The sequence below is a fragment of the Cynocephalus volans genome, chromosome 14, assembly GCF_027409185.1.
Source record: "Cynocephalus volans isolate mCynVol1 chromosome 14, mCynVol1.pri, whole genome shotgun sequence".
NCBI lineage: Eukaryota > Metazoa > Chordata > Mammalia > Dermoptera > Cynocephalidae > Cynocephalus > Cynocephalus volans.
The window spans coordinates 64,163,014-64,307,192 of record NC_084473.1 but is presented as its reverse complement, the minus strand read 5'-3'; the positions used below and the strand labels follow the sequence as shown (position 1 = coordinate 64,307,192).

Sequence of the window (144,179 nt, the reverse complement as noted above, 5' to 3'; positions counted from 1 at the left end):
GGCTCCTGTGAACGCGGTCAAGCATCCTAAGAGCGAACCTGAGAATGGTGCCTCTAGCAGGATGAGCAAAACTAAGAGCCACGGGCAGGAAAAAAACAAAAGATCAAGAGAAAATCAGTCCAGGAAAGCTGAAGAGAGTAAGCAGCCAGGGAACAAAGTCCAGGCAGAAGGGAAGCCAACTATTCCCAGGATGATGCAGAAGAAAAATCAACCTGACCTTAGCCAAGAGGTCTTCAAAAAGCCTCGAAGCAGCCTAGGCATGCACATGCTGGAGACTGTGCAGGTTTTTCATGCACTGGGGAGGAAGAATGACAAGAAAGCTGGGCTCTCTTCCTCTCAGGCCCTAGGAAACTCTAGCAACACCAGAGAACCCCAGCCAGCCCGAGCTATCAAACGACAGCCGGATACCCCATGGAAGGGTAAAAGTCCTGAGAAAACTCAAGTCAAGGCCCAGAAACGAGATGGCAGTGCTGAAGAGGAGTCTCCATCTCCATCCCAGTTTGAGCTGCCACCTCCTGGGAAGGTCAGGCTGATACCTTTGCCTTTTCTGACCCTGGACAGGACTCCACCTCGACCTGCTCCTCAGAGGCCACAGTCTCTGGCCTCACATAGGCCTGGTATGGCTTACTCTGCCCAGCCTGGTGCTACTAACTCAGCCAATCCATCCCAACCAGCTCCTGCCAATGCATCCTTGACAGGTCCTGCCAGGCCAGCTCAGCCAATTCCAATCAACACAACCCAACCAGGTTTGACCAACCCTAGGTCGCCCAGTGTCCCTCAGATGGCTGCTTCTGGGCCCGCACCCGACAAAACATCATCCTGCACTTCTCTGCGGCAGGGGCCCGTTTCCACTGCTGTGACCAAACTCCAGCCACCACCCAAGCCTCAAACCCAATATCCACTCCAAGACTTGCGCTACCAACGAATTCCATGGAGGAATCCAAATGTTCCTGAGCCAGAAATGTCAACGCCCATTACAAAAGAGCAGAGGCCAGAGCGCGAGGCCATGAAGAAGCTGGCTGAGCACGAGCGTGAGAATGCTGCCAAATGTACATCTTTGGGGAAAGTGCAGTATTTCATCGAGAGGGAAAAAGAGATGGAAATGGGTAGATACTATGGCTATGCAAAATAAGAGCTTCTAAGATTGTTGGTGCCACTTTGGGTACCAGCTGGTTTTCCGCATATATATGTAGATAGACACAAGATAGATATAGATAGATAGATAGGAATATAGATAGATATAATATGCACATAGATAGATAGATACAAATTTCCCTCTTCTGATATATTTTTAAACCTTAATGAAACTGAATAAACACATGTCCTAGAATTAATAGCTGAGTAATAAAAAAGCCTGTTGAGTTTTCCGATGCTCTTTACTGTGGTTTTTCCTTGGTGGTCGTGGTGGGGATCAAAGGCTGCTTTAGAGAGAAGGAAAGGAAACTTGGGTGGAAGAACAGGAAATAAAGGGATAAGACCTGAGGAGAGAGGAAGCAGCCCAGTTCAGGACTAGGAAGGCCATAAGGGGAGAGGTTTTATGGGCTCATACAAAGAATCAGAAATAGGAGAAATGGCAAAAGTGAGATGCAGAGTCTGAGGTTAGGTGAAAAGAGTAAAATTTGGATAAAGTTGAAGAAGGCTGAAGAGCAGTCTGGGCTGAACAGAAGAAATGTAAAAAATCTCTGACACAGGATGGCTTTATGTCTCATGACCTACCAGATAGCTTTTGAGAAAATACGATCAGGACATATCTCCAACGGGTTTGGGTTACCTTATGCATGTGTGAGTAGAGCTGGGAAAGGTGAATACTAAACACAGGGGAATCTCCCAGGGGAGTGGCAAGAGCTCACAGATTTCCTGCAGGCAGGTGATAACCTGGGGCCTAGCAAAGTGAATCGCAGCAGCATGAGGCTCACCCAAAACAGGGCTTGGAATATAAATCTCTATGCACTCAACACCTATGAACCGGGCCGGAAAGATGTATTACTTCAGTTAACCTTGGCAACGTGCAAGGCCAATATTATTTATCACCCTGCCACTTCAGTAGCAGGTTCAGCTGGGGCTGGGGTCGCATTGCACGCAAAGGAGCAAGGCCTCCATTGGAAGCCTACGAGCCCCCCAAGTCCTCAGTGTTTGCAAGCGCCCACAGGCGGTCAACCTGGCTTTCAGAGCACAGCATCTGGAGGTTTCGGGTGGACGAGATCAGCTTCTGGAGGGGCCTGAATATTAAGGTGAAAAGCCCAGCAAGTTCTCCACCGACCCGGGCGCGTACTGCCTTCCCGGACCATCCCCATCAACCGAAACGCTGGAGAAAACTCGTCCCGGAGCGTCCATTTCTAGGTGAGAGCGGGGGTGCGCGTGCGCACTTGGCGGCCCTCCGAGGGCCCGGGACGCGGGCGCCCAAAGGTCCAGAGCGCTCGTCGGGCGTCCTGGTGGCGCGCGCGGGAGGGAGACCGGGTGGGAGACGGCGGGGGGAGCGCAGGAAAGGCAGGGAGGGGGGCAAGGGAGAAATGCAGCAGCCGATCGTCACCACGGGAGAGTTAGTACTTTACAGCAGTAAAACTGGTCTTTGAGGTATGATTCGCTCAACGTAAAATCGACCGTTTAAAAGCGCACAGTTCGGTGGCACTTCGTACATTCCCAAGGTTGTGCACCCGTCACCACTGCCTCATCCATACCATTTTCATCATCCTAAAAAGAGTCCTCTCTACCCTCTCCCTCCTTCTCCTGCTCCAGGCGACCGGTAATTTCTACTGATTTTCCTTTTGGGGACATTTCATATACATGCTGTAAATGGAATCACATAGTGTAACCTTTGCTATCTGGCTCCTTTCACTCAGCATAATGTTTGCAAGTTCATCCATGTTGTAGACTGTCACTATGTCATTCCTTTTCACGACTGCAGAATATTCTATTTTCTGGACATACCACCTCAGTTCATCTGTTCAAGAGCTGCTGGACACTGGGTTGTTTCTTTAGTCCTTTACACGTAGAGAGAGTTTATTCTGTGCCAGGCAGCACCTGGCTAAGGTACTCACCCCATTTCACAGATAAAGCGATAGTGTCAAGCATTTGCCCAAAATTAAGTGCTAGCAATTGGGGGAGCAATTTGAACCCAGGCATTCAGACTTGGGAGGTAATAGATTGACATGACAGAACATTAGAAAGATGCAAAAGGCTATTCAGTAGAAATTCACCATTTTCCCCATTTCTCAGCCAAGCACTTCGCCCCTCCCTCAGAGACATCTACTTTTGCCACTTTTTGGATCCTTCCAGAGAACTTTTTTATATGTAGCCCAACATGATGTACGCATCCCAATTTATTGAGTAATCCGTCCGACTGACTTGAAATATCATTTTTGTGTTATTCTAAATGCTTCTGTTTATTTGCACTACCCTTTTCAGAACTGTCCTGGCTTTTTTTGCTTACTGTTTATATTTGCCATTTCTCTAGAATCATTTCTATCATCTTCTTTTTCATTTTAAAGTATTTCTTGTGTTTTCATTTACCCTTGTGTTGCGTTTAGTTTGGTGTTTAGTTCTTAGAATATTTAAAATTTTTAATTGTGTACTGAGTTCTCTCAGCTCTTTTCGTTCTGATTTATGTCATTTAGGTCTGGGGATGTTACACTGAGACAAGCCCAGTTATCCTGATGGGTACGAAATGCAGGGAATGGGTCTCTGGAACAAGATAACACCCTGACTATGAAAACGGAGGCTTTAGTCAGGGTAGGGCTTAACCAAGTTCCAGAGTGTTAGACTGAAGCTCTTTAGGTTCTTCCTCCTACATTTGAGATTCATTTTAGAGGTTAAGATGATGCTGAGACTGGGAGCTAGAGTTAAGTGGCTAGAAACTGTGGAGAGAAAATCGTTACAGAGGCAAGGAACCAGGAGAGACCAAACTATGAGAAGCATTTGCCTAAATAGAATTCAATGTTGCAACTGAGCATTTTCATATGTAAACACGTTGTTGTTCTTACCACGCTCCTCCCTATCCATATCACCCACCCAAACATGTAGTAGCTATGGATGCCCTTGATTTCTGTGGGACCACAGAGAAAATCGACACTGCTTGGCTTGCAGACACTTCGTATACATTGTTAGCCTCACATTCCATGTTAGTATTATGGAAGTAAGCTATGTGAGAGGGGAAGCTAAGCTCAAAGGGAAAAACACTTGGAAACTTAAACCATATGTCTACCCTGCCACACCTTTCACAATTTCTTCTCAGATAAGCATCACCCCCACAGACGCACACATACAATCACTGAAATTGCGTAAGAAGCAGTAGGAGCATGACAGGAAGAGATGGGAAAAATACGTCTATAAAAGCAATACTGATCGTCACAGGTCCCACCTATCAATGTATCTTCTTCTGGGCTCTTAGCATCTTGTATCGAATGCTACCTTCTCACTGCCACTAGAAAAGTCCCCAGAAAGATGGTTCTAGGCGTGCCTGAAAGCTTGCCACCAAGAAAAATGATTCTAGCCACGCATTTCCTCCCCCAAACCAGCTTAATCCACATATCAACCGTTAGCAACTCAGCCTTAACTCCCTTTATCACGTTCACAAGAGAAGTTGGTGAGAAAAGCACTAAACAGGGGAACAAAAGCAAAGGCAACCAGGCCAATTGGGCTGACAGCAACATCTGTTCCTTATGCTCAGGCACATAAGTTACACCACACTTAATGTGGTATAGCTCACCACAATGCCTTTTTCACGGACCCCTCTTTAATTTTCTCCACAAAATCCATCAGGTCAAGTTAGTTTGTGATGTTTCAATATAAGCTAATCAAGAGAAAAGAACATGCAATATGTCTTCCAGGTTGGATTTTTGAAACATAGGACTAGGGGTGGAAAAAAAACATGTAGAAAAACCAAAGCATTTAGAAACAATCCCTATTCTACAAACATAATAATGAATGGCATACATTAGGTAATATGACATAAAACAAAAAAAGCAAATCCATTTATGACTATTCTCTTCAGTGTACAAATCCATGGCAGCTTCTGGATTCTCTAGCTACATAAAACCTATACACGTCAAAAACATTTATCTACACACACACACACACACACACACACACACACACACACACATTGAATTGTCTGTTCTGCTAGTAAAAAATGAGGCCAAAGAATGTCAACTTGTTTTTTACAGAAACCAAAAAGTACACGAGTCTCTTTTTTCCTGTGCCCTTGCCTTACCCGTTCCCTATTTTCCATCGATGTCTTCTTTCTCTAAGTATTCTTCTCTTCATTTTGCCTGGCATTGCACTCAAGCATGGCATAGGAAAAATCCTAGATGCCCAAGATTCTCCAGTGGCTGTTTTCAAGGGAGAGGAAGCTACAGTATCTGCCACACTGGATTCTCTCGAGTGAGAAAATAGAAAACATCCCAAATGCTTCCCACGTATAAAAGAGCAGGATGGCAGAATGTCTATGAAGAAGGGCAAGGAGCCAGAGGTAGCAACTTATGGGCAAAAGAATTGTGACCACAGACCAGAAGAAGGAACGTCTGCAATTACCTGTATCTTCTACCACTCTGGTGTTGGCTTTGACTAGGCAGAGTCCATTATTCAAAGCATCGGGGCATTGAAGGGAAGACCGCTGCTTCTTGAAGTTTGCAGGAAGTAACATCCACGAGTATAAGAAGGCAACATCAAGGCTCATCTCAGAAACAATGCCTAAAATGAAGGGGAAGAAAGGAGAGCAGAAGAGAGTTGCAAGTCCGATCTGGCGCCACCTGGCCCGGCCCAGCACAGCCCAGCCCAAGGAAGGTAGGATTCAAGGAGAAGAAACTAAGAGAAGAGCCGTGGATTACATCATTCCCTACAAGGCACACTCACCCTAGTCTTCAACCAAGGCACAGAAAGAGCCCTTTAATCCCTTCCTTTGCTCCCTGAAAGTTGCAGTAATTTCACTAAGCAAAATAACTGAAATAGTTTCAGAACAACTGCTATTGCTTACACTATGTGTCCCTTTCCTTCCTCCCCAAGGATATTAATTAATTGAATATGTAATATCTACTTAGAAATGTATAAGATTATATATTCCATTAAAAATAACATACAAAATATAAATGACTCTTAGTTAATTATATTAATGAACATCTATAAGAAGCACTGAGATGATCCAGGGGAACGTGGAACTATCATGTCTGCCTTGCAGTATTGAACCTCCCCAGAGTTCAGACATTTAGATGCTGCTCCTGCCACTCTCTCCGTCCAATCTCAACTTCCTGTTGGAAATTTGACCTCCCTATTGGCTACTGGATACCTTTAAACTGCCTGTTTTGTGACATCATTTGCCCACCAACCTACTGCCACGTGGTAGAATCTTGGGGTTTCCATGGAGTTGTGTGTCAATAAACTCGAATCATCGCCAGTGGCCAGTGGCCAGTGATCAGTAACCTCTGTACTGGACACATGCGCCCTTTGGCTTCTGCCACCCAGACATCCTCCAGTATCGTCTCCTCATCCTGTGTGTCCTCAGTTGACGTTTCCTCGTCTCTCTCCATGTCAGGAAAGGACAGGAACTTTCTAGGGTTTCATTGGATTTCTTAACCCTAAAGGTAGTAGTACCGTCAAGACACTTTAGAATAATGGGGTAAAGTATTGAACCAGAAATCTGGAAACCTCATTTCAGTTTTGGCTCTGACATGTACTAGCTGTGTAACTTCGGACAAACCATTTACTCTCTCACAAAATCTGTTTCGTCATATGTTTTATTAGGATAATAGATTGGTTATTCTTTCTGAACCCTTTCCTTTCTAATGTTAGATCTTAAAGAGCTTGTGCACAGAAAATGAAATCAGACACTTCTTGAGACTGTTTGCTTCAAGAGAAACAGACAAATAGCCTCGGTGGTTCAGAAAACTAACAACATCTACCAAGAGGTTTCATCTGTAATTGTCTCCCTGTAGTAATATATTAACTCCAGTATTTCAAATTCAGTGCTGTTCAAAAAGTAACATTCACTTGTTGTGGCGTTTTCTGTGTAAACTAGGTGAAGACATATAGGGAGAGGGGATGGAGAGTAGCGGGCCAGAAGGAGACAGATGTTCTTAGGGCAAGGAAGTTTGGCAACTGTTTTCATCCAGCACAGGCCAACAGGAACTGACAGGGGCAAGTGAATGTAAAAATGAGGAAGGGGAAACTAGATGAAAGAGGTGGAGAGCACGCAGGAGTTCTCAGGAAAAAAGAAGGCAGTTTGTGATGGAATGCTGAAGGGGACTCGAGATTTTATATGAAAGGGGCACGAGCATAGAGGGAAATCTCCTCAGAGCAGGGCAAAATGAAGTCAGCAAGTGCTTAGATGACCGGACTAAGAAGGAAACTAAGGCTACAGCAGGGTGTCACTAGGAAAAGCAGCTCACCAGGAAAGTCATATTTAGTTGCCTGGTTTTTTTCTGTTTCTTCTTTGAACTCAGATGACACTTGACAGTTTTATAAATGAACAGTGAAGAAATGGTTTAGAAATGATGTTTCGCATAAACAAAAAATTAAGAAAAGTGGTTATCTAGGGAGCTGGAGGGAACAGAATTTTAAGTGTTTTTTTTCCTGAGTTTTAAACCGTATGGATTTTTCTCATATTGAAAATAAAATTGTGTTTTTCAAAAATGATGTATCCTAACTTGCATCAGAAGGACAAATTCCTTTGCGTGCTAGGTAGGTGTCAAGTAAAGGCTGCTTTTCATCTTTACAATTATTTTCTTCCTGAATCAGAGTGCGTACTGATGAACAGTCATTAACCATTTTTAGACTTAAGAATATAAAGAACGACCTACCTCAGAAGAAAAAGAAAACGTCAAGCACCACATCTGTAATTTCGCTTTTATCCAAACAAATTCGTGGAGTCCTTGGGCTGTTTTTAAAACTGGATTCTGTTTAGGTGATCTTTTTAGGCTTTGGGGAGACATTTTCTTAGATGTTGACGATGATTATAATCTGTTTGCAGGATAAATATAAAAACCTTCATGATACTTTTCTTTCTCCTTATGTGGCTCTATCAATTGAACTATCTATTTCAACTAGGATTAATATCTGCTACTTGCTGGGTAATATTCAGAGAAATAGGAATGAGCACAATAAAGGAATTCCTTTATGGTTATTGTTTTGCCCTCTACTTTTACCAGTTTTTATTAAAATATTTGCCGGCAGACATTATGGCTCCCTATACATTCGCATTTGCTGCATTTTCCTGCTAATTACACCTTTATATTAATATGGCTGCTCTGTCTATGTGTATTGGTTCATTCAAAGTCACCTTCTTTCGTGGTCTGTTCTTGGTTAGCAGTATTGTCTGAAGTAGAGGAGCCAATATTCACTTTCATAATATTACATCTATGGTAACAGAACTTCATTTTTGATTAAAATTACTAAGCTTTGATTCCTGCTGTAGTCATTATAGCTCAACTTTCATTAATACCTATGTGTTCCTTTTCGTAGTGGGATGTTATGCGTTTTTCATGATTTTTGTCGTATTGTCTTTCCAGAACTTCGTGATCTCCCTTTCTACAAGTCATATGTATTACTTTCATACATATATGAATGATACCCGGTATTATTATGATGATCACTTTTTAGATGAGTAACCTAAAGTTCAAAGAGTTTCAATAACGTTTTTTTTTTCCCAAAAGCATTTCTTGAGAAACACTCAGGTAGTCATTTTGACTTTGGATCAGAAGCTAGGTTTGAAGAGGGTAAAGAATGGTCCTTTACATTTACCAACTGGACGGGCTTACATGTGAACTCTAGGAAATGGCATGTGACCTACCCAAGCAAAATGAGACCGAAGATTACAATAGTAGTAGCTGTACAGTTTTCTAATGGACAAAATAAAATTGCCTGTATTTAACGTTGTATTTCTCCCTGTTTCTGGCCTTTGCTCAGAGCAAGACTACTAGCAATGGAGTCAGGGTCTGTAACCTGGTAATGATACTAACAAAATGAGAGAACCTGACTAAGTCAATCTGACCTCTGTGAGCCTCAGTTTCCTCACTTGTAATATGAGAATGTTCAAACTGAAGTTTGCTAAGGGCCTCCTACTTCTGAAATGCCTCGATTCTAGGAGATAATTACGAGACCATGCTAGTACCCGCTGAAGGGAAAGACAGGGCAGGGAGAAGTTTGCTTCTAACCTGGGAACAACATATGTAGCAGACCACTTGGGTCTTCTGCACATCTGTGCCCAGCTTGGAGCAGAGGCAGTTCCTCAGAAGAGTACCAAAGTGTTCCAGCACTTACGGACATCATCAGCTTTGATTTTTGGTATCTCAGTGAGCATTGGTATTAGAGACTTCCTGATTGCAACAAGCTTAACATAATGCTGTTCCTTAAAGAAAGTGAAAGTTTATCAATCTCATCGATCTTTCATCGCCCTTTTGTTTCCTGCAGAAAATTTCCAAAATCCATCTGTACTTGGAGCTTCAAATTCTCTTCAGCTCTCTCTTCCTGTGGTGAACAATGCAGTTTCCATAAAAGGAAGTGTCTGCAACTTTTCCAGCACCCGTGCACCAGCTGTCAATTCGGCATGGCTACTGCCATCAGCCTCTGGCACCTCTTTCCAGCCACTCATAGGTAGTGCCTACCCTTACCCACATTCTAGCACAGCTATGTTGTCTGGGGTGACTGGCCTGAGCCAGATCTCCACTTCAGCTGCCTCCTATCCAGGTATTCTTAAGTGGGATACCATAGGAAGCACTGAAAAGAAGTCATCATCACTTGAAGACTACACTGTGATTGTCATTGACCTAGACACAGCTGTTTCTGCCACGTCTATGGCAGCCCAGTATGATAAAACTTCAGTTGCCAATACTGTGGTCCCTGTGTATCCATCACTGTCTGCCAGCGTTGTTCAGGGGACACCATCTCAGATTCCAAATCAGGGACATAGCCTGTCACTTCCCTACCAGGAAGGAAGCCAGATGTTTTACTATAATCAAGGAAAATTGGGGCCTCTACTGTGTGGAGAGCTTGGCCCCTGCCTGCAGTCCTATGGCTCTGTGTCATACACGGGAAGCAGGGCCTCTGCCCCTCAACCAGAGATAGTGATGGTGCTGGAGGAGTTTCAGGCCACAAATGTCCTAACACCAGTCTCCACGTCTGGAACCTACAACTCGGTGTCCGCTCAATCCATGGCAGAAATTCCATTTCAAGGTGAGTCCAAACAGCAAGAAGGGAGAGGACTTAAGTCAGCATTGCAAAGGAGGGTCACGTCTGCAGCTGAGAAGTGGTGAGTCCACAGATAGGTAGAGTTTAGGTCCTGAGAGTTTAACCACCACCATTGCTCAGTGCTCTCCACTTTCAGACTCTATATAGGTGGGAAGGTGGGATACTACAATGCCATCTATGCTACACACAAGAGAACATCAAGAACACACCAAGGGATGCCTCCCTGTTTGCTGCCATGCTCCTCAGTCTCCCTACACCACCACACTGTAATTAAGGGCCTTCCCTGATCTACTGCTTTAGTCTCTTTGGAAGGCACTTCAGAATTCTTATGTGGTAGTGACAGTTTAATTTCCCTTAATGTACACCAGGATTTCAGACCTTGTGTTCAGAGATCCTGCCCATAGCAAGCCGGCTCAGAATGCGTCCTTGCTTGTGTATTTCATGAGCAAGGGCTCCACTCTCTGTCCTGGTCCTTGACATGAAGTTTTCTTATTCCCTCAGAAGAGTGGAGAGAATTGAAAGGACTGCATATGAGAATACTAGGCTGTATAAAACATTTCATAGTTCAAAAATCACGTTCACTTTTTAGTCACTTACCACAACCCTATGAAATACCAAGAAAACCAACAAACCATGAGATCAAATGATCACAAGCAAAGTAGACCGGTCCCTGCCTATCTTTTAACACAAGGTCCTGTCCATGGTCCTTAAGAAGTGCTAGTGGAAATGCCTTGCCCACTGTTGGAAGGTGCCTGATTGCTGTATATGTATGTAGGGGGAGTATCTCACTTACCCAGGGACTGAGTTTTTCCTTGATTCCTTTGTAGTGATGGAATCTTCCTTTGGGATGGAGACTTCCCTGGGATTGCAACCTTCAAGCAAGGAACAAGCAGAGCATAAGAATTCGGATGAGATGAAAACCAAGGTTTCGAAGCCTCTGGATGACGACCACATCCCAATAGAAAACCAAGATCTTCCACTACTCCCTTTAGAAATCCCTGACATTCAGCAGATTCTGGCGTGCATTGATCCTCCTGGACAAAAGGAGCCTCCTGGTCCTGACAATGCCAGTCTCGGAAAGAACAGCCTTAGTCTTGAGTACCAAGGGACACTTGAAAATGGGATTGAGCCCAGCAGTGGTTTTCCGAACACCCCTAAACTGGTGGAAGATATTCACCTTCCCCAGATCTCGAATTCCTTGAAATATCTTGACCAATCCAAAGATCTCACAGCCATCAAAGCCAGAGACACCAGAGCCATCAAGATGAATCAGGTGCAGGACAAGACGAGTACCATAACGGGTCCCTTCAATCAGGTCAGGAAGAACAGGCGTAAAGCCTCTGAGCATATGAGTGGTGCTCCCAGAGCCAAAAGCCAGCCAAAGAACCCAGAGTGCCTGTTAGGGGAAGAAGTGGTTGTTTGCAGTGCTGCAGCCAGTGACAGGGCTCCTGTGAATGCGGTCAAGCATCCTAAGAGCGAACCTGAGAATGGTGCCTCTAGCAGGGTGAGTAAAACTAAGAGCCACAGGCAGGAAAAAAACGAAAGATCAAGAGAAAATCAGTCCAGGAAAGCTGAAGAGAGTAAGCAGCCAGGGAACAAAGTCCAGGCAGAAGGGAAGCCAACTATTCCCAGGATGAAGCGGAAGAAAAATCAACCTGACCTTAGCCAAGAGGTCTTCAAAAAGCCTCGAAGCAGCCTAGGCATGCACATGCTGGAGACTGTGCAGGTTTTTCATGCACTGGGGAGGAAGAATGACAAGAAAGCTGGGCTCTCTTCCTCTCGGGCCCTAGGAAACTCTAGCAACACCAGAGAACCCCAGCCAGCCCGAGCTATCAAACGACAGCCGGATACCCCATGGAAGGGTAAAAGTCCTGAGAAAACTCAACTCAAGGCCCAGAAACGAGATGGCAGTGCTGAAGAGGAGTCTCCATCTCCATCCCAGTTTGAGCTGCCACCTCCTGGGAAGGTCAGGCTGATACCTTTGCCTTTTCTGACCCTGGACAGGCCTCGACCTCGACCTGCTCCTCGGAGGCCACAGTCTCTGGCCTCACATAGGCCTGCTATGGCTTACTCTGCCCAGCCTGGTGCTACTAACTCAGCCAATCCATCCCAACCAGCTCCTGCCAATGCATCCTTGACAGGTCCTGCCAGGCCAGCTCAGCCAATTCCAATCAACACAACCCAACCAGGTTTGACCAACCCTAGGTCGCCCAGTGTCCCTCAGATGGCTGCTTCTGGGCCCGCACCCGACAAAACATCATCCTGCACTTCTCTGCGGCAGGGGCCCGTTTCCACTGCTGTGACCAAACTCCAGCCACCACACAAGCCTCAAACCCAATATCCACTCCAAGACTTGCGCTACCAACGAATTCCATGGAGGAATCCAAATGTTCCTGAGCCAGAAATGTCAACGCCCATTACAAAAGAGCAGAGGCCAGAGCGCGAGGCCATGAAGAAGCTGGCTGAGCACGAGCGTGAGAATGCTGCCAAATGTACATCTTTGGGGAAAGTGCAGTATTTCATCGAGAGGGAAAAAGAGATGGAAATGGGTAGATACTATGGCTATGCAAAATAAGAGCTTCTAAGATTGTTGGTGCCACTTTGGGTACCAGCTGGTTTTCTGCATATATATGTAGATAGACACAAGATAGATATAGATAGATAGATAGGAATATAGATAGATATAATATGCACATAGATAGATAGATACAAATTTCCCTCTTCTGATATATTTTTAAACCTTAATGAAACTGAATAAACACATGTCCTAGAATTAATAGCTGAGTAATAAAAAAGCCTGTTGAGTTTTCCGATGCTCTTTACTGTGGTTTTTCCTTGGTGGTCGTGGTGGGGATCAAAGGCTGCTTTAGAGAGAAGGAAAGGAAACTTGGGTGGAAGAACAGGAAATAAAGGGATAAGACCTGAGGAGAGAGGAAGCAGCCCAGTTCAGGACTAGGAAGGCCATAAGTGGAGAGATTTTATGGGCTCATAGAAAGAATCAGAAATAGGAGAAATGGCAAAAGTGAGATGCAGAGTCTGAGGTTAGGTGAAAAGAGTAAAATTTGGATAAAGTTGAAGAAGGCTGAAGAGCAGTCTGGGCTGAACAGAAGAAATGTAAAAAATCTCTGACACAGGATGGCTTTATGTCTCATGACCTACCAGATAGCTTTTGAGAAAATACGATCAGGACATATCTCCAACGGGTTTGGGTTACCTTATGCATGTGTGAATAGAGCTGGGAAAGGTGAATACTAAACACAGGGGAATCTACCAGGGGAGTGGCAAGAGCTCACAGATTTCCTGCAGGCAGGTGATAACCTGGGGCCTAGCAAAGTGAATCGCAGCAGCATGAGGCTCACCCAAAACAGGGCTTGGAATATAAATCTCTATGCACTCAACACCTATGAACCGGGCCGGAAAGATGTATTACTTCAGTTAACCTTGGCAACGTGCAAGGCCAATATTATTTATCACCCTGCCACTTCAGTAGCAGGTTCAGCTGGGGCTGGGGTCGCATTGCACGCAAAGGAGCAAGGCCTCCATTGGAAGCCTACGAGCCCCCCAAGTCCTCAGTGTTTGCAAGCGCCCACAGGCGGTCAACCTGGCTTTCAGAGCACAGCATCTGGAGGTTTTGGGTGGACGAGATCAGTTTCTGGAGGGGCCTGAATATTAAGGTGAAAAGCCCAGCAAGTTCTCCACCGACACGGGCGCCTGCTGTCTTCCCGGACCATCCCCATCAACCGAAACGCTGGAGAAAACTCGTCCCGGAGCTTCCATTTCTAGGTGAGAGCGGGGGTGCGCGTGCCCACTTGGTGGCCCTCCGATGGCTCTGAACGCGGGCGCCCAAAGGTCCAGAGCGCTCATCGGGCGTCCTGGTGGCGCGCGCGGGAGGGAGACCGGGTGGGAGACGGCGGGGGGAGCGCAGGGACGGCGGGGAGGGGGCAAGGGAGAAATGCGGCAGCCGATGGTCACCACGGGAGAGTTAGTACTTTACAGCAGTAAAACTGGTCTTTGAGGTATAATTCGCTCAACGTAAAATCGACCGCTTAGAAGCGCACAGTTCGGTGGCACTTCGTACATTCACAAGGTTGTGCACCCATCACCACTGCCTCATCCATACCATTTTCATCATCCTAAAAGAGTCCTCTCTACCCCCTCCCTCCTACTCCTGCTCCAGGCAACCGGCAATTTCTACTGATTTGCCTTTTGGAGACATTTCATATACATGCTGTAAATGGAATCACATAGTGTAACCTTTGGTATCTGGCTCCTTTCACTCAGCATAATGTTTGCAAGTTAATCCATGTTGTAGACTGTCACTATGTCATTCCTTTTCACGACTGCAGAATATTCTATTTTCTGGACATACCACCTCAGTTCATCTGTTCAAGAGCTGCTGGACACTGGGTTGTTTCTTTAGTCCTTTACATGTAGAGAGAGTTTATTCTGTGCCAGGCAGCACCTGGCTAAGGTACTCACCCCATTTCACAGATAAAGCGATAGTGTCAAGCATTTGCCCAAAATTAAGTGCTAGCAATTGGGGGAGCAATTTGAACCCAGGCATTCAGACTTGAGAGGTAATAGATTGACATGACAGAACATTAGAAAGATGCAAAAGGCTATTCAGTGGAAATTCACCATTTTCCCCATTTCTCAGCCAAGCACTTCACCCCTCCCTCAGAGACATCTACTTTTGCCACTTTTTGGATCCTTCCAGGGAACTTATTTATATGTAGCCCAACATGATGTACGCATCCCAATTTATTGAGTAATCCGTCCGACTGACTTGAAATATCATTTTTGTGTTATTCTAAATGCTTCTGTTTATTTGCACTACCCTTTTCAGAACTGTCCTGGCTTTTTTTGCTTACCTTTTATACTTGCCATTTCTCTAGAATCATTTCTATCATCTTCTTTTTCATTTTAAAGTATTTCTTGTGTTTTCATTTACCCTTGTGTTGCGTTTAGTTTGGTGTTTAGTTCTTAGAATATTTAAAATTTTTAATTGTGTACTGAGTTCTCTCAGCTCTTTTCGTTCTGATTCATGTCATTTAGGTCTGGGGATGTTGCACTGAGACAATCCCAGCTATCCTGATGGGTACGAAATGCAGGGAATGGGTCTCTGGAACAAGATAACACCCTGACTATGAAAACGGAGGCTTTAGTCAGGGTAGGACGTAAGGAAGTTCCAGAGTGTTAGACTGAAGCTCTTTAGGTTCTTCCTCCTAAACTTGAGATTCATTTTGGAGGTTAAGATGATGCTGAGACTGGGAGCTAGAGTTAAGTGGCTAGAAACTGTGGAGAGAAAATCGTGACAGAGGCAAGGAACCAGGGGAGACCAAACTATGATAAGCATTTGCCTAAATAGAATTGAATGTTGCAACTGAGCATTTTCATATGTAAACACGTTGTTGTTCTTACCACGCTCCTCCCTATCCATATCACCCAGCCAAACATGTAGTAGCTATGGATGCCATTGATTTCTGTGTGACCATAGAGAAAATAGACACTGCTTGGCTTGCAGACACTTCGTATACATTGTTAGCCTCACATTCCATGTTAGTATTATGGAAGTAAGCTATGTGAGAGGGGAAGCTAAGCTCAAAGTGAAAAACACTTGGAAACTTAAACCATATGTCTACCCTGCCACACCTTTCACAATTTCTTCTCAGATAAGCATCACCCCCACAGATGCACACATACAATCACTGAAATTGCGTAAGAAGCAGTAGGAGCATGACGGGAAGAGATGGGAAAAATAAGTCTATAAAAGCAATACTGATCGTTACAGGTCCCACCTATCAATGTATCTTCTTCTGGGCTCTTAGCATCTTGTATCGAATGCTACCTTCTCACTGCCACTAGAAAAGTCCCCAGAAAGATATTTCTAGGCGTGCCTGAAAGCTTGCCACCATGAAAAATGATTCTAGCCACGCATTTCCTCCCCCAAACCAGCTTAATCCACATATCAACCGTTAGCAACTCAGTCTTAACTCACTTTATCATTGTCACAAGAGAAGGTGGTGAGAAAAGCACTAAACAGGGGAACAAAAACAAAGGCAACCAGGCCAAGTGGGCTGACAGCAACATCTGTTCTTTATGCTCAGGCACATAAGTTACACCACACTTAATGTGGTATAGCTCACCAAAATGCCTTTTTCACAGACCCCTCTTTAATTTTCTCCACAAAATCCATCAGGTCAAGTTAGTTTGTGATGTTTCAATATAAGCTAATCAAGAGAAAAGAACATGCAATATGTCTTCCAGGTTGGATTTTTGAAACATAGGACTAGGGGTGGAAAAAAAACATGTAGAAAAACCAAAGCATTTAGAAACAATCCCTATTCTACAAACATAATAATGAATGGCATACATTAGGTAATATGACATAAAACAAAAAAAGCAAATCCATTTATGACTATTCTCTTCAGTGTACAAATCCATGGCAGCTTCTGGATTCTCTAGCTACATAAAACCTATACACGTCAAAAACATTTATCTACACACACACACACACACACACACACACACACATTGAATTGTCTGTTCTGCTAGTACAAAATGAGGCCAAAGAATGTCAACTTGTTTTTTACAGAAACCAAAAAGTACACGAGTCTCTTTTTTCCTGTGCCCTTGCCTTACCCGTTCCCTATTTTCCATCGATGTCTTCTTTCTCTAACTATTCTTCTCTTCATTTTGCCTGGCATTGCACTCAAGCATGGCATAGGAAAAATCCTAGATGCCCAAGATTCTCCAGTGGCTGTTTTCAAGGGAGAGGAAGCTACAGTATCTGCCACACTGGATTCTCTCGAGTGAGAAAATAGAAAACATCCCAAATGCTTCCCACGTATAAAAGAGCAGGATGGCAGAATGTCTATGAAGAAGGGCAAGGAGCCAGAGGTAGCAACTTATGGGCAAAAGAATTGTGACCACAGACCAGAAGAAGGAACGTCTGCAATTACCTGTATCTTCTACCACTCTGGTGTTGGCTTTGACTAGGCAGAGTCCATTATTCAAAGCATCGGGGCATTGAAGGGAAGACCGCTGCTTCTTGAAGTTTGCAGGAAGTAACATCCACGAGTATAAGAAGGCAACATCAAGGCTCATCTCAGAAACAATGCCTAAAATGAAGGGGAAGAAAGGAGAGCAGAAGAGAGTTGCAAGTCTGATCTGGCGCCACCTGGCCCGGCCCAGCACAGCCCAGCCCAAGGAAGGTAGGATTCAAGGAGAAGAAACTAAGAGAAGAGCCGTGGATTACATCATTCCCTACAAGGCACACTCACCCTAGTCTTCAACCAAGGCACAGAAAGAGCCCTTTAATCCCTTCCTTTGCTCCCTGAAAGTTGCAGTAATTTCACTAAGCAAAATAACTGAAATAGTTTCAGAACAACTGCTATTGCTTACACTATGTGTCCCTTTCCTTCCTCCCCAAGGATATTAATTAACTGAATATGTAATATCTACTTAGAAATGTATAAGATTATATATTCCATTAAAAATAACATACAAAATATAAATGACTCTTAGTTAATTATATTAATGAACATCTATAAGAAGCACTGAGATGATCCAGGGGAACGTGGAACTATCATGTCTGCCTTGCAGTATTGAACCTCCCCAGAGTTCAGACATTTAGATGCTGCTCCTGCCACTCTCTCCGTCCAATCTCAACTTCCTGTTGGAAATTTGACCTCCCTATTGGCTACTGGATACCTTTAAACTGCCTGTTTTGTGACATCGTTTGCCCACCAACCTACTGCCACGTGGTAGAATCTTGGGGTTTCCATGGAGTTGTGTGTCAATAAACTCGAATCATCGCCAGTGGCCAGTGGCCAGTGATCAGTAACCTCTGTACTGGACACATGCGCCCTTTGGCTTCTGCCACCCAGACATCCTCCAGTATCGTCTCCTCATCCTGTGTGTCCTCAGTTGACGTTTCCTCGTCTCTCTCCATGTCAGGTAAGGACAGGAACTTTCTAGGGTTTCATTGGATTTCTTAACCCTAAAGGTAGTAGTACCGTCAAGACACTTTAGAATAATGGGGTAAAGTATTGAACCAGAAATCTGGAAACCTCATTTCAGTTTTGGCTCTGACATGTACTAGCTGTGTAACTTCGGACAAACCATTTACTCTCTCACAAAATCTGTTTCGTCATATGTTTTATTAGGATAATAGATTGGTTATTCTTTCTGAACCCTTTCCTTTCTAATGTTAGATCTTAAAGAGCTTGTGCACAGAAAATGAAATCAGACACTTCTTGAGACTGTTTGCTTCAAGAGAAACAGACAAATAGCCTCGGTGGTTCAGAAAACTAACAACATCTACCAAGAGGTTTCATCTGTAATTGTCTCCCTGTACTAATATATTAACTTCAGTATTTCAAATTCAGTGCTGTTCAAAAAGTAACATTCACTTGTTGTGGCGTTTTCTGTGTAAACTAGGTGAAGACATATAGGGAGAGGGGATGGAGAGTAGCGGGCCAGAAGGAGACAGATGTTCTTGGGGCAAGGAAGTTTGGCAACTGTTTTCATCCAGCACAGGCCAACAGGAACTGACAGGGGCAAGTGAATGTAAAAATGAGGAAGGAGAAACTAGATGAAAGAGGTGGAGAGCACGCAGGAGTTCTCAGGAAAAAAGAAGGCAGTTTGTGATGGAATGCTGAAGGGGACTCGAGATTTTATATGAAAGGGGCACGAGCATAGAGGGAAATCTCCTCAGAGCAGGGCAAAATGAAGTCAGCAAGTGCTTAGATGACCGGACTAAGAAGGAAACTAAGGCTACAGCAGGGTGTCACTAGGAAAAGCAGCTCACCAGGAAAGTCATATTTAGTTGCCTGGTTTTTTTCTGTTTCTTCTTTGAACTCAGATGACACTTGACAGTTTTATAAATGAACAGTGAAGAAATGGTTTAGAAATGATGTTTCGCATAAACAAAAAATTAAGAAAAGTGGTTATCTAGGGGGCTGGAGGGAACAGAATTTTAAGTGTTTTTTTTCCTGAGTTTTAAACCGTATGGATTTTTCTCATATTGAAAATAAAATTGTGTTTTTCAAAAATGATGTATCCTAACTTGCATCAGAAGGACAAATTCCTTTGCGTGCTAGGTAGGTGTCAAGTAAAGGCTGCTTTTCATCTTTACAATTATTTTCTTCCTGAATCAGAGTGCGTACTGATGAACAGTCATTAACCATTTTTAGACTTAAGAATATAAAGAACGACCTACCTCAGAAGAAAAAGAAAACGTGAAGCACCACATCTGTAATTTCGCTTTTATCCAAACAAATTCGTGGAGTCCTTTGGGTTGTTTTTAAAACTGGATTCTGTTTAGGTGATCTTTTTAGGCTTTGGGGAGACATTTTCTTAGATGTTGACGATGATTATAATCTATGTTTGCAGGATAAATATAAAAACCTTCATGATACTTTTCTTTCTCCTTATGTGGCTCTATCAATTGAACTATCTATTTCAACTAGGATTAATATCTGCTACTTGCTGGGTAATATTCAGAGAAATAGGAATGAGCACAATAAAGGAATTCCTTTATGGTTATTGTTTTGCCCTCTGCTTTTACCAGTTTTTATTGAAATATTTGCCGGCAGACATTATGGCTCCCTATACATTCGCATTTACTGCATTTTCCTGCTAATTACACCTTTATATTAATATGGCTGCTCTGTCTATGTGTGTTGGTTCATTCAAAGTCACCTTCTTTCGTGGTCTGTTCTTGGTTAGCAGTATTGTCTGAAATAGAGGAGCCAATATTCACTTTCATAATATTACATCTATGGTAACAGAACTTCATTTTTGATTAAAATTACTAAGCTTTGATTCCTGCTGTAGTCATTATAGCTCAACTTTCATTAATAGCAATGTGTTCCTTTTCGTAGTGGGATGTTATGCGTTTTTCATGATTTTTGTCGTATTGTCTTTCCAGAACTTCATGATCTCCCTTTCTACAAGTCATATGTATTACCTTCATACATATATGAATGATACCCGGTATTATTATGATGATCACTTTTTAGATGAGTAACCTAAAGTTCAAAGAGTTTCAATAACGTTTTTTTTTTTCCCAAAAGCATTTCTTGAGAAACACTCAGGTAGTCATTTTGACTTTGGATCAGAAGCTAGGTTTGAAGAGGGTAAAGAATGGTCCTTTACATTTACCAACTGGACGGGCTTACATGTGAACTCTAGGAAATGGCATGTGACCTACCCAAGCAAAATGAGACCGAAGATTACAATAGTAGTAGCTGTACAGTTTTCTAATGGACAAAATAAAATTGCCTGTATTTAACGTTGTATTTCTCCCTGTTTCTGGCCTTTGCTCAGAGCAAGACTACTAGCAATGGAGTCAGGGTCTGTAACCTGGTAATGATACTAACAAAATGAGAGAACCTGACTAAGTCAATCTGACCTCTGTGAGCCTCAGTTTCCTCACTTGTAATATGAGAATGTTCAAACTGAAGTTTGCTAAGGGCCTCCTACTTCTGAAATGCCTCGATTCTAGGAGATAATTACGAGACCATGCTAGTACCCGCTGAAGGGAAAGACAGGGCAGGGAGAAGTTTGCTTCTAACCTGGGAACAACATATGTAGCAGACCACTTGGGTCTTCTGCACATCTGTGCCCAGCTTGGAGCAGAGGCAGTTCCTCAGAAGAGTACCAAAGTGTTCCAGCACTTACGGACATCATCAGCTTTGATTTTTGGTATCTCAGTGAGCATTGGTATTAGAGACTTCCTGATTGCAACAAGCTTAACATAATGCTGTTCCTTAAAGAAAGTGAAAGTTTATCAATCTCATCGATCTTTCATTGCCCTTTTGTTTCCTGCAGAAAATTTCCAAAATCCATCTGTACTTGGAGCTTCAAATTCTCTTCAGCTCTCTCTTCCTGTGGTGAACAATGCAGTTTCCATAAAAGGAAGTGTCTGCAACTTTTCCAGCACCCGTGCACCAGCTGTCAATTCGGCATGGCGACTGCCATCAGCCTCTGGCACCTCTTTCCAGCCACTCATAGGTAGTGCCTACCCTTACCCACATTCTAGCACAGCTATGTTGTCTGGGGTGACTGGCCTGAGCCAGATCTCCACTTCAGCTGCCTCCTATCCAGGTATTCTTAAGTGGGATACCATAGGAAGCACTGAAAAGAAGTCATCATCACTTGAAGACTACACTGTGATTGTCATTGACCTAGACACAGCTGTTTCTGCCACGTCTATGGCAGCCCAGTATGATAAAACTTCAGTTGCCAATACTGTGGTCCCTGTGTATCCATCACTGTCTGCCAGCCTTGTTCAGGGGACACCATCTCAGATTCCAAATCAGGGACATTGCCTGTCACTTCCCTACCAGGAAGGAAGCCAGATGTTTTACTATAATCAAGGCAAATTGGGGCCTCTACTGTGTGGAGAGCTTGGCCCCTGCCTGCAGTCCTATGGCTCTGTGTCATACACGGGAAGCAGGGCCTCTGCCCCTCAACCAGAGATAGTGATGGTGCTGGAGGAGTTTCAGGCCACAAATGTCCTAACACCAGTCTCCACGTCTGGAACCTACAACTCGGTGTCCGCTCAATCCATGGCAGAAATTCCGTTTCAAGGTGAGTCCAAACAGCAAGAAGGGAGAGGACTTAAGTCATCATTGCAAAGGAGGGTCACGTCTGCAGCTGAGAAGTGGTGAGTCCACAGATAGGTAGAGTTTAGGTCCTGAGAGTTTAACCACCACCATTGCTCAGTGCTCTCCACTTTCAGACTCTATATAGGTGGGAAGGTGGGATACTACAATGCCATCTATGCTACACACAAGAGAACATCAAGAACACACCAAGGGATGCCTCCCTGTTTGCTGCCATGCTCCTCAGTCTCCCTACACCACCACACTGTAATTAAGGGCCTTCCCTGATCTACTGCTTTAGTCTCTTTGGAAGGCACTTCAGAATTCTTATGTGGTAGTGACAGTTTAATTTCCCTTAATGTACACCAGGATTTCAGACCTTGTGTTCAGAGATCCTGCCCATAGCAAGCCGGCTCAGAATGCGTCCTTGCTTGTGTATTTCATGAGCAAGGGCTCCACTCTCTGTCCCGATCCTTGACATGAAGTGTTCTTATTCCCTCAGAAGAGTGGAGAGAATTGAAAGGACTGCATATGAGAATACTAGGCTGTATAAAACATTTCATAGTTCAAAAATCACGTTCATTTTTAGTCACTTACCACAACCCTATGAAATACCAAGAAAACCAACAAACCATGAGATCAAATGATCACAAGCAAAGTAGACCGGTCCCTGCCTATCTTTTAACACAAGGTCCTGTCCATGGTCCTTAAGAAGTGCTAGTGGAAACGCCTTGCCCACTGTTGGAAGGTGCCTGATTGCTGTGTATGTATGTAGGGGGAGTATCTCACTTACCCAGGGACTGAGTTTTTCCTTGATTCCTTTGTAGTGATGGAATCTTCCTTTGGGATGGAGACTTCCCTGGGATTGCAACCTTCAAGCAAGGAACAAGCAGAGCATAAGAATTCGGATGAGATGAAAACCAAGGTTTCGAAGCCTCTGGATGACGACCACATCCCAATAGAAAACCAAGATCTTCCACTACTCCCTTTAGAAATCCCTGACATTCACCAGATTCTGGCGTGCATTGATCCTCCTGGACAAAAGGAGCCTCCTGGTCCTGACAATGCCAGTCTCGGAAAGAACAGCCTTAGTCTTGAGGACCAAGGGACACTTGAAAATGGGATTGAGCCCAGCAGTGGTTTTCAGAACACCCCTAAACTGGTGGAAGATATTCACCTTCCCCAGCTCTTGAATTCCTTGAAATATCTTGACCAATCCAAAGATCTCACAGCCATCAAAGCCAGAGACACCAGAGCCATCAAGATGAATCAGGTGCAGGACAAGACGAGTACCATAACGGGTCCCTTCAATCAGGTCAGGAAGAACAGGCGTAAAGCCTCTGAGCATATGAGTGGTGCTCCCAGAGCCAAAAGCCAGCCAAAGAACCCAGAGTGCCTGTTAGGGGAAGAAGTGGTTGTTTGCAGTGCTGCAGCCAGTGACAGGGCTCCTGTGAATGCGGTCAAGCATCCTAAGAGCGAACCTGAGAATGGTGCCTCTAGCAGGGTGAGCAAAACTAAGAGCCACAGGCAGGAAAAAAACGAAAGATCAAGAGAAAATCAGTCCAGGAAAGCTGAAGAGAGTAAGCAGCCAGGGAACAAAGTCCAGGCAGAAGGGAAGCCAACTATTCCCAGGATGAAGCGGAAGAAAAATCAACCTGACCTTAGCCAAGAGGTCTTCAAAAAGCCTCGAAGCAGCCTAGGCATGCACATGCTGGAGTCTGTGCAGGTTTTTCATGCACTGGGGAGGAAGAATGACAAGAAAGCTGGGCTCTCTTCCTCTCGGGCCCTAGGAAACTCTAGCAACACCAGAGAACCCCAGCCAGCCCGAGCTATCAAACGACAGCCGGATACCCCATGGAAGGGTAAAAGTCCTGAGAAAATTCAAGTCAAAGCCCAGAAACGAGATGGCAGTGCTGAAGAGGAGTCTCCATCTCCATCCCAGTTTGAGCTGCCACCTCCTGGGAAGGTCAGGCTGATACCTTTGCCTTTTCTGACCCTGGACAGGCCTCGACCTCGACCTGCTCCTCGGAGGCCACAGTCTCTGGCCTCACATAGGCCTGGTATGGCTTACTCTGCCCAGCCTGGTGCTACTAACTCAGCCAATCCATCCCAACCAGCTCCTGCCAATGCATCCTTGACAGGTCCTGCCAGGCCAGCTCAGCCAATTCCAATCAACACAACCCAACCAGGTTTGACCAACCCTAGGTCGCCCAGTGTCCCTCAGAGGGCTGCTTCTGGGCCCGCACCCGACAAAACATCATCCTGCACTTCTCTGCGGCAGGGGCCCGTTTCCACTGCTGTGACTAAACTCCAGCCACCACCCAAGCCTCAAACCCAATATCCACTCCAAGACTTGCGCTACCAACGAATTCCATGGAGGAATCCAAATGTTCCTGAGCCAGAAATGTCAACGCCCATTACAAAAGAGCAGAGGCCAGAGCGCGAGGCCATGAAGAAGCTGGCTCAGCAAGAGCGTGAGCATGCTGCCAAATGTACATCTTTGGGGAAAGTGCAGTATTTCATCGAGAAGGAAAAAGAGATGGAAATGGCTAGATACTATGGCTATGCAAAATAAGAGCTTCTAAGATTGTTGGTGCCACTTTGGGTACCAGCTGGTTTTCCGCATATATATGGAGATAGACACAAGATAGATATAGATAGATAGATAGGAATATAGATAGATATAATATGCACATAGATAGATAGATACAAATTTCCCTCTTCTGATATATTTTTAAACCTTAATGAAACTGAATAAACACATGTCCTAGAATTAATAGCTGAGTAATACAAAAGCCTGTTGAGTTTTCCGATGCTCTTTACTGTGGTTTTTCCTTGGTGGTCGTGGTGGGGATCAAAGGCTGCTTTAGAGAGAAGGAAAGGAAACTTGGGTGGAAGAACAGGAAATAAAGGGATAAGACCTGAGGAGAGAGGAAGCAGCCCGGTTTAGGTCTAGGAAGGCCATAAGGGGAGATGTTTTATGTGCTCATAGAAAGAATCAGAAATAGGGGAATAGGCAAAAGTAAGATGCAGAGTCTGAGGTTAGGTGAAAAGAGTAAAATTTGGATAAAGTTGAAGAAGGCTGAAGAGCAGTCTGGGCTGAACAGAAGAAATGTAAAAAATCTCTGACACAGGATGGCTTTATGTCTCATGACCTACCAGATAGCTTTAGAGAAAATACGATCAGGACATATCTCCAACGGGTTTGTTTTACCTTATGCATGTGCGAGTAGAGCTGGGAAAGGTGAATACTAAACACAGGGGAATCTACCAGGGGAGTGGCAAGAGCTCACAGATTTCCTGCAGGCAGGTGATAACCTGGGGCCTAGCAAAGTGAATCGCAGCAGCATGAGGCTCACCCAAAACAGGGCCTGGAATATAAATCTCTATTCACTCAACACCTATGAACCGGGCCGGAAAGATGCATATCTTCAGTTAACCTTTGCAACGTGCAAGGCCAATATTATTTATCACCCTGCCACTTCAGTAGCAGGTTCAGCTGGGGCTGGGGTCGCATTGCACGCAAAGGAGCAAGGCCTCCATTGGAAGCCTACGAGCCCCCCAAGTCCTCAGTGTATGCAAGCGCCCACAGGCGGTCAACCTGGCTTTCAGAGCACAGCATCTGGAGGTTTCGGTTGGACGAGATCAGCTTCTGGAGGGGCCTGAATATTAAGGTGAAAAGCCCAGCAAGTTCTCCACCGACCCGTGCGCGTCCTGCCTTCCGGGACCATCCCCATCAACCGAAAAGCTGGAGAAAACTCGTCCCGGAGCGTCCATTTCTAGGTGAGAGCGGGGGTGCGCGTGCGCACTTGGCGGCCCTCCGAGGGATGGGACGCTGGCGACCAACGGTCCAGGGTGTTCGTTGGGCGTCCTGGTGGCGCGCGCGGGAGGGAGACTGGTTGGGAGATGGCGGGGGGAGCGCAGGAAAGGCAGGGAGGGGGGCAAGGGAGAAATGCGGCTGCCGATCGTCACCCCGGGAGAGTTAGTACTTTACAGCAGTAAAACTGGTCTTTGAGGTATAATTCGCTCAAAGTAAAATCGACCGTTTAAAAGCGCACAGTTCGGTGGCACTTCGTACATTCACAAGGTTGTGCACCCGTCACCACTGCCTCATCCATACCATTTTCATCATCCTAAAAAGAGTCCTCTCTACCCCCTCCCTCCTACTCCTGCTCCAGGCGACCGGTAATTTCTACTGATTTGCCTTTTGGGGACATTTCATATACATGCTGTAAATGGAATCACATAGTGTAACCTTTGGTATCTGGCTTCTTTCACTCAGCATAATGTTTGCAAGTTCATCCATGTTGTAGACTGTCACTATGTCATTCCTTTTCACGAATGCAGAATATTCTATTTTCTGGACATACCACCTCAGTTCTTCTGTTCAAGAGCTGCTGGACACTGGGTTCTTTCTTTAGTCATTTACATGTAGAGAGATTTTATTCTGTGCCTGGCAGCCCCTGGCTAAAGTACTCACTCCATTTCACAGATAAACGATACTGTCTAGGATTTGCCCAAAATTAAGTGCTAGCAATTGGGGGAGCAATTTGAACCCAGGCATTCAGACTTGAGAGGTAATAGTTTGACATGAGAGAACATTAGAAAGACGCAAAAAGCTGTTCAGTGGAAATTCATCATTTTCCCCATTTTTCAGCCACCCACTTCGCCCATCCGTCAGAGACATCTACTATTGCCACTTTTTGGATCCTTCCAGAGAACTCATTTATGTGTACCCAACATATTGTACGTATCCCAATTTATTCAATAATCGGTCCTACTGCTTTGAAATGTCTTTTTTGTGTTATTGTAAATGCCTATGTTTATTTGCACTACCGTTTTCAGAATTGTCCTGGTTTTTTTTTTTTTTTTTTTTTTTTTGCCTCTCTTTTGTATTTGCCATTTCTCTAGAATCATTTCTATCTTCTTTTTCATTTAAAAATATTTCTCGTGTTTTCATTTACTCTTGTGTTTCTTTTAGTTTGGTCTTCAGTTCTAAGAATTTTTTAAGAATTTTTAATTGTGTTCTGAGTTCTCTCAGCTCTTTTAGTTCTGATTTATGTCATTCCTTCATATTTTTTTTTATTTTGATACATTACACGTCATGTAAAATTTCCCAGTGTTAAATATTTTGAAGCGTACAATTCAGTGACAAGTAGATTTGTAATTTTGTCCCACCATTATCGGTATCCACCTCCAGAACTTTTCCATCATCCCAAAGAGAAACTCTGTACCCGCTAGATAATAATTCCCCTTCCTCCCCCATCCATGTTCTTTCATCTTTTGGAAGCTTTTCCCAATGTGTTTTAGCAAGTTTTAAAGAGCGGGTTACCCTTGTGACCTGTTTTAGGGCCTGTCTTTTCTGACTTGCATTGTATGAGAGAATGCTACTCTGCCCCTTATTCTCTTTTTTCTTGAATACTTTTGTACGGAATCTGATCTCAATCCTTTTCTGTTATTCGTTTTTAGGGGAAATTAGTTTTTCTGCACTTTGAAGAGGAAGTGTGGTTGTGGATAACTTTTCTAAGTTCCTAACTTCTCTTTCTTACTGAAATGGTATTCCAAAACATGGCGGCTTGCGTTCTGAGATGTCTGGACTCTGTCCCCCTCCTCAACTTTTATCCTTTGTGTCTGTTGCTCCTCTTAGCAGTTTCTCCTCTGTGTGGGGCCACATCCTGAAAAGGGGCCTGGCTGCAGTAGAAGGGCTAGACTGCATCAGCCCTTCAGATTTTATCAAGGGCCACTTTACACTTACTCACATCAGGTCTGGGCAAAAAGCCCTGCACTTTCAGCCTGCTGTGCTCGAATTGGTCCACGTGTTTTCTAGTGACACCTGCTGGCAGTTTGGAGGCCTCCTGTCTGCCACCCCGTCTTTTGCAGATGCTGATACCAGGTAGGTCTGGTGCCTATCAGTGGTGTTTTTTTCCACCCTCTTGTTCTGGGGATCATAGGGAAAACTTTGTCCTCTAGGTTTGTGTGTAAATGTTACTCATAGGTTTCTGAGGTTTTTTGGTCTATTTCCATGAGAGAATTTTGGGAGACTCAAAAACTCCACTGCTGCCTCAACCTTTCTGAAATCCTACTCAATCTTTTTTTCATATTTTTTCTTCTAAGAGACGACCGGAAAGGGGATCTTGGCCCTTGACCTGGTGTTGTCAGCACCACACTCTCCCAAGTGAGCCATGGGCTGGCCCCCATATTTTGGAAATATTTTGGTACACATTATGCAACTTGTGTGCAGTTTCAGGTTTTTTTTAGTTGTGAGAAACAGAAATAGGCTCTGAGTACGTACACTAAAGAGAAAGCTATTAGGAGAATTTGGGGTAACGTATCAGTCAGTGTTCAATCAGAGATGCAGAACCAGGAGAGAAGCGAAGCACCGGGGATTTGTCACAGAGATTTGATCTTGCCCAGCTGTGGGAGCTGGTGACGTAGTCTCTGTAAGGCTCTCGTTCTCAGGTCTGAGGCTGGAGCTTGTGGTCAGTGGGGCATTTGGGGAGGGGAGGTGGGTGTAAAGTGGGGAGAGCAAGAACACGCTGGAACCCACCAGCTGAAGACCAAAAGGACAGACTGAAACTCTGCCTCTGGCCTTGGTGGCTTGCATGTCCTGCAGAAGTCAGGATCCTTCATCATAGGGCTAAACACGCATACCTGGCTCAGAAGTCAGAGGAGCTGAAGGAGGGTCCTGGGAAAGGCAGAGCAGTGCGGATCTGGCAGTTGTGAAGATTTAATGAGCAAATACATGTACAGGTCTTAGAACTGCGTTTGGCACACTGTCTGTGCTCAACACAAATTTAGTGATTATTTCCCCACACTGCTTCAGGATTTGTGGAAATGTGAGACACAGTCTCAGATCTTGAAGAACTTAAAATGTAGTGAAAGAGAGAAGATGAACATATGGAAACAAGAGCCAACAACCTTGGCATTCACTGTTAAATTGTGCGATGCCACCCCACACAGGAATCGAGAAGAGGGCAGAGCAGGGAAGGAGGCTGGACCTAAGGAAGGCTTGACACAAGAGCTCGCCATGGTCTTGAGGGATGTGTGGACAGGCAGGGGAGATCGCCCGGAGTGAAGATGGCAGTGATGGGAGAGCGTGTGGCATGCTGGGGAGAAAGAAGGCCCAGCAGAACAGAAAGCGCACTGAGCACAGAGGCAGAGGCTGTGGCTGTGTTAGTAATGCCTTCCCGGGTTCAAGACATGGGGCCCCGACTCCACTGGGTAATACAAAAACGGGAGGTGTGTGATGAGGCACAGGGATAAATTCGTTAAGGCGTGGCTGAGCCAAAGGCACAAAGCTCGAACTATGCCACCAGGACAGCGTCTCTGGGAATCCTGGCCCTCTTTCCTCTGAGTCTACTGTGTTCTCAGGCAGGCTATCCCACATGGTGACAAAAGGGACCAGGCATATATCATCCCAGCTTAGCAACCCCAATGGGCTGAGAGCACTTTCCCACCGACAGTTACATAAAAAGTCTTGGGACAGAGGCCCCTTGGCCTGGCTGGGCCATAGGTCCATCCCTGAGCTGATCATAAAGGTCAGGGAGAATGGATGCTCTCATTACTCAGGCCCAATCCTGTGCCTGCAAATTCCAGACATCATGGGAATGGTGGGGTGGTTCCCACAGCCAACTCAAGCTGAGCAGGCAGCACAGCAGGTGCCTTGAGAGGGCTCCATCCCAGTCCTGCCCCTCATGAGCTCGAGGACCTTGGACACATCGTTCACCCTCTGCAGGCCTGTCTCTGTAACCTGTGAGATGGGCAGTAGAGAATCTGCCAGTCTAATGGGGTATGGTGTGCATGTGCCCTCCGAAGATGGATAGAGCCTCCCTCAAATCTAAAGGTCCATTGTTAAGAGGAGACCAGCCTGATAAGAGAGAAGAAGTAAATCAAGTTCATGAGAAAGAAAGTCACCAGCATGAGTGTGAGCAGAAACCACAGTCCTTAAGGGCCGGGGACTCTGCCCCCATGAGGTGCTGCCAGGCACCTAGAATGGGTGCTGAGCCATTATTCGATGTTGGATACTAGGGCATACATTGCCAAGAAATAAATAACCTGCAAAAGAGTCAACAGTGTAACAGCTGTGGGCCTCAGCCGACAGAGACTCTCATCAGTAACAGCAGGGGAGACCAGGCTCCCAGTTCTGGGCCCTGGGGCCTCGGTGTCCTCATGGTTCTGTTATGAGCAACCTGGGAAAGTGAGGAGAAAAATGGGACATGTTAGTTAGTGCAACCTGCATTGGGAGAGGGCGCTCTGAGAAGGGCTGGTCTCTTGGGTTGGTCTGTAATGCACAAGCTCCAGTGAGGCCTCAGTCAGGTGACCCTGGTGCTGGTCCCCAGGGAGGGGCGATTTCTGAAGTCAAGGTGGGAGACACTAGAAGCCCAGTGAGTCAGGCCCCCAGCAGCAGCCATGAGGCCTGCTCAGCACACAGCAGGCAAAGGCCTCCAAGAGAAGCCATTCAGATGGACGTTCTGGTGGTACCCCTCACCCAGAGTGACCACTTGTCCTGGGGTGATGCTGGACTTTCCGTGCAAAGACCAGAGAAAAATGCCAGGGAAACCAGGATGAGTTGGTTACACCCAATGGGCTGACTTGTCTTCTGACCTCTGGGGAGCCTACCAGGGGAGGCCCACAAGTGTGTGTCTGTGGGGGGGGGAGGAAATGGGGCCAATTTGGACGTTGCCTGCCCACGTTTTGGGGGCATTAAATAAGGAGAGAAGCCAAGTTGTCTGCCCTCTAGTGGCTTGTCATGTGCTGCCAAGCAGGTGACACTATCACTGCCATCAAATATGGAAGACTTGCAAGCTAAGAGAGATAAATGTTCTACAGCAACTTAGAGGGGAAGCAAGAATGCTGCCCTCTGATCATGGGCCGAAAAGCAGGGGCTCCCAACGAAGATAAGGAGGAAAAGCAATAATGAAATGCTGTGACGGAGGGAGAGGTGGAGGCTCTGGCCCCTTCTTTGAGGCACAGAGCTTGTCATATTACTATGCTCAATAAATTCAGAGTCAGCTAACCTTTTCTGATAATCTGCTATGCACCAGAGGAATTAATATACACTTTTCTTATGTATTTATTACAACTTTGAAAAGTAGAGCTTATTATCCCCATTCTACTGATGGGAAAACCAAGGCTCAGAGCAGCTAAGTGAATTGCCTGAAGGAATGGAGCTAGAATGTAGTAGGCCCAGGATCCCTGCAGTTCCGGTTCCATACCTGGTGTTCCTTCTCCTACAGCAGCCTAAGTGACTCATGTATTGATGATGCATTCCTCATACAGAGATCTCCTGGATTTGATTGACTCTTCGGCAAATTTTGTCAACTTGATTCCCTTTTGACAAGTTCGACAGGACCTCATAGAGATTAAAAAGGAATTTTGTTTGCTGTCTTTATTTAGCAGAAAAAGTAGGATTTGGTTTGGGACTTAGCACTTACTTGTCAGGCACTGTCTGCAACACCTGTCACCAGTAGTGTGGGTGTTCCTGGCGTGGCATAGGAGAGGGCCCTGGGGAAGGAGGTGACGGGCCATTACAATAGGCTGGCTGGAAGGATCCTGCAGGGGGAACATGAGGAGAATCACTCTTGCCTGGTACCTCACCAGGGACAGGAGCAGGCTCAACTGCCAATAATGGCCCTTCATCGTTGGAAGCCTATAGTCATCACATTTATTCAATTGCACATATGGATCGTTAGGCTAAACAAATCATAACTTAGAACAATAACCTCTCAATTACGCTCCTGGTATTCATCCTGTAATCCAATGGTCGAATTGGAAAAGTCCATATTGACAAACCAATAGGAAGTACATTGATTTGACAGGAGTTTTGAATTACTAAGTCTACAACTTTTTATTCCATAGAACTGTTATGTTTTTGATCAGATAGGCCTTCTCTTAAAGTGGGCTGAAGGCTTATTCTGGAAAATTGCTGAGACTGATATAAAAACTGCTTTAAGTACAAGAAGCTATGTGGATGCTGTGAGAAGCCATTTGGCTTTCTGTATGCTCTGGAGTGTGAGTGTGTGTGTGCGTGTGTGTGCATGCACGTGCATATGTGTATTTGTGTAGACTGGTTTTCTTAGGTGATCTGAGCCAAAGGTGAAAGTTTAACATTTGTTCTATTAGTTCTGTGGACTGAGGACACCATTTGGGGAAGAAGGGATGGGGAGTCAGTGTACAAGGCCACATTCCTGGTTGCACTGACCATCCAAGAAGGACGGCTGACTCGGGAATGGGGAAGGGCACGGTGGTGACAGTCCATAGCACATGATGGGGTTCACATGAAGCACTCGGCAAGACTGGTTTACTTGTAAAATGGTTAAAAGGAGCACTGTGTCATTTAGGAATTGCATGCAGGTTCATGTGACTGGGATCCAGAAAATAATGGGTTTATACTCTCATATTATGAAAGTCAAGAGGTACGTGGTCTAAAGTTGTATAGTGGCTCTCCATGATTCAACCTCCTCATTCATTCTTCTCCACATCACTGGGGCATGGTTTCTGCCCTCGAGATCACTTCATGGTGTGAGGTGGCTGCTGGAACACCAGCCATCAAACCACTATGCAGGTTTGAAGAAGGAATAATGTGGTAGAAGGGCAGAAAATGGCATATCTCCCAATAAGCAGTATCCCAGGATGCCCAACCATGCCTGCACTCACACTGCAGTTGTCAGCATGTAGTCCCGTGGCCACACTTAGCTCAAAGTGAGGCTATGAAATGTTGTCTTTGGCTAGGCATGGGCATCACTCTGAAACAAAATAGGGATTATCTTACTAGGGAAAATGGATATTAAGTCAGCATTAGTAACCTTTATCCCAAATACATTACATTAGCACGGCTTTTGGGGGAGACAAGTTGGCAACATCCATCAAAGTGTTAAATATTCATACCCTTGAAACCAATAAATTTATTTTTAGAGATCCTTTCTACAGATTGACTCACACACATGTACACACATGCACATATATGTTTAATACAGCACAACAGTGTTGTAAAATTTGGAACACAGCAGTGTTCCAAAAAAATGGAAACAACCTAAATGATTATCATAGTCAAATTGTTCAATAAACTGTGATATATACTACAGAATACTATTCAGGTATGAAAGAAGAATGAGGTGACTATAAGTCCTGTGATGCAGTATGATACGTTATTGAACAAAAAAACAAGTTGCAGAGTAATTAGTATAATATTATCCCATTAATAGAATTTTATGATACATCCCTGGAAAAGCATCAGAATCTTTGGAGATAAAGAAATGAGCCTGTGTAATCTGGAAGAGCTCCCAGAAACTCTTAAGGGAGAACATGATAGTTAGTGACCATGAGAACCACCCCTGGTACAAATAAATAAATGGAGTCTATGGTCAGAGAAAGTGGTTCCAATCTGGTTTTCAGAAGGGTTCTGCTTTAGGGCTGGCCCATGGCTCACTTGGGACAGTGTGGTCCTGATAACACCAAGGCCACGAGTTCAGATCTCTACATAGGGATGGCTGGTTAGATCACTTGGGAGAGCGTGGTGCTGACACCACCAAGGCAAGGGGGAGGATCCCCTTACCAGTCATCTTTATTTTATTTTTTTTTTTATTCATCATGATGATATATTTAATAAGGCAATTATTTTTATTTTTTTATTTTTTTATTTTTTTTTAATTTTATTTATTTATTTATTTATTTTTTTTATTATTATTTTTTTAAATTTTATTTTGTCGATATACATTGTAGCTGATTATTGCTTCCCATCACCAAAACCTCCCTCCCTTCTCCCTCCCCCCCTCCCCCCCGACAATGTCCTTTCTGTTTGCTTGTTGTATCAACTTCAAATAATTGTGGTTGTTATATCTTCTTCCCCCCCCCCCCCGGTTTGTGTGTGTGTATGTATGTGTGTGTGTGAATTTATATATTAATTTTTAGCTCCCTCCAATAAGTGAGAACATGTGGTATTTCTCTTTCTGTGCCTGACTTGTTTCACTTAATATAATTCTCTCAAGGTCCATCCATGTTGTTGCAAATGGCAGTATTTCATTCGTTTTTATAGCTGAGTAGTATTCCATTGTGTAGATGTACCACATTTTCCGTATCCACTCATCTGATGATGGGCATTTGGGCTGGTTCCAACTCTTGGCTATTGTAAAGAGTGCTGCGATGAACATTGGGGAACAGGTATACCTTCGACTTGATGATTTCCATTCCTCTGGGTATATTCCCAACAGTGGGATGGCTGGGTCGTATGGTAGATCTATTTGCAATTGTTTAAGGAACCTCCATACCATTTTCCATAGAGGCTGCACCATTTTGCAGTCCCACCAACAATGTATGAGAGTTCCTTTTTCTCCGCAGCCTCGCCAGCATTTATCGTTCATAGTCTTTTGGATTTTAGCCATCCTAACTGGGGTTAGATGGTATCTCAATGTGGTTTTGATTTGCATTTCCCGGATGCTGAGTGATGTTGAGCATTTTTTCATATGTCTGTTGGCCATTTGGATATCTTCCTTAGAGAAATGCCTACTTAGCTCTTTTGCCCATTTTTTAATTGGGTTGCTTGTTTTCTTCTTGTAAAGTTGTTTGAGTTCCTTATATATTCTGGATATTAATCCTTTGTCAGATGTATATTTTGCAAATATTTTCTCCCACTCTGTTGGTTGTCTTTTAACTCTTTTAACTGTTTCTTTTGCTGTGCAGAAGCTTTTTAGTTTGATATAATCCCATTTGTTTATTTTTCCTTTGGTTGCCCGTGCTTTTGGGGTCGTATTCATGAAGTCTGTGCCCAGTCCTATTTCCTGAAGTGTTTCTCCTATGTTTTCTTTAAGAAGTTTTATTGTCTCAGGGTGTATATTTAAATCCTTAATCCATTTTGAGTTGATTTTAGTATACGGTGAGAGGTATGGATCTAGTTTCAATCTCCTGCATATCGATATCCAGTTATCCCAGCACCACTTGCTGAAGAGGCAGTCCCTTCCCCAGTGAATAGGCTTGGTGCCTTTGTCAAAGATCAGATGGCAGTAAGTGTGTGGGTTGATTTCTGGATTCTCTATTCTATTCCATTGGTCAGTGTGTCTGTTTTTATGCCAGTACCATACTGTTTTGGTTATTATAGCTTTGTAGGATAGCTTAAAGTCAGGTAGTGTTATGCCTCCAGCTTTATTTTTTTTGCTGAGCATTGCTTTGGCTATTCGTGGTCTTTTATTGTTCCATATAAATGTCTGAATAGTTTTTTCCATTTCTGAGAAAAATGTCTTTGGAATTTTGATGGGGATTGCATTGAATTTGTATATCACTTTGGGTAGTATGGACATTTTCACTATGTTGATTCTTCCAATCCAAGAGCATGGAATATCTTTCCATCTTCTTGTATCCTCTCTAATTTCTCTCAGCAGTGGTTTGTAGTTCTCATTATAGAGATTTTTCACCTCCTTGGTTAACTCAATTCCTAAGTATTTTATTTTTTTGGTGGCTATTGTAAATGGGCAGGCTTTCTTGATTTCTCCTTCTGCATGTTCACTATTGGAGAAAAGAAATGCTACTGATTTTTGTGTGTTGATTTTGTATCCTGCTACTGTGCTGAAATCATTTATCAATTCCAACAGTTTTTTTGTAGAGGTTTTAGGCTGTCCGATATATAGGATCATGTCATCTGCAAACAGGGACAGTTTGACTTCATCTTTTCCAATCTGGATGCCCTTTATTTCCTTCTCTTCTCTGATTGCTCTGGCTAGTACTTCCAACACTATGTTGAATAGAAGTGGTGAGAGTGGGCATCCTTGTCTAGTGCCTGTTCTTAAAGGAAAAGCTTTCAGCTTTTCCCCATTCAGGATGATATTGGCTGTGGGTTTGTCATATATGGCTTTAATTATGTTGAGATACTTTCCCTCTATACCTAACTTATAGAGGGTCTTTGTCATGAATGAGTGCTGAACTTTATCAAATGCTTTTTCAGCATCTATAGAGATGATCATATGGTCCTTGTGTTTGAGTTTATTAATATGGTGTATCACATTTATTGATTTGCGTATGTTGAACCAACCTTGCATCCCTGGGATGAATCCCACTTGATCGTGATGAATAATTTTTCGTATGTGTTGCTGTATTCTGTTTGCTAGTATTTTAGTGAGGATTTTTGCATCTATATTCATCAAGGATATCGGCCTGTAGTTTTCTTTTTTGGTTATATCTTTACCTGGTTTTGGTATCAGGATGATGTTTGCTTCATAGAATGAGTTTGGGAGATTTGCGTCCGTTTCAATCTTTTGGAATAGTTTGTAAAGAATCGGTGTCAATTCCTCTTTGAATGTTTGGTAAAATTCTGCTGTGAATCCATCTGGTCCTGGGCTTTTCTTTGTTGGGAGCCTTCTGATAACAGCTTCAATCTCCTTTATTGTTATTGGTCTGTTCAAATTTTCTACGTCTTCACGGTTCAGTTTTGGGAGCTTGTGTGTGTCCAGAAATTTATCCATTTCCTCCAGATTTTCAAATTTGTTGGCGTATAGTTGTTTATAGTAGTCTCGAATGATTCCTTGTATTTCAGATGAATCAGTTGTAATATCGCCTTTTTCATTTCTAATTTTTGTTATTTGAGTCTTCTCTCTTCTTTTTTTTGTTAGCCATGCTAATGGTTTGTCAATTTTATTTATCTTTTCAAAAAACCAACTTTTTGATTCGTTGATCTTTTGAATTGTTTTTTGGTTTTCAATTTCATTCAGTTCTGCTCTGATCTTAATGATTTCTTTCCGTCTGCTAACTTTAGGATTGGATTGTTCTTGTTTTTCTAGTTCTTTAAGGTGAAGTGTTTGGCTGTTCACTTGCCATCTTTCCATTCTTCTGAAGTGAGCATTTAATGCAATAAATTTTCCCCTCAATACTGCTTTTGCAGTATCCCACAGGTTTTGGTATGATGTATCATTGTTTTCATTAGTTTCAATAAACTTTTTGATTTCCTGCTTGATTTCTTCTTGGACCCATATGTCATTAAGTAGAATGCTGTTTAATTTCCATGTGTTTGTATAGTTTCCAGAGTTTCGTTTGTTATTAATTTCTAGTTTTAATCCATTATGGTCTGAGAAGATACATGGGATAATTCCAATTTTTTTGAATTTATTGAGACTTGATTTGTGACCTAATATGTGATCTATCCTGGAGAATGATCCATGTGCTGATGAGAAGAATGAATATTCTGAGGTTGTTGGGTGGAATGTTCTGTAGATATCTGCCAATTCCAATTGGTCTAGAGTCTTGTTTAGATCTTGTGTTTCTCTACTGATTCTTTGCCTAGATGATCTGTCTAATATTGACAGTGGAGTGTTCAGGTCCCCTGCTATTATGGTATTAGTGTCTATTTCCTTCTTTAGGTCTAATAGAGTTTGTTTTATAAATCTGGCTGCTCCAACATTGGGTGCGTACATATTTATGATTGTTATGTCTTCTTGATGGATCAGTCCTTTTATCATTAAGTAGTGTCCCTCATTGTCTCTTTTTATGGTTTTTAGTTTAAAGTCTATTTTGTCAGATATAAGAATAGCCACTCCAGCTCGTTTTTCTTTTCTGTTTGCATGGTAAATCTTTTTCCATCCTTTCACTCTTAGTCTGTGTGAATCTTTATGGGTGAGGTGGGTCTCTTGTAGGCAGCATATAGTTGGGTCCTGCTTTTTGATCCAGTCAGCCAGTCTGTGTCTTTTAATTGGGGAATTTAAGCCTTTAACATTAAGAGTTGTTATTGAAAGGTGTTGATTTATTCCTAGCATTTTATTGGTTGTTTGGTTGTCTTAGGTGTCTTTTGTTCCTTGCTTTCTGATTTACTGTTTGGTTTCTTTGTTTGTTGGTTCCTTAGGTTGTAGATAGTGTTTTTGTTAGCTTGTTTTCTCTTCATGAATGCCATTTTTATTGTACTAGCGGGTTTAGATTTTTCTTAGGTTTTTATGGCAGTGGTAGTTATTTTTCAGGAACCAAACCCAGTACTCCCTTGAGGATTTCTTGTAAGGGTGGTCTTGTGGTAGTGAACTCCCGCAGTTTTTGTTTGTCTGAGAAATATACTATTTGCCCCTCATTTCGGAAGGATAGCCTTGCAGGGTAGAGTATTCTTGGCTGGCAATCTTTGTCTTTTAGTATTTTGAAAATATCATCCCATTCCTTTCTAGCTTTTAGGGTTTGTGATGAAAAGTCTGATGTTAACCTGATTGGGGCTCCCTTATAGGTGATTTGACGCTTCTCTCTTGCAGCTTTTAAGATTCTCTGTCTCTGAGTTTTGCCAATTTGACTATGACATGTCTTGGAGAAGGCCTTTTTGGGTTGAATACATTTGGAGATCGTTGAGCTTCCTGGATCTGAAGATCTGTGATTTTTCCTAAACCTGGGAAGTTTTCTGCCACTATTTTGTTGAATATGTTTTCAATGGAATCTCCATTTTCCTCTCCTTCTGGAATACCCATGACTCGGATATTTGAGCGCTTGAGGTTGTCTGATATCTCTCTCAGATTTTCTTCCATGTCCTTGATTCTTTTTTCTTTCTTTTTGTCTGCTTGTGTTATTTCAAACAGCCCACCTTCAAGTTCAGAGGTTCTCTCTTCAACTTCGACAAGCCTGCTGGTTAAACCCTCCGTTGTGTTTTTTATTTCGCTGAATAACTTCTTCAGTTCAGCAAGTTCTGCTACATTTTTTTTCAGGACATTGATTTCCTTGTATATTTCCTCTTTCAGATCCTGTATACTTTTCCTCATTTCATCATGATGTCTAGCTGAGTTTTCTTGTATCTCATTCAGTTTCCTTAGAATTATCACTCGAAATTCCTTGTCAGTTATTTCAAGGGCTTCTTGTTCTATAGGATCTAGAGTATGAGATTTATTAACTTTTGGCGGTGTACTTTCTTGATTTTTTGTATTTCTGGTGTCATTTTTTTGGTGTTTATTCATTGTGGCAGGGGGTTTCACAGTCCACCGGTTTGAGACTAATGACTAACTAGGATGTTGCTGTGGTTGCCAATTTGGTATGGCTCCCACCGTGACAGCTCAGTTGGCCTCTAGTGTCTTGTGTGTGTGGTTGCCTCGGGTCTTGGGCTTCTCCGGGAATCCACCTTTCTGGTCAGCTTGTACTCTGCTGGGCTGGTGGATCACGCACCACAGGGTGTGTGATCTCTGTTGAGCTTTCACTTTCTGTACAGGACTTCTCCCCGTTCCGTGTGCTCTGGCCCAGGCTGTTAGATCGTGCAGTGGCGACCCCACCGGGTGTGTGGTTTCTGTCGAGTCTCCGCCTCCCTGGCCGCACGCCTCCCCCCTCTGTGCACACTGTGCTGGGCTGGGGTGTGTCTTCTGCACCCCTCGTCTATCAGCTGGGCCTTCAAGACCCTGCTCAGCACTGCCTCGCCCTGGAAGTCTACCAGGTTTCTGCTAGGCACAGACGACTGGTCTCTCTGGGTGCCTTTGTAGCACTGTGTAGATCTTTCTCGGGTCTTGTTCACCTTTGTATCCCCCCGGTATAAACCGAGTCTAGTGCCCGCCTGCAGCCTGCTCTCCGGCAGGTTCAAGCGGACCTGGGAACTCTCCTACCACACTATTCCCAACCAGAAATTCGTTAGGCTTTTTTCCAAACTGGTGGTCGCAGAGATGGTATCTGCCTCCCAGTAACAGGAAGTTTACCAGGCCAGAGTCCAGGGTGTGGTGGAGTGACAGTCGGCCCGCCCGTATTTCCTAGCCCTCCCAACACTGGTCGGGACGCCCCACACCCCCAGCCCCGCCAGAGAACCGTGGAGGGAGTGGGAGAGGAGGCCGGCCCGCAGGGTCCGGAAAGCCCCGCGCCAGGCCAAGCAAATGGGCTCAGTGATGGCCGAACAGGGCGGAGCTGCCCGCACCTGGGAAAATGGAGGCAGCACTGGGGCAGTGAGTGGCCTGGTGGTGCAGGCGGAAGCCGGGTGGGCAACCACCCCCCGAACAGAGCTGTGCCAGGGATCACTCACAGTGCTGTGCCAGGTCGGGCGCTCGCTCTGTCTCTGGTTTGTTGCCTTCCGTGTTCTCGGCGCTGCCGCCTCGGGCTGTTCAGTCGCGGCGCCGCTCGGGCGCTCCCAGGAATCTTCTTTAATGCCGGCCTGAAACCTCGAATCCTGAATAGGGCAGCTGGCCGCCTTCAGTGCGGCCCCAGCCTCCGGGATCCTGGCTGCATCCACAGCAGCCCTGGCGCCGTGTTCCCTGTTTCAAGACTCGCTTTTGCAGCTAAGAATCAGTTCTTTTCCTGCTCCACACTTCAAATCTGTTGCCGGTAAATGAGGCAGCCTCTCCTGCCGGGGGCAAAGTGGCGTTGAGCCCTCACGACCGGTCAGCAGCAGCAGTCCTCCCTTAAGAGATGGCCAGAGGAAGGTCCACAAGTTTCCCGGCTGCCTGAGGCCCAGTGGCCACCTTTTCCACCTCAGCTACTCCGCGCCAGCCGCCGCAGCCGCCGCCATCTTGAAACTTACCAGTCATCTTTAAATAAAAGGGTTCTGCTTGTATCATGTTTACACCAAAATGTTTGATGGATGGGGAGGAGGTAAATTCTGCTTCTGGTTGAATGGTGAACAAGATAGTAGTCTGCAGGAATACTCGACTACAATGGCATTAAATTCATATTAGAATGTGTTTTTAAATACATTGAGCTCTTACAAGAAACAAAAGGAATTGTCCAATGACAATAAAACAAAATAAAACAACAGCATGCACACATGCACAGTGAACTACTGCTAGAATCGAGAGAGGTAAGCAAGTACAAAGCTTGAAGGATAAATGCCAATGTCAGACATAAATGCAGAAATAGGAAGTTCAGCTCTGAGCCTGCCACCAGGGCCTGTGACCTCCTTAAGGAACCTAACGCTATCCTTTGTTGGTGGTACACTTCGATCCAGGAATAAGTAAATGAAAATCCCTTTTGGAGAAAGGTGTCATTAATTTGCACATTCAGGACTCCCATAGATTATGTAAAACCAAATGAAAAATCACAATAAAAAATTACCAGACACACAAGGAAACAAGACCACGATTATATCAGTTAGGTCTGTGTTTACATTCACATGGCAGAAAAAAACAAATAATGGTGGCTTAGATGTACACGGTTTCATTTGTTTTCATGTAAAAGGAGTCAGGAAGTATCCATGTATCCAAGGCAAGCTCATCACAAAGTTTTCAGGGACCTGTTTCCATACAGTTCACAAATCCTCCCAGATCTCGGTTAGGACCCTTGTTCTTGTGATCCAAGATGGTGGCTACTTCTCCAGATGTCCAAATCCAGATCAGCTGTGGAAGGAAGGGGATCAAGAGCCTATTTTCTTTATAAATATATTCTGGAACTTGCATTCAGTACTTCAATTTATAACTAACTGGCAAAATTTTAATCCCAATGGTCATATGTAGATGTCCAAAAAATGGGAATTTTAACTAGTCAGCACTAAGTCCGAATGAACATTACTATTTCATTCCTAGGAAGAGAAGGGTGTCATGGATACTTGTGGATAACTACCAGTCTTTGACACAATGAGCGTGTGCTGGGCTAAATAACATCTTTATGTGATACTACAAAATACCAAAGACCGAGAGAAGTAGTAAAAATAGTCAGAGACAAAGTATCACCTACAAAAACACAAGTTGGCTGAAAATATACTTCGCAACAACAAGGGAAACCCAGACAGTAGAGTAATATGGTCAGACTGACTAACATATTGTCAAAATAGAATTTTGTCCCCGGAAAGGTATTTTTTCCAAGAACAAGGGCTAAAGAAAGACATCTTCAGAGAAGCAAACAATGAGAGAATTTACAACCAATGGTATTTAACTAAATGAACTTCTAAAAGATATGATTCAAGAAGAAGAAAAATTATCCCAGGAGGAAGGTCAGAAATATAAGCAGGAATGATAAATAGAAATACCTGACAAACACGAAGGTTAAACTGAGACAAATGTAAACACACATTGTCTGAATATGATTTATAACAAGAATAATAATAAAGTACAAGTACAAACTGAAACCAAATCAGGTACCATTTTACACCCACTAACTTAGCAAGCACTAAGAAGCCTGACAATACCTACTGCTGGGGAAGATGTGGAAAAACAAGGACCGCAACACATGGCTGAAGGGGGTGAACTGGCACCAGCGCTGTGGAAAACAATCTGATACCGTCTCATAGAATCCACTCGCTCTATTGCCCTGCAATACCCTAGAGAAAATCTTGCACTTGTAGGCCTGGTGACAAGTTCAAGAATGTTTACAGCAGCATTGTTTGTAACAGCAAAAACTGGAAACAGTCAAAATGCTCCTTAATAGGAGCATATACAAATAAATTGTGGCCTATTTATACAGATGGAGCCCAACAGGAGAAATGATGGAAGTATAGCTAACTGATGACAATGTAGATGGATTTCACAAACAGAGCGTTGAATAACAAAAAGGTAAGTCACAGAGATTGCATATAGAAGATTGACCCCATTTCTTAAATGCCCAAAAGCCAAATTAAAAGTGTAATTTTAAGGATATTTACCTATATGGTAAAAGCTATTTTATACAATCAAGTGAATAATAAACACAAACTCCAGAATGATTGTTTCTGCTGGGGGAAGGCAGAGATGGGATGCATAGAAAGAAGCATGTAGGTCACTTCAAAGATATTGTTATTGACAGCTGAGTTGCACATGTCTTCATGGGTGTTCATATTGTTAATGTGCTCCATAACATATACGTTTTATATATATATTGTGTGTGTCAAGTATTATATAATAACACACATAATAGTGTGGATTGTGAGGCTGGCTTCCACGTTGAATTGTCTGGGTTTCAGTCCTGGCATTACGCCTTAACTGATGGGGTAACTTTGGGTAAATCACTTAACCCCTTTAAGCCTCAGTATTTTCATCCTTAAAATGGAGGCAATAATAGTACCTATTTCATAGAGTTGTTATGAGGCTTATATAAGATAATACACATAGACCACACAGTATGTGCTCAGTAAATGTAAGGAGCAATTATTACTATCACTTTTACTTCTGGACTTACTCTCCCACTTGTCGCTCTGCAATCAAGGCCATTGATTAGCATCTGTCAGGAGGTCAATCCACTCATCTTTGTCCCGATCTCCTCGGTGTACCTCACTTTTATTTGCGTTCATCCTTACCTTTTCCCCTGCACTCCCACCTCCCAAGTAACCTCACAAATAGCAAAGCACCCAGGGCTTGTCTGACAGAGCACTTAAAAGAACATATATGGATGCCAAGAAGGGGATCCTCAGCGTGAAGTGACAAAATCTTCCTTGCTTTAGGGCCCAGCAGATGTGGCTTTTGCTTCAGACTGTGTTTAGATGGTTTTCTTTGGTCCTCCATGAAACTCTGAGTTAAGTGGTGTCTCAGTGATGCTTCCATTGGGCCCCAGCTGGGACATTCAAGCCTGATGAAACAAAATCAAGAGTCGTCCCTCTAGGAAGATTTGGATGCTCACGGGGTCTGAATGGGTTGTGAAAATGCCTGCTCTGGAACTGAGATTCCCAAGGAATAAGGAACGCACATTTGGTTAAGGCATTCTGGCAAACAAACTCTGCAAGAATCCTGGCGGAAAAATCCTGTGCCCTTGAGAATGGAGAAAAATAAATACAAAGTCACCTCTCATCCCACTTTTCTTCTTTTTCTTAGAGCCAGTACAGCATAGCCTGATGTCATCGGGCTCAGGAACTGGGTGTCTTGCAGCATGTTTGGGAGTGCTTCCCTTTGTGTGCTCCAAAATTGCAGTTGGCTTCCTTGGATGGAAACAAAGACATAAAGAGAAGCTCATATCGAGCTGCCTTCACTCTTCTCCAAAGCCCTAACTCCCAGTATGTACAATCCACAGGGTGACGCCTAATGTGGTTCTTCTGTGCATTGCTGCTGGCTCCCAACCTTTCCTGAGGCTTATGTCTTCTCTGCCTGCTGTCATTGGGTCGTGTAATGCACAGATTTGTGTCCCCCTAAAAAAGATATGCTGAAGTCCTAACACTCGGTACCTCAGGATGTGACCTATTTGGAAGTAGAGCCATGATGGAGTAATCAAGTTAAAATGAGGTCACTAGGCTGGGCTATAATCCCATATGACCGGTGTCCCTCTACAAAGGGGAAATGTGGACACAGAAACAGACATGCACAGAGGAGAGACAATGTGAAGGCAGACAGGAAGAAGACTTCCCTGTGAGGATGGAGGATTGGACTGATGCATGTAAAAGCCAAGGGATGAATGCCTAAGGCTCCCAGAAGCTAGGAAAGATGCACGAATGTCCTATCCCCAGCATCTGCAGAGTGAGCAAAGCACTGCCTACTACCTCAATTTGGAGTTCTGGCCCCAGAACTGTGAGACAACACATTTCTGTTGTTTGAAGCTTTGCAGTTTGTGGCACTTTGGTATAGCAGCCCTAGGAAAGTAATACAGAACTCCATTTGCAGGTATTTAAACCCTCCATATTCCTGTGCTTGTGCTAGAAATCATAACATGGCAGGTTTAGGAGGTAGTTCAGATCTGAAATTTGATAACTCAGTCACAATGATGCTGGTGACGACGATGATAAAACAACCTCATAACCCTTATTGAGCATTTGCAAATACCGCTGTGCTAAGGGATTTTGCATGAACTACCTGTATTAGGGATCTCTAGAGAAACAGACCAATAGGATGAATGTATATTATATACGTACAATATATATTATGTATATAATATATGATATAAACAAAATAGATTATGTGCAAGTGTACTTCAACAAGTTCAGGGAAAAATAGAACTGAAAGATAATACAAATCTTTCCGTGAACTTGTTGACATACCCTTGTATGGTATATGTATTACAGTATATGATTCAGTCAATCCTTGCAATCCTATGAGTTAGGTACTATCATTAGCCCTATTTTCTACATGAGGAAACAAAGGCCAAAAGTTTAAGTAGCTTGCCTGAGGCCACCCAGCTCTAAAGCATTCAAGCCAAGATTCAAGCCTGCAAAATCTGGTATCAGAGCCCATGCTCCTGGCCCAGTATTGTGTGAGGCCCATGAAAGGTGTTGGGTTGCCCTTGGTCTTTTTCTCAAGATCTGGAGTGGGGCCCAGCGGTCTGCATTTTTAACCAAGTGGTTCTATAGGGTGCTTGCAAAGCAGGGAATTACAGGATAAACTCATTCTTAAGTGGTGTGTTAAAAATGACCTTCTCAAATAATGGGCTAAAAGGGTTTTGAGATGAACTAACCTCTAAATTAAAGCAGGGGATCCAATTGTTAATCTGAAAAACAATGTAATAAATACATTTCAGAAAGTCTGAAGGGTGCGCAGAAGGTCTGGAAAACATGGAAAATAGAGTACCTTTTTCAAATTAAAAACAGTCCCATTGCTTTACATTTACAGATATTACACCTGAAAACATACTCAGCCTATTCTCTGAAGAAGTAACTAACATATTGTTTAAAAGCTTATCTTGTTATTCCCAGTTTGCGGACACCTTGTATTTCATGTGCTCTCAGTCCACACACTTCGAGAAATGTTGCATTGATTTCCATTCCCTCATGGCCCAGTCTACTAGTGGAGCCCCCGGAGTGAGGCTGCCCACATCTAGGCCTGTTGTTACAGAGGATGGGGGAAAACCCCAAAGGGGAGACCCTGGAACAAGATAAAATGTGATCGACTGTGCTGCAAAATAGAATTGAGAGTATCTCGAATACTCTTCATGTAGGAGGAGATTTAATTACTACCTTACCCAGATTTCATTTTTCCCTGACCCCTCACCCAGCTCCACGTTTTCTTATCACCTTCTAAGATACTCTAAACGCTATAGCTACATACTTGTTCTTTCTTTCTATTTAGTGAGCTCCACAAAGCAGGGATCTTGGTCTTTTTGGTTTGCTCATGTATCATAAGTGACCAGAACAAGCCTGCCACATAGTAAGTACTCAATAAATATGTGTTGAATGAATAAACAGACAAACAATTTGTGTACTCCAAGTAGCGCAAACCCAGGGAGGAGGCACATTTACTGGGAAGGTAGCAACGTCCTTCCCTCACTTGCACAGACCCCTTCCAAAGAATCCTACTTTGGATTTTCAATTTTGTACTCATAAAGATGGTCTGGCAATTGTACATGCTTCCAGTTCACAAAACCTGTGTAGGTTGGCATTGTCTCATAAAACCAAACAGAGAACTACCATATGACCTAGCAATGACACTCCTAGGTACGTAGCTAAAAGAATTGGAAGCAAGGACTCAAACAAATATTTGTACACCACTGTTCACAGCAGCATTATTCACAGTCGCCAAAAGGTGGAAACAAACCTAGTGCCCATCAGTAGATGAACGGATAAATAAAATATGTTATATGCACACAACGGAATACTATTCAGCCATAAAAAGGGATATTTCATACATGCTATAACTTGGATAAACCTTAGAAACACGCCTACTGAATAAGCCAGACACACAAGAGAAAATATTGTATGATTCCACTTCCATGAGGTACCTAGAACAGGCAAATTCATAGAGAGCAAAAAGTAAACTAGAGGATACCAGGGCCTAGGGAGAAGGGAGAATGACTGTTTGATGGTTACAGAGCTTTTGTCAGGGATGGTGAAAAAGTCCTGGGTATAGACAGTAGTAATGGTTACACAACATTTTGAATGTTCTTAATGCTAATGAATGGTACTCTTATGAACGACTAAAATGATAAATATTGTTCTGTATATTTTACCACAATAAAAAAGGACAAGAGAGATAATGAATTCAAGTTTTAATTCTTCCTTTTTTGAGCCTCAGTTATATCAAAACCAGCAAAAACTGTTTATTAATTGTAATCATCTATCCCCTGACTTTAGTGCAGAATAAGTACTCAACAGGAGACATTAATACTGCTGCTATTTCATCAGCATAGGATTACTGTGAAGATTAACTAAATTAATACATGTGAAAGTACTTTTTAAATGGCAAACTGCTATACAAATACAAGTGCTAAGAAACATTAGGTGTTACTGTTCCAAAGGCCATGAAACTGGTCAGGAGGATAATTCTTTCCCACTGATACACCACATGGGGCCAGCAGAATATATAGGTTTCCTTATTATATGAAAATGTATTAGGAAAAGAAAACATAAAACTTAGAGGACAAGTGTCTTTTATTTACCATGATGCTTACACATGCTCAGGCAACTGCTTAAAACAAGTGCTAAAGACATACAAGGTATTCTTTTCTTTCCTTGCAGGCCACTACTAGTCTTACTAAATCTACTTCATTTTCAAAATAATGAACGTGGACGCTTATAAAATTTCTTAAGCACACCCACAGCCTACTGCCAAACATTATAGCTCAATTCAAGTCTCCATTCTCATTTAAGTCAGCAATTAAAAATATTTAATTAAGGAAATCATTTGGTTCCCTTATTAAAATAATTACCCATAAAATAAGGCTGGGCTTAACATTAACACAAGATGACAACTTCTGAAATATTGCTGAATTACCATGAATATTTTTAGTATTAGAATGAAGAAAGTTCTTTTCAATGAAGGGTTCTGTTTACCTCTGGCTTATAATAGCGTTGAGTATATGTTAAGTTCTTCATTTTGTTCTTGGATTTTGTTAAAATGATCCAAAGGGGAAAAGCGTTCTCGTGGAGCAAGTTTCTCTTCAAAACTCTGTCAAAGAGAATGAAATAAGAAAGAGCAAATGTGTGCTTAAAATTCTATGTTATATTATACATTTATTCAAGCCCTGTGCTGCTAACATACAACGGGTTTTGAAGGAAAGTTTCTACTCTTCTGGAATAAAGAAGCTACATTACAATCCTTTCATCCAGTAAGACCAGAAGGAAGAAAATAAGCTCAATTCCACACATTTATTTCTATGCTTACTTATTTCCTGTTGGTCTCCTAACCAGATTGTAAATTCCCAGAAGGCAAGAATCACACTGACTTTGTTCACCACTGTATCTCCAGCTCCAAGTGGACTGCCCATCATATCTCGTGCTTATAAATATTTCTTAAATGTCTACATGTATGAAGGATGGCTTTTATTGCTAAATATTCTTTTGTATATATGGCTCATTTCTGGACTTTGTACTCTGTTCTATTGATTAGTCTGGCTATTCAAGGGCCAGCAACATAACTTTTTTTTTTTTTTTTAATTAGCAGACTTTAGTGTTTAGAGCAGTTTTAGCTTCACAGCAAAACTCAGCCAAAGGACAGACTGTACTTTCCCTCCGGGACCATGAACATTGCATGCCAGGGTGGTCCGTTTGTTACAATCGATGAAGCAACTCTGACACATCACTATCAACCAAAGTGCATAGTTTATATTACGTATGGTTCATTCCGTGTTATATATTCTATGGGTTTTGACCAATACAGGTGGTCTTCAAAAAATTCATGGAAGGATTCATATTATCTTTTAATTCAACTTTTTCACCATCTTATCGAAGTATCCTCTTCTACAATGACACGTATCCACCGTTCCTTTTTGTATCACACACAGTAGTTTCACTGCCCCGAAAATCCCCTGTGCTTCAACAACACACTTTCAATATGGTTTAATATCTGGTCGGGCTAGAGGACTCCCCCCTTCCACCTCTGTTATTCTTTTTCAGACTTTTCCTGGCTATTTATGTTTATTTTTCTAAGAGTTTTAGAACTTGCCTAACTCAGAAAATTCCTATTGAGATCATGTTATATTTATAAATTAACTTGGAAGACTTGTCAGATTTGATGGTGAGTCTTCCACATAATGTTGTAAAAGTTCTGAAGAGTAAATTACTTACAAGGCAATCTCCTCAGCCAGTTTCTTGCATAGACATGGAGCTGATGGATCAATTATCATCTCCATCTATTTGAATAATAACTAACATTAGAGAGCTAATTTAAAGTCATAAACCCTTTAGTAAGACTTCCTTGATTAACTGTGTCTGGAGTCACTTCTCCCTCCTTTGAATTCCTAAGTATTTTTTCCGTAGCATTTATTTGACACTTACATCCTATTTCATCTTCTAGTGTGCTTGGGAAGTGACTGTCAAGTATTGAGGCTGTTTTTCCTTGGGTGTCTTCTGTAAGAAATACAAGAAACCAATGCCACATTTCACTGCCACACACGGATAGTTTATCTGCCTAACTCTACTACATATACAGGAACTACACTGAGAGCAGTTATACATCTTCATAACCCCCTCTATAGTACTTTAAACAATCCCAATACTGAACAAAACAAGTATACATAACTAGAAGAAGCCTTTAATTAAGACATCGGGCAGCAATGATTTGTGGCTGTGGGGAGAAAAAAAGTGAAGAGTCCTCCTGTTTTCTCTCCTCTTGCCGATGGACTTTCAGGCAAGGGGCTGAGCAGGGACCCTTCTGAAAGTGCAGGAGTCGATTTTAAGCGGCCATGGAGTAGGAACTTGAAGACTTAGGACAATAGCATAGAAGAGGAGATGTATAGGAAAATATTCGCAGTAATTGCAAATGTGGGTAAGGAATCCATTCATTCAACAAAGATTTGTTAAGTTTTGGTTATATGTCAAACACTATGCTTGGTGTTGTTGGATGTAGATGTAAATAAGAACCGCGTGTTTATCTCTCTAAAACGACTAATTCTGAAGTCTAGAGATGCAGTCTAATTCTGACTCTAGAGAGTCTCGTGTGTTCCCCCAGATGTTTCCAAGTGCTTCCATTCACATTTTGAATATTGTGTCTCTTTACTTTCACATATATGTATATCCCCTAGTTTTATACAAAAGCAGCATGCTGTGCATATTCAATACATCTTGAACACCGATGTTTCCGGTCAATTTATATGCACACCCATTCTATTTTTTAATGGCTGTACAGCGTTTGATTGATAATAAGTAACATAATTCAAAGTATCATAATTTATTGAACCAGTCTAATATTGGTGGACCTTTAGTTGTTTTGAGGTTGTTGTCGTTTATGTCTTCTGTTACAGACGATGCTGCAACGTGAACATCCTTCTACATATATACAACTGTATCTAAATTCCTAGAATTAGAATTGCTTCAAGGAAACATATACAAACTTGAAATTCTGAAAGATTCTGCCTCATTACCCTCTAAAAATACTGGAGCAACTTACACTGCCATTCACAGCCTAACTTTTACTGGGTTCCTATCACAAGCCAGCTATCATGCTAGAGGTGACAGCATGTATTTACATTTTAGCAATACCAAAAAATAACTGAGAGACATAAGAGTGGAGCTCAGGTCCAAGATTTCCACCCAGTATCAGGCATAGGAATGTGTACCTGTTAGAAAAACTCTGACATCTGCTACAAGTGGAACAGCAAAGGACAGCACGTCCTACAGTAGGTCTGAAGACAGAATAGATTACTAAATTCCAGATTAAACTGTAGCTAATTATAATAACAATTTTTAGTTTCCTATTTCTGAAAGTACCTTACATGCACTGCTACTAATCTTCACAACCATTTTAGAGCTGGGTAAACTAAGTGTCAGAAAAGTCAGTTATTGAATAAATGAATGAACGAATGAGTGAATGAAAGGGAGAAAAGACCACTAACTTTACATTTTTGGAATAGTCATATGCCATCAAATTTTAAATCTACGACCATTGAAAATTTCCACATAATTAAAAATGGGTCGATATGAGTGAGTTGCTAATTAGAAAAACAAAAGACAGAAGTTGGCATTACACAGATTGCAAAGTGACAATTATGCACATTCATATTGATATTATATTATAAAATACTCATTTGGAATTTATAGAAAAAATATCCAATAGGTGTATGGTTACCAAAATGTACAAATGGTACAAATATCTATAAACATGACAACATACAAAATGTGACAGACGTCTATCAGAAACTAGACATGCTGTATTAGTCAGGGTTCTCCAGAGAGACAGAATCAATAGGATATGTTATAATTACATGAGAGGGATTTATTAGGGGAATTAGCTCATGTGGCTATGAAGAAAAGTCCCACAATAGGCCGTCTGTAAACCGGATGCCGGTAGCGTGGCTCAGTCCAAGTCCAAAGGCCTCAGAACCAGGGAAGCTGATGGTGTTCTTGGTGTAAGTTCTGGAACCCAGAAGTTGAAGAGTCTCAAGCCCTGACGTCCATGGACAGGAGAGAAGAGTGTATCTCAGCTCAAGTGGATTAAGAGAGAGCTTCACCTCTTTCCTCTGTCTTTTGTTCCATCTGGACCCCAGCGGATTGGATGGTTCCCACCCACAATGAGGGTGGGTCTTTCACACCCAGGCCACTCAGACTCTCATTCTAATCTCTGCTGGAAAAACCCTCATGGATGCACCTGAAAAGATTGCTTTACCAGGTTCTCAGCGTTCCTTCATCTAACCAAGCTGACAACTAGAATTAACCTTCACAAATACTATATTGACATTGTACTTCCCCTTTGCTAAAAGGCACAAATTTGGGGTGAGAACAATCACAGTTATAGTTAACACACACAAATATCCCGATCTGGGCAGAATAGGGTTTCCAGAAGGTATGGAAACTGGCAAAGAGCAGGCTTTTTTGGAAGGGAGTGAGTCCAACATGAGGTAAAAGTATGTTTTCACCTTTATGGATACAAACCCCAAAGCACAGGCAACCAAAGGAAAAATAAACAAATGTGATTATGTCAAACTAAAGGGCTTCTGTGCAGCAAAAGAAAGAATTAACAGTGAAAAAAGAAAACCAACAGAGTGGGAGAAAATATTTGCAAAATATACATCGGACAAAGGATTGATATCCAGAATATACAAGGAACATAAACAACTTAAAAGCAAAAAACCAAGTAACCCAATTAAAGAAAGGGTAAAGGAGCTGAGTAGGCATTTCACAAAGAAACACGAAAGGCCAACAGACACATGAAAGATAGGAGTAAGAGACATTTGGAGCACCAAACAGCTAAGGTGACACTAACAATATTTACCAGGATGTGGCAGGGTGCAGGCACAATGTAGGTGTTTGAGGGATTCCAGTCTTTAAGGAAAGAAAAAAGGGAATGGATAGAATAAAGAAGGGCCTTAGAGATGGATGGTCTGGGTATGTTACACTGAGACAAGGCCAGTTATCCTGATGGGAACGAAATGCAGGAAGTGGGTCTCTGGAACAAGGTAACACCCTGACTATGAAAACGGAGGCTTTAGTCAGCATAGGACTTAATCAAGTTCCAGAGTGTTAGACTGAAGCTCTTTAGGTTCTTCCTCCTACATTTGAGATTTATTTTAGAGGTTAAGAGGATGCTGAGACTGGGAGCTAGAGTTAAGTGGCTAGAAACTGTGGAGAGAAAATCGTTACTGAGGCGAGGAACCAGGAGAGACCAAACTATGAGAAGCATGTGCCTAAATAGAATTGAATGTTGCAACTGAGTATTTTCATATGTAAACACGTTGTTGTCCTTACCACGCTCCTCCCTATCCATATCACCCACCCAAACATGTAGTAGCTCTGGATGCCCTTGATTTCTGTGTGACCATAGAGAAAATAGACACTGCTTGGCTTGCAGACACTTCGTATACATTGTTAGCCTCACATTCCATGTTAGTATTATGGAAGTAAGCTATGTGAGAGGGGAAGCTAAGCTCAAAGTGAAAAACACTTGGAAACTTAAACCATATGTCTACCCTGCCACACCTTTCACAATTTCTTTTCCGATAAGCATCACCCCCACAGACGCACACATACAAGCACTGAAAACCTTCAGATGGCGTAAGAAGAAGTAGGAGCATGACGGGAAGAGATGGGAAAAATAAGTCTATAAAAGCAATACTGATCGTTACAGGTCCCACCTCTCAATGTATCTTCTTCTGGGCTCTTAGCATCTTGTATCGAAAGCTACCTTCGCACTGCCACTAGAAAAGTCCCCAGAAAGATGGTTCTAGGCGAGCCTGAAAGCTTGCCACCAAGAAAAATGATTCTAGCCACGCATTTTCCTCCCCCAAGCCAGCTTAATCCACATATCAACCGTTAGCAACTCAGCCTTAACTCCCTTTATCACGTTCACAGGAGAAGTTGGTGAGAGAAGCACTAAACAGGGGAACAAAATCAAAGGCAAACAGGCCAAGTGGGCTGACAGCAACATCTGTTCCTTATGCTCAGGCACATAAGTTACACCACACTTAATGTGGTATAACTCACCACAATGACTTTTTCACGGACCCCTCTTTAATTTTCTCCACAAAATCCATCAGGTCAAGTTAGTTTGGGATGTTTCAATATAAGAAAATCAAGAGAAAAGAACATGCAATATGTCTTCCAGGGTAGGATTCTTGAAACATACGACAAGGGGTGGAAAAAAAACATGTAGAAAAACCAAAGCATTTAAAAGCAATCCCTATTCTACAAACATAATAATGAATGGCATACATAAGGTAATATGACATAAAACAAAAAAAGCAAATCCATTTATGACTATTCTCTTCAGTGTACAAATCCATGGCAGGTTCTGGATTCTCTAGCTACATAAAACATATACACGTCAAACACACACACACACACACACACACACACACACACACACACACACACACACACACACACACACACACACACACACACACACACACACATTGAATTGTATGTTCTGCTCGTACAAAATGAGGCCAAAGAATGTCAACTTGTTTCTTGCAGAAACCAAAAAGTAACGAGTCTCTTTTTTCCTGTGCCCTTGCCTTACCCGTTCCCTATTTTCCATCAATGTCTTCTTTCTCTAAATATTCTTCTCTTCATTTTGCCTGGCATTGCAGTCAAGCATGGCATAGGAAAAATCCTAGTTGCCCAAGATTCTCCAGTGGCTGTTTTCAAGGGAGAGGAAGCTACAGTAACTGCCACACTGGATTCTCTCGAGTGAGAAGAGAGAAAATATCCCAAATGCTTCCCACGTATAAAAGAGCAGGATGGCAGAATGTCTATGAAGAGGTGCAAGGAGTCAGAGGTAGCAACTTATGGGCAAAAGAATTGTGACCACAGACCAGAAGAAGGAACGTCTGCAATTACCTGTATCATCTACCACTCTGGTGTTGGCTTTGACTAGGCAGAGTCCATTATTCAAAGCATCGGGGCATTGAAGGGAAGATCGCTGCTTCTTGAATTTTGCAGGAAGTAACATCCACGAGTATAAGAAGGCAACATCAAGGCTCATCTCAGAAACAATGCCTAAAATGAAAGGGAAGAAAGGAGAGCAGAAGAGAGTTGCAAGTCCGATCTGGCGCCACCTGGCCCGGCCCAGCCCAGCCCAGCCCAGCCCAGCCCAGCCCAGCCCAAGGAAGGTAGGATTCAAGGAGAAGAAACTAAGAGAAGAGCCGTGGATTACATCATTCCCTACAAGGCACACTCAAGCAACATCACCCTAGTCTTCAATCAAGGCACAGAAAGAGCCCTTTAATCCCTTCCTTTGCTCCCTGAAAGTTGCAGTAATTTCACTAAGCAAAATAACTGAAATAATTTCAGAACAACGGCTATTGCTTACACTATGTGTCCCTTTCCTTCCTCCCCAAGGATATTAATTAACTGAATATGTAATATCTACTTAGAAATGTATAATATTATATATTCCATTAGAAATAACATACAAAATGTAAATGACTCTTAGATAATTATATAAATGAACATCTATAAGAAGCCCTGAGATGATCTAGGGGAACGTGGAACTATCATGTCTGCCTTGCAGTATTTAACCTCCCCAGAGTTCAGACATTTAGATGCTGCTCCTGCCACTCTCTCCGTCCAATCTCACCTTCCTGTTGGAAATTTGACCTCCCTATTGGCTACCAGATACCTTTAAACTGCCTGTTTTGTGACATCATTTGCCCACCAACCTACTGCCACCTGGTAGAATCTTGGGGTTTCCATGGAGTTGTGTGTCAATAAACTCGAATCATCGCCAGTGGCCAGTGATCAGTAACCTCTGTACTGGACACATGCGCCCTTTGGCTTCTGCCACCCAGACATCCTCCAGTATCGTCTCCTCATCCTGTGTGTCCTCAGTTGACGTTTCCTCGTCTCTCTCCATGTCAGGTAAGGACAGGAACTTTCTAGTGTTTCATTGGATTTCTTCCCCCTAAAGTTAGTAGTACAGTCAAGACACTTTAGAATACTGGGGTAAAGTATTGAACCAGAAATCTGGAAACCTCATTTCAGTTTTGGCTCTGACATGTACTAGCTGTGTAACTTCGGACAAACCATTTACTCTCTCACAAAATCTGTTTCCTCATATGTTATATTAGGATAATAGATTGGTTATTCTTTCTGGACCCTTTCCTTTCTAATGTTAGATCTTAAAGAGCTTGTGCACAGAAAATGAAATTAGACACTTCTTGAGACTGTTTGCTTCAAGAGAAACAGAGAAAAAGCCTCGGTGGTGTAGAAAACTAACAACATCTACCAAGAGGTTTCATCTGTAATTGTCTCCCTGTAGTAATATATTAACTCCAGTATTTCAAATTCAGTGCTGTTCAAAAAGTAACATTCACTTGTTGTGGCGTTTTCTGTGTAAACTAGGTGAAGACATATAGGGAGAGGGGATGGAGAGTAGCGGGCCAGAAGGAGACAGATGTTCTTGGAGCAAGGAAGTTTGGCAACTGTTTTCATCCAGCACAGGCCAACAGGAACTGACAGGGGCAAGTGAATGTAAAAATGAGGAAGGGGAAACTAGATGAAAGAGGTGGAGAGCACGCAGGAGTTCTCAGGAAAAAAGAAGGCAGTTTGTGATGGAATGCTGAAGGGGACTCGAGATTTTATATGAAAGGGGCACGAGCATAGAGGGAAATCTCCTCAGAGCAGGGCAAAATGAAGTCAGCAAGTGCTTAGATGACCGGACTAAGAAGGAAACTAAGGCTACAGCAGGGTGTCACTAGGAAAAGCAGCTCACCAGGAAAGTCATATTTAGTTGCCTGGTTTTTTTCTTTTTCTTCGTTGAACTCAGATGACACTTGACAGTTTTATAAATGAACAGTGAAGAAATGGTTTAGAAATGATGTTTCACATAAACAAAAAATTAAGAAAAGTGGTTATCTAGGGGGCTGGAGGGAACAGAACTTTAATTGTTTTTTTTCCTGATTTTTAAAACGTATGGATTTTGCTCATATTGAAAATAAAATTGTGTGTTTCAAAAATGATGTATCCTAACTTTCATCAGAAGGACAAATTCATTTGCGTGCTAAGTAGGTTTCAAGTAAAGGCTGCTTTTCATATTTACAATTATTTTCTCCCTGAATCAGAGTGCGTACTGATCAACAGTCATTAACCATTTTTAGACTTAAGAATATAAAGAACGACCTACCTAAGAATAAAAAGAAAACGTCAAGCACCACATCTGTAATTCCGCATTTATCCAAACAAATTCGTGGAGTCCTTTGGGTTGTTTTTAAAACTGGATTCTTTTTAGGTGATCTTTTTAGGCTTTGGGGTGACATTTTCTTAGATGTTGACGATGATTATAATCTATGTTTGCAGGATAAATATAAAAATCTTCATGATACTTTTCTTTCTCCTTATGTGGCTCTATCAATTGAACTATATATTTCAACTAGGATTAATATCTGCTACTTGCTGGGTAATATTCAGAGAAATAGGAATGAGCACAATAAAGGAATTCCTTTATGGTTATTGTTTTGCCCTCTGCTTTTACCAGTTTTTATTAAAATATTTGCCGGCAGATATTATGGCTCCCTATACATTCGCATTTACTGCATTTTCCTGCTTATTACACCTTTATATTAATATGGCTTCTCTGTCTATGTGTATTGGTTCATTCAAAGTCACCTTCTATCGTGGTCTGTTCTTGGTTAGCAGTATTGTCTGAAGTAGAGGAGCCAATATTCACTTTCATAATATTACATCTATGGTAACAGAACTTCATTTATGATCAATATTACTAAGCTTTGATTCCTGCTGTAGTCATTATAGCTCAACTTTCATTAATAGCTATGTGTTCCTTTTCGTAGTGGGATGTTATGCGTTTTTCATGATTTTTGTCGTATTGTCTTTCCAGAAGTTCATGATCTTCCTTTCTACAAGTCATATGTATTACCTTCATACATGTATGAATGATACCAGGTATTATTATGATGATCACTTTTTAGATGAGTAACCTAAAGCTCACAGAGTTTCAATAACGTTTTTTTTTTTTTTCCCAAAAGCATTTCTTGAGAAACACTCAGGTAGTCATTTTGACTTTGGATCAGAATCTAGGTTTGAAGAGGGTAAAGAATGGTCCTTTACATTTACCAACTGGACGGGCTTACATGTGAACTCTGGGCAATGGCATGTACCTACCCAAGCAAAATGAGACCGAAGATTACAATAGTAGTAGCTGTACAGTTTTCTAATGGACAAAATAAAATTGCCTGTATTTAACGTTGTATTTCTCCCTGTTTCTAGCCTTTGCTCAGAGCAAGAGTACTAGCAATGGAGTCAGGGTCTGTAACCTGGTAATGATACGAACAAAATGAGAGAACCTGACTAAGTCAATCTGACCTCTCTGAGCCTCAGTTTCCTCACTTGTAATATGAGAATGTTCAAACTGAAGGTAGCTAAGGGCCTCCTACTTCTGAAATGCTTCGATTCTAGGAGATAATTACGGGACCATGCTAGTACCCGCTGAAGGGAAAGACAGGGCAGTGAGAAGTTTGCTTCTAACCTGGGAACAACATATGTAGCAGACCGCTCGGGTCTTCTGCACATCTGTGCCCAGATCGGAGCAGAGGCAGTTCCTCAGAAGAGTACCAAAGTGTTCCAGCACTTATGGACATCATCAGCTTTGATTTTTGGTATCTCAGTGAGCATTGGTATTAGAGACTTCCTGATTGCAACAAGCTTAACATAATGCTGTTCCTTAAAGAAAGTGAAAGTTTATCAATCTCATCGATCTTACATCACCCTTTTCTTTCCTGCAGAAAATTTCCAAAATCCATCTGTACTTGGAGCTGCAAATTCTCTTCAGCTCTCTCTTCCTGTGGTGAACAATGCAGTTTCCATTAAAGTAAGTGTCTGCAACTTTTCCAGCACCCGTGCACCAGCTGTCAATTCGGCATGGCTACTGCCATCAGCCTCTGGCACCTCTTTCCAGCCACTCATAGGTAGTGCCTACCCTTACCCACATTCTAGCACAGCCATGTTGTCTGGGGTGACTGGCCAGAGCCAGATCTCCACTTCAGCTGCCTCCTATCCAGGTATTCTTATGTGGGATACAACAGGAAGCACTGAAAAGAAGTCATCTTCACTTGAAGACTACACTGTGATTGTCATTGACCAAGACACAGCTGTTTCTGCCACGTCTATGGCAGCCCAGTATGATAAAACTTCAGTTGCCAATACTGTGGTCCCTCAGTATCCATCACTGACTGCCAGCCTTGCTCAGGGGACACCATCTCAGATTCCAAATCAGGGACATAGCCTGTCACTTCCCTACCAGGAAGGAAGCCAGATGTATTACTATAATGAAGGCACATTGGGGCCTCTACTGTGTGGAGAGCTTGGCCCCTGCCTGCAGTCCTATGGCTCTGTGTCGTACACGGGAAGCAGGGCCTCTGCCCCTCAACCAGAGATAGTGATGGTGCTGGAGGAGTTTCAGGCCACAAATGTCCTAACACCAGTCTCCACGTCTGGAACCTACAACTCGGTGTCCGCTCAATCCATGGCAGAAATTCCTTTTCAAGGTGAGTCCAAACAGCAAGAAGGGAGAGGACTTAAGTCACCATTGCAAAGGAGGGTCACGTCAGCAGCTGAGAAGTGGTGAGTCCACAGATAGGTAGAGTTTAGGTCCTGAGAGTTTAACCACCACCATTGCTCAGTGCTCTCCACTTTCAGACTCTATATAGGTGGGAAGGTGGGATACTACAATGCCATCTATGCTACACACAAGAGAACATCAAGAACACACCAAGCGATGCCTCACTGTTTGCTGCCATGCTACTCAGTCTCCCTACACCACCACACTGTAATTAAGGGCCTTCCCTGATCTACTGCATTAGTCTCTTTGGAAGGCACTTCAGAATTCTTATGTGGTAGTGACAGTTTAATTTCCCTTAATGTACAACAGGATTTCAGACCTTGTGTTCAGAGATCCTGCCCATAGCAAGCCGGCTCAGAATGCGTCCTTGCTCGTGTATTTCATGAGCAAGGGCTCCACTCTCTGTCCCGGTCCTTGACATGAAGTGTTCTTATTCCCTCAGAAGAGTGGAGAGAATTGAAAGGACTGTATATGAGAATACTAGGCTGTATAAAACATTTCATAGTTCAAAAATCACGTTCCCATTTTAGTCACTTACCACAACCCTATGAAATACCAAGAAAACCAACAAACCATGAGATCAAATGATCACAAGCAAAGTAGACCGGTCCCTGCCTATCTCTTAACACAAGGTCCTGTCCGTAGTCCTTAAGAAGTGCTAGTGGAAATGCCTTGCCCACTGTTGGAAGTTGCCTGATTGCTGTGTATGTATGTAGGGGGAGTATCTCACTTACCCAGGGACTGACTTTTTCCTTGATTCCTTTGTAGTGATGGAATCTTCCTTTGGGATGGAGACTTCCCTGGGATTGCAACCTTCAAGCAAGGAACAAGCAGAGCATAAGAATTCGGATGAGATGAAAATCAAGGTTACGAAGCCTCGGGATGATGACCACATCCCAATAGAAAACCAAGATCTTCCACTACTCCCTTTAGAAATCCCTGACATTCAGCAGATTCTGGCGTGCATTGATCCTCCTGGACAAAAGGAGCCTCCTGGTCCTGACAATGCCAGTCTCGGAAAGAACAGCCTTAGTCTTGAGGACCAAGGGACACTTGAAAATGGGATTGAGCCCAGCAGTGGTTTTCAGAACACCCCTAAACTGGTGGAAGATATTCAACTTCCCTAGCTCTTGAATTCCTTGAAATATCTTGACCAATCCAAAGATATCACAGCCATCAAAGCCAAAGACACCAGAGCCATCAAGATGAATCAGGTGCAGGACAAGATGAGTACCATAACGGGTCCCTTCAATCAGGTCAGAAAGAACAGGCGAAAAGCCTCTGAACATATGAGTGGTGCTCCCAGAGCCAAAAGCCAGCCAAAGAACCCAGAGTGCTTGTTAGGGGAAGAAGTGGTTGTTTGCAGTGCTGCAGCCAGTGACAGGGCTCCTGTGAGTGCGGTCAAGCATCCTAAGAGCGAACCTGAGAATGGTCCCTCTAGCAGGATGAGCAAAACTAAGAGCCACGGGCAGCAAAAGAACAAAAGATCAAGAGAAAATCAGTCCAGGAAAGCTGAAGAGAGTAAGCAGCCAGGGAACAAAGTCCAGGCAGAAGGGAAGCCAACTATTCCCAGGATGAAGCGGAAGAAAAATCAACCTGACCTTAGCCAAGAGGTCTTCAAAAAGCCTCGAAGCAGCCTAGGCATGCACATGCTGGAGTCTGGGCAGGGATTTCATGCACTGGGGAGGAAGAATGATAAGAAAGCTGGGCTCTCTTCCTCTCGGGCCCTAGGAAACTCTAGCAACACCAGAGAACCCCAGCCAGCCCGAGCTATCAAACGACAGCCGGATACCCCATGGAAGGGTAAAAGTCCTGAGAAAACTCAAGTCAAAGCCCAGAAACGAGATGGCAGTGCTGAAGAGGAGTCTCCATCTCCATCCCAGTTTGAGCGGCCACCTCCTGGGAAGGTCAGGCTGATACCTTTGCCTTTTCTGACCCTGGACAGGACTCCACCTTGACCTGCTCCTCGGAGGCCACAGTCTCTGGCCTCACATAGGCCTGGTATGGCTTACTCAGCCCAGCCTGGTGCTACTAACTCAGCCAATCCATCCCAACCAGCTCCTGCCAATGCATCCTTGACAGGTCCTGCCAGGCCAGCTCAGCCAATTCCAATCAACACACCCAACCAGGTTAGTCCAACCCTAGGTCGCCCAGTGTCCCTCAGATGGCTGCTTCTGGGCCCGCACCAGACAAAACATCATCCTGCACTCCTCTGCAGCAGGGGCCCGTTTCCACTGCTGTGACCAAACTCCAGCCACCACCCAAGTCTCAAACCCAATATCCACTCCAAGACTTGCGCTACCAACGAATTCCATGGAGGAATCCAAATGTTCCTGAGCCAGAAATGTCAACGCCCATTACAAAAGAGCAGAGGCCAGAGCGCGAGGCCATGAAGAAGCTGGCTCAGCAAGAGCGTGAGAATGCTGCCAAATGTACATCTTTGGGGAAAGTGCAGTATTTCATCGAGAAGGAAAAAGAGATGGAAATGGCTAGATACTATGGCTATGCAAAATAAGAGCTTCTAAGATTGTTGGTGCCACTTTGGGTACCAGCTGGTTTTCCGCATATATATGTAGATAGACACAACATAGATATAGATAGATATAATATGCATATTGATAGATAGATACAAATTTCCCTCTTCTGATATATTTTTAAACCTTAATGAAACTGAATAAACACATGTCCTAGAATTAATAGCTGAGTAATAAAGAAGCCTGTTGAGTTTTCCGATGCTCTTTACTGTGGTTTTTCCTTGGTGGTCGTGGTGGGGATCAAAGGCTGCTTTAGAGAGAAGGAAAGGAAACTTGGGTGGAAGAACAGGAAATAAAGGGATAAGACCTGAGGAGAGAGGAAGCAGCCCAGTTCAGGACTAGGAAGGCCATAAGGGGAGAGGTTTTATGGGCTCATACAAAGAATCAGAAATAGGAGAAATGGCAAAAGAGAGATGCAGAGTCTGAGGTTAGGTGAAAAGAGTAAAATTTGGATAAAGTTGAAGAAGGCTGAAGAGCAGTCTGGGCTGAACAGAAGAAATGTAAAAAATCTCTGACACAGGATGGCTTTATGTCTCATGACCTACCAGATAGCTTTTGAGAAAATACGATCAGGACATATCTCCAACGGGTTTGGGTTACCTTATGCATGTGTGAATAGAGCTGGGAAAGGTGAATACTAAACACAGGGGAATCTACCAGGGGAGTGGCAAGAGCTCACAGATTTCCTACAGGCAGGTGATAACCTGGGGCCTAGCAAAGTGAATCACAGCAGCATGAGGCTCACCCAAAACAGGGCCTGGAATATAAATCTCTATGCACTCAAAACCTATGAACCGGGCCGAAAATATGTATTACTTCTGTTAACCGTGGCAACGTGCAAGGCCAATATTATTTATCACCCTGCCACTTCAGTAGCAGGTTCAGCTGGGGCTGGGGTCGCATTGCACGCAAAGGAGCAAGGCCTCCATTGGAAGCCTACGAGCCCCCCAAGTCCTCAGTGTTTGCAAGCGCCCACAGGCGGTCAACCTGGCTTTCAGAGCACAGCATCTGGAGGTTTCGGGTGGACGAGATCAGCTTCTGGAGGGGCCTGAATATTAAGGTGAAAAGCCCAGCAAGTTCTCCACCGACCCGGGCGCGTGCTGCCTTCCCGGACCATCCCCATCAACCGAAACGCTGGAGAAAACTCGTCCCGGAGCTTCCATTTCTAGGTGAGAGCGGGGGTGCGCGTGCGCAATTGGCGGCCCTCCGATGGCTCGGGACGTGGGCGCCCAAAGGTCCAGAGCGCTCATCGGGCGTCCTGGTGGCGCGCGCGGGAGGGAGACCGGGTGGGAGACGGCGGGGGTCGCGTAGGAAAGGCATGGAGGGGGGCAAGGGAGAAATGCGGCAGCCGATCATCACCACGGGAGAGTTAGTACGTTACAGCTGTAAAACTGGTCTTTGAGGTATAATTCGCTCAAAGTAAAATCGACCGTTTAAAAGCGCACAGTTCGGTGGCACTTCGTACATTCACAAGGTTGTGCACCCATCACCACTGCCTCATCCATACCATTTTCATCATCCTAAAAAGAGTCCTCTCTACCCCCTCCCTCCTACTCCTGCTCCAGGCAACCGGTCATTTCTACTGATTTGCCTTTTGGGGACATTTCATATACATGCTGTAGATGGAATCACATAGTGTAACCTTTGGTATCTGGCTCCTTTCACTCAGCATAATGTTTGCAAGTTCATCCATGTTGTAGACTGTCACTATGTCATTCCTTTTCACGACTGCAGAATATTCTATTTTCTGGACATACCACCTCAGTTCATCTGTTCAAGAGCTGCTGGACACTGGGTTGTTTCTTTAGTCCTTTACACGTAGAGAGAGTTTATTCTGTGCCAGGCAGCACCTGGCTAAGGTACTCACCCCATTTCACAGATAAAGCGATAGTGTCAAGCATTTGCCCAAAATTAAGTGCTAGCAATTGGGGGAGCAATTTGAACCCAGGCATTCAGACTTGGGAGGTAATAGATTGACATGACAGAACATTAGAAAGATGCAAAAGGCTATTCAGTGGAAATTCACCATTTTCCCCATTTCTCAGCCAAGCACTTCGCCCCTCCCTCAGAGACATCTACTTTTGCCACTTTTTGGATCCTTGCAGAGAACTTTTTTATATGTAGCCCAACATGATATTCGCATCCCGATTTATTGAGTAATCCGTCCGACTGACTTGAAATATCATTTTTGTGTTATTCTAAATGCTTCTGTTTATTTGCACTACCCTTTTCAGAACTGTCCTGGCTTTTTTTGCTTACCTTTTATATTTGCCATTTCTCTAGAATCATTTCTATCATCTTCTTTTTCATTTTAAAGTATTTCTTGTGTTTTCATTTACCCTTGTGTTGCGTTTAGTTTGGTGTTTAGTTCTTAGAGTATTTAAAATTTTTAATTGTGTACTGAGTTCTCTCAGCTCTTTTCGTTCTGATTTATGTCATTTAGGTCTGGGGATGTTACACTGAGACAAGCCCAGTTATCCTGATGGGTACGAAATGCAGGGAATGGGTCTCTGGAACAAGATAACACCCTGACTATGAAAACGGAGGCTTTAGTCAGGGTAGGGCTTAACCAAGTTCCAGAGTGTTAGACTGAAGCTCTTTAGGTTCTTCCTCCTACATTTGAGATTCATTTTAGAGGTTAAGATGATGCTGAGACTGGGAGCTAGAGTTAAGTGGCTAGAAACTGTGGAGAGAAAATCGTTACAGAGGCAAGGAACCAGGAGAGACGAAACTATGAGAAGCATTTGCCTAAATAGAATTGAATGTTGCAACTGAGCATTTTCATATGTAAACACGTTGTTGTTCTTACCACGCTCCTCCCTATCCATATCACCCACCCAAACATGTAGTAGCTATGGATGCCCTTGATTTCTGTGGGACCACAGAGAAAATCGACACTGGTTGGCTTGCAGACACTTCGTATACATTGTTAGCCTCACATTCCATGTTAGTATTATGGAAGTAAGCTATGTGAGAGGGGAAGCTAAGCTCAAAGGGAAAAATACTTGGAAACTTAAACCATATGTCTACCCTGCCACGCCTTTCACAATTTCTTCTCAGATAAGCATCACCCCCACAGACGCACACATACAATCACTGAAATTGCGTAAGAAGCAGTAGGAGCATGACGGGAAGAGATGGGAAAAATACGTCTATAAAAGCAATACTGATCGTCACAGGTCCCACCTATCAATGTATCTTCTTCTGGGCTCTTAGCATCTTGTATCGAATGCTACCTTCTCACTGCCACTAGAAAAGTCCCCAGAAAGATGGTTCTAGGCGTGCCTGAAAGCTTGCCACCAAGAAAAATGATTCTAGCCACGCATTTCCTCCCCCAAACCAGCTTAATCCACATATCAACCGTTAGCAACTCAGTCTTAACTCACTTTATCACGGTCACAAGAAAAGTTGGTGAGAAAAGCACTAAACAGGGGAACAAAAGCAAAGGCAACCAGGCCAAGTGGGCTGACAGCAACATCTGTTCCTTGTGCTCAGGCAAATAAGTTACACCAAATTTACTGTGGTATAGCTCACCACAATGCCTTTTTACGGACCCCTCTTTAATTTTCTCCTCAAAATCCATCAGGTCAAGTTAGTTTGTGATGTTTCAATAAAAGAAAATCAAGAGAAAAGAACATGGAATAGGTCTTCCAGGGTTGGATTCTTGAAACATAGGACTAGGGGTGGAAAAAAAACATGTAGAAAAACCAAAGCATTTAGAAGTAATCCCTATTCTACAAACATAATAATGAATGGCATACATTAGGTAATATGACATAAAACAAAAAAAGGAAATCCATTTATGACTATTCACCTCAGTGTACAGATCCATGGCAGCTTCTGGATTCTCTAGCTAGGTAAACATATACACGTCAAAAACATTTATCTACACACACACACACACACACACAGACACACACACACACACACACACACACACACACACACACCTCACACATTGAATTGTCTGTTCTGCTAGTACAAAAAGAGGCCAAAGAATGTCAACTTGTTTCTTACAGAAACCAAAAAATACACGAGTCTCTTTTTTCCTGTGCCCTTGCCCTACCCGTTCCCTATTTTCAATCGATGTCTTCTTTCTCTAACTATTCTTCTCTTCATTTTGCCTGGCATTGCACTCAAGCATGGCATAGGAAAAATCCTAGATGCCCAAGATTCTCCATTGGCTGTTTTCAAGGGAGAGGAAGCTACAGTAACTGCAACACTGGATTCTCTCGAGTGAGAAGAGAGAAAATATCCCAAATGCTTCCCACGTATAAAAGAGCAGGATGGCAGAATGTCTAGGAAGAGGTGCAAGGAGCCAGAGGTAGCAACTTATGGGCAAAAGAATTGTGACCACAGACCAGAAGAAGGAACGTCTGCAATTACCTGTATCATCTACCACTCTGGTGTTGGCTTTGACTAGGCAGAGTCCATTATTCAAAGCATCGGGGCATTGAAGGGAAGACCGCTGCTTCTTGAAGTTTGCAGGAAGTAACATCCACGAGTATAAGAAGGCAACATCAAGGCTCATCTCAGAAACAATGCCTAAAATGAAGGGGAAGAAAGGAGAGCAGAAGAGAGTTGCAAGTCCGATCTGGCGCCACCTGGCCCGGCCCAGCCCAGCCAAGCCCCGCCCAGCCCAGCCCAGCCCAAGGAAGGTAGGATTCAAGGAGAAGAAATTAAGAGAAGAGCCGTGGATTACATCATTCCCTACAAGGCACACTCACCCTAGTCTTCAACCAAGGCACAGAAAGAGCCCTTTAATCCCTTCCTTTGCTCCCTGAAAGTTGCAGTAATTTCACTAAGCAAAATAACTGAAATAGTTTCAGAACAACTGCTATTGCTTACACTATGTGTCCCTTTCCTTCCTCCCCAAGGATATTAATTAACTGAATATGTAATATCTACTTAGAAATGTATAATATTATATATTCCATTAAAAATAACATACAAAATATAAATGACTCTTAGTTAATTATATTAACGAACATCTATAAGAAGCACTGAGATGATCTAGGGGAACGTGGAACTATCATGTCTGCCTTGCAGTATTGAACCTCCCCAGAGTTCAGACATTTAGATGCTGCTCCTGCCACTCTCTCCGTCCAATCTCACCTTCCTGTTGGAAATTTGACTTCCCTATTGGCTACCGGATACCTTTAAACTGCCTGTTTTGTGACATCATTTGCCCACCAACCTACTGCCACCTGGTAGAATCTTGGGGTTTCCATGGAGTTGTGTGTCAATAAACTCGAATCATCACCAGTGGCCAGTGGCCAGTGATCGGTAACCTCTGTACTGGACACATGCGCCCTTTGGCTTCTGCCACCCAGACATCCTCCAGTATCGTCTCCTCATCCTGTGTGTCCTCAGTTGACGTTTCCTCGTCTCTCTCCATGTCAGGTAAGGACAGGAACTTTCTAGTGTTTCATTGGATTTCTTCCCCCTAAAGTTAGTAGTACAGTTAAAGACACTTTAGAATAATGGGGTAAAGTATTGAACCAGAAATCTGGAAACCTCATTTCAGTTTTGGCTCTGACATGTACTAGCTGTGTAACTTCGGACAAACCATTTACTCTCTCACAAAATCTGTTTCCTCATATGTTATATTAGGATAATAGATTGGTTATTCTTTCTGGACCCCTTCCTTTCTAATGTTATATCTTAAAGAGCTTGTGCACAGAAAATGAAATTAGACACTTCTTGAGACTGTTTGCTTCAAGAGAAACAGAGAAAAAGCCTCGGTGGTGTAGAAAACTAACAACATCTACCAAGAGGTTTCATCTGTAATTGTCTCCCTGTAGTAATATATTAACTCCAGTATTTCAAATTCAGTGCTGTTCAAAAAGTAACATTCACTTGTTGTGGCGTTTTCTGTGTAAACTAGGTGAAGACATATAGGGAGAGGGGATGGAGAGTAGCGGGCCAGAAGGAGACAGATGTTCTTGGGGCAAGGAAGTTTGGCAACTGTTTTCATCCAGCACAGGCCAACAGGAACTGACAGGGGCAAGTGAATGTAAAAATGAGGAAGGAGAAACTAGATGAAAGAGGTGGAGAGCACGCAGGAGTTCTCAGGAAAAAAGAAGGCAGTTTGTGATGGAATGCTGAAGGGGACTCGAGATTTTATATGAAAGGGGCACGAGCATAGAGGGAAATCTCCTCAGAGCAGGGCACAATGAAGTCAGCAAGTGCTTAGATGACCGGACTAAGAAGGAAACTAAGGCTACAGCAGGGTGTCACTAGGAAAAGCAGCTCACCAGGAAAGTCATATGTAGTTGCCTGGTTTTTTTCTGTTTCTTCTTTGAACTCAGATGACACTTGACAGTTTTATAAATGAACAGTGAAGAAATGGTTTAGAAATGATGTTTCGCATAAACAAAAAATTAAGAAAAGTGGTTATCTAGGGGGCTGGAGGGAACAGAATTTTAAGTGTTTTTTTTTTTTCCTGATTTTTAAACCGTATGGATTATTCTAATATTGAAAATAAAATTGTGTGTTTCAAAAATGATGTATCCTAACTTTCATCAGAAGGACAAATTCCTTTGCGTGCTAAGTAGGTTTCAAGTAAAGGCTGCTTTTCATCTTTACAGTTATTTTCTTCCTGAATCAGAGTTCGTACTGATGAACAGTCATTAACCATTTTTAGACTTAAGAATATAAAGAACGACCTACCTAAGAATAAAAAGAAAACGTCAAGCACCACATCTGTAATTCCGCATTTATCCAAACAAATTCGTGGAGTCCTTTGGGTTGTCTTTAAAACTGGATTCTTTTTAGGTGATCTTTTTAGGCTTTGGGGTGACATTTTCTTAGATGTTGACGATGATTATAATCTATGTTTGCAGGATAAATATAAAAATCTTCATGATACTTTTCTTTCTCCTTATGTGGCTCTATCAATTGAACGATCTCTTTCAACTAGGATTAATATCTGCTACTTGCTGGGTAATATTCAGAGAAATAGGAATGAGCACAATAAAGGAATTCCTTTATGGTTATTGTTTTGCCCTCTGCTTTTACCAGTTTTTATTAAAATATTTGCCGGCAGATATTATGGCTATCTATACATTCGCATTTACTGCATTTTCCTGCTTATTACACCTTTATATTAATATGGCTTCTCTGTCTATGTGTATTGGTTCATTCAAAGTCACCTTCTATCGTGGTCTGTTCTTGGTTAGCAGTATTGTCTGAAGTAGAGGAGCCAATATTCACTTTCATAATATTACATCTATGGTAACAGAACTTCATTTATGATTAAAATTACTAAGCTTTGATTCCTGCTGTAGTCATTATAGCTCAACTTTCATTAATAGCTATGTGTTCCTTTTCGTAGCGGGATGTTATGCGTTTTTCATGATTTTTGTCGTATTGTCTTTCCACAACTTCATGATCTTCCTTTCTACAAGTCATATGTATTACCTTCATACATTTATGAATGATACCAGGTATTATTATGATGATCACTTTTTAGATGAGTAACCTAAAGCTCACAGAGTTTCAATAACGTTTTTTTTTTTCCCCAAAAGCATTTCTTGAGAAACACTCAGGTAGTCATTTTGACTTTGGATCAGAAGCTAGGTTTGAAGAGGGTAAAGAATGGTCCTTTACATTTACCAACTGGACGGGCTTACATGTGAACTCTAGGAAATGGCATGTGACCTACCCAAGCAAAATGAGACCGAAGATTACAATAGTAGTAGCTGTACAGTTTTCTAATGGACAAAATAAAATTGCCTGTATTTAACGTTGTATTTCTCCCTGTTTCTGTCTGGCCTTTGCTCAGAGCAAGAGTACTAGCAATGGAGTCAGGGTGTGTAACCTGGTAATGATACTAACAAAATGAGAGAACCTGACTAAGTCAATCTGACCTCTCTGAGCCTCAGTTTCCTCACTTGTAATATGAGAATGTTCAAATTGAAGTTTGCTAAGGGCCTCCTACTTCTGAAATGCTTCGATTCTAGGAGATAATTACGAGACCATGCTAGTACCCGCTGAAGGGAAAGACAGGGCAGGGAGAAGTTTGCTTCTAACCTGGGAACAACATATGTAGCAGACCACTTGGGTCTTCTGCACATCTGTGCCCAGGTTGGAGCAGAGGCAGTTCCTCAGAAGAGTACCAAAGTGTTCCAGCACTTACGGACATCATCAGCTTTGATTTTTGGTATCTCAGTGAGCATTGGTATTAGAGACTTCCTGATTGCAACAAGCTTAACATAATGCTGTTCCTTAAAGAAAGTGAAAGTTTATCAATCTCATCGATCTTTCATCACCCTTTTGTTTCCTGCAGAAAATTTCCAAAATCCATCTGTCCTTGGAGCTGCAAATTCTCTTCAGCTCTCTCTTCCTGTGGTGAACAATGCAGTTTCCATAAAAGGAAGTGTCTGCAACTTTTCCAGCACCCGTGCACCAGCTGTCAATTCGGCATGGCTACTGCCATCAGCCTCTGGCACCTCTTTCCAGGCACTCATAGGTAGTGCCTACCCTTACCCACATTCTAGCACAGCTATGTTGTCTGGGGTGACTGGCCAGAGCCAGATCTCCACTTCAGCTGCCTCCTATCCAGGTATTCTTAAGTGGGATACCATAGGAAGCACTGAAAAGAAGTCATCTTCACTTGAAGACTACACTGTGATTGTCATTGACCAAGACACAGCTGCTTCTGCCACGCCTATGGCAGCCCAGTATGATAAAACTTCAGTTGCCAATACTGTGGTCCCTGTGTATCCATCACTGTCTGCCAGCCTTGCTCAGGGGACACCATCTCAGATTCCAAATCAGGGACATAGCCTGTCACTTCCCTACCAGGAAGGAAGCCAGATGTATTACTATAATCAAGGCACATTGGGGCCTCTACTGTGTGGAGAGCTTGGCCCCTGCCTGCAGTCCTATGGCTCTGTGTCGTACACGGGAAGCAGGGCCTCTGCCCCTCAACCAGAGATAGTGATGGTGCTGGAGGAGTTTCAGGCCACAAATGTCCTAACACCAGTCTCCACGTCTGGAACCTACAACTCGGTGTCCGCTCAATCCATGGCAGAAATACCTTTTCAAGGTGAGTCCAAACAGCAAGAAGGGAGAGGACTTAAGTCAGCATTGCAAAGGAGGGTCAAGTCTGCAGCTGAGAAGTGGTGAGTCCACAGATAGGTAGAGTTTAGGTCCTGAGAGTTTAACCACCACCATTGCTCAGTGCTCTCCACTTTCAGACTCTATATAGGTGGGAAGGTGGGATACTACAATGCCATCTATGCTACACACAAGAGAACATCAAGAACACACCAAGGGATGCCTCACTGTTTGCTGCCGTGCTCCTCAGTCTCCCTACACCACCACACTGTAATTAAGGGCCTTCCCTGATCTACTGCTTTAGTCTCTTTGGAAGGCACTTCAGAATTCTTATGTGGTAGTGACAGTTGAATTTCCCTTAATGTACACCAGGATTTCAGACCTTGTGTTCAGAGATCCTGCCCATAGCAAGCCGGCTCAGAATGCGTCCTTGCTTTTGTATTTCATGAGCAAGGGCTCCACTCTCTGTCCCGGTCCTTGACATGAAGTGTTCTTATTCCCTCAGAAGAGTGGAGAGAATTGAAAGGACTGTATATGAGAATACTAGGCTGTATAAAACATTTCATAGTTCAAAAATCACGTTCACTTTTTAGTCACTTACCACAACCCTATGAAATACCAAGAAAACCAACAAACCATGAGATCAAATGATCACAAGCAAAGTAGACCGGTCCCTGCCTATCTTTTAACACAAGGTCCTGTCCATGGTCCTTAAGAAGAGCTAGTGGAAATGCCTTGCCCACTGTTGGAAGGTGCCTGATTGCTGTGTATGTATGTAGGGGGAGTATCTCACTTACCCAGGGACTGACTTTTTCCTTGATTCCTTTGTAGTGATGGAAACTTCCTTTGGGATGGAGACTTCCCTGGGATTGCAACCTTCAAGCAAGGAACAAGCAGAGCATAAGAATTCGGATGAGATGAAAACCAAGGTTTCGAAGCCTCTGGATGACGACCAGATCCCAATAGAAAACCAAGATCTTCCACTACTCCCTTTAGAAATCCCTGACATTCACCAGATTCTGGCGTGCATTGATCCTCCTGGACAAAAGGAACCTCCTGGTCCTGACAATGCCAGTCTCGGAAAGAACAGCCTTAGTCTTGAGGACCAAGGGACACTTGAAAATGGGATTGAGCCCAGCAGTGGTTTTCAGAACACTCCTAAACTGGTGGAAGATATTCACCTTCCCCAGCTCTCGAATTCCTTGAAATACCTTGACCAATCCAAAGATCTCACAGCCATCAAAGCCAAAGACACCAGAGCCATCAAGATGAATCAGGTGCAGGACAAGACGAGTACCATAACGGGTCCCTTCAATCAGGTCAGGAAGAACAGGCGTAAAGCCTCTGAGCATATGAGTGGTGCTCCCAGAGCCAAAAGCCAGCCAAAGAACCCAGAGTGCCTGTTAGGGGAAGAAGTGGTTGTTTGCAGTGCTGCAGCCAGTGACAGGGCTCCTGTGAATGCGGTCAAGCATCCTAAGAGCGAACCTGAGAATGGTGCCTCTAGCAGGATGAGCAAAACTAAGAGCCACGGGCAGGAAAAAAACAAAAGATCAAGAGAAAATCAGTCCAGGAAAGCTGAAGAGAGTAAGCAGCCAGGGAACAAAGTCCAGGCAGAAGGGAAGCCAACTATTCCCAGGATGAAGCGGAAGAAAAATCAACCTGACCTTAGCCAAGAGGTCTTCAAAAAGCCTCGAAGCAGCCTAGGCATGCACATGCTGGAGTCTGTGCAGGTTTTTCATGCACTGGGGAGGAAGAATGACAAGAAAGCTGGGCTCTCTTCCTCTCGGGCCCTAGGAAACTCTAGCAACACCAGAGAACCCCAGCCAGCCTGAGCTATCAAACGACAGCCGGATACCCCATGGAAGGGTAAAAGTCCTGAGAAAACTCAAGTCAAAGCCCAGAAACGAGATGGCAGTGCTGAAGAGGAGTCTCCATCTCCATCCCAGTTTGAGCTGCCACCTCCTGGGAAGGTCAGGCTGATACCTTTGCCTTTTCTGACCCTGGACAGGCCTCGACCTCGACCTGCTCCTCGGAGGCCACAGTCTCTGGCCTCACATAGGCCTGGTATGGCTTACTCTGCCCAGCCTGGTGCTACTAACTCAGCCAATCCATCCCAACCAGCTCCTGCCAATGCATCCTTGACAGGTCCTGCCAGGCCAGCTCAGCCAATTCCAATCAACACAACCCAACCAGGTTTGACCAACCCTAGGTCGCCCAGTGTCCCTCAGAGGGCTGCTTCTGGGCCCGCACCGGACAAAACATCATCCTGCACTTCTCTGCGGCAGGGGCCCGTTTCCACTGCTGTGACCAAACTCCAGCCACCACCCAAGCCTCAAACCCAATATCCACTCCAAGACTTGCGCTACCAACGAATTCCATGGAGGAATCCAAATGTTCCTGAGCCAGAAATGTCAACGCCCATTACAAAAGAGCAGAGGCCAGAGCGCGAGGCCATGAAGAAGCTGGCTCAGCAAGAGCGTGAGAATGCTGCCAAATGTACATCTTTGGGGAAAGTGCAGTATTTCATCGAGAAGGAAAAAGAGATGGAAATGGCTAGATACTATGGCTATGCAAAATAAGAGCTTCTAAGATTGTTGGTGCCACTTTGGGTACCAGCTGGTTTTCCGCATATATATGGAGATAGACACAAGATAGATATAGATAGACAGATAGGAATATAGATAGATATAATATGCACATAGATAGATAGATACAAATTTCCCTCTTCTGATATATTTTTAAACCTTAATGAAACTGAATAAACACATGTCCTAGAATTAATAGCTGAGTAATACAAAAGCCTGTTGAGTTTTCCGATGCTCTTTACTGTGGTTTTTCCTTGGTGGTCGTGGTGGGGATCAAAGGCTGCTTTAGAGAGAAGGAAAGGAAACTTGGGTGGAAGAACAGGAAATAAAGGGATAAGACCTGAGGAGAGAGGAAGCAGCCCAGTTCAGGACTAGGAAGGCCATAAGGGGAGAGGTTTTATGGGCTCATAGAAAGAATCAGAAATAGGGGAAATGACAAAAGTGAGATGCAGCGTCTGAGGTTAGGTGAAAAGAGTAAAATTTGGATAAAGTTGAAGAAGGCTGAAGAGCAGTCTGGGCTGAACAGAAGAAATGTAAAAAAATCTCTGACACAGGATGGCTTTACGTCTCATGACCTACCAGATAGCTTTTGAGAAAATACGATCAGGACATATCTCCAACGGGTTTGGGTTACCTTATGCATGTGTGAGTAGAGCTGGGAAAGGTGAATACTAAACACAGGGGAATCTCCCAGGGGAGTGGCAAGAGCTCACAGATTTCCTGCAGGCAGGTGATAACCTGGGGCCTAGCAAAGTGAATCGCAGCAGCATGAGGCTCACCCAAAACAGGGCCTGGAATATAAATCTCTATGCACTCAACACCTATGAACCGGGCCGGAAAGATGTATTACTTCAGTTAAACTTGGCAACGTGCAAGGCCAATATTATTTACCGCCCTGCCACTTCAGTAGCAGGTTCAGCTGGGGCTGGGGTCGCATTGCACGCAAAGGAGCAACGACTCCATTGGAAGCCTACGAGCCCCCCAAGTCCTCAGTGTTTGCAAGCGCCCACAGGCGGTCAACCTGGCTTTCAGAGCACAGCATCTGGAGGTTTCGGGTGGACGAGATCAGCTTCTGGAGGGGCCTGAATATTAAGGTGAAAAGCCCAGCAAGTTCTCCACCGACCCGGGCGCGTGCTGCCTTCCCGGACCATCCCCATCAACCGAAACGCTGGAGAAAACTCGTCCCGGAGCGTCCATTTCTAGGTGAGAGCGGGGGTGCGCGTGCGCACTTGGCGGCCCTCCGAGGGCCCGGGACGCGGGCGCCCAAAGGTCCAGAGCGCTCGTCGGGCGTCCTGGTGGCGCGCGCGGGAGGGAGACCGGGTGGGAGACGGCGGGGGGAGCGCAGGAAAGGCAGGGAGGGGGGCAAGGGAGAATTGCGGCAGCAGATCGTCACCACGGGAGAGTTAGTACTTTACAGCAGTAAAACTGGTCTTTGAGGTATGATTCGCTCAACGTAAAATCGACCGTTTAAAAGCGCACAGTTCGGTGGCACTTCGTACATTCCCAAGGTTGTGCACCCGTCACCACTGCCTCATCCATACCATTTTCATCATCCTAAAAAGAGTCCTCTCTACCCCCTCCCTCCTACTCCTGCTCCAGGCGACCGGTAATTTCTACTGATTTGCCTTTTGGGGACATTTCATGTACATGCTGTAAATGGAATCACATAGTGTAACCTTTGGTATCTGGCTCCTTTCACTCAGCATAATGTTTGCAAGTTCATCCATGTTGTAGACTGTCACTATGTCATTCCTTTTCACGACTGCAGAATATTCTATTTTCTGGACATACCACCTCAGTTCATCTGTTCAAGAGCTGCTGGACACTGGGTTGTTTCTTTAGTCCTTTACACGTAGAGAGAGTTTATTCTGCGCCAGGCAGCACCTGGCTAAGGTACTCACCCCATTTCACAGATAAAGCGATAGTGTCAAGCATTTGCCCAAAATTAAGTGCTAGCAATTGGGGGAGCAATTTGAACCCAGGCATTCAGACTTGGGAGGTAATAGATTGACATGACAGAACATTAGAAAGATGCAAAAGGCTATTCAGTGGAAATTCACCATTTTCCCCATTTCTCAGCCAAGCACTTCGCCCCTCCCTCAGAGACATCTACTTTTGCCACTTTTTGGATCCTTCCAGAGAACTTATTTATATGTAGCCCAACATGATGTTCGCATCCCAATTTATTGAGTAATCCGTCCGACTGGCTTGAAATATCATTTTTGTGTTATTCTAAATGCTTCTGTTTATTTGCACTACCCTTTTCAGAACTGTCCTGGCTTTTTTTGCTTACCTTTTATATTTGCCATTTCTCTAGAATCATTTCTATCATCTTCTTTTTCATTTTAAAGTATTTCTTGTGTTTTCATTTACCCTTGTGTTGCGTTTAGTTTGGTGTTTAGTTCTTAGAATATTTAAAATTTTTAATTGTGTACTGAGTTCTCTCAGCTCTTTTCATTCTGATTTATGTCATTTAGGTCTGGGGATGTTACACTGAGACGAGCCCAGTTATCCTGATTGGTACGAAATGCAGGGAATGGGTCTCTGGAACAAGATAACACCCTGACTATGAAAACGGAGGCTTTAGTCAGGATAGAGCTTAACCAAGTTCCAGAGTGTTAGACTGAAGCTCTTTAGGTTCTTCCTCCTACATTTGAGATTCATTTTAGAGGTTAAGATGATGCTGAGACTGGGAGCTAGAGTTAAGTGGCTAGAAACTGTGGAGAGAAAATGGTTACAGAGTCAAGGAACCAGGAGAGACCAAACTATGAGAAGCATTTGCCTAAATAGAATTGAATGTTGCAACTGAGCATTTTCATATGTAAACACGTTGTTGTTCTTACCACGCTCCTCCCTATCCATATCACCCACCCAAACATGTAGTAGCTATGGATGCCCTTGATTTCTGTGGGACCACAGAGAAAATCGACACTGCTTGGCTTGCAGACACTTCGTATACATTGTTAGCCTCACATTCCATGTTAGTATTATGGAAGTAAGCTATGTGAGAGGGGAAGCTAAGCTCAAAGGGAAAAACACTTGGAAAGTTAAACCATATGTCTACCCTGCCACACCTTTCACAATTTCTTCTCAGATAAGCATCACCCCCACAGACGCACACATACAATCACTGAAATTGCATAAGTAGCAGTAGGAGCATGACGGGAAGAGATGGGAAAAATAAGTCTATAAAAGCAATACTGATCGTTACAGGTCCCACCTATCAATGTATCTTCTTCTGGGCTCTTAGCATCTTGTATCGAATGCTACCTTCTCACTGCCACTAGAAAAGTCCCCAGAAAGATGGTTCTAGGCGTGCCTGAAAGCTTGCCACCAAGAAAAATGATTCTAGCCACGCATTTCCTCCCCCAAACCAGGTTAATCCACATATCAACCGTTAGCAACTCAGCCTTAACTCACTTTATCACGGTCACAAGAGAAGTTGGTGAGAAAAGCACTAAACAGGGGAACAAAAACAAAGGCAACCAGGCCAAGTGGGCTGACAGCAACATCTGTTCCTTATGCTCAGGCACATAAGTTACACCACACTTACTGTGGTATAGCTCACCAGAATGCCTTTTTCACGGACCCCTCTTTAATTTTCTCCACAAAATCCATCAGGTCAAGTTAGTTTGCGATGTTTCAATATAAGCTAATCAAGAGAAAAGATCATGCAATATGTCTTCCAGGGTTGGATTCTTGAAACATAGGACTAGGGGTGGAAAAAAAAAACATGTAGAAAAACCAAAGCATTTAAAAGCAATCCCTATTCTACAAACATAATAATGAATGGCATACATAAGGTAATATGACATAAAACAAAAAAAGCAAATCCATTTATGACTATTCTATTCAGTGCACAAATCCATGGCAGGTTCTGGATTCTCTAGCTACATAAAACATATACACGTCAAAAACGTATATCTACACACACACACCCACCCACCCACACACCCACCCACACACACACCCACCCACCCACCCACACACACACACACACACACACACACACACACACACACACACACACACACACACACCACACACATTGAATTGTCTGTTCTGCTAGTACAAAATGAGGCCAAAGAATGCCAACTTTTTTCTTACAGAAACCAAAAAGTACATGAGTCTCTTTTTTTCCTGTGCCCTTGCCTTACCCGTTCCCTATTTTCCATCGATGTCTTCTTTCTCTAACTATTCTTCTCTTCATTTTGCCTGGCATTGCACTCAAGCATGGCATAGGAAAAATCCTAGATGCCCAAGATTCTCCAGTGGCTGTTTTCAAGGGAGAGGAAGCTACAGTAACTGCCACACTGGATTCTCTCGAGTGAGAAGAGAGAAAATATCGCCAATGCTTCCCACGTATAAAAGAGCAGGATGGCAGAATGTCTATGAAGAGGTGCAAGGAGCCAGAGGTAGCAACTTATGGGCAAAAGAATTGTGACCACAGACCAGAAGAAGGAACGTCTGCAGTTACCTGTATCATCTACCACTCTGGTGTTGGCTTTGACTAGGCAGAGTCCATTATTCAAAGCATCGGGGCATTGAAGGGAAGACCGCTGCTTCTTGAAGTTTGCAGGAAGTAACATCCACGAGTATAAGAAGGCAACATCAAGGCTCATCTCAGAAACAATGCCTAAAATGAAGGGGAAGAAAGGAGAGCAGAAGAGAGTTGCAAGTCCGATCTGGCACCACCTGGCCCGGCCCAGCCCAGCCCAGCCCAGCCCAAGGAAGGTAGGATTCAAGGAGAAGAAACTAAGGGAAGAGCCGTGGATTACATCATTCCCTACAAGGCACACTCACCCTAGTCTTCAACCAAGGCACAGAAAGAGCCCTTTAATCCCTTCCTTTGCTCCCTGAAAGTTGCAGTAATTTCACTAAGCAAAATAACTGAAATAGATTCAGAACAACTGCTATTGCTTACACTATGTGTCCCTTTCCTTCCTCCCCAAGGATATTAATTAACTGAATATGTAATATCTACTTAGAAATGTATAATATTATATATTCCATTAAAAATAACATACAAAATATAAATGACTCTTAGTTAATTATATTAATGAACATCTATAAGAAGCTCTGAGATGATCTAGGGGAACGTGGAACTATCATGTCTGCCTTGCAGTATTTAACCTCCCCAGAGTTCAGACATTTAGATGCTGCTCCTGCCACTCTCTCCGTCCAATCTCACCTTCCTGTTGGAAATTTGACGTCTCTATTGGCTACCGGATACCTTTAAACTGCCTGTTTTGTGACATCATTTGCCCACCAACCTACTGCCACCTGGTAGAATCTTGGGGTTTCCATGGAGTTGTGTGTCAATAAACTCGAATCATCGCCAGTGGCCAGTGGCCAGTGATCGGTAACCTCTGTACTGGACACATGCGCCCTTTGGCTTCTGCCACCCAGACATCCTCCAATATCGTCTCCTCATCCTGTGTGTCCTCAGTTGACGTTTCCTCGTCTCTCTCCATGTCAGGTAAGGACAGGAACTTTCTAGTGTTTCATTGGATTTCTTCCCCCTAAAGTTAGTAGTACAGTCAAGACACTTTAGAATAATGGGGTAAAGTATTGAACCAGAAATCTGGAAACCTCATTTCAGTTTTGGCTCTGACATGTACTAGCTGTGTAACTTCGGACAAACCATTTACTCTCTCACGAAATCTGTTTCCTCAGATGTTATATTAGGATAATAGATTGGTTATTCTTTCTGGACCCTTTCCTTTCTAATGTTAGATCTTAAAGAGCTTGTGCACAGAAAATGAAATTAGACACTTCTTGAGACTGTTTGCTTCAAGAGAAACAGAGAAAAAGCCTCGGTGGTGTAGAAAACTAACAACATCTACCAAGAGGTTTCATCTGTAATTGTCTCCCTGTAGTAATACATTAACTCCAGTATTTCAAATTCAGTGCTGTTCAAAAAGTAACATTCACGTGTTGTGGCGTTTTCTGTGTAAACTAGGTGAAGACATATAGGGAGAGGGGATGGAGAGTAGCGGGCCAGAAGGAGACAGATGTTCTTGGGGCAAGGAAGTTTGGCAACTGTTTTCATCCAGCACAGGCCAACAGGAACTGACAGGGGCAAGTGAATGTAAAAATGAGGAAGGAGAAACTAGATGAAAGAGGTGGAGAGCACGCAGGAGTTCTCAGGAAAAAAGAAGGCAGTTTGTGATGGAATGCTGAAGGGGACTCGAGATTTTATATGAAAGGGGCACGAGCATAGAGGGAAATCTCCTCAGAGCAGGGCACAATGAAGTCAGCAAGTGCTTAGATGACCGGACTAAGAAGGAAACTAAGGCTACAGCAGGGTGTCACTAGGAAAAGCAGCTCACCAGGAAAGTCATATGTAGTTGCCTGGTTTTTTTCTGTTTCTTCTTTGAACTCAGATGACACTTGACAGTTTTATAAATGAACAGTGAAGAAATGGTTTAGAAATGATGTTTCGCATAAACAAAAAATTAAGAAAAGTGGTTATCTAGGGGGCTGGAGGGAACAGAATTTTAAGTGTTTTTTGTCCCCTGATTTTTAAAACGTATGGATTATTCTAATATTGAAAATAAAATTGTGTGTTTCAAAAATGATGTATCCTAACTTGCATCAGAAGGACAAATTCCTTTGCGTGCTAAGTAGGTTTCAAGTAAAGGCTGCTTTTCATCTTTACAATTATTTTCTTCCTGAATCAGAGTGCGTACTGATGAACAGTCATTAACCATTTTTAGACTTAAGAATATAAAGAACGACCTACCTAAGAATAAAAAGAAAAAGTCAAGCACCACATCTGTAATTCCGCATTTATCCAAACAAATTCGTGGAGTCCTTTGGGTTGTTTTTAAAACTGGATTCTTTTTAGGTGATCTTTTTAGGCTTTGGGGTGACATTTTCTTAGATGTTGACGATGATTATAATCTATGTTTGCAGGATAAATATAAAAATCTTCATGATACTTTTCTTTTTCCTTATGTGGCTCTATCAATTGAACTATCTATTTCAACTAGGATTAATATCTGCTACTTGCTGGGTAATATTCAGAGAAATAGGAATGAGCACAATAAAGGAATTCCTTTATGGTTATTGTTTTGCCCTCTGCTTTTACCAGTTTTTATTAAAATATTTGCCGGCAGATATTATGGCTCACCAAATATATTCGCATTTACTGCATTTTCCTGCTTATTACACCTTTATATTAATATGGCTTCTCTGTCTATGTGTATTGGTTCATTCAAAGTCACCTTCTATCGTGGTCTGTTCTTGGTTAGCAGTATTGTCTGAAGTAGAGGAGCCAATATTCACTTTCATAATATTACATCTATGGTAACAGAACTTCATTTATGAATAAAATTACTAAGCTTTGATTCCTGCTGTAGTCATTATAGCTCAACTTTCATTAATAGCTATGTGTTCCTTTTCGTAGTGGGATGTTATGCGTTTTTCATGATTTTTGTCGTATTGTCTTTCCACAACTTCATGATCTTCCTTTCTACAAGTCATATGTATTACCTTCATACATGTATGAATGATACCAGGTATTATTATGATGATCACTTTTTAGATGAGTAACCTAAAGCTCACAGAGTTTCAATAACGTTTTTTTTTTTTCCCCAAAAGCATTTCTTGAGAAACACTCAGGTAGTCATTTTGACTTTGGATCAGAAGCTAGGTTTGAAGAGGGTAAAGTATGGTCCTTTACATTTACCAACTGGACGGGCTTACATGTGAACTCTAGGAAATGGCATGTGACCTACCCAAGCAAAATGAGACCGAAGATTACAATAGTAGTAGCTGTACAGTTTTCTAATGGACAAAATAAAATTGCCTGTATTTAACGTTGTATTTCTCCCTGGTTCTGGCCTTTGCTCAGAGCAAGAGTACTAGCAATGGAGTCAGGGTCTGTAACCTGGTAATGATACTAACAAAATGAGAGAACCTGACTAAGTCAATCTGACCTCTCTGAGCCTCAGTTTCCTCACTTGTAATATGAGAATGTTCAAATTGAAGTTTGCTAAGGGCCTCCTACTTCTGAAATGCTTCGATTCCAGGAGATAATTACGAGACCATGCTAGTACCCGCTGAAGGGAAAGACAGGGCAGGGAGAAGTTTGCTTCTAACCTGGGAACAACATATGTAGCAGACCACTTGGGTCTTCTGCACATCTGTGCCCAGGTTGGAGCAGAGGCAGTTCCTCAGAAGAGTACCAAAGTGTTCCAGCACTTACGGACATCATCAGCTTTGATTTTTGGTATCTCAGTGAGCATTGGTATTAGAGACTTCCTGATTGCAACAAGCTTAACATAATGCTGTTCCTTAAAGAAAGTGAAAGTTTATCAATCTCATCGATCTTTCATCACCCTTTTGTTTCCTGCAGAAAATTTCCAAAATCCATCTGTCCTTGGAGCTGCAAATTCTCTTCAGCTCTCTCTTCCTGTGGTGAACAATGCAGTTTCCATAAAAGGAAGTGTCTGCAACTTTTCCAGCACCCGTGCACCAGCTGTCAATTCGGCATGGCTACTGCCATCAGCCTCTGGCACCTCTTTCCAGCCACTCATAGGTAGTGCCTACCCTTACCCACATTCTAGCACAGCTATGTTGTCTGGGGTGACTGGCCAGAGCCAGATCTCCACTTCAGCTGCCTCCTATCCAGGTATTCTTAAGTGGGATACCACAGGAAGCACTGAAAAGAAGTCATCTTCACTTGAAAACTACACTGTGATTGTCATTGACCAAGACACAGCTGTTTCTGCCACGTCTATAGCAGCCCAGTATGATAAAACTTCAGTTGCCAATACTGTGGTCCCTCTGTATCCATCACTGTCTGCCAGCCTTGCTCAGGGGACACCATCTCAGATTCCAAATCAGGGACATAGCCTGTCACTTCCCTACCAGGAAGGAAGCCAGATGTATTACTATAATGAAGGCACATTGGGGCCTCTACAGTGTGGAGAGCTTGGCCCCTGCCTGCAGTCCTATGGCTCTGTGTCGTACACGGGAAGCAGGGCCTCTGCCCCTCAACCAGAGATAGTGATGGTGCTGGAGGAGTTTCAGGCCACAAATGTCCTAACACCAGTCTCCACGTCTGGAACCTACAACTCGGTGTCTGCTCAATCCATGGCAGAAATACCTTTTCAAGGTGAGTCCAAACAGCAAGAAGGGAGAGGACTTAAGTCAGCATTGCAAAGGAGGGTCACGTCTGCAGCTGAGAAGTGGTGAGTCCACAGATAGGTAGAGTTTAGGTCCTGAGAGTTTAACCACCACCATTGCTCAGTGCTCTCCACTTTCAGACTCTATATAGGTGGGAAGGTGGGATACTACAATGCCATCTATGCTACACACAAGAGAACATCAAGAACACACCAAGTGATGCCTCACTCTTTGCTGCCGTGCTCCTCAGTCTCCCTACACCACCACACTGTAATTAAGGGCCTTCCCTGATCTACTGCTTTAGTCTCTTTGGAAGGCACTTCAGAATTCTTATCTGGTAGTGACAATTTAATTTCCCTTAATGTACACCAGGATTTCAGACCTTGTGTTCAGAGATCCTGCCCATAGCAAGCCGGCTCAGAATGCGTCCTTGCTTGTGTATTTCATGAGCAAGGGCTCCACTCTCTGTCCCGGTCCTTGACATGAAGTGTTCTTATTCCCTCAGAAGAGTGGAGAGAATTGAAAGGACTGTATATGAGAATACTAGGCTGTATAAAACATTTCATAGTTCAAAAATCACGTTCACTTTTTAGTCACTTTCCACAACCCTATGAAATACCAAGAAAACCAACAAACCATGAGATCAAATGATCACATGCAAAGTAGACCGGTCCCTTCCTATCTTTTAACACAAGGTCCTGTCCATGGTCCTTAAGAAGAGCTAGTGGAAATGCCTTGCCCACTGTTGGAAGGTGCCTGATTGCTGTGTATGTACGTAGGGGGAGTATCTCACTTACCCAGGGGCTGACGTTTTCCTTGATTCCTTTGTAGTGATGGAAACTTCCTTTGGGATGGAGACTTCCCTGGGATTGCAACCTTCAAGCAAGGAACAAGCAGAGCATAAGAATTCGGATGAGATGAAAACCAAGGTTTCGAAGCCTCTGGATGACGACCAGATCCCAATAGAAAACCAAGATCTTCCACTACTCCCTTTAGAAATCCCTGACATTCACCAGATTCTGGCGTGCATTGATCCTCCTGGACAAAAGGAACCTCCTGGTCCTGACAATGCCAGTCTCGGAAAGAACAGCCTTAGTCTTGAGGACCAAGGGACACTTGAAAATGGGATTGAGCCCAGCAGTGGTTTTCAGAACACTCCTAAACTGGTGGAAGATATTCACCTTCCCCAGCTCTCGAATTCCTTGAAATACCTTGACCAATCCAAAGATCTCACAGCCATCAAAGCCAAAGACACCAGAGCCATCAAGATGAATCAGGTGCAGGACAAGACGAGTACCATAACGGGTCCCTTCAATCAGGTCAGGAAGAACAGGCGTAAAGCCTCTGAGCATATGAGTGGTGCTCCCAGAGCCAAAAGCCAGCCAAAGAACCCAGAGTGCCTGTTAGGGGAAGAAGTGGTTGTTTGCAGTGCTGCAGCCAGTGACAGGGCTCCTGTGAATGCGGTCAAGCATCCTAAGAGCGAACCTGAGAATGGTGCCTCTAGCAGGATGAGCAAAACTAAGAGCCACGGGCAGGAAAAAAACAAAAGATCAAGAGAAAATCAGTCCAGGAAAGCTGAAGAGAGTAAGCAGCCAGGGAACAAAGTCCAGGCAGAAGGGAAGCCTACTATTCCCAGGATGAAGCGGAAGAAAAATCAACCTGACCTTAGCCAAGAGGTCTTCAAAAAGCCTCGAAGCAGCCTAGGCATGCACATGCTGGAGTCTGTGCAGGTTTTTCATGCACTGGGGAGGAAGAATGACAAGAAAGCTGGGCTCTCTTCCTCTCGGGCCCTAGGAAACTCTAGCAACACCAGAGAACCCCAGCCAGCCCGAGCTATCAAACGACAGCCGGATACCCCATGGAAGGGTAAAAGTCCTGAGAAAACTCAAGTCAAAGCCCAGAAACGAGATGGCAGTGCTGAAGAGGAGTCTCCATCTCCATCCCAGTTTGAGCTGCCACCTCCTGGGAAGGTCAGGCTGATACCTTTGCCTTTTCTGACCCTGGACAGGCCTCGACCTCGACCTGCTCCTCGGAGGCCACAGTCTCTGGCCTCACATAGGCCTGCTATGGCTTACTCTGCCCAGCCTGGTGCTACTAACTCAGCCAATCCATCCCAACCAGCTCCTGCCAATGCATCCTTGACAGGTCCTGCCAGGCCAGCTCAGCCAATTCCAATCAACACAACCCAACCAGGTTTGACCAACCCTAGGTCGCCCAGTGTCCCTCAGAGGGCTGCTTCTGGGCCCGCACCGGACAAAACATCATCCTGCACTTCTCTGCGGCAGGGGCCCGTTTCCACTGCTGTGACCAAACTCCAGCCACCACCCAAGCCTCAAACCCAATATCCACTCCAAGACTTGCGCTACCAACGAATTCCATGGAGGAATCCAAATGTTCCTGAGCCAGAAATGTCAACGCCCATTACAAAAGAGCAGAGGCCAGAGCGCGAGGCCATGAAGAAGCTGGCTCAGCAAGAGCGTGAGAATGCTGCCAAATGTACATCTTTGGGGAAAGTGCAGTATTTCATCGAGAAGGAAAAAGAGATGGAAATGGCTAGATACTATGGCTATGCAAAATAAGAGCTTCTAAGATTGTTGGTGCCACTTTGGGTACCAGCTGGTTTTCCGCATATATATGTAGATAGACACAAGATAGATATAATAGATAGACAGGAATATAGATAGATATAATATGCACATAGATAGATAGATACAAATTTCCCTCTTCTGATATATTTTTAAACCTTAATGAAACTGAATAAACACATGTCCTAGAATTAATAGCTGAGTAATAAAAAAGCCTGTTGAGTTTTCCGATGCTCTTTACTGTGGTTTTTCCTTGGTGGTCGTGGTGGGGATCAAAGGCTGCTTTAGAGAGAAGGAAAGGAAACTTGGGTGGAAGAACAGGAAATAAAGGGATAAGACCTGAGGAGAGAGGAAGCAGCCCAGTTCAGGACTAGGAAGGCCATAAGGGGAGAGGTTTTATGGGCTCATAGAAAGAATCAGAAATAGGGGAAATGGCAAAAGTGAGATGCAGAGTCTGAGGTTAGGTGAAAAGAGTAAAATTTGGATAAAGTTGAAGAAGGCTGAAGAGCAGTCTGGGCTGAACAGAAGAAATGTAAAAAATCTCTGACACAGGATGGCTTTATGTCTCATGACCTACCAGATAGCTTTTGAGAAAATACGATCAGGACATATCTCCAACGGGTTTGGGTTACCTTATGCATGTGTGAGTAGAGCTGGGAAAGGTGAATACTAAACACAGGGGAATCTACCAGGGGAGTGGCAAGAGCTCACAGATTTCCTGCAGGCAGGTGATAACCTGGGGCCTAGCAAAGTGAATCGCAGCAGCATGAGGCTCACCCAAAACAGGACCTGGAATATAAATCTCTATGCACTCAACACCTATGAACCGGGCCGGAAAGATGTATTACTTCAGTTAAACTTGGCAACGTGCAAGGCCAATATTATTTACCGCCCTGCCACTTCAGTAGCAGGTTCAGCTGGGGCTGGGGTCGCATTGCACGCAAAGGAGCAAGGCCTCCATTGGAAGCCTACGAGCCCCCCAAGTCCTCAGTGTTTGCAAGCGCCCACAGGCGGTCAACCTGGCTTTCAGAGCACAGCATCTGGAGGTTTCGGGTGGACGAGATCAGCTTCTGGAGGGGCCTGAATATTAAGGTGAAAAGCCCAGCAAGTTCTCCACCGACCCGGGCGCGTGCTGCCTTCCCGGACCATCCCCATCAACCGAAACGCTGGAGAAAACTCGTCCCGGAGCGTCCATTTCTAGGTGAGAGCGGGGGTGCGCGTGCGCACTTGGCGGCCCTCCGAGGGCCCGGGACGCGGGCGCCCAAAGGTCCAGAGCGCTCGTCGGGCGTCCTGGTGGCGCGCGCGTGAGGGAGACCGGGTGGGAGACGGCGGGGGGAGCGCAGGAAAGGCAGGGAGGGGGGCAAGGGAGAAATGCGGCAGCCGATCGTCACCACGGGAGAGTTAGTACTTTACAGCAGTAAAACTGGTCTTTGAGGTATGATTCGCTCAACGTAAAATCGACCGTTTAAAAGCACACAGTTCGGTGGCACTTCGTACATTCCCAAGGTTGTGCACCCGTCACCACTGCCTCATCCATACCATTTTCATCATCCTAAAAAGAGTCCTCTCTACCCCCTCCCTCCTACTCCTGATCCAGGCAACCGGTAATTTCTACTGATTTGCCTTTTGGGGACATTTCATATACATGCTGTAAATGGAATCACATAGTGTAACCTTTGGTATCTGGCTCCTTTCACTCAGCATAATGTTTGCAAGTTCATCCGTGTTGTAGACTGTCACTATGTCATTCCTTTTCACGACTGCAGAATATTCTATTTTCTGGACATACCACCTCAGTTCATCTGTTCAAGAGCTGCTGGACACTGGGTTGTTTCTTTAGTCCTTTACACGTAGAGAGAGTTTATTCTGTGCCAGGCAGCACCTGGCTAAGGTACTCACCCCATTTCACAGATAAAGCGATAGTGTCAAGCATTTGCCCAAAATTAAGTGCTAGCAATTGGGGGAGCAATTTGAACCCAGGCATTCAGACTTGGGAGGTAATAGATTGACATGACAGAACATTAGAAAGATGCAAAAGGCTATTCAATGGAAATTCACCATTTTCCCCATTTCTCAGCCAAGCACTTCGCCCCTCCCTCAGAGACATCTACTTTAGCCACTTTTTGGATCCTTCCAGAGAACTTTTTTATATGTAGCCCAACATGATGTTCGCATCCCAATTTATTGAGTAATCCGTCCGACTGACTTGAAATATCATTTTTGTGTTATTCTAAATGCTTCTGCACTACCCTTTTCAGAACTGTCCTGGCTTTTTTTGCTTACCTTTTATATTTGCCATTTCTCTAGAATCATTTCTATCATCTTCTTTTTCATTTTAAAGTATTTCTTGTGTTTTCATTTACCCTTCTGTTGCGTTTAGTTTGGTGTTTAGTTCTTAGAATATTTAAAATTTTTAATTGTGTACTGAGTTCTCTCAGCTCTTTTCATTCTGATTTATGTCATTTAGGTCTGGGGATGTTACACTGAGACGAGCCCAGTTATCCTGATGGGTACGAAATGCAGGGAATGGGTCTCTGGAACAAGATAACACCCTGACTATGAAAACGGAGGCTTTAGTCAGGATAGAGCTTAACCAAGTTCCAGAGTGTTAGACTGAAGCTCTTTAGGTTCTTCCTCCTACATTTGAGATTCATTTTAGAGGTTAAGATGATGCTGAGACTGGGAGTTAGAGTTAAGTGGCTAGAAACTGTGGAGAGAAAATCTTTACAGAGGCAAGGAACCAGGAGAGACGAAACTATGAGAAACATTTGCCTAAATAGAATTGAATGTTGCAACTGAGCATTTTCATATGTAAACACGTTGTTGTTCTTACCACGCTCCTCCCTATCCATATCACCCACCCAAACATGTAGTAGCTATGGATGCCCTTGATTTCTGTGGGACCACAGAGAAAATCGACACTGCTTGGCTTGCAGACACTTCGTATACATTGTTAGCCTCACATTCCATGTTAGTATTATGGAAGTAAGCTATGTGAGAGGGGAAGCTAAGCTCAAAGGGAAAAACACTTGGAAAGTTAAACCATATGTCTACCCTGCCACACCTTTCACAATTTCTTCTCAGATAAGCATCACCCCCACAGACGCACACATACAATCACTGAAATTGCATAAGAAGCAGTAGGAGCATGACGGGAAGAGATGGGAAAAATAAGTCTATAAAAGCAATACTGATCGTTACAGGTCCCACCTATCAATGTATCTTCTTCTGGGCTCTTAGCATCTTGTATCGAATGCTACCTTCTCACTGCCACTAGAAAAGTCCCCAGAAAGATGGTTCTAGGCGTGCCTGAAAGCTTGCCACCAAGAAAAATGATTCTAGCCACGCATTTCCTCCCCCAAACCAGCTTAATCCACATATCAACCGTTAGCAACTCAGCCTTAACTCCCTTTATCACGTTCACAAGAGAAGTTGGTGAGAAAAGCACTAAACAGGGGAACAAAAACAAAGGCACTGACAGCAACATCTGTTCCTTATGCTCAGGCACATAAGTTACACCACACTTACTGTGGTATAGCTCACCAGAATGCCTTTTTCACGGACCCGTCTTTAATTTTCTCCACAAAATCCATCAGGTCAAGTTAGTTTGCGATGTTTCAATATAAGCTAATCAAGAGAAAAGAACATGCAATATGTCTTCCAGGGTTGGATTCTTGAAACATAGGACTAGGGGTGGAAAAAAAAAACATGTAGAAAAACCAAAGCATTTAAAAGCAATCCCTATTCTACAAACATAATAATGAATGGCATACATGAGGTAATATGACATAAAACAAAAAAAGCAAATCCATTTATGACTATTCTCTTCAGTGCACAAATCCATGGCAGGTTCTGGATTCTCTAGCTACATAAAACATATACACGTCAAAAATGTATATCTACACACACACACACACCCACCCACCCACCCACCCACCCACACACACACACACACACACACACACACACACACACACACACACACACACACACACACCACACACATTGAATTGTCTGTTCTGCTAGTACAAAATGAGGCCAAAGAATGCCAACTTTTTTCTTACAGAAACCAAAAAGTACATGAGTCTCTTTTTTTCCTGTGCCCTTTCCTTACCCGTTCCCTATTTTCCATCGATGTCTTCTTTCTCTAACTATTCTTCTCTTCATTTTGCCTGGCATTGCACTCAAGCATGGCATAGGAAAAATCCTAGATGCCCAAGATTCTCCAGTGGCTGTTTTCAAGGGAGAGGAAGCTACAGTAACTGCCACACTGGATTCTCTCGAGTGAGAAGAGAGAAAATATCCCAAATGCTTCCCACGTATAAAAGAGCAGGATGGCAGAATGTCTATGAAGAGGTGCAAGGAGCCAGAGGTAGCAACTTATGGGCAAAAGAATTGTGACCACAGACCAGAAGAAGGAACGTCTGCAGTTACCTGTATCATCTACCACTCTGGTGTTGGCTTTGACTAGGCAGAGTCCATTATTCAAAGCATCGGGGCATTGAAGGGAAGACCGCTGCTTCTTGAAGTTTGCAGGAAGTAACATCCACGAGTATAAGAAGGCAACATCAAGGCTCATCTCAGAAACAATGCCTAAAATGAAGGGGAAGAAAGGAGAGCAGAAGAGAGTTGCAAGTCCGATCTGGCACCACCTGGCCCGGCCCAGCCCAGCCCAGCCCAGCCCAAGGAAGGTAGGATTCAAGGAGAAGAAACTAAGGGAAGAGCCGTGGATTACATCATTCCCTACAAGGCACACTCACCCTAGTCTTCAACCAAGGCACAGAAAGAGCCCTTTAATCCCTTCCTTTGCTCCCTGAAAGTTGCAGTAATTTCACTAAGCAAAATAACTGAAATAGTTTCAGAACAACTGCTATTGCTTACACTATGTGTCCCTTTCCTTCCTCCCCAAGGATATTAATTAACTGAATATGTAATATCTACTTAGAAATGTATAATATTATACATTCCATTAAAAATAACATACAAAATATAAATGACTCTTAGTTAATTATATTAATGAACATCTATAAGAAGCTCTGAGATGATCTAGGGGAACGTGGAACTATCATGTCTGCCTTGCAGTATTTAACCTCCCCAGAGTTCAGACATTTAGATGCTGCTCCTGCCACTCTCTCCGTCCAATCTCACCTTCCTGTTGGAAATTTGACGTCTCTATTGGCTACCGGATACCTTTAAACTGCCTGTTTTGTGACATCATTTGCCCACCAACCTACTGCCACCTGGTAGAATCTTGGGGTTTCCATGGAGTTGTGTGTCAATAAACTCGAATCATCGCCAGTGGCCAGTGGCCAGTGATCGGTAACCTCTGTACTGGACACATGCGCCCTTTGGCTTCTGCCACCCAGACATCCTCCAGTATCGTCTCCTCATCCTGTGTGTCCTCAGTTGACGTTTCCTCGTCTCTCTCCATGTCAGGTAAGGACAGGAACTTTCTAGTGTTTCATTGGATTTCTTCCCCCTAAAGTTAGTAGTACAGTTAAAGACACTTTAGAATAATGGGGTAAAGTATTGAACCAGAAATCTGGAAACCTCATTTCAGTTTTGGCTCTGGCATGTACTAGCTGTGTAACTTCGGACAAACCATTTACTCTCTCACAAAATCTGTTTCCTCATATGTTATATTAGGATAATAGATTGGTTATTCTTTCTGGACCCTTTCCTTTCTAATGTTAGATCTTAAAGAGCTTGTGCACAGAAAATGAAATTAGACACTTCTTGAGACTGTTTTCTTCAAGAGAAACAGAGAAAAAGCCTCGGTGGTGTAGAAAACTAACAACATCTACCAAGAGGTTTCATCTGTAATTGTCTCCCTGTAGTAATACATTAACTCCAGTATTTCAAGTTCAGTGCTGTTCAAAAAGTAACATTCACTTGTTGTGGCGTTTTCTGTGTAAACTAGGTGAAGACATATAGGGAGAGGGGATGGAGAGTAGCGGGCCAGAAGGAGACAGATGTTCTTGGGGCAAGGAAGTTTGGCAACTGTTTTCATCCAGCACAGGCCAACAGGAACTGACAGGGGCAAGTGAATGTAAAAATGAGGAAGGAGAAACTAGATGAAAGAGGTGGAGAGCACGCAGGAGTTCTCAGGAAAAAAGAAGGCAGTTTGTGATGGAATGCTGAAGGGGACTCGAGATTTTATATGAAAGGGGCACGAGCATAGAGGGAAATCTCCTCAGAGCAGGGCACAATGAAGTCAGCAAGTGCTTAGATGACCGGACTAAGAAGGAAACTAAGGCTACAGCAGGGTGTCACTAGGAAAAGCAGCTCACCAGGAAAGTCATATGTAGTTGCCTGGTTTTTTTCTGTTTCTTCTTTGAACTCAGATGACACTTGACAGTTTTATAAATGAACAGTGAAGAAATGGTTTAGAAATGATGTTTCGCATAAACAAAAAATTAAGAAAAGTGGTTATCTAGGGGGCTGGAGGGAACAGAATTTTAAGTGTTTTTTGTCCCCTGATTTTTAAAACGTATGGATTATTCTAATATTGAAAATAAAATTGTGTGTTTCAAAAATGATGTATCCTAACTTGCATCAGAAGGACAAATTCCTTTGCGTGCTAAGTAGGTTTCAAGTAAAGGCTGCTTTTCATCTTTACAATTATTTTCTTCCTGAATCAGAGTGCGTACTGATGAACAGTCATTAACCATTTTTAGACTTAAGAATATAAAGAACGACCTACCTAAGAATAAAAAGAAAACGTCAAGCACCACATCTGTAATTCCGCATTTATCCAAACAAATTCGTGGAGTCCTTTGGGTTGTTTTTAAAACTGGATTCTTTTTAGGTGATCTTTTTAGGCTTTGGGGTGACATTTTCTTAGATGTTGACGATGATTATAATCTATGTTTGCAGGATAAATATAAAAATCTTCATGATACTTTTCTTTCTCCTTATGTGGCTCTATCAATTGAACTATCTATTTCAACTAGGATTAATATCTGCTACTTGCTGGGTAATATTCAGAGAAATAGGAATGAGCACAATAAAGGAATTCCTTTATGGTTATTGTTTTGCCCTCTGCTTTTACCAGTTTTTATTAAAATATTTGCCGGCAGATATTATGGCTCACCAAATATATTCGCATTTACTGCATTTTCCTGCTTATTACACCTTTATATTAATATGGCTTCTCTGTCTATGTGTATTGGTTCATTCAAAGTCACCTTCTATCGTGGTCTGTTCTTGGTTAGCAGTATTGTCTGAAGTAGAGGAGCCAATATTCACTTTCATAATATTACATCTATGGTAACAGAACTTCATTTATGATTAAAATTACTAAGCTTTGATTCCTGCTGTAGTCATTATAGCTCAACTTTCATTAAAAGCTATGTGTTCCTTTTCGTAGTGGGATGTTATGCGTTTTTCATGATTTTTGTCGTATTGTCTTTCCACAACTTCATGATCTTCCTTTCTACAAGTCATATGTATTACCTTCATACATGTATGAATGATACCAGGTATTATTATGATGATCACTTTTTAGATGAGTAACCTAAAGCTCACAGAGTTTCAATAACGTTTTTTTTTTTTCCCCAAAAGCATTTCTTGAGAAACACTCAGGTAGTCATTTTGACTTTGGATCAGAAGCTAGGTTTGAAGAGGGTAAAGTATGGTCCTTTACATTTACCAACTGGACGGGCTTACATGTGAACTCTAGGAAATGGCATGTGACCTACCCAAGCAAAATGAGACCGAAGATTACAATAGTAGTAGCTGTACAGTTTTCTAATGGACAAAATAAAATTGCCTGTATTTAACGTTGTATTTCTCCCTGGTTCTGGCCTTTGCTCAGAGCAAGAGTACTAGCAATGGAGTCAGGGTCTGTAACCTGGTAATGATACTAACAAAATGAGAGAACCTGACTAAGTCAATCTGACCTCTCTGAGCCTCAGTTTCCTCACTTGTAATATGAGAATGTTCAAATTGAAGTTTGCTAAGAGCCTCCTACTTCTGAAATGCTTCGATTCTAGGAGATAATTACGAGACCATGCTAGTACCCGCTGAAGGGAAAGACAGGGCAGGGAGAAGTTTGCTTCTAACCTGGGAACAACATATGTAGCAGACCACTTGGGTCTTCTGCACATCTGTGCCCAGGTTGGAGCAGAGGCAGTTCCTCAGAAGAGTACCAAAGTGTTCCAGCACTTACGGACATCATCAGCTTTGATTTTTGGTATCTCAGTGAGCATTGGTATTAGAGACTTCCTGATTGCAACAAGCTTAACATAATGCTGTTCCTTAAAGAAAGTGAAAGTTTATCAATCTCATCGATCTTTCATCACCCTTTTGTTTCCTGCAGAAAATTTCCAAAATCCATCTGTACTTGGAGCTGCAAATTCTCTTCAGCTCTCTCTTCCTGTGGTGAACAATGCAGTTTCCATAAAAGGAAGTGTCTGCAACTTTTCCAGCACCCGTGCACCAGCTGTCAATTCGGCATGGCTACTGCCATCAGCCTCTGGCACCTCTTTCCAGCCACTCATAGGTAGTGCCTACCCTTACCCACATTCTAGCACAGCTATGTTGTCTGGGGTGACTGGCCAGAGCCAGATCTCCACTTCAGCTGCCTCCTATCCAGGTATTCTTAAGTGGGATACCACAGGAAGCACTGAAAAGAAGTCATCTTCACTTGAAGACTACACTGTGATTGTTATTGACCAAGACACAGCTGCTTCTGCCACGTCTATGGCAGCCCAGTATGATAAAACTTCAGTTGCCAATACTGTGGTCCCTCTGTATCCATCACTGTCTGCCAGCCTTGCTCAGGGGACACCATCTCAGATTCCAAATCAGGGACATAGCCTGTCACTTCCCTACCAGGAAGGAAGCCAGATGTATTACTATAATGAAGGCACATTGGGGCCTCTACAGTGTGGAGAGCTTGGCCCCTGCCTGCAGTCCTATGGCTCTGTGTCGTACACGGGAAGCAGGGCCTCTGGCCCTCAACCAGAGATAGTGATGGTGCTGGAGGAGTTTCAGGCCACAAATGTCCTAACGCCAGTCTCCACGTCTGGAACCTACAACTCGGTGTCCGCTCAATCCATGGCAGAAATACCTTTTCAAGGTGAGTCCAAACAGCAAGAAGGGAGAGGACTTAAGTCAGCATTGCAAAGGAGGGTCACGTCTGCAGCTGAGAAGTGGTGAGTCCACAGATAGGTAGAGTTTAGGTCCTGAGAGTTTAACCACCACCATTGCTCAGTGCTCTCCACTTTCAGACTCTATATAGGTGGGAAGGTGGGATACTACAATGCCATCTATGCTACACACAAGAGAACATCAAGAACACACCAAGGGATGCCTCACTCTTTGCTGCCGTGCTCCTCAGTCTCCCTACACCACCACACTGTAATTAAGGGCCTTCCCTGATCTACTGCTTTAGTCTCTTTGGAAGGCACTTCAGAATTCTTATGTGGTAGTGACAGTTTAATTTCCCTTAATGTACACCAGGATTTCAGACCTTGTGTTCAGAGATCCTGCCCATAGCAAGCCGGCTCAGAATGCGTCCTTGCTTGTGTATTTCATGAGCAAGGGCTCCACTCTCTGTCCCGGTCCTTGACATGAAGTGTTCTTATTCCCTCAGAAGAGTGGAGAGAATTGAAAGGACTGTATATGAGAATACTAGGCTGTATAAAACATTTCATAGTTCAAAAATCACGTTCACTTTTTAGTCACTTTCCACAACCCTATGAAATACCAAGAAAACCAACAAACCATGAGATCAAATGATCACATGCAAAGTAGACCGGTCCCTTCCTATCTTTTAACACAAGGTCCTGTCCATGGTCCTTAAGAAGAGCTAGTGGAAATGCCTTGCCCACTGTTGGAAGGTGCCTGATTGCTGTGTATGTACGTAGGGGGAGTATCTCACTTACCCAGGGGCTGACGTTTTCCTTGATTCCTTTGTAGTGATGGAAACTTCCTTTGGGATGGAGACTTCCCTGGGATTGCAACCTTCAAGCAAGGAACAAGCAGAGCATAAGAATTCGGATGAGATGAAAACCAAGGTTTCGAAGCCTCTGGATGACGACCAGATCCCAATAGAAAACCAAGATCTTCCACTACTCCCTTTAGAAATCCCTGACATTCACCAGATTCTGGCGTGCATTGATCCTCCTGGACAAAAGGAACCTCCTGGTCCTGACAATGCCAGTCTCGGAAAGAACAGCCTTAGTCTTGAGGACCAAGGACACTTGAAAATGGGATTGAGCCCAGCAGTGGTTTTCAGAACACTCCTAAACTGGTCGAAGATATTCACCTTCCCCAGCTCTCGAATTCCTTGAAATACCTTGACCAATCCAAAGATCTCACAGCCATCAAAGCCAAAGACACCAGAGCCATCAAGATGAATCAGGTGCAGGACAAGACGAGTACCATAACGGGTCCCTTCAATCAGGTCAGGAAGAACAGGCGTAAAGCCTCTGAGCATATGAGTGGTGCTCCCAGAGCCAAAAGCCAGCCAAAGAACCCAGAGTGCCTGTTAGGGGAAGAAGTGGTTGTTTGCAGTGCTGCAGCCAGTGACAGGGCTCCTGTGAATGCGGTCAAGCATCCTAAGAGCGAACCTGAGAATGGTGCCTCTAGCAGGATGAGCAAAACTAAGAGCCACGGGCAGGAAAAAAACAAAAGATCAAGAGAAAATCAGTCCAGGAAAGCTGAAGAGAGTAAGCAGCCAGGGAACAAAGTCCAGGCAGAGGGAAGCCAACTATTCCCAGGATGAAGCGGGAAGAAAAATCAACCTGACCTTAGCCAAGAGGTCTTCAAAAAGCCTCGAAGCAGCCTAGGCATGCACATGCTGGAGTCTGTGCAGGTTTTTCATGCACTGGGGAGGAAGAATGACAAGAAAGCTGGGCTCTCTTCCTCTCGGGCCCTAGGAAACTCTAGCAACACCAGAGAACCCCAGCCAGCCTGAGCTATCAAACGACAGCCGGATACCCATGGAAGGGTAAAAGTCCTGAGAAAACTCAAGTCAAAGCCCAGAAACGAGATGGGCAGTGCTGAAGGAGGAGTCTCCATCTCCATCCCAGTTTGAGCTGCCACCTCCTGGGAAAGGTCAGGCTGATACCTTTGCCTTTTCTGACCCCTGGACAGGCCTCGACCTCGACCTGCTCCTCGGAGGCCACAGTCTCTGGCCTCACATAGGCCTGCTATGGCTTACTCTGCCCAGCCTGGTGCTACTAACTCAGCCAATCCATCCCAACCAGCTCCTGCCAATGCATCCTTGACAGGTCCTGCCAGGCCAGCTCAGCCAATTCCAATCAACACAACCCAACCAGGTTTGACACTAGGTCGCCAGTGCCTCAGAGGCGCCGACAGTGCCCTCTGAGGCGCCGCCCCGACCTAACATCATCCTGCACTTCTCTCGCGGCAGGGGCCCGTTTCCACTGCTGTGACCAAACTCCAGCCACCACCCAAGCCTCAAACCCAATATCCACTCCAAGACTTGCGCTACCAACGAATTCCATGGAGGAATCCAAATGTTCCTGAGCCAGAAAATGTCAACGCCCATTACAAAAGAGCAAGAGGCCAGAGCACGAGGCCATGAAGAAGCTGGCTCAGCAAGAGCGTGAGAACGCTGCCAAATGTACATCTTTGGGGAAAGTGCAGTATTTCATCGAGAAGGAAAAGAGATGGAAATGGCTAGATACTATGGCTATGCAAAATAAGAGCTTCTAAGATTGTTGGTGCACTTTGGGTACCAGCTGGTTTTCCGCATATATATGTAGATAGACACAAGATAGATATAGATAGATAGATAGGAATATAGATAGATATAATATGCACATAGATAGATAGATACAAATTTCCCTCTTCTGATATATTTTTAAACCTTAATGAAACTGAATAAACACATGTCCTAGAATTAATAGCTGAGTAATAAAAAAGCCTGTTGAGTTTTCCGATGCTCTTTACCTGTGGTTTTTTCCTTGGTGGTCGTGGTGGGGATCAAAGGCATGCTTTAGAGAGAAGGAAAGGAAACTTGGGTGGAAGAACAGGAAATAAAGGGATAAGACCCTGAGGAGAGAGGAAGCAGCCCAGTTCAGGACTAGGAAGGCCATAAGGGGAGAGGTTTTATGGGCTCATAGAAAGAATCAGAAATAGGGGAAATGGCAAAAGTGAGATGCAGAGTCTGAGGTTAGGTGAAAAGAGGTAAAATTTGGATAAAGTTGAAGAAGGCTGAAGAGCAGTCTGGGCTGAACAGAAGAAATGTAAAAAATCTCTGACACAGGATGGCTTTATGTCTCATGACCTACCAGATAGCTTTTGAGAAAATACGATCAGGACATATCTCCAACGGGTTTGGGTTACCTTATGCATGTGTGAGTAGAGCTGGGAAAGGTGAATACTAAACACAGGGGAATCTCCCAGGGGAGTGGCAAGAGCTCACAGATTTCCTGCAGGCAGGTGATAACCTGGGGCCTAGCAAAGTGAATCGCAGCAGCATGAGGCTCACCAAAACAGGGCCTGGAAATATAAATCTCTATGCACTCAACACCTATGAACCGGGCCGGAAAGATGTATTACTTCAGTTAAACTTGGCAAACGTGCAAGGCCAATATTATTTACCGCCCTGCCACTTCAGTAGCAGGTTCAGCTGGGGCTGGGGTCGCATTGCACGCAAAGGAGCAAGGCCTCCATTGAAGCCTACGAGCCCCCCCAAGTCCTTAGTGTTTGCAAGCGCCCACAGGCGGTCAACCTGGCTTTCAGAGCACAGCATCTGGAGGTTTCGGGTGGACGAGATCAGCTTCTGGAGGGGCCTGAATATTAAGGTGAAAAGCCCAGCAAGTTCTCCACCGACCCGGGCGCGTGCTGCCTTCCCGGACCCATCCCCATCAACCGAAACGCTGGAGAAAACTCGTCCCGGAGCGTCCATTTCTAGGTGAGAGCGGGGGTGCGCGTGCGCACTTGGCGGCCCTCCGAGGGCCCGGGACGCGGGCGCCCAAAGGTCCAGAGCGCTCGTCGGGCGTCCTGGTGGCGCGCGCGTGAGGGAGACCGGGTGGGAGACGGCGGGGGGAGCGCAGGAAAGGCAGGGAAGGGGGGGGCAAGGGAGAAATGCGGCAGCCGATCGTCACCACGGGAGAGTTAGTACTTTACAGCAGTAAAACTGGTCTTTGAGGTATGATTCGCTCAACGTAAAATCGACCGTTTAAAAAGCACACAGTTCGGTGGCACTTCGTACATTCCCAAGGTTGTGCACCCGTCACCACTGCCTCATCCAATACCATTTTCATCATCCTAAAAAGAGTCCTCTCTACCCCCTCCCTCCTACTCCTGATCCAGGCAACCGGTAATTTCTACTGATTTGCCCTTTTGGGGACATTTCATATACATGCTGTAAATGGAATCACATAGTGTAACCTTTGGTATCTGGCTCCTTTCACTCAGCATAATTGTTGCAAGTTCATCCGTGTTGTAGACTGTCACTATGTCATTCCTTTTCACGACTGCAGAATATTCTATTTTCTGGACATACCACCTCAGTTCATCTGTTCAAGAGCTGCTGGACACTGGGTTGTTTCTTTAGTCCTTTACACGTAGAGAGAGTTTATTCTGTGCCAGGCAGGCACCTGGCTAAGGTACTCACCCCATTTCACAGATAAAGCGATAGTGTCAAGCATTTGCCCAAAATTAAGTGCTAGCAATTGGGGGAGCAATTTGAACCCAGGCATTCAGACTTGGGAGGTAATAGATTGACATGACAGAACATTAGAAAGATGCAAAAGGCTATTCAGTGGAAATTCACCATTTTCCCCATTTCTCAGCCAAGCACTTCGCCCCTCCCTCAGAGACATCTACTTTAGCCACTTTTTGGATCCTTCCAGAGAACTTTTTTATATGTAGCCCAACATGATGTACGCATCCCAATTTATTGAGTAATCCGTCCGACTGACTTGAAATATCATTTTTGTGTTATTCTAAATGCTTCTGCACTACCCTTTTCAGAACTGTCCTGGCTTTTTTTGCTTACCTTTTATATTTGCCATTTCTCTAGAATCATTTCTATCATCTTCTTTTTCATTTTAAAGTATTTCTTGTGTTTTCATTTACCCTTGTGTTGCGTTTAGTTTGGTGTTTAGTTCTTAGAATATTTAAAATTTTTAATTGTGTACTGAGTTCTCTCAGCTCTTTTCATTCTGATTTATGTCATTTAGGTCTGGGGATGTTACACTGAGACGAGCCCAGTTATCCTGATGGGTACGAAATGCAGGGAATGGGTCTCTGGAACAAGATAACACCCTGACTATGAAAACGGAGGCTTTAGTCAGGATAGAGCTTAACCAAGTTCCAGAGTGTTAGACTGAAGCTCTTTAGGTTCTTCCTCCTACATTTGAGATTCATTTTAGAGGTTAAGATGATGCTGAGACTGGGAGCTAGAGTTAAGTGGCTAGAAACTGTGGAGAGAAAATCGTTACAGAGGCAAGGAACCAGGAGAGACGAAACTATGAGAAACATTTGCCTAAATAGAATTGAATGTTGCAACTGAGCATTTTCATATGTAAACACGTTGTTGTTCTTACCACGCTCCTCCCTATCCATATCACCCACCCAAACATGTAGTAGCTATGGATGCCCTTGATTTCTGTGGGACCACAGAGAAAATCGACACTGCTTGGCTTGCAGACACTTCGTATACATTGTTAGCCTCACATTCCATGTTAGTATTATGGAAGTAAGCTATGTGAGAGGGGAAGCTAAGCTCAAAGGGAAAAACACTTGGAAAGTTAAACCATATGTCTACCCTGCCACACCTTTCACAATTTCTTCTCAGATAAGCATCACCCCCACAGACGCACACATACAATCACTGAAATTGCATAAGAAGCAGTAGGAGCATGACGGGAAGAGATGGGAAAAATAAGTCTATAAAAGCAATACTGATCGTTACAGGTCCCACCTATCAATGTATCTTCTTCTGGGCTCTTAGCATCTTGTATCGAATGCTACCTTCTCACTGCCACTAGAAAAGTCCCCAGAAAGATGGTTCTAGGCGTGCCTGAAAGCTTGCCACCAAGAAAAATGATTCTAGCCACGCATTTCCTCCCCCAAACCAGCTTAATCCACATATCAACCGTTAGCAACTCAGCCTTAACTCACTTTATCACGGTCACAAGAGAAGTTGGTGAGAAAAGCACTAAACAGGGGAACAAAAGCAAAGGCAACCAGGCCAAGTGGGCTGACAGCAACATCTGTTCCTTATGCTCAGGCACATAAGTTACACCACACTTACTGTGGTATAGCTCACCAGAATGCCTTTTTCACGGACCCCTCTTTAATTTTCTCCACAAAATCCATCAGGTCAAGTTAGTTTGCGATGTTTCAATATAATCTAATCAAGAGAAAAGAACATGCAATATGTCTTCCAGGGTTGGATTCTTGAAACATAGGACTAGGGGTGGAAAAAAAAACATGTAGAAAAACCAAAGCATTTAAAAGCAATCCCTATTCTACAAACATAATAATGAATGGCATACATAAGGTAATATGACATAAAACAAAAAAAGCAAATCCATTTATGACTATTCTCTTCAGTGCACAAATCCATGGCAGGTTCTGGATTCTCTAGCTACATAAAACATATACACGTCAAAAACGTATATCTACACACACACACACACCCACCCACCCACCCACACTCACACACACACACACACACACACACACACACACACACACACACACACACACACACACACACACCACACACATTGAATTGTCTGTTCTGCTAGTACAAAATGAGGCCAAAGAATGCCAACTTTTTTCTTACAGAAACCAAAAAGTACATGAGTCTCTTTTTTTCCTGTGCCCTTGCCTTACCCGTTCCCTATTTTCCATCGATGTCTTCTTTCTCTAACTATTCTTCTCTTCATTTTGCCTGGCATTGCACTCAAGCATGGCATAGGAAAAATCCTAGATGCCCAAGATTCTCCAGTGGCTGTTTTCAAGGGAGAGGAAGCTACAGTAACTGCCACACTGGATTCTCTCGAGTGAGAAGAGAGAAAATATCCCAAATGCTTCCCACGTATAAAAGAGCAGGATGGCAGAATGTCTATGAAGAGGTGCAAGGAGCCAGAGGTAGCAACTTATGGGCAAAAGAATTGTGACCACAGAGCAGAAGAAGGAACGTCTGCAGTTACCTGTATCATCTACCACTCTGGTGTTGGCTTTGACTAGGCAGAGTCCATTATTCAAAGCATCGGGGCATTGAAGGGAAGACCGCTGCTTCTTGAAGTTTGCAGGAAGTAACATCCACGAGTATAAGAAGGCAACATCAAGGCTCATCTCAGAAACAATGCCTAAAATGAAGGGGAAGAAAGGAGAGCAGAAGAGAGTTGCAAGTCCGATCTGGCACCACCTGGCCCGGCCCAGCCCAGCCCAGCCCAGCCCAAGGAAGGTAGGATTCAAGGAGAAGAAACTAAGGGAAGAGCCGTGGATTACATCATTCCCTACAAGGCACACTCACCCTAGTCTTCAACCAAGGCACAGAAAGAGCCCTTTAATCCCTTCCTTTGCTCCCTGAAAGTTGCAGTAATTTCACTAAGCAAAATAACTGAAATAGTTTCAGAACAACTGCTATTGCTTACACTATGTGTCCCTTTCCTTCCTCCCCAAGGATATTAATTAACTGAATATGTAATATCTACTTAGAAATGTATAATATTATATATTCCATTAAAAATAACATACAAAATATAAATGACTCTTAGTTAATTATATTAATGAACATCTATAAGAAGCTCTGAGATGATCTAGGGGAACGTGGAACTATCATGTCTGCCTTGCAGTATTTAACCTCCCCAGAGTTCAGACATTTAGATGCTGCTCCTGCCACTCTCTCCGTCCAATCTCACCTTCCTGTTGGAAATTTGACGTCTCTATTGGCTACCGGATACCTTTAAACTGCCTGTTTTGTGACATCATTTGCCCACCAACCTACTGCCACCTGGTAGAATCTTGGGGTTTCCATGGAGTTGTGTGTCAATAAACTCGAATCATCGCCAGTGGCCAGTGGCCAGTGATCGGTAACCTCTGTACTGGACACATGCGCCCTTTGGCTTCTGCCACCCAGACATCCTCCAGTATCGTCTCCTCATCCTGTGTGTCCTCAGTTGACGTTTCCTCGTCTCTCTCCATGTCAGGTAAGGACAGGAACTTTCTAGTGTTTCATTGGATTTCTTCCCCCTAAAGTTAGTAGTACAGTCAAGACACTTTAGAATAATGGGGTAAAGTATTGAGCCAGAAATCTGGAAACCTCATTTCAGTTTTGGCTCTGGCATGTACTAGCTGTGTAACTTCGGACAAACCATTTACTCTCTCACAAAATCTGTTTCCTCATATGTTATATTAGGATAATAGATTGGTTATTCTTTCTGGACCCTTTCCTTTCTAATGTTAGATCTTAAAGAGCTTGTGCACAGAAAATGAAATTAGACACTTCTTGAGACTGTTTGCTTCAAGAGAAACAGAGAAAAAGCCTCGGTGGTGTAGAAAACTAACAACATCTACCAAGAGGTTTCATCTGTAATTGTCTCCCTGTAGTAATATATTAACTCCAGTATTTCAAATTCAGTGCTGTTCAAAAAGTAACATTCACTTGTTGTGGCGTTTTCTGTGTAAACTAGGTGAAGACATATAGGGAGAGGGGATGGAGAGTAGCGGGCCAGAAGGAGACAGATGTTCTTGGGGCAAGGAAGTTTGGCAACTATTTTCATCCAGCACAGGCCAACAGGAACTGACAGGGGCAAGTGAATGTAAAAATGAGGAAGGAGAAACTAGATGAAAGAGGTGGAGAGCACGCAGGAGTTCTCAGGAAAAAAGAAGGCAGTTTGTGATGGAATGCTGAAGGGGACTCGAGATTTTATATGAAAGGGGCACGAGCATAGAGGGAAATCTCCTCAGAGCAGGGCAAAATGAAGTCAGCAAGTGCTTAGATGACCGGACTAAGAAGGAAACTAAGGCTACAGCAGGGTGTCACTAGGAAAAGCAGCTCACCAGGAAAGTCATATGTAGTTGCCTGGTTTTTTTCTGTTTCTTCTTTGAACTCAGATGACACTTGACAGTTTTATAAATGAACAGTGAAGAAATGGTTTAGAAATGATGTTTCGCATAAACAAAAAATTAAGAAAAGTGGTTATCTAGGGGGCTGGAGGGAACAGAATTTTAAGTGTTTTTTTTCCTGATTTTTAAACCGTATGGATTATTCTCATATTGAAAATAAAATTGTGTGTTTCAAAAATGATGTATCCTAACTTGCATCAGAAGGACAAATTCCTTTGCGTGCTAAGTAGGTTTCAAGTAAAGGCTGCTTTTCATCTTTACAATTATTTTCTTCCTGAATCAGAGTGCGTACTGATGAACAGTCATTAACCATTTTTAGACTTAAGAATATAAAGAACTACCTACCTAAGAATAAAAAGAAAATGTCAAGCACCACATCTGTAATTCCGCATTTATCCGAACAAATTCGTGGAGTCCTTTGGGTTGTTTTTAAAACTGGATTCTTTTTAGGTGATCTTTTTAGGCTTTGGGGTGACATTTTCTTAGATGTTGACGATGATTATAATCTATGTTTGCAGGATAAATATAAAAACCTTCATGATACTTTTCTTTCTCCTTATGTGGCTCTATCAATTGAACTATCTATTTCAACTAGGATTAATATCTGCTACTTGCTGGGTAATATTCAGAGAAATAGGAATAAGCACAATAAAGGAATTCCTTTATGGTTATTGTTTTGCCCTCTGCTTTTACCAGTTTTTATTAAAATATTTGCCGGCAGATATTATGGCTCCCTATATATTCGCATTTACTGCATTTTCCTGCTTATTACACCTTTATATTAATATGGCTTCTCTGTCTATGTGTATTGGTTCATTCAAAGTCACCTTCTATCGTGGTCTGTTCTTGGTTAGCAGTACTGTCTGAAGTAGAGGAGCCAATATTCACTTTCATAATATTACATCTATGGTAACAGAACTTCATTTATGATTAAAATTACTAAGCTTTGATTCCTGCTGTAGTCATTATAGCTCAACTTTCATTAATAGCTATGTGTTCCTTTTCGTAGTGGGATGTTATGCGTTTTTCATGATTTTTGTCGTATTGTCTTTCCACAACTTCATGATCTTCCTTTCTACAAGTCATATGTATTACCTTCATACATGTATGAATGATACCAGGTATTATTATGATGATCACTTTTTAGATGAGTAACCTAAAGCTCACAGAGTTTCAATAACGATTTTTTTTTTTTCACAAAAGCATTTCTTGAGAAACACTCAGGTAGTCATTTTGATTTGGATCAGAAGCTAGGTTTGAAGAGGGTAAAGAATGGTCCTTTACATTTACCAACTGGACGGGCTTACATGTGAACTCTAGGAAATGGCATGTGACCAACGCAAGCAAAATGAGACCGAAGATTACAATAGTAGTAGCTGTACAGTTTTCTAATGGACAAAATAAAATTGCCTGTATTTAACGTTGTATTTCTCCCTGGTTCTGGCCTTTGCTCAGAGCAAGAGTACTATCAATGGAGTCAGGGTCTGTAACCTGGTAATGATACTAACAAAATGAGAGAACCTGACTAAGTCAATCTGACCTCTGTGAGCCTCAGTTTCCTCACTTGTAATATGAGAATGTTCAAACTGAAGTTTGCTAAGGGCCTCCTGCTTCTGAAATGCTTCGATTCTAGGAGATAATTACGAGGCCATGCTAGTACCCGCTGAAGGGAAAGACAGGGCAGGGAGAAGTTTGCTTCTAACCTGGGAACAACATATGTAGCAGACCACTTGGGTCTTCTGCACATCTGTGCCCAGGTTGGAGCAGAGGCAGTTCCTCAGAAGAGTACCAAAGTGTTCCAGCACTTACGGACATCATCAGCTTTGATTTTTGGTATCTCAGTGAGCATTGGTATTAGAGACTTCCTGATTGCAACAAGCTTAACATAATGCTGTTCCTTAAAGAAAGTGAAAGTTTATCAATCTCATCGATCTTTCATCACCCTTTTGTTTCCTGCAGAAAATTTCCAAAATCCATCTGTACTTGGAGCTGCAAATTCTCTTCAGCTCTCTCTTCCTGTGGTGAACAATGCAGTTTCCATAAAAGGAAGTGTCTGCAACTTTTCCAGCACCCGTGCACCAGCTGTCAATTCGGCATGGCTACTGCCATCAGCCTCTGGCACCTCTTTCCAGCCACTCATAGGTAGTGCCTACCCTTACCCACATTCTAGCACAGCTATGTTGTCTGGGGTGACTGGCCAGAGCCAGATCTCCACTTCAGCTGCCTCCTATCCAGGTATTCTTAAGTGGGATACCACAGGAAGCACTGAAAAGAAGTCATCTTCACTTGAAGACTACACTGTGATTGTCATTGACCAAGACACAGCTGCTTCTGCCACGTCTATGGCAGCCCAGTATGATAAAACTTCAGTTGCCAATACTGTGGTCCCTCTGTATCCATCACTGTCTGCCAGCCTTGCTCAGGGGACACCATCTCAGATTCCAAATCAGGGACATAGCCTGTCACTTCCCTACCAGGAAGGAAGCCAGATGTATTACTATAATCAAGGCACATTGGGGCCTCTACTGTGTGGAGAGCTTGGCCCCTGCCTGCAGTCCTATGGCTCTGTGTCGTACACGGGAAGCAGGGCCTCTGCCCCTCAACCAGAGATAGTGATGGTGCTGGAGGAGTTTCAGGCCACAAATGTCCTAACACCAGTCTCCACGTCTGGAACCTACAACTCGGTGTCCGCTCAATCCATGGCAGAAATACCTTTTCAAGGTGAGTCCAAACAGCAAGAAGGGAGAGGACTTAAGTCAGCATTGCAAAGGAGGGTCAAGTCTGCAGCTGAGAAGTGGTGAGTCCACAGATAGGTAGAGTTTAGGTCCTGAGAGTTTAACCACCACCATTGATCAGTGCTCTCCACTTTCAGACTCTATATAGGTGGGAAGGTGGGATACTACAATGCCATCTATGCTACACACAAGAGAACATCAAGAACACACCAAGGGATGCCTCACTCTTTGCTGCCGTGCTCCTCAGTCTCCCTACACCACCACACTGTAATTAAGGGCCTTCCCTGATCTACTGCTTTAGTCTCTTTGGAAGGCACTTCAGAATTCTTATGTGGTAGTGACAGTTGAATTTCCCTTAATGTACACCAGGATTTCAGACCTTGTGTTCAGAGATCCTGCCCATAGCAAGCCGGCTCAGAATGCGTCCTTGCTTGTGTATTTCATGAGCAAGGGCTCCACTCTCTGTCCCGGTCCTTGACATGAAGTGTTCTTATTCCCTCAGAAGAGTGGAGAGAATTGAAAGGACTGTATATGAGAATACTAGGCTGTATAAAACATTTCATAGTTCAAAAATCACGTTCACTTTTTAGTCACTTACCACAACCCTATGAAATACCAAGAAAACCGACAAACCATGAGATCAAATGATCACAAGCAAAGTAGACCGGTCCCTGCCTATCTTTTAACACAAGGTCCTGTCCATGGTCCTTAAGAAGAGCTAGTGGAAATGCCTTGCCCACTGTTGGAAGGTGCCTGATTGCTGTGTATGTATGTAGGGGGAGTATCTCACTTACCCAGGGACTGACGTTTTCCTTGATTCCTTTGTAGTGATGGAAACTTCCTTTGGGATGGAGACTTCCCTGGGATTGCAACCTTCAAGCAAGGAACAAGCAGAGCATAAGAATTCGGATGAGATGAAAACCAAGGTTTCGAAGCCTCTGGATGACGACCAGATCCCAATAGAAAACCAAGATCTTCCACTACTCCCTTTAGAAATCCCTGACATTCACCAGATTCTAGCGTGCATTGATCCTCCGGGACAAAAGGAACCTCCTGGTCCTGACAATGCCAGTCTCGGAAAGAACAGCCTTAGTCTTGAGGACCAAGGGACACTTGAAAATGGGATTGAGCCCAGCAGTGGTTTTCAGAACACTCCTAAACTGGTGGAAGATATTCACCTTCCCCAGCTCTCGAATTCCTTGAAATACCTTGACCAATCCAAAGATCTCACAGCCATCAAAGCCAAAGACACCAGAGCCATCAAGATGGATCACGTGCAGGACAAGACGAGTACCATAACGGGTCCCTTCAATCAGGTCAGGAAGAACAGGCGTAAAGCCTCCGAACATATGAGTGGTGCTCCCAGAGCCAAAAGCCAGCCAAAGAACCCAGAGTGCCTGTTAGGGGAAGAAGTGGTTGTTTGCAGTGCTGCAGCCAGTGACAGGGCTCCTGTGAATGCGGTCAAGCATCCTAAGAGCGAACCTGAGAATGGTGCCTCTAGCAGGATGAGCAAAACTAAGAGCCACGGGCAGGAAAAAAACAAAAGATCAAGAGAAAATCAGTCCAGGAAAGCTGAAGAGAGTAAGCAGCCAGGGAACAAAGTCCAGGCAGAAGGGAAGCCAACTATTCCCAGGATGAAGCGGAAGAAAAATCAACCTGACCTTAGCCAAGAGGTCTTCAAAAAGCCTCGAAGCAGCCTAGGCATGCACATGCTGGAGTCTGTGCAGGTTTTTCATGCACTGGGGAGGAAGAATGACAAGAAAGCTGGGCTCTCTTCCTCTCGGGCCCTAGGAAACTCTAGCAACACCAGAGAACCCCAGCCAGCCCGAGCTATCAAACGACAGCCGGATACCCCATGGAAGGGTAAAAGTCCTGAGAAAACTCAAGTCAAAGCCCAGAAACGAGATGGCAGTGCTGAAGAGGAGTCTCCATCTCCATCCCAGTTTGAGCTGCCACCTCCTGGGAAGGTCAGGCTGATACCTTTGCCTTTTCTGACCCTGGACAGGCCTCGACCTCGACCTGCTCCTCGGAGGCCACAGTCTCTGGCCTCACATAGGCCTGCTATGGCTTACTCTGCCCAGCCTGGTGCTACTAACTCAGCCAATCCATCCCAACCAGCTCCTGCCAATGCATCCTTGACAGGTCCTGCCAGGCCAGCTCAGCCAATTCCAATCAACACAACCCAACCAGGTTTGACCAACCCTAGGTCGCCCAGTGTCCCTCAGAGGGCTGCTTCTGGGCCCGCACCCGACAAAACATCATCCTGCACTTCTCTGCGGCAGGGGCCCGTTTCCACTGCTGTGACTAAACTCCAGCCACCACCCAAGCCTCAAACCCAATATCCACTCCAAGACTTGCGCTACCAACGAATTCCATGGAGGAATCCAAATGTTCCTGAGCCAGAAATGTCAACGCCCATTACAAAAGAGCAGAGGCCAGAGCGCGAGGCCATGAAGAAGCTGGCTCAGCAAGAGCGTGAGCATGCTGCCAAATGTACATCTTTGGGGAAAGTGCAGTATTTCATCGAGAAGGAAAAAGAGATGGAAATGGCTAGATACTATGGCTATGCAAAATAAGAGCTTCTAAGATTGTTGGTGCCACTTTGGGTACCAGCTGGTTTTCCGCATATATATGGAGATAGACACAAGATAGATATAGATAGATAGATAGGAATATAGATAGATATAATATGCACATAGATAGATAGATACAAATTTCCCTCTTCTGATATATTTTTAAACCTTAATGAAACTGAATAAACACATGTCCTAGAATTAATAGCTGAGTAATACAAAAGCCTGTTGAGTTTTCCGATGCTCTTTACTGTGGTTTTTCCTTGGTGGTCGTGGTGGGGATCAAAGGCTGCTTTAGAGAGAAGGAAAGGAAACTTGGGTGGAAGAACAGGAAATAAAGGGATAAGACCTGAGGAGAGAGGAAGCAGCCCAGTTCAGGACTAGGAAGGCCATAAGGAGAGAGGTTTTATGGGCTCATAGAAAGAATCAGAAATAGGGGAAATGGCAAAAGTGAGATGCAGAGTCTGAGGTTAGGTGAAAAGAGTAAAATTTGGATAAAGTTGAAGAAGGCTGAAGAGCAGTCTGGGCTGAACAGAAGAAATGTAAAAAATCTCTGACACAGGATGGCTTTATGTCTCATGACCTACCAGATAGCTTTTGAGAAAATACGATCAGGACATATCTCCAACGGGTTTGGGTTACCTTATGCATGTGTGAGTAGAGCTGGGAAAGGTGAATACTAAACACAGGGGAATCTACCAGGGGAGTGGCAAGAGCTCACAGATTTCCTGCAGGCAGGTGATAACCTGGGGCCTAGCAAAGTGAATCGCAGCAGCATGAGGCTCACCCAAAACAGGGCCTGGAATATAAATCTCTATGCACTCAACACCTATGAACCGGGCCGGAAAGATGTATTACTTCAGTTAAACTTGGCAACGTGCAAGGCCAATATTATTTACCGCCCTGCCACTTCAGTAGCAGGTTCAGCTGGGGCTGGGGTCCAATTGCACGCAAAGGAGCAAGGCCTCCATTGGAAGCCTACGAGCCCACCAAGTCCTCAGTGTTTGCAAGCGCCCACAGGCGGTCAACCTGGCTTTCAGAGCACAGCATCTGGAGGTTTCGGGTGGACGAGATCAGCTTCTGGAGGGGCCTGAATATTAAGGTGAAAAGCCCAGCAAGTTCTCCACCGACCCGGGCGCGTGCTGCCTTCCCGGACCATCCCCATCAACCGAAACGCTGGAGAAAACTCGTCCCGGAGCGTCCATTTCTAGGTGAGAGCGGGGGTGCGCGTGCGCACTTGGCGGCCCTCCGAGGGCCCGGGACGCGGGCGCCCAAAGGTCCAGAGCGCTCGTCGGGCGTCCTGGTGGCGCGCGCGGGAGGGAGACCGGGTGGGAGACGGCGGGGGGAGCGCAGGAAAGGCAGGGAGGGGGGCAAGGGAGAATTGCGGCAGCCGATCCTCACCACGGGAGAGTTAGTACTTTACAGCAGTAAAACTGGTCTTTGAGGTATGATTCGCTCAACGTAAAATCGACCGTTTAAAAGCGCACAGTTCGGTGGCACTTCGTACATTCCCAAGGTTGTGCACCCGTCACCACTGCCTCATCCATACCATTTTCATCATCCTAAAAAGAGTCCTCTCTACCCCCTCCCTCCTACTCCTGCTCCAGGCGACCGGTAATTTCTACTGATTTGCCTTTTGGGGACATTTCATGTACATGCTGTAAATGGAATCACATAGTGTAACCTTTGGTATCTGGCTCCTTTCACTCAGCATAATGTTTGCAAGTTCATCCATGTTGTAGACTGTCACTATGTCATTCCTTTTCACGACTGCAGAATATTCTATTTTCTGGACATACCACCTCAGTTCATCTGTTCAAGAGCTGCTGGACACTGGGTTGTTTCTTTAGTCCTTTACACGTAGAGAGAGTTTATTCTGCGCCAGGCAGCACCTGGCTAAGGTACTCACCCCATTTCACAGATAAAGCGATAGTGTCAAGCATTTGCCCAAAATTAAGTGCTAGCAATTGGGGGAGCAATTTGAACCCAGGCATTCAGACTTGGGAGGTAATAGATTGACATGACAGAACATTAGAAAGATGCAAAAGGCTATTCAGTGGAAATTCACCATTTTCCCCATTTCTCAGCCAAGCACTTCGCCCCTCCCTCAGAGACATCTACTTTTGCCACTTTTTGGATCCTTCCAGAGAACTTATTTATATGTAGCCCAACATGATGTTCGCATCCCAATTTATTGAGTAATCCGTCCGACTGACTTGAAATATCATTTTTGTGTTATTCTAAATGCTTCTGTTTATTTGCACTACCCTTTTCAGAACTGTCCTGGCTTTTTTTGCTTACCTTTTATATTTGCCATTTCTCTAGAATCATTTCTATCATCTTCTTTTTCATTTTAAAGTATTTCTTGTGTTTTCATTTACCCTTGTGTTGCGTTTAGTTTGGTGTTTAGTTCTTAGAATATTTAAAATTTTTAATTGTGTACTGAGTTCTCTCAGCTCTTTTCGTTCTGATTTATGTCATTTAGGTCTGGGGATGTTACACTGAGACAAGCCCAGTTATCCTGATGGGTACGAAATGCAGGGAATGGGTCTCTGGAACAAGATAACACCCTGACTATGAAAACGGAGGCTTTAGTCAGGGTCGGGCTTAACCAAGTTCCAGAGTGTTAGACTGAAGCTCTTTAGGTTCTTCCTCCTACATTTGAGATTCATTTTAGAGGTTAAGATGATGCTGAGACTGGGAGCTAGAGTTAAGTGGCTAGAAACTGTGGAGAGAAAATCGTTACAGAGGCAAGGAACCAGGAGAGACCAAACTATGAGAAGCATTTGCCTAAATAGAATTGAATGTTGCAACTGAGCATTTTCATATGTAAACACGTTGTTGTTCTTACCACGCTCCTCCCTATCCATATCACCCACCCAAACATGTAGTAGCTATGGATGCCCTTGATTTCTGTGGGACCACAGAGAAAATCGACACTGCTTGGCTTGCAGACACTTCGTATACATTGTTAGCCTCACATTCCATGTTAGTATTATGGAAGTAAGCTATGTGAGAGGGGAAGCTAAGCTCAAAGGGAAAAACACTTGGAAAGTTAAACCATATGTCTACCCTGCCACACCTTTCACAATTTCTTCTCAGATAAGCATCACCCCCACAGACGCACACATACAATCACTGAAATTGCGTAAGAAGCAGTAGGAGCATGACGGGAAGAGATGGGAAAAATAAGTCTATAAAAGCAATACTGATCGTCACAGGTCCCACCTATCAATGTATCTTCTTCTGGGCTCTTAGCATCTTGTATCGAATGCTACCTTCTCACTGCCACTAGAAAAGTCCCCAGAAAGATGGTTCTAGGCGTGCCTGAAAGCTTGCCACCAAGAAAAATGATTCTAGCCACGCATTTCCTCCCCCAAACCAGCTTAATCCACATATCAACCGTTAGCAACTCAGCCTTAACTCCCTTTATCACGTTCACAAGAGAAGTTGGTGAGAAAAGCACTAAACAGGGGAACAAAAGCAAAGGCAACCAGGCCAAGTGGGCTGACAGCAACATCTGTTCCTTATGCTCAGGCACATAAGTTACACCACACTTAATGTGGTATAGCTCACCACAATGCCTTTTTCACGGACCCCTCTTTAATTTTCTCCACAAAATCTATCAGGTCAAGTTAGTTTGTGATGTTTCAATATAAGCTAATCAAGAGAAAAGAACATGCAATATGTCTTCCAGGGTTGGATTCTTGAAACATAGGACTAGGGGTCGAAAAAAAAATGTAGAAAAACCAAAGCATTTAAAAGCAATCCCTATTCTACAAACATAATAATGAATGGCATACATAAGGTAATATGACATAAAACAAAAAAAGCAAATCCATTTATGACTATTCTCTTCAGTGTACAAATCCATGGCAGGTTCTGGATTCTCTAGCTACATAAAACATATACACGTCAAAAACATATATCTACACACACACACACAAACACACACACACACACACACACACACACACACACACACACACACACACACCACACACATTGAATTGTCTGTTCTGCTAGTACAAAATGAGGCCAAAGAATGTCAACTTGTTTCTTACAGAAACCAAAAAGTACACGAGTCTCTTTTTTCCTGTGCCCTTGCCTTACCCGTTCCCTATTTTCCATCGATGTCTTCTTTCTCTAACTATTCTTCTCTTCATTTTGCCTGGCATTGCACTCAAGCATGGCATAGGAAAAATCCTAGATGCCCAAGATTCTCCAGTGGCTGTTTTCAAGGGAGAGGAAGCTACAGTAACTGCCACACTGGTTTCTCTCGAGTGAGAAGAGAGAAAATATCGCCAATGCTTCCCACGTATAAAAGAGCAGGATGGCAGAATGTCTATGAAGAGGTGCAAGGAGCCAGAGGTAGCAACTTATGGGCAAAAGAATTGTGACCACAGACCAGAAGAAGGAACGTCTGCAATTACCTGTATCATCTACCACTCTGGTGTTGGCTTTGACTAGGCAGAGTCCATTATTCAAAGCATCGGGGCATTGAAGGGAAGACCGCTGCTTCTTGAAGTTTGCAGGAAGTAACATCCACGAGTATAAGAAGGCGACATCAAGGCTCATCTCAGAAACAATGCCTAAAATGAAGGGGAAGAAAGGAGAGCAGAAGAGAGTTGCAAGTCCGATCTGGCGCCACCTGGCCCGGCCCAGCCCAGCCCAGCCCCGCCCAGCCCAGCCCAGCCCAAGGAAGGTAGGATTCAAGGAGAAGAAACTAAGAGAAGAGCCGTGGATTACATCATTCCCTACAAGGCACACTCACCCTAGTCTTCAACCAAGGCACAGAAAGAGCCCTTTAATCCCTTCCTTTGCTCCCTGAAATTTGCAGTAATTTCACTAAGCAAAATAACTGAAATAGTTTCAGAACAACTGCTATTGCTTACACTATGTGTCCCTTTCCTTCCTCCCCAAGGATATTAATTAACTGAATATGTAATATCTACTTAGAAATGTATAATATTATATATTCCATTAAAAATAACATACAAAATATCAATGAATCTTAGTTAATTATATTAACGAACATCTATAAGAAGCACTGAGATGATCTAGGGGAACGTGGAACTATCATGTCTGCCTTGCAGTATTGAACCTCCCCAGAGTTCAGACATTTATATGCTGCTCCTGCCACTCTCTCCGTCCAATCTCACCTTCCTGTTGGAAATTTGACCTCCCTATTGGCTACCGGATACCTTTAAACTGCCTGTTTTGTGACATCATTTGCCCACCAACCTACTGCCACCTGGTAGAATCTTGGGGTTTCCATGGAGTTGTGTGTCAATAAACTCGAATCATCGCCAGTGGCCAGTGGCCAGTGATCGGTAACCTCTGTACTGGACACATGCGCCCTTTGGCTTCTGCCACCCAGACATCCTCCAGTATCGTCTCCTCATCCTGTGTGTCCTCAGTTGACGTTTCCTCGTCTCTCTCCATGTCAGGTAAGGACAGGAACTTTCTAGTGTTTCATTGGATTTCCTCCCCCTAAAGTTAGTAGTACAGTTAAAGACACTTTAGAATAATGGGGTAAAGTATTGAACCAGAAATCTGGAAACCTCATTTCAGTTTTGGCTCTGGCATGTACTAGCTGTGTAACTTCGGACAAACCATTTACTCTCTCACAAAATCTGTTTCCTCATATGTTATATTAGGATAATAGATTGGTTATTCTTTCTGGACCCTTTCCTTTCTAATGTTAGATCTTAAAGAGCTTGTGCACAGAAAATGAAATTAGACACTTCTTGAGACTGTTTGCTTCAAGAGAAACAGAGAAAAAGCCTCGGTGGTGTAGAAAACTAACAACATCTACCAAGAGGTTTCATCTGTAATTGTCTCCCTGTAGTAATATATTAACTCCAGTATTTCAAATTCAGTGCTGTTCAAAAACTAACATTCACTTGTTGTGGCGTTTTCTGTGTAAACTAGGTGAAGACATATAGGGAGAGGGGATGGAGAGTAGCGGGCCAGAAGGAGACAGATGTTCTTGGGGCAAGGAAGTTTGGCAACTGTTTTCATCCAGCACAGGCCAACAGGAACTGACAGGGGCAAGTGAATGTAAAAATGAGGAAGGAGAAACTAGATGAAAGAGGTGGAGAGCACGCAGGAGTTCTCAGGAAAAAAGAAGGCAGTTTGTGATGGAATGCTGAAGGGGACTCGAGATTTTATATGAAAGGGGCACGAGCATAGAGGGAAATCTCCTCAGAGCAGGGCAAAATGAAGTCAGCAAGTGCTTAGATGACCGGACTAAGAAGGAAACTAAGGCTACAGCAGGGTGTCACTAGGAAAAGCAGCTCACCAGGAAAGTCATATGTAGTTGCCTGGTTTTTTTCTGTTTCTTCTTTGAACTCAGATGACACTTGACAGTTTTATAAATGAACAGTGAAGAAATGGTTTAGAAATGATGTTTCGCATAAACAAAAAATTAAGAAAAGTGGTTATCTAGGGGGCTGGAGGGAACAGAATTTTAAGTGTTTTTTTTTCCTGATTTTTAAACCGTATGGATTATTCTAATATTGAAAATAAAATTGTGTGTTTCAAAAATGATGTATCCTAACTTGCATCAGAAGGACAAATTCCTTTGCGTGCTAAGTAGGTGTCAAGTAAAGGCTGCTTTTCATCTTTACAATTATTTTCTTCCTGAATCAGAGTGCGTACTGATGAACAGTCATTAACCATTTTTAGACTTAAGAATATAAAGAACGACCTACCTAAGAATAAAAAGAAAACGTCAAGCACCACATCTGTAATTCCGCATTTATCCAAACAAATTCGTGGAGTCCTTTGGGTTGTCTTTAAAACTGGATTCTTTTTAGGTGATCTTTTTAGGCTTTGGGGTGACATTTTCTTAGATGTTGACGATGATTATAATCTATGTTTGCAGGATAAATATAAAAATCTTCATGATACTTTTCTTTCTCCTTATGTGGCTCTATCAATTGAACTATCTATTTCAACTAGGATTAATATCTGCTACTTGCTGGGTAATATTCAGAGAAATAGGAATGAGCACAATAAAGGAATTCCTTTATGGTTATTGTTTTGCCCTCTGCTTTTACCAGTTTTTATTAAAATATTTGCGGGCAGATATTATGGCTCCCTACACATTCGCATTTACTGCATTTTCCTGCTTATTACACCTTTATATTAATATGGCTTCTCTGTCTATGTGTATTGGTTCATTCAAAGTCACCTTCTATCGTGGTCTGTTCTTGGTTAGCAGTATTGTCTGAAGTAGAGGAGCCAATATTCGCTTTCATAATATTACATCTATGGTAGCAGAACTTCATTTATGATTAAAATTACTAAGCTTTGATTCCTGCTGTAGTCATTATAGCTCAACTTTCATTAATACCTATGTGTTCCTTTTCGTAGCGGGATGTTATGCGTTTTTCATGATTTTTGTCGTATTGTCTTTCCACAACTTCATGATCTTCCTTTCTACAAGTCATATCTATTACCTTCATACATGTATGAATGATACCAGGTATTATTATGATGATCACTTTTTAGATGAGTAACCTAAAGCTCACAGAGTTTCAATAACGTTTTTTTTTTTTTTTTTTCCCTAAAGCATTTCTTGAGAAACACTCAGGTAGTCATTTTGACTTTGGATCAGAAGCTAGGTTTGAAGAGGGTAAAGAATGGTCCTTTACATTTACCAACTGGACGGGCTTACATGTGAACTCTAGGAAATGGCATGTGACCTACCCAAGCAAAATGAGACCGAAGATTACAATAGTAGTAGCTGTACAGTTTTCTAATGGACAAAATAAAATTGCCTGTATTTAACGTTGTATTTCTCCCTGGTTCTGGCCTTTGCTCAGAGCAAGAGTACTAGCAATGGAGTCAGGGTCTGTAACCTGGTAATGATACTAACAAAATGAGAGAACCTGACTAAGTCAATCTGACCTCTGTGAGCCTCAGTTTCCTCACTTGTAATATGAGAATGTTCAAACTGAAGTTTGCTAAGGGCCTCCTGCTTCTGAAATGCTTCGATTCTAGGAGATAATTACGAGGCCATGCTAGTACCCGCTGAAGGGAAAGACAGGGCAGGGAGAAGTTTGCTTCTAACCTGGGAACAACATATGTAGCAGACCACTTGGGTCTTCTGCACATCTGTGCCCAGGTTGGAGCAGAGGCAGTTCCTCAGAAGAGTACCAAAGTGTTCCAGCACTTACGGACATCATCAGCTTTGATTTTTGGTATCTCAGTGAGCATTGGTATTAGAGACTTCCTGATTGCAACAAGCTTAACATAATGCTGTTCCTTAAAGAAAGTGAAAGTTTATCAATCTCATCGATCTTTCATCACCCTTTTGTTTCCTGCAGAAAATTTCCAAAATCCATCTGTACTTGGAGCTGCAAATTCTCTTCAGCTCTCTCTTCCTGTGGTGAACAATGCAGTTTCCATAAAAGGAAGTGTCTGCAACTTTTCCAGCACCCGTGCACCAGCTGTCAATTCGGCATGGCTACTGCCATCAGCCTCTGGCACCTCTTTCCAGCCACTCATAGGTAGTGCCTACCCTTACCCACATTCTAGCACAGCTATGTTGTCTGGGGTGACTGGCCAGAGCCAGATCTCCACTTCAGCTGCCTCCTATCCAGGTATTCTTAAGTGGGATACCACAGGAAGCACTGAAAAGAAGTCATCTTCACTTGAAGACTACACTGTGATTGTCATTGACCAAGACACAGCTGCTTCTGCCACGTCTATGGCAGCCCAGTATGATAAAACTTCAGTTGCCAATACTGTGGTCCCTCTGTATCCATCACTGTCTGCCAGCCTTGCTCAGGGGACACCATCTCAGATTCCAAATCAGGGACATAGCCTGTCACTTCCCTACCAGGAAGGAAGCCAGATGTATTACTATAATCAAGGCACATTGGGGCCTCTACTGTGTGGAGAGCTTGGCCCCTGCCTGCAGTCCTATGGCTCTGTGTCGTACACGGGAAGCAGGGCCTCTGCCCCTCAACCAGAGATAGTGATGGTGCTGGAGGAGTTTCAGGCCACAAATGTCCTAACACCAGTCTCCACGTCTGGAACCTACAACTCGGTGTCCGCTCAATCCATGGCAGAAATACCTTTTCAAGGTGAGTCCAAACAGCAAGAAGGGAGAGGACTTAAGTCAGCATTGCAAAGGAGGGTCAAGTCTGCAGCTGAGAAGTGGTGAGTCCACAGATAGGTAGAGTTTAGGTCCTGAGAGTTTAACCACCACCATTGATCAGTGCTCTCCACTTTCAGACTCTATATAGGTGGGAAGGTGGGATACTACAATGCCATCTATGCTACACACAAGAGAACATCAAGAACACACCAAGGGATGCCTCACTCTTTGCTGCCGTGCTCCTCAGTCTCCCTACACCACCACACTGTAATTAAGGGCCTTCCCTGATCTACTGCTTTAGTCTCTTTGGAAGGCACTTCAGAATTCTTATGTGGTAGTGACAGTTTAATTTCCCTTAATGTACACCAGGATTTCAGACCTTGTGTTCAGAGATCCTGCCCATAGCAAGCCGGCTCAGAATGCGTCCTTGCTTGTGTATTTCATGAGCAAGGGCTCCACTCTCTGTCCCGGTCCTTGACATGAAGTGTTCTTATTCCCTCAGAAGAGTGGAGAGAATTGAAAGGACTGTATATGAGAATACTAGGCTGTATAAAACATTTCATAGTTCAAAAATCACGTTCACTTTTTAGTCACTTACCACAACCCTATGAAATACCAAGAAAACCGACAAACCATGAGATCAAATGATCACAAGCAAAGTAGACCGGTCCCTGCCTATCTTTTAACACAAGGTCCTGTCCATGGTCCTTAAGAAGAGCTAGTGGAAATGCCTTGCCCACTGTTGGAAGGTGCCTGATTGCTGTGTATGTATGTAGGGGGAGTATCTCACTTACCCAGGGACTGACGTTTTCCTTGATTCCTTTGTAGTGATGGAAACTTCCTTTGGGATGGAGACTTCCCTGGGATTGCAACCTTCAAGCAAGGAACAAGCAGAGCATAAGAATTCAGATGAGATGAAAACCAAGGTTTCGAAGCCTCTGGATGACGACCAGATCCCAATAGAAAACCAAGATCTTCCACTACTCCCTTTAGAAATCCCTGACATTCACCAGATTCTGGCGTGCATTGATCCTCCGGGACAAAAGGAACCTCCTGGTCCTGACAATGCCAGTCTCGGAAAGAACAGCCTTAGTCTTGAGGACCAAGGGACACTTGAAAATGGGATTGAGCCCAGCAGTGGTTGTCAGAACACTCCTAAACTGGTGGAAGATATTCACCTTCCCCAGCTCTCGAATTCCTTGAAATACCTTGACCAATCCAAAGATCTCACAGCCATCAAAGCCAAAGACACCAGAGCCATCAAGATGGATCACGTGCAGGACAAGACGAGTACCATAACGGGTCCCTTCAATCAGGTCAGGAAGAACAGGCGTAAAGCCTCCGAACATATGAGTGGTGCTCCCAGAGCCAAAAGCCAGCCAAAGAACCCAGAGTGCCTGTTAGGGGAAGAAGTGGTTGTTTGCAGTGCTGCAGCCAGTGACAGGGCTCCTGTGAATGCGGTCAAGCATCCTAAGAGCGAACCTGAGAATGGTGCCTCTAGCAGGATGAGCAAAACTAAGAGCCACGGGCAGGAAAAAAACAAAAGATCAAGAGAAAATCAGTCCAGGAAAGCTGAAGAGAGTAAGCAGCCAGGGAACAAAGTCCAGGCAGAAGGGAAGCCAACTATTCCCAGGATGAAGCGGAAGAAAAATCAACCTGACCTTAGCCAAGAGGTCTTCAAAAAGCCTCGAAGCAGCCTAGGCATGCACATGCTGGAGTCTGTGCAGGTTTTTCATGCACTGGGGAGGAAGAATGACAAGAAAGCTGGGCTCTCTTCCTCTCGGGCCCTAGGAAACTCTAGCAACACCAGAGAACCCCAGCCAGCCCGAGCTATCAAACGACAGCCGGATACCCCATGGAAGGGTAAAAGTCCTGAGAAAACTCAAGTCAAAGCCCAGAAACGAGATGGCAGTGCTGAAGAGGAGTCTCCATCTCCATCCCAGTTTGAGCTGCCACCTCCTGGGAAGGTCAGGCTGATACCTTTGCCTTTTCTGACCCTGGACAGGCCTCGACCTCGACCTGCTCCTCGGAGGCCACAGTCTCTGGCCTCACATAGGCCTGCTATGGCTTACTCTGCCCAGCCTGGTGCTACTAACTCAGCCAATCCATCCCAACCAGCTCCTGCCAATGCATCCTTGACAGGTCCTGCCAGGCCAGCTCAGCCAATTCCAATCAACACAACCCAACCAGGTTTGACCAACCCTAGGTCGCCCAGTGTCCCTCAGAGGGCTGCTTCTGGGCCCGCACCCGACAAAACATCATCCTGCACTTCTCTGCGGCAGGGGCCCGTTTCCACTGCTGTGACTAAACTCCAGCCACCACCCAAGCCTCAAACCCAATATCCACTCCAAGACTTGCGCTACCAACGAATTCCATGGAGGAATCCAAATGTTCCTGAGCCAGAAATGTCAACGCCCATTACAAAAGAGCAGAGGCCAGAGCGCGAGGCCATGAAGAAGCTGGCTCAGCAAGAGCGTGAGCATGCTGCCAAATGTACATCTTTGGGGAAAGTGCAGTATTTCATCGAGAAGGAAAAAGAGATGGAAATGGCTAGATACTATGGCTATGCAAAATAAGAGCTTCTAAGATTGTTGGTGCCACTTTGGGTACCAGCTGGTTTTCCGCATATATATGGAGATAGACACAAGATAGATATAGATAGATAGATAGGAATATAGATAGATATAATATGCACATAGATAGATAGATACAAATTTCCCTCTTCTGATATATTTTTAAACCTTAATGAAACTGAATAAACACATGTCCTAGAATTAATAGCTGAGTAATAAAAAAGCCTGTTGAGTTTTCCGATGCTCTTTACTGTGGTTTTTCCTTGGTGGTCGTGGTGGGGATCAAAGGCTGCTTTAGAGAGAAGGAAAGGAAACTTGGGTGGAAGAACAGGAAATAAAGGGATAAGACCTGAGGAGAGAGGAAGCAGCCCAGTTCAGGACTAGGAAGGCCATAAGGAGAGAGGTTTTATGGGCTCATAGAAAGAATCAGAAATAGGGGAAATGGCAAAAGTGAGATGCAGAGTCTGAGGTTAGGTGAAAAGAGTAAAATTTGGATAAAGTTGAAGAAGGCTGAAGAGCAGTCTGGGCTGAACAGAAGAAATGTAAAAAATCTCTGACACAGGATGGCTTTATGTCTCATGACCTACCAGATAGCTTTTGAGAAAATACGATCAGGACATATCTCCAACGGGTTTGGGTTACCTTATGCATGTGTGAGTAGAGCTGGGAAAGGTGAATACTAAACACAGGGGAATCTACCAGGGGAGTGGCAAGAGCTCACAGATTTCCTGCAGGCAGGTGATAACCTGGGGCCTAGCAAAGTGAATCGCAGCAGCATGAGGCTCACCCAAAACAGGGCCTGGAATATAAATCTCTATGCACTCAACACCTATGAACCGGGCCGGAAAGATGTATTACTTCAGTTAAACTTGGCAACGTGCAAGGCCAATATTATTTACCGCCCTGCCACTTCAGTAGCAGGTTCAGCTGGGGCTGGGGTCCAATTGCACGCAAAGGAGCAAGGCCTCCATTGGAAGCCTACGAGCCCCCCAAGTCCTCAGTGTTTGCAAGCGCCCACAGGCGGTCAACCTGGCTTTCAGAGCACAGCATCTGGAGGTTTCGGGTGGACGAGATCAGCTTCTGGAGGGGCCTGAATATTAAGGTGAAAAGCCCAGCAAGTTCTCCACCGACCCGGGCGCGTGCTGCCTTCCCGGACCATCCCCATCAACCGAAACGCTGGAGAAAACTCGTCCCGGAGCGTCCATTTCTAGGTGAGAGCGGGGGTGCGCGTGCGCACTTGGCGGCCCTCCGAGGGCCCGGGACGCGGGCGCCCAAAGGTCCAGAGCGCTCGTCGGGCGTCCTGGTGGCGCGCGCGGGAGGGAGACCGGGTGGGAGACGGCGGGGGGAGCGCAGGAAAGGCAGGGAGGGGGGCAAGGGAGAATTGCGGCAGCCGATCGTCACCACGGGAGAGTTAGTACTTTACAGCAGTAAAACTGGTCTTTGAGGTATGATTCGCTCAACGTAAAATCGACCGTTTAAAAGCGCACAGTTCGGTGGCACTTCGTACATTCCCAAGGTTGTGCACCCGTCACCACTGCCTCATCCATACCATTTTCATCATCCTAAAAAGAGTCCTCTCTACCCCCTCCCTCCTACTCCTGCTCCAGGCGACCGGTAATTTCTACTGATTTGCCTTTTGGGGACATTTCATGTACATGCTGTAAATGGAATAGTGTAACCTTTGCTATCTGGCTCCTTTCACTCAGCATAATGTTTGCAAGTTCATCCATGTTGTAGACTGTCACTATGTCATTCCTTTTCACGACTGCAGAATATTCTATTTTCTGGACATACCACCTCAGTTCATCTGTTCAAGAGCTGCTGGACACTGGGTTGTTTCTTTAGTCCTTTACACGTAGAGAGAGTTTATTCTGCGCCAGGCAGCACCTGGCTAAGGTACTCACCCCATTTCACAGATAAAGCGATAGTGTCAAGCATTTGCCCAAAATTAAGTGCTAGCAATTGGGGGAGCAATTTGAACCCAGGCATTCAGACTTGGGAGGTAATAGATTGACATGACAGAACATTAGAAAGATGCAAAAGGCTATTCAGTGGAAATTCACCATTTTCCCCATTTCTCAGCCAAGCACTTCGCCCCTCCCTCAGAGACATCTACTTTTGCCACTTTTTGGATCCTTCCAGAGAACTTATTTATATGTAGCCCAACATGATGTTCGCATCCCAATTTATTGAGTAATCCGTCCGACTGACTTGAAATATCATTTTTGTGTTATTCTAAATGCTTCTGTTTATTTGCACTACCCTTTTCAGAACTGTCCTGGCTTTTTTTGCTTACCTTTTATATTTGCCATTTCTCTAGAATCATTTCTATCATCTTCTTTTTCATTTTAAAGTATTTCTTGTGTTTTCATTTACCCTTGTGTTGCGTTTAGTTTGGTGTTTAGTTCTTAGAATATTTAAAATTTTTAATTGTGTACTGAGTTCTCTCAGCTCTTTTCGTTCTGATTTATGTCATTTAGGTCTGGGGATGTTACACTGAGACAAGCCCAGTTATCCTGATGGGTACGAAATGCAGGGAATGGGTCTCTGGAACAAGATAACACCCTGACTATGAAAACGGAGGCTTTAGTCAGGGTCGGGCTTAACCAAGTTCCAGAGTGTTAGACTGAAGCTCTTTAGGTTCTTCCTCCTACATTTGAGATTCATTTTAGAGGTTAAGATGATGCTGAGACTGGGAGCTAGAGTTAAGTGGCTAGAAACTGTGGAGAGAAAATCGTTACAGAGGCAAGGAACCAGGAGAGACCAAACTATGAGAAGCATTTGCCTAAATAGAATTGAATGTTGCAACTGAGCATTTTCATATGTAAACACGTTGTTGTTCTTACCACGCTCCTCCCTATCCATATCACCCACCCAAACATGTAGTAGCTATGGATGCCCTTGATTTCTGTGGGACCACAGAGAAAATCGACACTGCTTGGCTTGCAGACACTTCGTATACATTGTTAGCCTCACATTCCATGTTAGTATTATGGAAGTAAGCTATGTGAGAGGGGAAGCTAAGCTCAAAGGGAAAAACACTTGGAAAGTTAAACCATATGTCTACCCTGCCACACCTTTCACAATTTCTTCTCAGATAAGCATCACCCCCACAGACGCACACATACAATCACTGAAATTGCGTAAGAAGCAGTAGGAGCATGACGGGAAGAGATGGGAAAAATAAGTCTATAAAAGCAATACTGATCGTCACAGGTCCCACCTATCAATGTATCTTCTTCTGGGCTCTTAGCATCTTGTATCGAATGCTACCTTCTCACTGCCACTAGAAAAGTCCCCAGAAAGATGGTTCTAGGCGTGCCTGAAAGCTTGCCACCAAGAAAAATGATTCTAGCCACGCATTTCCTCCCCCAAACCAGCTTAATCCACATATCAACCGTTAGCAACTCAGCCTTAACTCCCTTTATCACGTTCACAAGAGAAGTTGGTGAGAAAAGCACTAAACAGGGGAACAAAAGCAAAGGCAACCAGGCCAAGTGGGCTGACAGCAACATCTGTTCCTTATGCTCAGGCACATAAGTTACACCACACTTAATGTGGTATAGCTCACCACAATGCCTTTTTCACGGACCCCTCTTTAATTTTCTCCACAAAATCTATCAGGTCAAGTTAGTTTGTGATGTTTCAATATAAGCTAATCAAGAGAAAAGAACATGCAATATGTCTTCCAGGGTTGGATTCTTGAAACATAGGACTAGGGGTCGAAAAAAAAATGTAGAAAAACCAAAGCATTTAAAAGCAATCCCTATTCTACAAACATAATAATGAATGGCATACATAAGGTAATATGACATAAAACAAAAAAAGCAAATCCATTTATGACTATTCTCTTCAGTGTACAAATCCATGGCAGGTTCTGGATTCTCTAGCTACATAAAACATATACACGTCAAAAACATATATCTACACACACACACACAAACACACACACACACACACACACACACACACACACACACACACACACACACCACACACATTGAATTGTCTGTTCTGCTAGTACAAAATGAGGCCAAAGAATGTCAACTTGTTTCTTACAGAAACCAAAAAGTACACGAGTCTCTTTTTTCCTGTGCCCTTGCCTTACCCGTTCCCTATTTTCCATCGATGTCTTCTTTCTCTAACTATTCTTCTCTTCATTTTGCCTGGCATTGCACTCAAGCATGGCATAGGAAAAATCCTAGATGCCCAAGATTCTCCAGTGGCTGTTTTCAAGGGAGAGGAAGCTACAGTAACTGCCACACTGGTTTCTCTCGAGTGAGAAGAGAGAAAATATCGCCAATGCTTCCCACGTATAAAAGAGCAGGATGGCAGAATGTCTATGAAGAGGTGCAAGGAGCCAGAGGTAGCAACTTATGGGCAAAAGAATTGTGACCACAGACCAGAAGAAGGAACGTCTGCAATTACCTGTATCATCTACCACTCTGGTGTTGGCTTTGACTAGGCAGAGTCCATTATTCAAAGCATCGGGGCATTGAAGGGAAGACCGCTGCTTCTTGAAGTTTGCAGGAAGTAACATCCACGAGTATAAGAAGGCGACATCAAGGCTCATCTCAGAAACAATGCCTAAAATGAAGGGGAAGAAAGGAGAGCAGAAGAGAGTTGCAAGTCCGATCTGGCGCCACCTGGCCCGGCCCAGCCCAGCCCAGCCCCGCCCAGCCCAGCCCAGCCCAAGGAAGGTAGGATTCAAGGAGAAGAAACTAAGAGAAGAGCCGTGGATTACATCATTCCCTACAAGGCACACTCACCCTAGTCTTCAACCAAGGCACAGAAAGAGCCCTTTAATCCCTTCCTTTGCTCCCTGAAATTTGCAGTAATTTCACTAAGCAAAATAACTGAAATAGTTTCAGAACAACTGCTATTGCTTACACTATGTGTCCCTTTCCTTCCTCCCCAAGGATATTAATTAACTGAATATGTAATATCTACTTAGAAATGTATAATATTATATATTCCATTAAAAATAACATACAAAATATCAATGAATCTTAGTTAATTATATTAACGAACATCTATAAGAAGCACTGAGATGATCTAGGGGAACGTGGAACTATCATGTCTGCCTTGCAGTATTGAACCTCCCCAGAGTTCAGACATTTATATGCTGCTCCTGCCACTCTCTCCGTCCAATCTCACCTTCCTGTTGGAAATTTGACCTCCCTATTGGCTACCGGATACCTTTAAACTGCCTGTTTTGTGACATCATTTGCCCACCAACCTACTGCCACCTGGTAGAATCTTGGGGTTTCCATGGAGTTGTGTGTCAATAAACTCGAATCATCGCCAGTGGCCAGTGGCCAGTGATCGGTAACCTCTGTACTGGACACATGCGCCCTTTGGCTTCTGCCACCCAGACATCCTCCAGTATCGTCTCCTCATCCTGTGTGTCCTCAGTTGACGTTTCCTCGTCTCTCTCCATGTCAGGTAAGGACAGGAACTTTCTAGTGTTTCATTGGATTTCCTCCCCCTAAAGTTAGTAGTACAGTTAAAGACACTTTAGAATAATGGGGTAAAGTATTGAACCAGAAATCTGGAAACCTCATTTCAGTTTTGGCTCTGGCATGTACTAGCTGTGTAACTTCGGACAAACCATTTACTCTCTCACAAAATCTGTTTCCTCATATGTTATATTAGGATAATAGATTGGTTATTCTTTCTGGACCCTTTCCTTTCTAATGTTAGATCTTAAAGAGCTTGTGCACAGAAAATGAAATTAGACACTTCTTGAGACTGTTTGCTTCAAGAGAAACAGAGAAAAAGCCTCGGTGGTGTAGAAAACTAACAACATCTACCAAGAGGTTTCATCTGTAATTGTCTCCCTGTAGTAATATATTAACTCCAGTATTTCAAATTCAGTGCTGTTCAAAAACTAACATTCACTTGTTGTGGCGTTTTCTGTGTAAACTAGGTGAAGACATATAGGGAGAGGGGATGGAGAGTAGCGGGCCAGAAGGAGACAGATGTTCTTGGGGCAAGGAAGTTTGGCAACTGTTTTCATCCAGCACAGGCCAACAGGAACTGACAGGGGCAAGTGAATGTAAAAATGAGGAAGGAGAAACTAGATGAAAGAGGTGGAGAGCACGCAGGAGTTCTCAGGAAAAAAGAAGGCAGTTTGTGATGGAATGCTGAAGGGGACTCGAGATTTTATATGAAAGGGGCACGAGCATAGAGGGAAATCTCCTCAGAGCAGGGCAAAATGAAGTCAGCAAGTGCTTAGATGACCGGACTAAGAAGGAAACTAAGGCTACAGCAGGGTGTCACTAGGAAAAGCAGCTCACCAGGAAAGTCATATGTAGTTGCCTGGTTTTTTTCTGTTTCTTCTTTGAACTCAGATGACACTTGACAGTTTTATAAATGAACAGTGAAGAAATGGTTTAGAAATGATGTTTCGCATAAACAAAAAATTAAGAAAAGTGGTTATCTAGGGGGCTGGAGGGAACAGAATTTTAAGTGTTTTTTTTTCCTGATTTTTAAACCGTATGGATTATTCTAATATTGAAAATAAAATTGTGTGTTTCAAAAATGATGTATCCTAACTTGCATCAGAAGGACAAATTCCTTTGCGTGCTAAGTAGGTGTCAAGTAAAGGCTGCTTTTCATCTTTACAATTATTTTCTTCCTGAATCAGAGTGCGTACTGATGAACAGTCATTAACCATTTTTAGACTTAAGAATATAAAGAACGACCTACCTAAGAATAAAAAGAAAACGTCAAGCACCACATCTGTAATTCCGCATTTATCCAAACAAATTCGTGGAGTCCTTTGGGTTGTCTTTAAAACTGGATTCTTTTTAGGTGATCTTTTTAGGCTTTGGGGTGACATTTTCTTAGATGTTGACGATGATTATAATCTATGTTTGCAGGATAAATATAAAAATCTTCATGATACTTTTCTTTCTCCTTATGTGGCTCTATCAATTGAACTATCTATTTCAACTAGGATTAATATCTGCTACTTGCTGGGTAATATTCAGAGAAATAGGAATGAGCACAATAAAGGAATTCCTTTATGGTTATTGTTTTGCCCTCTGCTTTTACCAGTTTTTATTAAAATATTTGCGGGCAGATATTATGGCTCCCTACACATTCGCATTTACTGCATTTTCCTGCTTATTACACCTTTATATTAATATGGCTTCTCTGTCTATGTGTATTGGTTCATTCAAAGTCACCTTCTATCGTGGTCTGTTCTTGGTTAGCAGTATTGTCTGAAGTAGAGGAGCCAATATTCGCTTTCATAATATTACATCTATGGTAGCAGAACTTCATTTATGATTAAAATTACTAAGCTTTGATTCCTGCTGTAGTCATTATAGCTCAACTTTCATTAATACCTATGTGTTCCTTTTCGTAGCGGGATGTTATGCGTTTTTCATGATTTTTGTCGTATTGTCTTTCCACAACTTCATGATCTTCCTTTCTACAAGTCATATCTATTACCTTCATACATGTATGAATGATACCAGGTATTATTATGATGATCACTTTTTAGATGAGTAACCTAAAGCTCACAGAGTTTCAATAACGTTTTTTTTTTTTTTTTTTCCCTAAAGCATTTCTTGAGAAACACTCAGGTAGTCATTTTGACTTTGGATCAGAAGCTAGGTTTGAAGAGGGTAAAGAATGGTCCTTTACATTTACCAACTGGACGGGCTTACATGTGAACTCTAGGAAATGGCATGTGACCTACCCAAGCAAAATGAGACCGAAGATTACAATAGTAGTAGCTGTACAGTTTTCTAATGGACAAAATAAAATTGCCTGTATTTAACGTTGTATTTCTCCCTGGTTCTGGCCTTTGCTCAGAGCAAGAGTACTAGCAATGGAGTCAGGGTCTGTAACCTGGTAATGATACTAACAAAATGAGAGAACCTGACTAAGTCAATCTGACCTCTGTGAGCCTCAGTTTCCTCACTTGTAATATGAGAATGTTCAAACTGAAGTTTGCTAAGGGCCTCCTGCTTCTGAAATGCTTCGATTCTAGGAGATAATTACGAGGCCATGCTAGTACCCGCTGAAGGGAAAGACAGGGCAGGGAGAAGTTTGCTTCTAACCTGGGAACAACATATGTAGCAGACCACTTGGGTCTTCTGCACATCTGTGCCCAGGTTGGAGCAGAGGCAGTTCCTCAGAAGAGTACCAAAGTGTTCCAGCACTTACGGACATCATCAGCTTTGATTTTTGGTATCTCAGTGAGCATTGGTATTAGAGACTTCCTGATTGCAACAAGCTTAACATAATGCTGTTCCTTAAAGAAAGTGAAAGTTTATCAATCTCATCGATCTTTCATCACCCTTTTGTTTCCTGCAGAAAATTTCCAAAATCCATCTGTACTTGGAGCTGCAAATTCTCTTCAGCTCTCTCTTCCTGTGGTGAACAATGCAGTTTCCATAAAAGGAAGTGTCTGCAACTTTTCCAGCACCCGTGCACCAGCTGTCAATTCGGCATGGCTACTGCCATCAGCCTCTGGCACCTCTTTCCAGCCACTCATAGGTAGTGCCTACCCTTACCCACATTCTAGCACAGCTATGTTGTCTGGGGTGACTGGCCAGAGCCAGATCTCCACTTCAGCTGCCTCCTATCCAGGTATTCTTAAGTGGGATACCACAGGAAGCACTGAAAAGAAGTCATCTTCACTTGAAGACTACACTGTGATTGTCATTGACCAAGACACAGCTGCTTCTGCCACGTCTATGGCAGCCCAGTATGATAAAACTTCAGTTGCCAATACTGTGGTCCCTCTGTATCCATCACTGTCTGCCAGCCTTGCTCAGGGGACACCATCTCAGATTCCAAATCAGGGACATAGCCTGTCACTTCCCTACCAGGAAGGAAGCCAGATGTATTACTATAATCAAGGCACATTGGGGCCTCTACTGTGTGGAGAGCTTGGCCCCTGCCTGCAGTCCTATGGCTCTGTGTCGTACACGGGAAGCAGGGCCTCTGCCCCTCAACCAGAGATAGTGATGGTGCTGGAGGAGTTTCAGGCCACAAATGTCCTAACACCAGTCTCCACGTCTGGAACCTACAACTCGGTGTCCGCTCAATCCATGGCAGAAATACCTTTTCAAGGTGAGTCCAAACAGCAAGAAGGGAGAGGACTTAAGTCAGCATTGCAAAGGAGGGTCAAGTCTGCAGCTGAGAAGTGGTGAGTCCACAGATAGGTAGAGTTTAGGTCCTGAGAGTTTAACCACCACCATTGATCAGTGCTCTCCACTTTCAGACTCTATATAGGTGGGAAGGTGGGATACTACAATGCCATCTATGCTACACACAAGAGAACATCAAGAACACACCAAGGGATGCCTCACTCTTTGCTGCCGTGCTCCTCAGTCTCCCTACACCACCACACTGTAATTAAGGGCCTTCCCTGATCTACTGCTTTAGTCTCTTTGGAAGGCACTTCAGAATTCTTATGTGGTAGTGACAGTTGAATTTCCCTTAATGTACACCAGGATTTCAGACCTTGTGTTCAGAGATCCTGCCCATAGCAAGCCGGCTCAGAATGCGTCCTTGCTTGTGTATTTCATGAGCAAGGGCTCCACTCTCTGTCCCGGTCCTTGACATGAAGTGTTCTTATTCCCTCAGAAGAGTGGAGAGAATTGAAAGGACTGTATATGAGAATACTAGGCTGTATAAAACATTTCATAGTTCAAAAATCACGTTCACTTTTTAGTCACTTACCACAACCCTATGAAATACCAAGAAAACCGACAAACCATGAGATCAAATGATCACAAGCAAAGTAGACCGGTCCCTGCCTATCTTTTAACACAAGGTCCTGTCCATGGTCCTTAAGAAGAGCTAGTGGAAATGCCTTGCCCACTGTTGGAAGGTGCCTGATTGCTGTGTATGTATGTAGGGGGAGTATCTCACTTACCCAGGGACTGACGTTTTCCTTGATTCCTTTGTAGTGATGGAAACTTCCTTTGGGATGGAGACTTCCCTGGGATTGCAACCTTCAAGCAAGGAACAAGCAGAGCATAAGAATTCAGATGAGATGAAAACCAAGGTTTCGAAGCCTCTGGATGACGACCAGATCCCAATAGAAAACCAAGATCTTCCACTACTCCCTTTAGAAATCCCTGACATTCACCAGATTCTGGCGTGCATTGATCCTCCGGGACAAAAGGAACCTCCTGGTCCTGACAATGCCAGTCTCGGAAAGAACAGCCTTAGTCTTGAGGACCAAGGGACACTTGAAAATGGGATTGAGCCCAGCAGTGGTTGTCAGAACACTCCTAAACTGGTGGAAGATATTCACCTTCCCCAGCTCTCGAATTCCTTGAAATACCTTGACCAATCCAAAGATCTCACAGCCATCAAAGCCAAAGACACCAGAGCCATCAAGATGGATCACGTGCAGGACAAGACGAGTACCATAACGGGTCCCTTCAATCAGGTCAGGAAGAACAGGCGTAAAGCCTCCGAACATATGAGTGGTGCTCCCAGAGCCAAAAGCCAGCCAAAGAACCCAGAGTGCCTGTTAGGGGAAGAAGTGGTTGTTTGCAGTGCTGCAGCCAGTGACAGGGCTCCTGTGAATGCGGTCAAGCATCCTAAGAGCGAACCTGAGAATGGTGCCTCTAGCAGGATGAGCAAAACTAAGAGCCACGGGCAGGAAAAAAACAAAAGATCAAGAGAAAATCAGTCCAGGAAAGCTGAAGAGAGTAAGCAGCCAGGGAACAAAGTCCAGGCAGAAGGGAAGCCAACTATTCCCAGGATGAAGCGGAAGAAAAATCAACCTGACCTTAGCCAAGAGGTCTTCAAAAAGCCTCGAAGCAGCCTAGGCATGCACATGCTGGAGTCTGTGCAGGTTTTTCATGCACTGGGGAGGAAGAATGACAAGAAAGCTGGGCTCTCTTCCTCTCGGGCCCTAGGAAACTCTAGCAACACCAGAGAACCCCAGCCAGCCCGAGCTATCAAACGACAGCCGGATACCCCATGGAAGGGTAAAAGTCCTGAGAAAACTCAAGTCAAAGCCCAGAAACGAGATGGCAGTGCTGAAGAGGAGTCTCCATCTCCATCCCAGTTTGAGCTGCCACCTCCTGGGAAGGTCAGGCTGATACCTTTGCCTTTTCTGACCCTGGACAGGCCTCGACCTCGACCTGCTCCTCGGAGGCCACAGTCTCTGGCCTCACATAGGCCTGCTATGGCTTACTCTGCCCAGCCTGGTGCTACTAACTCAGCCAATCCATCCCAACCAGCTCCTGCCAATGCATCCTTGACAGGTCCTGCCAGGCCAGCTCAGCCAATTCCAATCAACACAACCCAACCAGGTTTGACCAACCCTAGGTCGCCCAGTGTCCCTCAGAGGGCTGCTTCTGGGCCCGCACCCGACAAAACATCATCCTGCACTTCTCTGCGGCAGGGGCCCGTTTCCACTGCTGTGACTAAACTCCAGCCACCACCCAAGCCTCAAACCCAATATCCACTCCAAGACTTGCGCTACCAACGAATTCCATGGAGGAATCCAAATGTTCCTGAGCCAGAAATGTCAACGCCCATTACAAAAGAGCAGAGGCCAGAGCGCGAGGCCATGAAGAAGCTGGCTCAGCAAGAGCGTGAGCATGCTGCCAAATGTACATCTTTGGGGAAAGTGCAGTATTTCATCGAGAAGGAAAAAGAGATGGAAATGGCTAGATACTATGGCTATGCAAAATAAGAGCTTCTAAGATTGTTGGTGCCACTTTGGGTACCAGCTGGTTTTCCGCATATATATGGAGATAGACACAAGATAGATATAGATAGATAGATAGGAATATAGATAGATATAATATGCACATAGATAGATAGATACAAATTTCCCTCTTCTGATATATTTTTAAACCTTAATGAAACTGAATAAACACATGTCCTAGAATTAATAGCTGAGTAATAAAAAAGCCTGTTGAGTTTTCCGATGCTCTTTACTGTGGTTTTTCCTTGGTGGTCGTGGTGGGGATCAAAGGCTGCTTTAGAGAGAAGGAAAGGAAACTTGGGTGGAAGAACAGGAAATAAAGGGATAAGACCTGAGGAGAGAGGAAGCAGCCCAGTTCAGGACTAGGAAGGCCATAAGGAGAGAGGTTTTATGGGCTCATAGAAAGAATCAGAAATAGGGGAAATGGCAAAAGTGAGATGCAGAGTCTGAGGTTAGGTGAAAAGAGTAAAATTTGGATAAAGTTGAAGAAGGCTGAAGAGCAGTCTGGGCTGAACAGAAGAAATGTAAAAAATCTCTGACACAGGATGGCTTTATGTCTCATGACCTACCAGATAGCTTTTGAGAAAATACGATCAGGACATATCTCCAACGGGTTTGGGTTACCTTATGCATGTGTGAGTAGAGCTGGGAAAGGTGAATACTAAACACAGGGGAATCTACCAGGGGAGTGGCAAGAGCTCACAGATTTCCTGCAGGCAGGTGATAACCTGGGGCCTAGCAAAGTGAATCGCAGCAGCATGAGGCTCACCCAAAACAGGGCCTGGAATATAAATCTCTATGCACTCAACACCTATGAACCGGGCCGGAAAGATGTATTACTTCAGTTAAACTTGGCAACGTGCAAGGCCAATATTATTTACCGCCCTGCCACTTCAGTAGCAGGTTCAGCTGGGGCTGGGGTCCAATTGCACGCAAAGGAGCAAGGCCTCCATTGGAAGCCTACGAGCCCCCCAAGTCCTCAGTGTTTGCAAGCGCCCACAGGCGGTCAACCTGGCTTTCAGAGCACAGCATCTGGAGGTTTCGGGTGGACGAGATCAGCTTCTGGAGGGGCCTGAATATTAAGGTGAAAAGCCCAGCAAGTTCTCCACCGACCCGGGCGCGTGCTGCCTTCCCGGACCATCCCCATCAACCGAAACGCTGGAGAAAACTCGTCCCGGAGCGTCCATTTCTAGGTGAGAGCGGGGGTGCGCGTGCGCACTTGGCGGCCCTCCGAGGGCCCGGGACGCGGGCGCCCAAAGGTCCAGAGCGCTCGTCGGGCGTCCTGGTGGCGCGCGCGGGAGGGAGACCGGGTGGGAGACGGCGGGGGGAGCGCAGGAAAGGCAGGGAGGGGGGCAAGGGAGAATTGCGGCAGCAGATCGTCACCACGGGAGAGTTAGTACTTTACAGCAGTAAAACTGGTCTTTGAGGTATGATTCGCTCAACGTAAAATCGACCGTTTAAAAGCGCACAGTTCGGTGGCACTTCGTACATTCCCAAGGTTGTGCACCCGTCACCACTGCCTCATCCATACCATTTTCATCATCCTAAAAAGAGTCCTCTCTACCCCCTCCCTCCTACTCCTGCTCCAGGCGACCGGTAATTTCTACTGATTTGCCTTTTGGGGACATTTCATGTACATGCTGTAAATGGAATCACATAGTGTAACCTTTGCTATCTGGCTCCTTTCACTCAGCATAATGTTTGCAAGTTCATCCATGTTGTAGACTGTCACTATGTCATTCCTTTTCACGACTGCAGAATATTCTATTTTCTGGACATACCACCTCAGTTCATCTGTTCAAGAGCTGCTGGACACTGGGTTGTTTCTTTAGTCCTTTACACGTAGAGAGAGTTTATTCTGCGCCAGGCAGCACCTGGCTAAGGTACTCACCCCATTTCACAGATAAAGCGATAGTGTCAAGCATTTGCCCAAAATTAAGTGCTAGCAATTGGGGGAGCAATTTGAACCCAGGCATTCAGACTTGGGAGGTAATAGATTGACATGACAGAACATTAGAAAGATGCAAAAGGCTATTCAGTGGAAATTCACCATTTTCCCCATTTCTCAGCCAAGCACTTCGCCCCTCCCTCAGAGACATCTACTTTTGCCACTTTTTGGATCCTTCCAGAGAACTTATTTATATGTAGCCCAACATGATGTTCGCATCCCAATTTATTGAGTAATCCGTCCGACTGACTTGAAATATCATTTTTGTGTTATTCTAAATGCTTCTGTTTATTTGCACTACCCTTTTCAGAACTGTCCTGGCTTTTTTTGCTTACCTTTTATATTTGCCATTTCTCTAGAATCATTTCTATCATCTTCTTTTTCATTTTAAAGTATTTCTTGTGTTTTCATTTACCCTTGTGTTGCGTTTAGTTTGGTGTTTAGTTCTTAGAATATTTAAAATTTTTAATTGTGTACTGAGTTCTCTCAGCTCTTTTCGTTCTGATTTATGTCATTTAGGTCTGGGGATGTTACACTGAGACAAGCCCAGTTATCCTGATGGGTACGAAATGCAGGGAATGGGTCTCTGGAACAAGATAACACCCTGACTATGAAAACGGAGGCTTTAGTCAGGGTCGGGCTTAACCAAGTTCCAGAGTGTTAGACTGAAGCTCTTTAGGTTCTTCCTCCTACATTTGAGATTCATTTTAGAGGTTAAGATGATGCTGAGACTGGGAGCTAGAGTTAAGTGGCTAGAAACTGTGGAGAGAAAATCGTTACAGAGGCAAGGAACCAGGAGAGACCAAACTATGAGAAGCATTTGCCTAAATAGAATTGAATGTTGCAACTGAGCATTTTCATATGTAAACACGTTGTTGTTCTTACCACGCTCCTCCCTATCCATATCACCCACCCAAACATGTAGTAGCTATGGATGCCCTTGATTTCTGTGGGACCACAGAGAAAATCGACACTGCTTGGCTTGCAGACACTTCGTATACATTGTTAGCCTCACATTCCATGTTAGTATTATGGAAGTAAGCTATGTGAGAGGGGAAGCTAAGCTCAAAGGGAAAAACACTTGGAAAGTTAAACCATATGTCTACCCTGCCACACCTTTCACAATTTCTTCTCAGATAAGCATCACCCCCACAGACGCACACATACAATCACTGAAATTGCGTAAGAAGCAGTAGGAGCATGACGGGAAGAGATGGGAAAAATAAGTCTATAAAAGCAATACTGATCGTCACAGGTCCCACCTATCAATGTATCTTCTTCTGGGCTCTTAGCATCTTGTATCGAATGCTACCTTCTCACTGCCACTAGAAAAGTCCCCAGAAAGATGGTTCTAGGCGTGCCTGAAAGCTTGCCACCAAGAAAAATGATTCTAGCCACGCATTTCCTCCCCCAAACCAGCTTAATCCACATATCAACCGTTAGCAACTCAGCCTTAACTCCCTTTATCACGTTCACAAGAGAAGTTGGTGAGAAAAGCACTAAACAGGGGAACAAAAGCAAAGGCAACCAGGCCAAGTGGGCTGACAGCAACATCTGTTCCTTATGCTCAGGCACATAAGTTACACCACACTTAATGTGGTATAGCTCACCACAATGCCTTTTTCACGGACCCCTCTTTAATTTTCTCCACAAAATCTATCAGGTCAAGTTAGTTTGTGATGTTTCAATATAAGCTAATCAAGAGAAAAGAACATGCAATATGTCTTCCAGGGTTGGATTCTTGAAACATAGGACTAGGGGTCGAAAAAAAAATGTAGAAAAACCAAAGCATTTAAAAGCAATCCCTATTCTACAAACATAATAATGAATGGCATACATAAGGTAATATGACATAAAACAAAAAAAGCAAATCCATTTATGACTATTCTCTTCAGTGTACAAATCCATGGCAGGTTCTGGATTCTCTAGCTACATAAAACATATACACGTCAAAAACATATATCTACACACACACACACAAACACACACACACACACACACACACACACACACACACACACACACACCACACACATTGAATTGTCTGTTCTGCTAGTACAAAATGAGGCCAAAGAATGTCAACTTGTTTCTTACAGAAACCAAAAAGTACACGAGTCTCTTTTTTCCTGTGCCCTTGCCTTACCCGTTCCCTATTTTCCATCGATGTCTTCTTTCTCTAACTATTCTTCTCTTCATTTTGCCTGGCATTGCACTCAAGCATGGCATAGGAAAAATCCTAGATGCCCAAGATTCTCCAGTGGCTGTTTTCAAGGGAGAGGAAGCTACAGTAACTGCCACACTGGTTTCTCTCGAGTGAGAAGAGAGAAAATATCGCCAATGCTTCCCACGTATAAAAGAGCAGGATGGCAGAATGTCTATGAAGAGGTGCAAGGAGCCAGAGGTAGCAACTTATGGGCAAAAGAATTGTGACCACAGACCAGAAGAAGGAACGTCTGCAATTACCTGTATCATCTACCACTCTGGTGTTGGCTTTGACTAGGCAGAGTCCATTATTCAAAGCATCGGGGCATTGAAGGGAAGACCGCTGCTTCTTGAAGTTTGCAGGAAGTAACATCCACGAGTATAAGAAGGCGACATCAAGGCTCATCTCAGAAACAATGCCTAAAATGAAGGGGAAGAAAGGAGAGCAGAAGAGAGTTGCAAGTCCGATCTGGCGCCACCTGGCCCGGCCCAGCCCAGCCCAGCCCCGCCCAGCCCAGCCCAGCCCAAGGAAGGTAGGATTCAAGGAGAAGAAACTAAGAGAAGAGCCGTGGATTACATCATTCCCTACAAGGCACACTCACCCTAGTCTTCAACCAAGGCACAGAAAGAGCCCTTTAATCCCTTCCTTTGCTCCCTGAAATTTGCAGTAATTTCACTAAGCAAAATAACTGAAATAGTTTCAGAACAACTGCTATTGCTTACACTATGTGTCCCTTTCCTTCCTCCCCAAGGATATTAATTAACTGAATATGTAATATCTACTTAGAAATGTATAATATTATATATTCCATTAAAAATAACATACAAAATATCAATGAATCTTAGTTAATTATATTAACGAACATCTATAAGAAGCACTGAGATGATCTAGGGGAACGTGGAACTATCATGTCTGCCTTGCAGTATTGAACCTCCCCAGAGTTCAGACATTTATATGCTGCTCCTGCCACTCTCTCCGTCCAATCTCACCTTCCTGTTGGAAATTTGACCTCCCTATTGGCTACCGGATACCTTTAAACTGCCTGTTTTGTGACATCATTTGCCCACCAACCTACTGCCACCTGGTAGAATCTTGGGGTTTCCATGGAGTTGTGTGTCAATAAACTCGAATCATCGCCAGTGGCCAGTGGCCAGTGATCGGTAACCTCTGTACTGGACACATGCGCCCTTTGGCTTCTGCCACCCAGACATCCTCCAGTATCGTCTCCTCATCCTGTGTGTCCTCAGTTGACGTTTCCTCGTCTCTCTCCATGTCAGGTAAGGACAGGAACTTTCTAGTGTTTCATTGGATTTCCTCCCCCTAAAGTTAGTAGTACAGTTAAAGACACTTTAGAATAATGGGGTAAAGTATTGAACCAGAAATCTGGAAACCTCATTTCAGTTTTGGCTCTGGCATGTACTAGCTGTGTAACTTCGGACAAACCATTTACTCTCTCACAAAATCTGTTTCCTCATATGTTATATTAGGATAATAGATTGGTTATTCTTTCTGGACCCTTTCCTTTCTAATGTTAGATCTTAAAGAGCTTGTGCACAGAAAATGAAATTAGACACTTCTTGAGACTGTTTGCTTCAAGAGAAACAGAGAAAAAGCCTCGGTGGTGTAGAAAACTAACAACATCTACCAAGAGGTTTCATCTGTAATTGTCTCCCTGTAGTAATACATTAACTCCAGTATTTCAAATTCAGTGCTGTTCAAAAAGTAACATTCACTTGTTGTGGCGTTTTCTGTGTAAACTAGGTGAAGACATATAGGGAGAGGGGATGGAGAGTAGCGGGCCAGAAGGAGACAGAAGTTCTTGGGGCAAGGAAGTTTGGCAACTGTTTTCATCCAGCACAGGCCAACAGGAACTGACAGGGGCAAGTGAATGTAAAAATGAGGAAGGAGAAACTAGATGAAAGAGGTGGAGAGCACGCAGGAGTTCTCAGGAAAAAAGAAGGCAGTTTGTGATGGAATGCTGAAGGGGACTCGAGATTTTATATGAAAGGGGCACGAGCATAGAGGGAAATCTCCTCAGAGCAGGGCAAAATGAAGTCAGCAAGTGCTTAGATGACCGGACTAAGAAGGAAACTAAGGCTACAGCAGGGTGTCACTAGGAAAAGCAGCTCACCAGGAAAGTCATATGTAGTTGCCTGGTTTTTTTCTGTTTCTTCTTTGAACTCAGATGACACTTGACAGTTTTATAAATGAACAGTGAAGAAATGGTTTAGAAATGATGTTTCGCATAAACAAAAAATTAAGAAAAGTGGTTATCTAGGGGGCTGGAGGGAACAGAATTTTAAGTGTTTTTTTTCCTGATTTTTAAACCGTATGGATTATTCTAATATTGAAAATAAAATTGTGTGTTTCAAAAATGATGTATCCTAACTTGCATCAGAAGGACAAATTCCTTTGCGTGCTAAGTAGGTGTCAAGTAAAGGCTGCTTTTCATCTTTACAATTATTTTCTTCCTGAATCAGAGTGCGTACTGATGAACAGTCATTAACCATTTTTAGACTTAAGAATATAAAGAACGACCTACCTAAGAATAAAAAGAAAACGTCAAGCACCACATCTGTAATTCCACATTTATCCAAACAAATTCGTGGAGTCCTTTGGGTTGTCTTTAAAACTGGATTCTTTTTAGGTGATCTTTTTAGGCTTTGGGGTGACATTTTCTTAGATGTTGACGATGATTATAATCTATGTTTGCAGGATAAATATAAAAATCTTCATGATACTTTTCTTTCTCCTTATGTGGCTCTATCAATTGAACTATCTATTTCAACTAGGATTAATATCTGCTACTTGCTGGGTAATATTCAGAGAAATAGGAATGAGCACAATAAAGGAATTCCTTTATGGTTATTGTTTTGCCCTCTGCTTTTACCAGTTTTTATTAAAATATTTGCCGGCAGATATTATGGCTCCCTACACATTCGCATTTACTGCATTTTCCTGCTTATTACACCTTTATATTAATATGGCTTCTCTGTCTATGTGTATTGGTTCATTCAAAGTCACCTTCTATCGTGGTCTGTTCTTGGTTAGCAGTATTGTCTGAAGTAGAGGAGCCAATATTCGCTTTCATAATATTACATCTATGGTAACAGAACTTCATTTATGATTAAAATTACTAAGCTTTGATTCCTGCTGTAGTCATTATAGCTCAACTTTCATTACTAGCTATGTGTTCCTTTTCGTAGTGGGATGTTATGCGTTTTTCATGATTTTTGTCCTATTGTCTTTCCACAACTTCATGATCTTCCTTTCTACAAGTCATATGTATTACCTTCATACATGTATGAATGATACCAGGTATTATTATGATGATCACTTTTTAGATGAGTAACCTAAAGCTCACAGAGTTTCAATAACGTTTTTTTTTTTTTTTTTTCCCTAAAGCATTTCTTGAGAAACACTCAGGTAGTCATTTTGACTTTGGATCAGAAGCTAGGTTTGAAGAGGGTAAAGAATGGTCCTTTACATTTACCAACTGGACGGGCTTACATGTGAACTCTAGGAAATGGCATGTGACCTACCCAAGCAAAATGAGACCGAAGATTACAATAGTAGTAGCTGTACAGTTTTCTAATGGACAAAATAAAATTGCCTGTATTTAACGTTGTATTTCTCCCTGGTTCTGGCCTTTGCTCAGAGCAAGAGTACTAGCAATGGAGTCAGGGTCTGTAACCTGGTAATGATACTAACAAAATGAGAGAACCTGACTAAGTCAATCTGACCTCTGTGAGCCTCAGTTTCCTCACTTGTAATATGAGAATGTTCAAACTGAAGTTTGCTAAGGGCCTCCTGCTTCTGAAATGCTTCGATTCTAGGAGATAATTACGAGGCCATGCTAGTACCCGCTGAAGGGAAAGACAGGGCAGGGAGAAGTTTGCTTCTAACCTGGGAACAACATATGTAGCAGACCACTTGGGTCTTCTGCACATCTGTGCCCAGGTTGGAGCAGAGGCAGTTCCTCAGAAGAGTACCAAAGTGTTCCAGCACTTACGGACATCATCAGCTTTGATTTTTGGTATCTCAGTGAGCATTGGTATTAGAGACTTCCTGATTGCAACAAGCTTAACATAATGCTGTTCCTTAAAGAAAGTGAAAGTTTATCAATCTCATCGATCTTTCATCACCCTTTTGTTTCCTGCAGAAAATTTCCAAAATCCATCTGTACTTGGAGCTGCAAATTCTCTTCAGCTCTCTCTTCCTGTGGTGAACAATGCAGTTTCCATAAAAGGAAGTGTCTGCAACTTTTCCAGCACCCGTGCACCAGCTGTCAATTCGGCATGGCTACTGCCATCAGCCTCTGGCACCTCTTTCCAGCCACTCATAGGTAGTGCCTACCCTTACCCACATTCTAGCACAGCTATGTTGTCTGGGGTGACTGGCCAGAGCCAGATCTCCACTTCAGCTGCCTCCTATCCAGGTATTCTTAAGTGGGATACCACAGGAAGCACTGAAAAGAAGTCACCTTCACTTGAAGACTACACTGTGATTGTCATTGACCAAGACACAGCTGCTTCTGCCACGTCTATGGCAGCCCAGTATGATAAAACTTCAGTTGCCAATACTGTGGTCCCTGTGTATCCATCACTGTCTGCCAGCCTTGCTCAGGGGACACCATCTCAGATTCCAAATCAGGGACATAGCCTGTCACTTCCCTACCAGGAAGGAAGCCAGATGTATTACTATAATCAAGGCACATTGGGGCCTCTACAGTGTGGAGAGCTTGGCCCCTGCCTGCAGTCCTATGGCTCTGTGTCGTACACGGGAAGCAGGGCCTCTGCCCCTCAACCAGAGATAGTGATGGTGCTGGAGGAGTTTCAGGCCACAAATGTCCTAACACCAGTCTCCACGTCTGGAACCTACAACTCGGTGTCCGCTCAATCCATGGCAGAAATACCTTTTCAAGGTGAGTCCAAACAGCAAGAAGGGAGAGGACTTAAGTCAGCATTGCAAAGGAGGGTCAAGTCTGCAGCTGAGAAGTGGTGAGTCCACAGATAGGTAGAGTTTAGGTCCTGAGAGTTTAACCACCACCATTGCTCAGTGCTCTCCACTTTCAGACTCTATATAGGTGGGAAGGTGGGATACTACAATGCAATCTATGCTACACACAAGAGAACATCAAGAACACACCAAGGGATGCCTCACTCTTTGCTGCCGTGCTCCTCAGTCTCCCTACACCACCACACTGTAATTAAGGGCCTTCCCTGATCTACTGCTTTAGTCTCTTTGGAAGGCACTTCAGAATTCTTATGTGGTAGTGACAGTTTAATTTCCCTTAATGTACACCAGGATTTCAGACCTTGTGTTCAGAGATCCTGCCCATAGCAAGCCGGCTCAGAATGCGTCCTTGCTTGTGTATTTCATGAGCAAGGGCTCCACTCTCTGTCCCGGTCCTTGACATGAAGTGTTCTTATTCCCTCAGAAGAGTGGAGAGAATTGAAAGGACTGTATATGAGAATACTAGGCTGTATAAAACATTTCATAGTTCAAAAATCACGTTCACTTTTTAGTCACTTACCACAACCCTATGAAATACCAAGAAAACCGACAAACCATGAGATCAAATGATCACAAGCAAAGTAGACCGGTCCCTGCCTATCTTTTAACACAAGGTCCTGTCCATGATCCTTAAGAAGAGCTAGTGGAAATGCCTTGCCCACTGTTGGAAGGTGCCTGATTGCTGTGTATGTATGTAGGGGGAGTATCTCACTTACCCAGGGGCTGACGTTTTCCTTGATTCCTTTGTAGTGATGGAAACTTCCTTTGGGATGGAGACTTCCCTGGGATTGCAACCTTCAAGCAAGGAACAAGCAGAGCATAAGAATTCGGATGAGATGAAAACCAAGGTTTCGAAGCCTCTGGATGACGACCAGATCCCAATAGAAAACCAAGATCTTCCACTACTCCCTTTAGAAATCCCTGACATTCACCAGATTCTGGCGTGCATTGATCCTCCGGGACAAAAGGAACCTCCTGGTCCTGACAATGCCAGTCTCGGAAAGAACAGCCTTAGTCTTGAGGACCAAGGGACACTTTAAAATGGGATTGAGCCCAGCAGTGGTTTTCAGAACACTCCTAAACTGGTGGAAGATATTCACCTTCCCCAGCTCTCGAATTCCTTGAAATACCTTGACCAATCCAAAGATCTCACAGCCATCAAAGCCAAAGACACCAGAGCCATCAAGATGAATCACTTGCAGGACAAGACGAGTACCATAACGGGTCCCTTCAATCAGGTCAGGAAGAACAGGCGTAAAGCCTCCGAGCATATGAGTGGTGCTCCCAGAGCCAAAAGCCAGACAAAGAACCCAGAGTGCCTGTTAGGGGAAGAAGTGGTTGTTTGCAGTGCTGCAGCCAGTGACAGGGCTCCTGTGAATGCGGTCAAGCATCCTAAGAGCGAACCTGAGAATGGTGCCTCTAGCAGGATGAGCAAAACTAAGAGCCACGGGCAGGAAAAAAACAAAAGATCAAGAGAAAATCAGTCCAGGAAAGCTGAAGAGAGTAAGCAGCCAGGGAACAAAGTCCAGGCAGAAGGGAATCCAACTATTCCCAGGATGAAGCGGAAGAAAAATCAACCTGACCTTAGCCAAGAGGTCTTCAAAAAGCCTCGAAGCAGCCTAGGCATGCACATGCTGGAGTCTGTGCAGGTTTTTCATGCACTGGGGAGGAAGAATGACAAGAAAGCTGGGCTCTCTTCCTCTCGGGCCCTAGGAAACTCTAGCAACACCAGAGAACCTCAGCCAGCCCGAGCTATCAAACGACAGCCAGATACCCCATGGAAGGGTAAAAGTCCTGAGAAAACTCAAGTCAAAGCCCAGAAACGAGATGGCAGTGCTGAAGAGGAGTCTCCATCTCCATCCCAGTTTGAGCTGCCACCTCCTGGGAAGGTCAGGCTGATACCTTTGCCTTTTCTGACCCTGGACAGGCCTCGACCTCGACCTGCTCCTCGGAGGCCACAGTCTCTGGCCTCACATAGGCCTGGTATGGCTTACTCTTCCCAGCCTGGTGCTACTAACTCAGCCAATCCATCCCAACCAGCTCCTGCCAATGCATCCTTGACAGGTCCTGCCAGGCCAGCTCAGACAATTCCAATCAACACAACCCAACCAGGTTTGACCAACCCTAGGTCGCCCAGTGTCCCTCAGAGGGCTGCTTCTGGGCCCGCACCCGACAAAACATCATCCTGCACTTCTCTGCGGCAGGGGCCCGTTTCCACTGCTGTGACCAAACTCCAGCCACCACCCAAGCCTCAAACCCAATATCCACTCCAAGACTTGCGCTACCAACGAATTCCATGGAGGAATCCAAATGTTCCTGAGCCAGAAATGTCAACGCCCATTACAAAAGAGCAGAGGCCAGAGCGCGAGGCCATGAAGAAGCTGGCTCAGCAAGAGCGTGAGAATGCTGCCAAATGTACATCTTTGGGGAAAGTGCAGTATTTCATCGAGAAGGAAAAAGAGATGGAAATGGCTAGATACTATGGCTATGCAAAATAAGAGATTCTAAGATTGTTGGTGCCACTTTGGGTACCAGCTGGTTTTCCGCATATATATGGAGATAGACACAAGATAGATATAGATAGATAGATAGGAATATAGATAGATATAATATGCACATAGATAGATAGATACAAATTTCCCTCTTCTGATATATTTTTAAACCTTAATGAAACTGAATAAACACATGTCCTAGAATTAATAGCTGAGTAATAAAAAAGCCTGTTGAGTTTTCCGATGCTCTTTACTGTGGTTTTTCCTTGGTGGTCGTGGTGGGGATCAAAGGCTGCTTTAGAGAGAAGGAAAGGAAACTTGGGTGGAAGAACAGGAAATAAAGGGATAAGACCTGAGGAGAGAGGAAGCAGCCCAGTTCAGGACTAGGAAGGCCATAAGGAGAGAGGTTTTATGGGCTCATAGAAAGAATCAGAAATAGGGGAAATGGCAAAAGTGAGATGCAGAGTCTGAGGTTAGGTGAAAAGAGTAAAATTTGGATAAAGTTGAAGAAGGCTGAAGAGCAGTCTGGGCTGAACAGAAGAAATGTAAAAAATCTCTGACACAGGATGGCTTTATGTCTCATGACCTACCAGATAGCTTTTGAGAAAATACGATCAGGACATATCTCCAACGGGTTTGGGTTACCTTATGCATGTGTGAGTAGAGCTGGGAAAGGTGAATACTAAACACAGGGGAATCTCCCAGTGGAGTGGCAAGAGCTCACAGATTTCCTGCAGGCAGGTGATAACCTGGGGCCTAGCAAAGTGAATCGCAGCAGCATGAGGCTCACCCAAAACAGGGCCTGGAATATAAATCTCTATGCACTCAACACCTATGAACCGGGCCGGAAAGATGTATTACTTCAGTTAAACTTGGCAACGTGCAAGGCCAATATTATTTACCGCCCTGCCACTTCAGTAGCAGGTTCAGCTGGGGCTGGGGTCGCATTGCACGCAAAGGAGCAAGGCCTCCATTGGAAACCCTACGAGCCCCCCAAGTCCTCAGTGTTTGCAAGCGCCCACAGGCGGTCAACCTGGCTTTCAGAGCACAGCATCTGGAGGTTTCGGGTGGACGAGATCAGCTTCTGGAGGGGCCTGAATATTAAGGTGAAAAGCCCAGCAAGTTCTCCACCGATCCGGGCGCGTGCTGCCTTCCCGGACCATCCCCATCAACCGAAACGCTGGAGAAAACTCGTCCCGGAGCGTCCATTTCTAGGTGAGAGCGGGGGTGCGCGTGCGCACTTGGCGGCCCTCCGAGGGCCCGGGACGCGGGCGCCCAAAGGTCCAGAGCGCTCGTCGGGCCTCCTGGTGGCGCGCGCGGGAGGGAGACCGGGTGGGAGACGGCGGGGGGAGCGCAGGAAAGGCAGGGAGGGGGGCAAGGGAGAAATGCG

The 144,179-nt window shown here is 43.8% G+C and overlaps 2 protein-coding genes across 2 annotated transcripts; both read left to right on the top strand.

Moving 5' to 3' along the window:
- Nucleotides 1-6,429: 6,429 nt before the first annotated feature.
- LOC134362762 (uncharacterized protein C2orf78-like) lies at nucleotides 6,430-12,736 on the top strand (the record flags this gene model as incomplete). Its single annotated transcript, XM_063078005.1, has 3 exons — nucleotides 6,430-6,523; nucleotides 9,397-10,161; nucleotides 11,004-12,736. Coding segments are annotated over exons 1-3 (2,592 nt in total), but the record flags the coding sequence as incomplete, so codon positions are not given.
- Nucleotides 12,737-78,032: 65,296 nt separating this feature from the next.
- On the top strand, nucleotides 78,033-107,735 carry LOC134362538 (uncharacterized protein C2orf78-like; the record flags this gene model as incomplete). Its single annotated transcript, XM_063077775.1, has 4 exons — nucleotides 78,033-78,129; nucleotides 81,013-81,774; nucleotides 82,617-82,660; nucleotides 106,077-107,735. Coding segments are annotated over exons 1-4 (2,562 nt in total), but the record flags the coding sequence as incomplete, so codon positions are not given.
- Between the last annotated feature and the right edge of the window lie 36,444 nt (nucleotides 107,736-144,179).